The sequence below is a fragment of the Halichoerus grypus genome, chromosome 4 (assembly GCF_964656455.1).
Source record: "Halichoerus grypus chromosome 4, mHalGry1.hap1.1, whole genome shotgun sequence".
NCBI classification, from domain to species: Eukaryota; Metazoa; Chordata; class Mammalia; order Carnivora; family Phocidae; genus Halichoerus; species Halichoerus grypus.
In genome coordinates, this window is record NC_135715.1 from 94946199 (window position 1) to 95090377 (window position 144179).

The 144179-nt window shown below is 42.4% G+C and overlaps 1 long non-coding RNA gene and 1 other non-coding gene across 2 annotated transcripts; both read right to left on the reverse strand.

Annotated features, from left to right (window-relative positions):
• Positions 1 to 19260: 19260 nt before the first annotated feature.
• LOC118543884 (uncharacterized) lies at positions 19261 to 106742 on the reverse strand. The gene is made up of 3 exons (XR_004921307.2): positions 106643 to 106742; positions 100219 to 100331; positions 19261 to 21870 (listed from the first exon to the last, which is right to left on the reverse strand). It is a non-coding gene; the product is annotated as an uncharacterized LOC118543884 (long non-coding RNA).
• Positions 106743 to 142276: 35534 nt separating this feature from the next.
• LOC118543892 (U6 spliceosomal RNA) lies at positions 142277 to 142383 on the reverse strand. The gene has a single exon (XR_004921313.1). It is a non-coding gene; the product is annotated as a U6 spliceosomal RNA (small nuclear RNA).
• Between the last annotated feature and the right edge of the window lie 1796 nt (positions 142384 to 144179).

Genomic DNA, 144179 nt, shown 5'->3' on the forward strand with positions numbered 1-144179 from the left:
ACAGGTTCTGTATGTCTCATAGTTGCTCATCCACTGTCTTTCCTTTTGGTGGGGAGGTGGAGTTAAGAGGTTGGGGGCGGGGAGCTTTGGTTTTCTAAAGAAGATCTAAACTTAAAGAAGCTTCCAAACCCTGCTTGCCAACATGATGTAGATTCCTCTCACATTCCCACATCCTTCTCATAATGTGAAAGGCTCTTCTTCTTCATCTTTCTTTAGGGAAAACATGTAAGAAGCAATATGTTCTGGATGGGAATTCAGCCCCTTCTCACTCCTGGGTACATTCTCCTCCTCCTGAGGGGAACATTCTGGGCACTTTCTACACTTCTGGATGTTTCCTTGTGTGCTTGTCTGTCTTCTCCAATCAACGGTGAGCCCTTTGAGAACAAGGACTGTGTCTTGTTCATCTGTATTTCCAGCACCTAGCATTTCCTTTTCCTAACACATAGGAAGCGCTCAAGAAATATTTGCTAACCAAATGAAAAAAATGAATAAATGAACCCATCAGTATAGAAATATTAAAACTTTTTAAGCTCTTTAAAATTCTCTTCCTGTGAGATCATTCCCATCTAAGAGCAGTTGAATTGTCCTCATTTCTGTTTGTTAAGACACTTTGGAAGATACCTGCTTTTACATGCATGGGATCCCATGTTCTTGGATTTTTTTTTCTCCTGTCTGTCATCATTGAATGGTGTCCTCCCACCATCTCCTGGTAACTAGGGCATTCCCATGGACCTTATAAATACACTGCTCTGGACAGCTCTCTCTTGCACTTGCTTGTATCCCGTCCAAATCAAGGTTAAACTCATCTCTTCTAATATATGATGGCAATTGGGCTTTTCAAAAAGAAAATCCAGTAAGATATTTGACTATAACAAATTTCCTTTTTTTCCCTCAAAAGAGAGTGATGATGGGCATTTCATACTAGTCAAGAATGTTGGGGAGATATTTTTAGGAAAGCAACATAAGAGGTTCCTGAATGGATTTGCCCAGGATCTGTCTGCCTATGTACTAAGGACAACACTACGCTCAATAAATTCTTGTCCAGTGAAAGATGAGTAATCCAAGGAAAAATGAAAAAATTTAGCAATTGACCAAGGATAAAAAGAAAACTAAACTTGCTTGAAGACTCTGGCCTTTTATTATCAATGACAATGGTGAGAGATGTGGTCCAATTCTTGGTATGCAATGTGTGTTAGATATATATTACTACGGTTGAGGGCACATAGGAGCTTTATTTAAATCTCATTTCCTTTGGGAAATCTGTGGAGAGTCTCATTCATGACCGATTTTTTGTGGAATTCAAAACTACATTCTGTAAAGGTGACTGATCCAAGCCTACTTGTATAACACTGAGAGTACACAAAGGTGACAGTGGGAGGTGCTGTCCTACTGTATCCAAAGGAAGATTCTATGCACTAGCTATTTAAAGCCAAAATACAATGGCTAAAAAAATCTAGAGTTCAACTCTTGGAGGAAATTGCATTGCAATGTTATGCTTTGATCATGGTCACCTCCTCTCAACTCAAACACATAGCTAAGATGGATAAAAAATAAAAACTAGAATTAAAAAAGATAGTCATGGTCAAAAGCATGATGGGCACCTCTGCAGAAAGATGAAAGAACAGAAATACCAATAAGCAAGGGTACAGCAGGACACCTGCTGGAACCCAGGTCTAGAAGAAGATAAGGGTGGAAGGAATTCATATCCTGTAGCTCACAGGCTGAAAACACCACCCCTCTCCCATACACACACATAAGCATGAGCAGGATAACAGAGCTAAACTCGCTGGTTGGAAACAGAAACTGAGGCAGCTCATCCTTGCCCATTACAGAAAGCTGAAGAAGTTGTTCTCACATTGTCCTAGGTATGAGGAGGAAGTTTGCAATCAAGACTTAAGAGAAGCATCCTGCTGGCTCCATATTCCCATGGGAATAAGAGCCAGGAACCACCGGTACAAAGCACAGCATTGGTCTGGGAGCTCCCAGAAGGAGAAAAGGAGGTAACTACAAAACCACTAAACATTAAGTGATAAGTACAAAGAGAAAGGAAGCAAAAAAGAAAAAAAAATCAAATTCAAGATGAACCCGCAAATCAAAATCCCAAAGACATGAAAGAAGATGATTAAATGGCAGTTAAAAAAAATCAAATTAGATTTTTTTTTTACCCTAAATAAAATGAAAATAAGAGAAATCTTAAAATGACTTTAAAATATGATCACGGTTTTGGGGAAAATGTAGTAGGTGGTGGCAGACCACTGATTTCACTGCAACAACTTAAAAATCCAGATACATTGCAAAAAATCACGTCTTTAAAGATCAAGAGTTGTAGAAACAAAGAAGTAAATGAACTACATTTTCAGAGTAGAGAGAGTTCTTCCAATGTGAGTAGTCAATTAATAGTTGTCCTTTTCCTCCAGGCACTATCTGCTAATTTTGGTTTTGGTTGAGGATGAGACCTACCAAACACAAGGGATTTGTTAGGAGGAAGAGAAATGGACAAAACTTTTGGAGGTGGTATAGGGCTGGCTTAACAATTTGGAAACCTCAGGATCCAGTAATGCACAACTGGCTTCCTGTATGGTTTCTTTTAAAAATTTAGGGCTGCATGAAAGACTATGGAACTTTGACAAGATGGGAAATGTCCACTGGTCTCACAATATTTAGAAGAAACTCTTCTGTTTGAACAGTGTCCCACCTCAAACATGCATGCCTGTTCTCCTCCACAAGACATTTACCAAGTTTGGAAGGGACAAAACTGCACACTTCTGAAGGACGAGCCTGAATTTTCTCTGGTATTTTAAGATCAGGGAGATAGGAACCTAGAAGCCTGTCAAGCAAAAGCTCAGGAGAGACATGTCCAAGAAATGGAGAGGAAACAGAGGTGAATGAAATGAATCTCACTAAAACTGCAACCCAGTCCCAACCTAAGTTGAGTAGATTGATGTGGTCAGCTCCATACTGATCTGCCCAATGTCTCAGACAGAGAATCTCTTCTGGTGGAACATATTATCCAGAGCCTCTACAATTCCTTTTACTAAAATGTCTAGTATATAATAAAAAATTACTAGAGATACAAATTATAAAAGACAATTATATGAGCATTGTAGAACTACAAAATACAATATCAAAAATTAAGAATTACAGATAGGAACTTAAAGATAAGGGAATAGCAGATATACAAACTGAAGTTTAAAGAGAAAAATGTATGAAAAATCATAGCAAAGCATAGGAGACATGTAAGAAGTAATGTAGAGAATTAAGTACATGTAACTGGAGTCCCAAAAGAACAAGTGGGAGAATAAGGATAGGTAGGTAGGCATTCTTCTAGAGAAAAGTTTTGCAAAGCTGACGACAGAACCAACACACCGATTCAGAAACCCTAAGCAATGTAAACCCAAAGAAAACCCACACTTAGACTCAGCATAGTCCAGTGGCTAAAAATCAAAGATAGAGAAAAAAAAATTAAGGCATGCAGAAGCCGCAGAGAAAAACATGTTACTTTCAAAAAGGCAGCAAGAAGACTGAAGGCAAACAATAAAATAACAATAAAATAACATCTTAAAATACTGGAAGAAAGAAAATGTTTCAATCTAGAATCCCCCCCCAACCAAAAATATTTTTTCACAAATTTAGGTTAAAACAAAAAAAGCTAATTAGAAATCTTAGAGATGACAAGTGTAGTTGTTCAAATAAAATACTTTAAAAAAACAGACACCTGAGCTATTTCTTATATTCCACATATGAGTGAAAACATACGATAATTGTTTTTCTCTGACTGACTTATTTTGCTTAGCATAATACCCTCCAGTTCCATCCACGCCGATGTAAATGGTAGGTATTCATCCTTTCTGATGGCTGTGTAATATTCCATTGTATATATAACCACACCTTCTTTATCCACTCTTCTTTTGAAGACCATCTCGGCTCCTTCCACAGTTTGGCCGTTGTGGACATTGCCGCTGTGAACATTGGGGTGCGAGCGCCCCTTCGTTTCACTACATCTGTATCTTTGGGGTAAATACCCAGTAGTGCAATTGCTAAGTCTTAGGGTAGCCCTATTTTTAACTATAGTGCAGAGGATCTGCACAATGGGGGAAGGGAGGGAAAACTGAATGAGAAGAAATCAGAGAGGGAGACAAACCATGAAAGACTCTTAACTCTGGGAAACAAACTGAGGGTTGCAGAAGGGGTGGGTGGGTGGGGGGATGGGGTAACTGGGTGAAGGGCATTAAGGAGGGCACATGATGTGATGAGAACTGGGTGTTATATGCAACTGATGAATCACTGAACACTACATCGGAAACTAATAAGGTACTATATGTTGGCTAATTGAATTTTAAAAAAGACATCAAGAATAAAGTCTAGATCAGACACAGAGAACAAACTGTGAAATGCAAAATAGTTCTGAGGACTTAGCCCAGACTTAGTACAGAAAGATAAATATATTTAAAATTGTAAAATGAAGCTAAAGCTGTGCTTCGAAGGAAATTTATAGCTTTAAATGTATTTAAATGTATTTATTGAAAAATTATGTGTTTAGTTCAAGAAATTAGAAAAGCAATAAGAACAAAAAGGAGAATAAAGGAATAAATAGTGATATAAGAAGAAACTAATGGACCGGAGAATACACTAATAAATCAGACAAATCAACAAAACCAGAATCTGTTGTGGTTTTTTTTTTTTAAGATTTATTTATTTATTTATTTGAGAGAAAGAAAGAGAGCCCATGTGAGTGCAGGGGGAGGGGGAGGGGCAGAGGGAGAGAATCTCAGGCAGACTCCCCGCTGAGCATGGAGCCAAATGCAGGGCTTGATTTCACAACCCTGAGATCATGAACTGAGCCAAAACCAAGAGTCAGACACTTAACCAACTGAGCCATCTAAGTACCCCAAAATCTGGTTCTTTTAAATGAGAAAACTTAAGCAAGCCTAGCCAAGCAAATAGTAGAAAACACAAGAAAATGGTATTAGCGATTACAAGTAAGGCAAAACCACAGATACAATAGAGATTTTCTTTCTCTGTATACATATATAATGCATAGACATAGAAAAATATACACTATGAATATCTTTTAAAAAATAAATTTAAAAAGTTTAGAACGGTGAAGTTTCTGGAATACAAACTACAAAAATTGACTAAGAGGGATAAATACTGTGGTACATCCAATCAACGGAATATTATTCAACACTGAAAAGAAATGAGCTATCAAGCCATAAAAAGACATGGAGGAAACTTAAATGCATATAACCAACTGAAAGAAGCCAGCCTGAGGAGGCTACGTACTCTATGATTCAACTGTATGACATTCTGGAAAAGGCAGAACTATGGAGACAGTAAAAAGTTTGGTGGTTGCCAGGGGTTAAGACAGAGGGGGATGAATAGGCAGAGCACAGCGGAATTTTAGAAAGTGAAAATACTCTATATGCTACCCCAGTGATGGCTACGTGGCATTATACATCTGTCCAAACCCACAGAATGCACACCACCAAGAGTGACCCTGTAACACCAGCTATGGTGTTCAGCTGACTGTGATGTGACAATGCGGGTCTCTCAATTGTAACAAATACACCACTCCGTGGCAGATGTTGATAATGGGGGAAGTTATGCATGTGTGGCGGCCAGACACATATCAGAAATCTCTGGACTTTCCACTAAATTTTGCTGTGAACCTAAAATGGCTCTAAAAATTAAAATCTTTTAAACAATTAACAAAGGAAGAAATAGAACACTTAGAAGGTTCATAATTATTAAAGTCATTGAATCTGTAAATATACATATATATACCTTACCCCTAAAACAACAATAGATGATTTTTTAAACGATTTATTTATTTTAGAGAGAGAGAGTGTGCACGAGCCAGGGGCAAGAGCAGGGAGAGGGACAAGCAGATACCTTACAGAGCACAGAGCCCAACGCGGGGCTTAATCTCACAACCCTGAGATCAGGACCTGAGCCAAAAAAAAAGAGTTGGATGCTTAAATGACTGCACCACCCAAAAGTCCCATCAATAGATGATTTTTAGATGAGGTTTCGTGAACCTTCAGAGAAAAGATAAGATCTATATTATATAAGTTGCTTCAAAAAATATAAAAAGTAAGGAAGTGTCTGAACACATTTTATGAGTCCAAACTTGACATCAAAACTAGAAAAACAAAGGCAAGGAAATATTATTGGTCAATCTCACTTGGGAATATTCATGTAAAAAAGAAACAAAACAACAGAAAACACCCTAAATGAACTGTAGTGTAACAAATCTATCATTTCAAGAATAAAAATGTCTCAAGCCTAAATAAGATTTATCCAAAAAAATGCAAGCAATTTGGACATTTATATATATGTGTGTGTGTGTGTATATATATATATATTCATATATATGCATATAATCTTTTACATTAACAAAGTAAGAATAATAATGTATGTTAATTCTTTAAATGTAAAAAAAAACAGTTGGAAACTTCAACTTTCACATGTGATTAGGAAAAAAAAATTAGAGATTCAGGAAACTCTTTAATTTGATAGACTTTGTCACAAACCTATGGGGGAAAAGAGAAGAAGGAAGGAAGGAGGGAAGGAAAAGAAGGAGGGAGGGAGGGAAGGAAAGAAGAAAAGAAGGGAGGAAGAAAGGAGGGAAAAGAAAGGACAGGACAAAGAGACAGGGGAGGAGAGGAGAAGGGCGATCCCTATGAACCAACAGAGCAGCAATCCATTATATGTCAGGAGCAACACCAAGATGCCCACCATCATCCATAGATTACACAGTGTTGTTGATAGGGAAAAGGATTTTTTTTTAATTAATTGTTATAAGATATTTTTTACAGATTTATTAAAGTATAAGTGACCTATAATAAACTGCACAGTAAGTATACAATTTGCTAACTTTTGACATATATAGGCATTCATGAAGCCCTCATTACAATAAAAATAATGAACATATCCAGAACACCTCCAAATGTCCCCATATCCCTTTGTAATCCCTTCTTTTTCCCCTCCCAGCCCCAGTCCCCAGCACCATGGAACCACTGGTGGGCTTTCTACTACTCACTACAGATTAGGTTGCAGTTTCTAGAATTTTATATAAATGGAAGTATACCCCATACATTTTTTTTTTTTTTGGTCTTTCATTCAGTATAACGGTTTTGAGATTCATCCATGTGTTTGCATGTATCAAAAGTTCATTTCTTTTTATTGTTGAGTAGTGTTCCATCATATGGATTTGCTTATTTGTTTACCTTTTGAAAGACATTTGGGTTGTTTCCAGTTTGGGGCTATTACAGCAAAGGCTGCTATGATCTAGATATTAATTATAATCCCAATCAAAATCCCAGCAAGCTTATTCTTTACAGAAATAGGCAAGCTGATTCTAAAATTTATATGGAAATGCAAATGACCGGGGCGCCTGGGTGGCTCAGTCTGTTAAGCGTCTCACTCTTGATTTTGGCTCAGGTCGTGATCTCAGGGTCTTGAGATCGAGCCCTGTGTTGGGCTCCACGCTGGGCCTGGAGTCTGCTTAAGATTCTCTCTCTCCATTTCCCTCTTCCCCTCCCCCATGCTTGCATGCACTTTCTCTCTCTCTCTCTCTCTTAAAAAAATGCAAATGACCTAAAATAGCCAAAACAACATTTAAAAAGAAAAAAGTCAGGGGATTGAACTAATGGTTTCAGGATTTAAAACTGCAGTAATCAAGATAGTGTGGTTTTGACAAAAAGATAGGCATGTAGATCGATGGAACAGACTTGAGAGTTCAGAAGTAGATCTCACATTTATGGAACTGATTTTCAACAAAAGGGCCAAGGAAATCTAATGGGGAAGAGGAAAATCTTTTCAGCAAATGGTGCTGGAGCAATTGGATAAACACATTCAAACAAAACAAAATAAAACAAAACTTCAACTCTTACCAGATGCCAAAATTAACCCCAAATGGATAAACCTCAATGTAAAAGCTCAAATTATAAAAATAAAACAGAAAACAGGAGAAAATCCTAATAACCTTGGCTTTGAGAAAAACTTCTTAACACAACACTAAAAATATGAACTATAAAAGAATGAAATCAACCCATAGGATTTCATCAAATTAGAAATTTCTTCTCTCCAAAAGACACTGTTAAAGAAATTAAAGACAAGCCACCGTCTGTGATAAAATAGTTGCTAAACATCTACCTAACAAAGGACTTTAATCTTGAACATATAAGAAACTTTTACAAGTTAATTATAAGACAGACAACCCAATTTTAAAAACTGGGCAAAAGATGGGAACAGACCCTGTACCAAATAAAATGTTCAGATGACAAATAAGTACATGGAAATGTACACAACCTCATAAGACATTGGGGAAGTGCAAATTAAAACAACAATAAGTATTTCTACACATTGATCAGAATGTCTAAAATTAAAAAGGCTGACCATAGCAAGTGTACAAGGGTTTTGAGCAAATGGAACATTCCTACATTGCTAGTGGGAATGGATGGAAAATCATACAGCCCTTTGAAAAGTTTCTTAAAAAGTTTAACATACCATATGACCCGGTCATTCCACTCTTTACTTAGGAAAAATAAAAGCTCTGTCCAGATAAATATTTATATGGGAATAATCATAACAGCTTTATTTGTAATAATCAAACACTATAAAAATTTGAAAACAATAAAGCCATCCTTATATTTATAATGCAGGTGTCTAGTTAGAAAACCCAAAGTTCTGAAGCAGAAAGAGGGCTCATAAAGATTTCTAGACTGACTAAATCAATAGTATTCTTATACATCAAAAATAATCAATTAGAAAATATTATGGGAAAAGATTATGTTAGCAAAACTTTAAGTTATTTAGGACTAAATCTAACAAGATATTTTTAATAAGTTTAATGGAGAAAAATGACAAAATATTAAGAAAATAAAAGATCATCTGAATAGAGATGTAAACCTTGTTAAACAGTTTGAGAAGTTTCGACAGATGGCAGACCTACCCAGATTAGTCAATAAACACGACATAATTCCATTCAAATACCAACAAGAATTTTTACGGAGTTTAAATAAATATGCTAAAACCCAGATAGAGAAATTAAGAGCCACAAGTTGCCAAGTAAACCTGAAGGACGACAGAACATTTGCCCTTCCATATTTGTTTGAAGATTTTATTTTTTTATTTGAGAGAGAGAGAGAGAGAGAGAGAGAGCGAGCACAAGAGGGGCAGAGGGACCCTGGGATCATGACCTGAGCTGAAAGCAGACGCTTAACCGACTAAGCCACCCATGCGCCCCTACCCTTCCAGATTTTTAACCTATTATGAAAGTATAGCAATTAAAACAGTATAATATTTGTTCAAAGATGAAGAAATAGGACAACAGAAGAGAGTACAAATCTTAGAGACCCGTGCATATATAAAAACTTTGTAAAGTGATAGAAATGCCCTAGCAAATCAGAGAGACATGGAGGGACTTTTTAATGTATGGTTGGGACAACTGGGAAAAAATTAATTGCAATTCCTATACCTTCAGCTACAGGGAAAAATATTTGCTATTCATTTAACTAGCAAATGTTTAGTATAGAGATGCTTGGTGCATCGAATATACAAAAATGCTACAAAATAATAATAAAACACTACCTAATAGAAAAAATAGACCAGAAGTATGAATAGTCATTTCACATACAAGAAAATCTGATTGATCTACATTTGCCAGATAAGTGTTCGATTTCACTAATAATTATGGAAATGATCTTCTGAACAACTTCACATCAGATTAGTAAAAATGTTTAAAGTTTCACAATACCTGTGTTACCAAGCATGTGGAGACTTGGGAAGCCACATAGGCTGCTGCTGGGGAGGTAAATTGGTGTAACCTTTCTGGGGCATAATTTGGCAACAACCAGTAACACTGAGGATACTTAACAGCCTATGACCCAGGATATGAGTCATAGGCTGGGAAATGGAATGAATTTCAGATCTTCCAGTGACGATCAGATTGGCATGTTGCTAACTTTGTACTATGATGTCTTCGCGAAAGCATTTCTCAAAAAGGAAACAGAGCTAGGAAGAAAGAAGGGGAGGGAGGGAGGAAGGGAGGAAACGAAATTTTAAAAGGAAAAGAATGAAGAGAAAGTCTGGGTCCTTCACATAAAAGTTCTACTAACCTATTGTGTTTCAATCTGCTAGCCTCAGCTCAGTAGTTTGTGTCAGAGATCAATTTAGTAGTAAACACCCAGCATCTTTTAAAAATATTGTTTGTTTGGGAATGGTTTTCTACTATATTTTATTTTTAAATTTATTTTTAAATTTAATTGTTAAATCACTTAATAAGAGCATTATTTTGTGAAATTTTAGTTTCAGATGTGTGTGTGTGTGTGTGTGTGTATGGGTGTGCTCGTGTGCATAAACTGATTTGCAATGTAAAATATATTCATCTCTGGGCATTGCAGACAAAAAAGCCTGGAATACACTGTTGCAAGACACCCTGTGGGTCATGCTTGTAGAAAGGATGGTGCCTGCCAGCAAGCCTGTCTTTCACCCCAGCCGGTGGGGTGCCCTCCACACCAAGCTCTCATGCACTGAACTAAATCAGTAGTGCCGAGCAAGTGGACTGATCAGACAAGGTTGTGTGGTCACCAGAGCATGGCCCCACAGTGCCGGGAAACTGAGCAGGCAGCTGTCCAGCCGACATCAGTGTGGAAGGGATACTGTTTGGAAGGTGATGTACTCTGAACCCATCTGCATTTAGGGAATAATCCGTGTAGATAAAATGAACCCCTTGATATCATCAAGCTACTACACCCTTATAGCAAAGAGAGGCGACGTATCCTATCAACAATAACCACATTTTCCAAATGTGCAGCATTTCTATGAAGGTCAAAATAGACCAAAGGGAAGACTTTCCCCTTTTCTTAAGCCTAGCCCGTGGTATATCTAGACTGAGAATATTGCATATGGTTCTGTCCTTGGCATCCAAAGAAGGTGGGGTCCAAGTGGGAGGCAAATATGATAAGCAATGGGATTGAGAAACTATCATATGAAGTCTGATCAAAGAACACAGACCTTTTAACTCTGAGAATAAAGGCTGAGGAGAGATTAAATGGGCCTTTAGAATATCTAGGAGGTCTTTGCTACTCACCCCCTGAGTTCTGCACCCGCATCACAGGGAAAAGAAAGACCTACTTTATCAACATGAGCTAAACAAATGGGATCTTACCTCAAAGATGATACAGAAATGTACTATTTCAAAATGGTCTAGATGGATTCGTGAGTAATAAATCTATCCCCGGTTAATAAGGGAAACCAGGGCTATTTGAGACATATCCCTAAAGATACGATACACTCCTTCTCCTTGGTGACCCTCCTTGAGAAAAAAAATCCTGGCTCAGTGAACCATGAAACCGACCTTATGAGATGCTTCTAAGGCCCTTAATATCTGACAAGAGAACCATTCAGACCAAGGACATCAAGCCACTGCTTCTCTTGAGGTGGGAGAGTGGCGATCTCATTTTTATTCAGCCCTGGCCCCCGAGGTATGGAGAGCCCTCCTCACTGTTCTCCTTCCCCTTCCCCAGCAAATTCCCAAAGGCCCACCAAGACCAGATGTGAAAAGAGGTGAGACACAGATGCAAACATAAATTCTTCCCTTTGTGACAGTGATTGCTCGGCCATGCGTGCCCCCACCCATGTCCAATGCACGGTTCACTCGGAAAAATCAGGGACACATGGTGCTGACATTGCTCAGGTTCCAGAAACGGAGCTGGGCTAGCAGGTCGTGTGTGTGTGTGTGTGTGTGTGTGTGTGTGATTGTCATGATGCCCATTCAGGTGGTGTGGCTCAAAGAATGGAGTTGATTTGCTTGCAAGACTTCATGGGAATGAATTTTAACTTTTACAGTCTGAATAGAGGGCAACAAGAGGAGGTAAGAGCTGAATTGAAAGGAAAGTCATGGAAGGCAATAACGTGGAGTCAGGGAGACTCGAGATCACACACCGATTTTGTCATAGCTGCATGGCTTGAGGTCAGTCACTTGACCTCTTTAGACCTCACTTTCTCCCACTTTTAAAGGACAGAGTGGAAAGGTTCTGACTAGCGCAAGACTCCTGTGGCTAGCATCAGAAAGAAATCCTTAAAAGGCTGCATGCAAAAGTCAGTGTTGTATGCCCAATCTCATTAAATTGTTCCCACACAGGAGACGCTCCATCCAGAAGAACTTATCGGATGGGTCTCACAGGTGCCGGCAGAGCTCCCGTCTGGTGGTATCCCTCCTCCTGCCTTGCATGCTTCTCCTGGTCCTTCATCCGTGCCCACACTCAGTGGGTTTAGTAGCTCCTCAGGTGTCTCCTGCATCTCCCCGTGACCTCCCAGTGACCTCCCAGGAAGCAATTCTGACCGCCCCAAGACCATGCCCCTGGGAACTCAGAGCGATCCTGATGCCACTTACTATCCTCTCTCCGCCTTTGTCCCTAATTTGTTTGGTGTTGAGTCAGGAGCAAAGTCTTGGGAAAGAACCCACAAAGCAAGGACTTGCAATGCAACACAAGCCTTCCCGTACCATCTGAATAGCAAAAAGATGAATATTTGCTTTTTACAGGGTAAATTTGATTTGCTGTCAAATAACTCTTCCCCAGATGCTAACTATATGACAAATGAAAAACAAAAAGGTTTTTAGGATCCGGTTTCAAGAGAACTGGGTTCTTAGTTCCAAAAATGATATGGTAAGAGTCAGTACCACTTCAGGGTAACATACGCTTTTCTCCCACTCTGACTAGTGCAAATATCACCGCCAAACAGCCAGTCAACAATAGAATTGCACAATGAAGTTTTGATGATGATGATGATGATGATATCATTTATTGAGCAATTCTCATGAGCACTTCACATGTACTAACTTATTTGTTCTCTCCCCGGCCCTATGAAATAGCTACTATTATTATCCTCATTTCATAGATGAGCAAAGTTTGGGAGAAAGAGAGGTGAAGCAACTTGCTTACGATCACCCAACTAATGAGTGGTTAAAGCTATGTTCTGACACAGACAGTGGCTTCAGGAAGCTTCTGTGCCTTCGGTGTACTTATTTCCTGCTGGCCCATATCTATTCATCAAATATTGACTGAGCTCTCACTATGTGCTAAGTTCTCACCTCATGAAACATTTTGTCTGGTGGGAGAGACAGAAGTTAAGCAAATGATTACACAAATAAGCATTTAAATTACAATTATAATTAGTGCTATAAAGAAGAAGCCCTGAGTGCTTCTTGGAGAAATTATAATGGGGAAAATGGATTTCTGCCAGGGGGTCAAGGAGGGCTCCCTGAGAAAGTTGCATTGAGCTGGGAGTGGAAGGATGAGAAGGAGGGAAGAAAACATGTACCATATCAAAGGGACAGCATGTTCAAGGGCACAGGCCCTGAGTCAGTAGCTAGCTCAATATTTGGGAAACTGGTAGCGTCAAGTGAAAGGGGTATGAGGGGAGAGCAGGGTGGGAGACCAGATGCCCAGACCCTCATGAGCCAAAATAAGTCTTTGGCTCTTTGTTCTTTTTTTTTTTTAATTTTTTTATTGTTATGTTAATCCCCGTACATTACATCATTAGTTTTAGATATAGTGTTCCATGATTCATTGTTTGTGCATAACACCCAGTGCTCCATGCAGAACGTGCCCTCCTCAATACCCATCACCAGGCTAACCCATCCTCCCACCCCCTCCCCTCTAGAACCCTCAGTTTGTTTTTCAGAGTCCATCGTCTCTCATGGTTCTTCTCCCCCTCCGATTTCCCCCCCTTCATTCTTCCCCTCCTGCTATCTTCTTCTTCTTTTTTTCTTTCTTAACATATATTGCATTATTTGTTTCAGAGGTACAGATCTGAGATTCAACAGTCTTGCACAATTCACAGCGCTTACCAGAACACATACCCTCCCCAGTGTCCATCACCCAGTCACCCCATCCCTCCCACCCCACCCCCCACTCCAGCAACCCTCAGTTTGTTTCCTGAGATTAAGAATTCCTCATATCAGTGAGGTCATATGATACATGTCTTTCTCTGTTTGACTTATTTCGCTCAGCATAATACCCTCCAGTTCCATCCACGTCGTTGCAAATGGCAAGATCTCATTCCTTTTGATGGCTGCATAATATTCCATTGTATATATATACCACTTCTTCTTTATCCATTCATCTGTTGATGGACATCTTGGCTCTTTCCACAGTTTGGCTATTGTGGACATTGCTGCTATAAACATCGGGGTGCACGTACCCTTTCGGGTCCCTACTTTTGTATCTTTGGGGTAAATACCCAGGAGTGCAATTGCTGGATCATATGGTAGCTCTATTTTCAACTTTTTGAGGAACCTCCATACTGTTTTCCAGAGTGGCTGCACCAGCTTGCATTCCCACCAACAGTGTAGGAGGGTTCCCCTTTCTCCACATCCCCGCCAACATTTGTCGTTTCCTGACTTGTTAATTTTAGCCATTCTGACTGGTGTGAGGTGGTATCTCATTGAGGTTTTGATTTGGATTTCCCTGATGCCGAGCGATATTGAACACTTTTTCATGTGTCTGTTGGCCGTTTGGATGTCTTCTTTGGAAAAATGTCTGTTCATGTCTTCTGCCCATTTCTTGATTGGATTCTTTGTTCTTTTGGTGTTGAGTTTGATGAGTTCTTTATAGATTTTGGATACTAGCCCTTTATCTGATATGTCATTTGCAAATATCTTCTCCCATTCTGTCAGTTGTCTTTTGGTTTTGTTGACTGTTTCCTTTGCTGTGCAAAAGCTTTTTATCTTGATGAAGTCCCAATAGTTCATTTTTGCCCTTGCTTCCCTTGTTTGGCTCTTTGTTCTAATAGCTCTTGATGGTGCCGTTGGCTCTTCTCCATCTGCCCCTCCAAACGCCCCCTCTCCCTTCCTCACCCCGCTCTGGGCACCAGGAGGCAGACCTGCTGGTCTACATCAACAAGTCCCTTGGGCTCTGGCTTCTAGCTGGGTTCTGCCCACAGACAGCGTGTGCAGATTATCGGAGGACAGACGAGGAGTGAGGTCATAGATTTTGTTAGATGGCACAATCCTGCGGCTTCAGCAGCGTTTCTCAATCTTCTTTCCGTTATCACCTCCCTACAGAACTTTTTAAGTCATTTTGTTTTCCTGATCACCCCCCAGTGAGATGTGTTTATGTATTGTATGTGTGTGTTTGTGCGCTCTACACATACATGTGCTCTGTACATACAAAGAGAACTTTTTTTTCCACGACCCCCCAACCAATTTTTCCCCCTTGGGAGTGATATCACCCTACTGAGAATGTCTGAGTTACAGGCACTCCCTCATGTGTACCCTTCAAACTCCAGGTAGTGACGGCTCCCACTGTTGCTAGCCCATTCCTTGTTGGTTTCCCTTACTCCCGCCCACACTTTTGTATAATCCCGGTATTGAACTCCCCTGCTTACCATTTGAGTGAGCTCACCATTTCCTACCAGAACGCTGACTGGTAAAGCAGCCTTTGAAAATCACTAAGGAGGAGAATGGCACTTGTCAGATTTGCATTTTAAAACACACTGGAACTGTGTGAAGAATGCACTGTTGTGTGGTAGGAATAGGTGACCAATCCCAAGGCCATTAACATGGTGACAGTGACAGGCAATAGCAGTATCATTACTGGAGTAAGTTTTTCAACTTTATCCAAATGATTGGTGTCACTACCTTAAATTCAAATCTCTGTGCCAATCCCAACAGTCATGCCCTCTTGAAGGAAAACCATTGTGAGAGAATCTGCCAGTTTGTATTATCACAGAGGTATTTGTAAAACTTACAAGGAGGTTGAGGAAGGAAGCAGATGAAGTTTCTCACCATCTGAGAGACCCCAAAAGGGAAAGGTTTAAACAGGATTCAGTCTAGGGACGTCTGGGTGGCTCAGTCGGTTGAGCGTCTGCCTTCGGCTCAGGTCATGATCCCAGGGTCCTGGGATCGACCCCTGTGTCAGGCTCCCTACTCAGCTGGGAACCTGCTTCTCCCTCTCCCTCTGCCCCTGCTTGTGTTCCTGATCTCACTCTCTCTCTCTCTCTTTGTGTCAAATAAATAAATAAAATCTTAAAAAAATATACCAGGATTCAGTCTAGATGCAGTTTCACAGACCAAGTGGAATCTCAAGCTCTTCAAGGCTCAAAGCCAGTCATAAGAGGAGCCATAATTAACTAAATGGCCCAGTACTCTGCTAGGCACTTTAAGTGTATAACTTTATAAATCACTCCAATAGCCCTGCAGGATTTACCATTATTTCTCCACTTCAGAGCTGAGTAAACCAAGGCTCAAAAAAATTTAAGTAACATTCTTAAAGTCAAATATATAGTACATAGATGATACTTTCCACCATTAAGAGTCAAACTCACTTTAGCTACCAAACAATACTAAATTCAACATGAGCCTGCCTATAGAAAGAACATAGTTGGCAAATAAGTTTCCTTCCTCATTCCAACACCATCTGATTGGGAATGACTGCCTAGAACACTTTATTGAAAATTCTGAAACTGAACTGGGCAAAGTGGGAAAATCTGCTATAATTGATTAGTGATGACTGTCGCAGATAAGAGAGTGGGAAATGGGACCACATAGGCTCCTTATCTTTCATCCCTCACAGACTTCTGCTACCCAAGACGATATAAAAGCCAGTGCTCATCCCTGTCCAGGCTGCAGGTTGCACTGACTGTTCTCGAGGTGCTAAGTCTACCTGGAAGCACAATGTTATGTTTTCAAACAGGATTTATTTCTATTATTCCACAACTGGAGCCAATGAGCCCATAAAAACAATGTGTGGGAACAATCCTCTTTCATTACCTGTCATGCACTCAGCATGCTGACATCTCCAAAACTCAAGGAGCTATTTACACATCATATCACTGGGCCAAGGAGCTATGAACTGAATTCTCTGACATCTTCCCTGCCATTCTCCCTTGCGTACGTTCTAAGGTCTCCCATGAAATAACGATTAGAAAGACAAATACTCAAATGCACTGTTACCCAGGCAAGCACCATAGGATTATGGAGGGTGGTAGTGTTTTTTCTGGCAGAGGGACATGAAACCACCAATAAAACAGAACAGAACCACCGATTCCCCTCATAGTTGATTGAGAATGGAAATCACATTTACTTTTAGCTAAACATGAACAGATGTAAGTAAGTCATGGAATATTCTCTGGTATACCATTTGTTCACTTATTCATTGAGGGTGTAAGGGAGACAAAGTAACGTGAGACAGAGCGTCCACCCCAGGTCATCCACAAATAGAAGAGAAGGAGGTCCAAGAGCAATGACAAGACCGCACCTCCGTCCCGGCCAGTTGAGGTACGGCTATCCCAGGAAGGTGGACTGATCGCTCACAGTTGGAAGGGACCACAGCAGACCGTGTTGGTCACAGGGGACCCCACGGAGGGAACGAGGGCTGCTCTGAGTCCTGAGGGTGGGCAGACACTGAATTTGTTCTGCTAAGACAACTTCACTATAAAATGCCTCCTAAATCTCAAAATGTGATCAGTGGTGAAACAAACCCACAGTGGTCAACCAGTGCCTACAACATCAGCACTCAGACTAATTTAACAATAAAATGAGGATAGCACAGTATTTACCTCTGAGACAGTGGTAAAGGATGAAAGGAGGGAATACAGTGCCTAGAGCATGGTAAGCACTCTATAAACATTAGCTATTATTACTGCTATTATTTCTGGTATAATAATTGTGGCAGATGATATTCAGTGATGATTATCCAACCCCTAATGACATTAACACATACCGGAGCAGCTCAGGTTACTAAAGATCTTCTGTCTTCACCTGTGTTTTCTTGTTTCTTCCTCACAACTGCTCTGTGTGGGTAGGATTACTACCCCATTCTACAGATGAGGAAAGTGAGTTTAAGGGGACTCCAGTCTGGGTCTCCCTGCTGCCAGAGTCTATCTATTAATCATCACTCTATGGGAAATCAGGGCAGGGTTAATGGATGCATCCCCAGCCCTGACCCCTGGGGGATTTTTCCACAGGGGGTAAGATTTCACCCAGGACAGTTCCAGGGGAGGGATTGAGAGTTTTAAACTCCCTTTCTTGGTCTTCCACATTGCTCTGACCTCTCTTAGTCCCACGAGGGGGTCCAGACCAGTGGAGCCACCTGCCGGAGTTCACAATCCACCTTTACCTCATGGGAAATGTGAGTTGGGCAAGTGATTGAATGGTCATTGCCTCAGTTTCCCCATCTCTGAAGAGAAGTACAGTAGTTACCACTGTGGTGGAGAGGAATGAGTTGTTTGGTTATAAACACTCCCCAGGAGTCCTTCTCTGAAGTGAGGGGGGTGAAATTGGCTCCTCTCCCTGCTGACAACTCACAGTTCCCCTATATTCCCTTCCAGACCTCACTGCCCATTTCCTCAACCTCTCCCAGCCTCGCCCCCCCCCCCCAAAAGCCTACAGCCCTCCCACCCCGCCGGCATGCTCACATGCAGGGACTTTGTGGAGCCCTGCCCTGACCCCACTATGCTGTCTGCCCCGCTCAGCGAGGTGGGAAGTCTGGAACAATCAGGGGTACAAACCCCAACAGTTCCTCCAGCCCCTGGGTGCACTCCCTACCCAATTTCGCTTCTTTCCACAACCCTGGGCAGTTCTGGTTTCAAGTTCTTTTCTTGGTCCCTCCCACTTCATTACTTTGCTATCGCCTGGGTTCAATGGTTTTCCTCCCCTCAGCGACAGGTTGTGTTTGCTTCACCCCTAGTCCGCTTAACCCTCTCTCGCTTCTGACTTCATCGCTCCGAGGCCCTGGGCACCAGGGATGGGGGCGTTGGTGGGTGGTGGAGACACTTGTTGGGAGCAGGGTGGGGTCCCGATTTCTTACATCCATGGAGCTGTGAGCACCAGGGCCCAGACTGGGGTGAAGGGGGAGGTGGGGATGGTGTAAGTGCAAGGTCACAGTCTTTCTTCTTTAAAATTGTGATAACATGCTCAATGCAAATTATTTTGCTTGAATTTCAATTTTTAAAAAATCTTACTTTTAAATATCATTTATCTGGTATACCTGGAACGAATATAACTAATGTAACACAGTGTGTCAACTCTACTTCAATAAAAAAATTTTTTTAACTAAACTGAGAAAAAGAACAAAAAATAAATAACATTTATCTGGATTCCTTAGTTTGGGGGCCCTCTCTTAAATGTTGCAACTGAGGAACCTCACCCTAGTCCTCCTGTGTGCTATGAGCTTTGTACACATAAATAAGTGATTGACATCTCTGTGCTTCAGTTTTCCCATCTGTAAAATGGGTATCCTACACACTTGCTCCCAGAGTTACTCTCAGAGGACACACTGAAATCTTAGCATCATGCCCAGAGCATTTTCAGCAGCCCAGAAATGTTATGACGATTATTCCATGCCGGTGTGGAACCGCATAGCTATGTTCAGCCTCGGATTCAGATTACCTGCGGAATCCTCCGTCTCTCACTCCTCCAACCTTCCCTCTAGGGCACCTCATCCCAAGAATCACTTTAGCATCCCAGTAACACCTCACAGAACTACAAACTCTCCAAATGAAATTTCCAATTTTTTTTTAAACATTAACCAAAATTGTCATGCATAGGATGCATGTGGCAGAGAAATGATGCTGCAACTTTAAACAACACTCATTTTTATTCCATTATCTTTGGGGGGGAAATTACCAGTAAAATCACTGTGCTGAAAAGGAACCTAAAAAGGTAAGAGGAGTGGCAGCCAAGGGGGGTCCTAAGAGGACAGTGGAAAGACCCTACAGTTTGGAGGTGGCCTTGGATGTGGAGGGTGCAGGAGGGGACAGGCCGTGAATGCGAGAACATCTATCATCTCAGGAATAATAGACGCAGTTTCGACTATCAGCTTTCAGTGTAACTGTCCTCCAAAATTGGAGAGAGGCCATCACGGGGAGACCTTTCATCTGTCAGTCAGCTGGGATATTTTTCAAGTGAGTTCACATTAGAATCATCCACGCCCCCAGTTTGACAATCATTGTTTCCCACTCTTTCCCCCATTTGGAGGGAAGTTTAATCCATATGTTTCTGATTCGTTTACACCCAACTCCTCACAATGTTATACTGAGAGAGCATTTGGAGAGGCAGGAACATTCCAGTGCTGCTTACATTTTCTTGGGCTGCCTTCTCAATTCCCAACTCCCTCACTGTGTGGACCTGGACTCTTCCTTTTGCCGGCCATAAATCACCTCCACTCCAAAGGCTGCAGCTGAATTCCCCGCTCCCGGCCCAGGAAGCTCTATGAGCTTGCAATTTGGCAAACGCAGGGTCTTTCATTCCAATAAAACGGAAATCCAAACATGTCTTTTATAGAAACCCCCCTCCCCCACCTATGGGCCCCTATGCCCTGCTACAGCCATCAGACTGGATGGGAAATAAAACAGATGTGCTCAGAAAGGTGCCATGCTCCCTTGCCCTTCCCAGCCTACCACCCTCAGCACCCAGTGACTTCCACCATGCACGTCAGCGAACACTGGAGCTCAGGACTGGTTCTTGCCAGCAGTCCACTGGGCTGTACAATGCCTTGCTTGGGTTGCAATGGCAAATGATAGCTGCCAAAAATTTTTAATCAACCCCCAAGCTCTTAAAGTAGGTGGGATAGGGGTGTCAAGGGTAGAGACATAAGAACACATTAAAATGGACATTTTAAAGCCTGCAATCCATGGCAGTCAGAGCTCATCTACCCAGCAAATGTCTTATTTAAAACTAGTTGTGTGTGTGTGTTTTGATTGCATTTTAATCCTGTTCTCAAAGACCCATTAACATATCATACACATACCCTTCCATCAATACGTTATCAGTTTCATGGTTTGACCATTAAACTGAGAAAAACAAGTCATTTGTAAACCCAGTACAATTCATAAGTTCCCAGTTATAAAGTAATCCCTGATATGCACTCCAAAGCCCCAAGGACAGCTCAACACAACCAGTTTTTGGTGATCTGGTGATGAAAGATATATTATTGAAATCCAGGAAACCTTGGGAAAAAATGTATAGCAAAACTATCTAAATTGAAATGAAATGCAGATCGCTTGACTGCCAGCAAGTTTCCTCCTTCCTTCCTTTCTTCCTTCCTTTCCTTTTTTTCCCCCCCAAAACAATTCCACATAAATGTCTCAAGGCTTAGGACATGCAATTAAAAGATTTATACGTAGACCAGAAACAAAACGATTGCATGGGTTTCAGGGTCCGTGGCATTTTCGAGATGCATTGGAGAGGCTCGCGGAGGGCATGGGCTGACATATGACCCGTTCCCTCTGCCCCACCAGCCGGGCAGTTCCCTGGGTGCCACTCTCAGAACTCATTTTCCCAAGCTGCCTAAGCCTGGCCTGCTCTCCCATAGGACTAGAATTACTAGAATGTCCACCACGTATGGCCGTTGGTGAAAGCTACCTTGTCCTGAGTGGCATTTTTCATTAAGCAACACGATTTGTGGCATGTTTGGGGAAAGGAACCCTATGGGAAAGTCAGATAGCTTAAGGAGACAAAAGAGGCTCTGTCTGGCACAATGATACAGTTATTGTAGGATTTCACACTTTCCGCTCAACTCCCAAGTCCTTCTGCGAGCCAGACTTAGGATTGCAGTCTGACTGTCCCTCTCCCAACTCATGCAGGAAGCTCTTCAGATTTGGGAAGGATTTCACTTCCAATCACAGAACTTGGCCCATGAAAGGGACCCAGACTCAACCGTCTAATGGTTGCCTCGAGACCATATTTTTCGTTAGGATTACCATTCTCTCACAACTGATTTCCTTTTTCTCATCTTTCAGAATTAGAATTTCAAATACATTATCTCCTTCTCCCTGGCCATTCTTTTCTTCGACACCGGCTTCATTATTAACAGCTCCCCGGAATTTGGTAATGAAACCCCAGTGCAGAGTAGATTCCTTCTGGAAAAAAAAAAAAAAAAAGATGTTATTAACAGAGAAATGCACCCTGACTAGTTTGGTGTCTGCAGAAAGAAAAGTCGGATGTGATTCAGTGGCCATATTTTCAGAACGCTTTGTCAATGACAGTTGGAAACATATGTTTTTTATAAATTTCTCATTCCAAAACAAAGACTGACAGTAAAGCCCGGGGCTTTGATATTTATATAAATTGTTAAGTGGTTCGCTGGGGAAAGTACATTTCAATTAGCATTTCACTGCTTATCATATGGGCTTCAAGAAAGGCGTTCTGATTAAGCTCGCTGTTTAGCGATACATCAAAAGTTGGGGCTTACCTAAGAGCTGTTCTCCTCAAAGCAATGGTGTCACCAGATACTAGGCTGACTTTTCTGAATTTTTATGTAAAATCAAATTAGAGATTCAAAATCCGACTTTAAACTGCATCAGTTAAAAAAAAAAAATCACTCCCTGTTAGTTCAACACACATTAACCAAGCTACTGCTAGGAGGCAGACTGAGTGCTGTAACTGAGTGCTGAGTTGCTGAGTGCTGTAACTCACGGCTATGAGTAATAAGTAAGACCTCAATCAATCCTTGCTTCTCCGCGGCTATGGTCTGGGATGGTTCTTGGTGTAAGTGATATTGGTTACCAAATTTAAAACAAAAAGCTATTTCTGGTTATGAGTTCTTCTGGGGGAGAAGACACGAACTGAGGTCAAAACCAAATGAAAATAAACTTCGCCTTTGTGGCTTTCCAAAATGACAATTCCGCGTCTTCGAATAAGAGATTTCCTTTCTCAGAATCTGTTCTCATTCATCTTTTGAGGCTGAGATTAGGTTCATAAGCTATAGATAAACCAACAACTCATCACTCAAAAGTCATTCTGCAAGCTGTGTTCTTTTTCCCTCTCCTTTTATGTACTCTGCTGCCGCCCTTAGGACAACATTATAAGTTATGAGGTTTTCAGTTGGGCTCTTTTTCTGATGTGTCACTATTTGCATCTCATTAGCTCAGGCAGACATCCTTAAGACTGACAGTACAATTTTGTGCAATTCAATCCAGGGGAACATTCCAATCTCGCCCAGCCTGAAGAGTCCAGGAAAAACAAGGACACAAAATTTGTTCTCCTTATCTGCCCAATTTAGTAGCCACTTGTCACCGTCAATTAGTCAAGGGTGAAATGATTACCCATGGCTTGAGTTAGGGAACGAAGTCTGGTTGGCAAAGAAAAGAACAATCGGTTCATATGGGAAATGTGAGGTGAATAGGTGGTATGGTTACAGGACACAAGGCAAGTCTACACCCAAAACATCTCTGACTCATGTCTGAAATTCTGCCATTTGTGATTCATCCTTTTGTGTTAAACATCACTTTCTTCCTGGAGCTGTTTTAAAATATCCACAATCCAAGGAAGAGTACAAAACAAGTCCCTGATTTAACTGACATATATTTCTTGAGCCTCTTCTATAAATCCAGGATGACATGTCAAAAAGAAGGAAGTTATGGTCGTTGCCTTCAAAGCGTTCACCAACTAGCACTACGTAAGAGGTTTCATTCCTTAGAAGACACTCACTTCACGCTCCACCCCTTTAATTACTGTGCTCCTCACGCCTTCATTTCTTACTCAAGGTTACTGAAAGTAGAGTTTACTTTCCCTGACTCTCCCATGCCTTCCATTTATTTCCATCTTCGAGCCCCAGTCCCCGGTCAGTTGTGTGAAGAGGGTCCTGAAGCACCTCCTTAGCACCAAATTCAAAGATTTTTGTTCTCCGAAGAGGTGGACTTTCCAAACACTTCTTTCTTGGAGCTCTCCTCTTTCGATGATGGTTCACACTTTGATTCCTCTGTCTTCCTTTTAAATGTTGGTAGGGGCGCCTGGGTGGCTCAGTCATTAAGCGTCTGCCTTCGGCTGGGGTCGTGATCCCAGGGTCCTGGGATCGAGCCCCACATCGGGCTCCCTGCTCCGCGGGGGGTCTGCTTCTCCCTCTCCCACTCCCCCTGCTGTGTTCCCTCTCTCGCTGTGTCTCTGTCAAATAAATAAATAAAATCTTTAAAAAAAAATGTTGGTAGACTTCAGGGTTCAGTTCCTTGGACTCTTGCCTTTCTTCTAGCCAGTGGTTCCCAACTGGGGGAATTGTGCAACTTCTGGAGACATTTTTGGTTTCTGTACCTAGGGAGAGGGGATGCTCCTGGCATCCAGTGGGTGGAGGCCAGGTGCACTGTTAAACATCCTACAATGCACGGGACAGTTTCTCACCACCACAGCAAGAAACTCTCCCATCTGAAATGTCAATCGTGTCAAAACTGAGAAAGTCTGTTCCATATTATCCCTGGGTGATATTCACACAAACATGGTTTCCCTACTACTCCTATGCAGATATTATCCAAATGTTGTCTTTATTTTTGAAGGACACAGAGAAAGCAGAAACCCATAGCCACATGCCCCATGGACTATAGCCATCTCTACCTGTGGATCCCACAGCACCTGGAGGGGAACGGGGCCAGGACTGAGCTCATCATTTCCTCTCACAAAGCATCTTTTTGTTGATGACACCATTCAGGCTCCCAGACTTGAAACCTAGGAGTTATTCTCAATTCTTCCCTTCCCCACCGCCAAGTCCCTCTGATTCTACCTCCTAAAGAATTCTCAAATCCATCCTGTCCTCACCACCACTTGAACTGGGCACCAGCTTAGTTCAAGTTCAAGCCCTGTTCATCATCCCGGGCCCTTGAAATAGACTCAGAACCAACCGTCTATCTGCAGACTCCCACCCCTGCAGCTCGTCCTTGAAAGAGCTGCTGGAAAGTCTGTCTATCCTGACTTCTCTGAGTCTCCCACTTCATAACCACCCCCACATTATCTTCTCATCCAGTTAATTGGAATGATACCAATACCTAATATTTATTGAGCATTGTTCCAGGTGCTTTACATGAACTCTGAATTTATCTCACCTACAGGATGGGGCTGTTATCATACCCATTTTACAGATGGCAGAGTTGAAACTGATGAAAATTCGTTACCTTGATCACGGCCACATAGCTGTAAGTGTCAAAACAGATTTAAGCCTGAGAGTGTCAGGGTCCAAACCTGATACTCCTAGTGACCATATGCTACCATCTCCTTTGTCTTCACACTTACAAGAGGATGGATCCTCCTATAACAGAGGAGCAATTGAACATATAATGTATAATAGAGGACTAATTTAATATGGACTAATTTATTCTATTCTGAAGTATAAGTAGTCCTATCAAATGTCTGTTATAGCCCTTACACCATATTTTTTTAAATTTAATTCAATTCAAATCAATTCCACAAATATTGTATACAGGATAAATATGTACATATAAATATATGATATGGGGTGCCTGGGTGGCTCAGTCAGTTAAGCGTCTGCCTTCTGCCCAGGTCCTGATCTTGGGGTCCTGGACTCGAGGCCTGCATCTGGCTTCCTGCTCAGCGGGGAGTCTGCTTCTCCCTCTGCCCCTCCCCTCCCCTGCTCATGCTCTCTCTCTCTCTCTCTCTCACAAATAAATAAAAAAATCTTTAAAAAATATATATGATAGAAACACTCATATTACACATTAAATATATTATCTGTGCTTGACACCAAGGGCATGTAGTCAAGGAAATACTAAGAGAGTAATGGCTCTTGTTACCTTATCAGCATCAGAACTGACAGATTAGGACAAGTAACCTCCCCCCACCCCATATCAACATAACCCACCCAGGAGATTGTCTCCATAGCCCCTCTCCCTCAGCACATATCAATAGCAATGATACCTTGACAACCAAATATCAATAAAAGGGAGTAAAGAGTAAATATAGACTAGAAAAATGTGAATTTTGACTTGGGATTACTAGAGAGACATGTAAGATTGCACATAATAGCGGCACCTGGGTGGCTCAGGCGGTTAAGCGTCTGCCTTCCAGCACAGGTCATGATCTCAGGGTCCTGGGATCGAGTCCTGAGTTGGGCTCCCTGCTCAGCGGGGAGTCTGCTTCTCCCTCTGCGTCTCCCCCTGCTCGTACTCTCTCCCCCTCTCTCTCAAATAACTAAATACAATCTTTAAAAAAAAATAAAAAGATTGCACATATAAAACCTTATTTCTCTGGACTGTTGGGGGAAAAAATGTTCAGCTCCACTAGAAAGAAGTCCTGGACTGCCTCAGGGACTGGTGATAGCAGAGGCCAAGTACAGCCACTCTGACCACCCACCCCGCCCCACACCTCTTGTCTCACCAGTGGGCAGACCTGTGGAGGTGGGTGGCAGCTCACGGGGATCAAACAACCTCTTCCACCAAAGCCTGGTCCTTACTTGAATGGCAAGAAAGACCCAGCCCCAAGAAAGGGCTACTGGTCCTAACTTCAGACACCACCTCCGCACGGTGGTGTGCTTCTGAGGAGAATGCTCTGGGCCCAAGGCAGGGCACCTGGCTTCTACTCCTGGCTCTGCCACTAAACTCTAGGTACCTTAGCTTTGACAGTTCTTTTGAAATCTTAATTTCTCCATCTGTGAAATGGAGATAATTAGTCTCTTCCCTACCAGCTGTACTAATTACTGTAAAGATCCAATAAGAAAATCCACTCGTGCCGCTCCATAGTTGAAAAGAAGATAAGAAGAATACTGAAGTCAGGGTTATTAGGAGGAGAGTTCCAGGAGCATTGGGGAAAATAAGAGCAAGGGCAGCATTGTGCTGTGACCATTTTTGTAGTACAAGTCCAGGACCTGCGGTGGATCTAATGTTCCCCAAAGTCTTCCCTTCCCTGTTGCCTGACATGGGAGCCAGAAATACCTTTCTCACAATGATAGATGAGGCTTCAAAAATTAAGCCACCCCGGGGGGGGGAGCACAGTGATTCATTCCTAGTGACACACCAATGGCAAACAAAGGCTGATTTCCTAAAGTCAACTCTGGATAGAGCAGAAGTAGCTCAGCAAGTCTAGGAGTAAGTTTACCACCCAGAAGAGGATGAGGAGGTGGGCTTCAAAGACAAACACTGACTTCGCTGTGAGAGCCAGTCCTGGGAGAGTATCCAAGGTGAGATCAACCAGACTATGACAACCACCCCACCTGATGGGGCCAACTGAGTAGATGGACCTTTCCTCCACCATCCCACCACCTGTGACCCTCTTCCAGCTGGGCCCTTAAGGAATATAATCAGCAGCCATCTTTGGTCTGGGCTACTCAAGTATCCTTGGTCCTCTATAAAAATTTCCAAACCAGCTCTTAAACTTTGATGTTATCCCTAATGGGACCAAAAGTTATCCTCAAAAGGTAGCACTTGGGATTCTTCTTTGAATTCATTAACAGTAACTGTCCCTTAGAAACATCAGCTGTTCAAAGGGCGCCTGGGTGGCTCAGTCAGTTAAGCATCTGACTCTTCTTGGTTTTGGTTCAGGTCGTGATCTCAGGGTCATGTGAGATTGAGCCCAGTGTTGGGCTCAGCATGGAGCTTAGACTCTCTCCCTCTGTCCCTTCCCCCCTGAAAGTAAATAAATAAATCTTAAAAAAAAAAAAAAAAAGGAAAGAAACATCAGCCGTTCCAGCAAACAAGGTTAGTGGTCCTTCCCTATCTAGAGTTTTCAATATTACTACTGTAACAATAATAAATAACCCCATGGTTTCGCAATCCTGTTCTATAACTATTTATTGAGAATTTATCATATGCCTAGACCTGTGTTTATAAAAATGAGAGATCTATTGTTGGTAAAAATGCCCCCTGGGGCTCTTGCCCTCTGGCTGAGGAAGCAGGAGTGCTCCACGGAATGACCACAGAGACCACTCTGGACAGTGCATCAAGCAAGATGACATAGGGCCGCCCAGTACATTTATGTTTACAAGGCATCTCCTTGATTAGGATTAATAGCAAATTTACAACTATGTGTGCGATTTTTTGATCTATGTCATAAAAAGACCAGAAGGAAACATACTAAATTTAACTAAGGTTTTCTTTTGAGGAACGGCAGCAAGAATGTTTTTTTCCTCTTCTCTATTTTATTGTATTTATTTATAATAAATTTATTTAATTTATTTATACATAAATTTTATTTTTAAAAGGACAGATAAAAGGCAGTTTCCCACATGGATGTTGAGAAACTCTTAAGTTTTTAATGCTACCAGCCAATATGTACTCGTCAGCAATGTGTTCCTTTACATACAATAATTGTATGAAGCCAAGTTCTGTTATGATCCCCATTTTATCATGTATGAAGATTTTTTTGAGACATAGACAACCCAAGTCCACACAACTGGATATTAATGGCAATGAGAAGTAAAGCCAGGCAGGCTAGCCCTAGGACTTGTCACCTTGGACATTCTGTTCTACTGTCTAATGTTTCAATAAATAAGTGATCACACTGTTTTCCCCCCAAAAGCCTATGATTCCTAAAAAAATCTACCAAATCTCTCCTGAAATCTTTCCAAAGGAAAAACAAAAGGAAGCCACAGAACATATCGCCTGGTCATTTTCACCATGGGTTGTACCAAGGACTATGGGAGTATGTACTGAATGACACATTCTCTCACAATGTGACATTGTGACACCAGAGAGCTGTGAACTCTGAAAGCTGGCAGAGGCTGCTGAAGCAGACAGAGGATCCCCAGGAATCCAGGCACTAACATCAAGGTTTATAGTAAGTGATGAATGCCAACCAGTGTTCTGACCTAAGCGTGGGTTTTTGTGAAATTCATACTCCAGTGTCTTTTTTTTTTTTTAAAGATTTTATTTATTTATTTGACAGAGAGAGAGACAGAGAGAGAGGGAACACAAGCAGGGGGAGTGGGAGAGGGAGAAGCAGGCTCCCTGCAGAGCAGGGAGCCCGATGCGGGGCTCGATTCCAGGACCCTGGGATCACGACCTGAGCCGAAGGTAGACACTTAACGACTGAGCCACCCAGGCGCCCCATACTCCAGTGTCTTAAAATGCTTCATGCATGAAATGCATATTTCTCTTATTTTATAATTATTTTTTAAAACATATGGACCCAGGGCTTAAACACTTCCTCCATTTTCCATAACAGCTATAAAAAAGGGGATTGAGACAGTTTGATGTGGTGAAATTTCTCACCATACTTTCTATCCCCATGCCTTCCCAGACACAACAGGGCATTATGGAGAGGTGAGAGAGAAAAATAAGGCTCTTTCTCTTCCCATGGCTACCTTGTCTTGACATGGACCTGTCCAGCATGGCAGAGACAGATGAGATTTTGAGGGTATAGATATTAACCCTTGTCCACCAGTTATTTCCATTAAGAGAGCCTGGCTAACTCTCTGAGGCAGCTAGCTGTGGTGATTTGGAGCTTAAGGTTAAACTAAATTTGTTTTCCTAGTTGGAAGAGTCTTGTTTCCCATCTCTGGAAGTCTCTCTCTGTTCCTGTTGAAATACTGCCAGGATCTGTGATGTCTGGGCCTCTTGGTGCTGGGATACCTGCCCCAGCTCTTCTCTCTCCCACCTGATTGTTGGCAGTGCATTTCAGCCACCAGATGCAAATGCATTTCCCACCAGAGAACTTCAAGTTGTGACAGAAGCCTGAGGGGAGAGAGAAAGAGAGAGAGAGAGAGAGAGAGAAAATTGGCCTGTGAAAAGTTGGATTGCCTATTTGTGAACAAATCTCCCATGGATTAAGGAGACCAATTTTCTGATAAGAGAAAGGTATGACCAGACATGGGAAGAAGTAAGGTCAGATTTCCCAGCACAATGGTTCACATGCCAGAGGAAGCAGAAGGCTTCCAGAGGAAGCAGAAGATACAAGTAACTTCCTTCATAAGATAAATCTTAATTCATGTAGTAGAGAAAAGTGAGCAATAGAAAGAGATTTCTGGCTCAGATGGGTCCGCAGGCCATTAAGGTGGCTCCTTTTGTTCCCCAAGATTCTCCTTTCCCTTAGAGTGCTCTCGGATTACTCCTGTCCCCCAGCACTGACCTCTGAGGAGAGGTAGGACCACAGTCTGTTAACACCGTCCTTAGGTCTGGATTATGGCCCTTCCAATGACACCTTATGAAGAGCTGAAATGAACTTTCATACACGATAGGATTTCAAAGGGGAAATCAATTCAGAACTCAGATTGTGGCCCGCAAGGTGGAACTTCTTCACCTTCTTTCAGCTCACAGTCAACTGCTGGCGTCTCCTTCTTCTCCTGTCTTCTGTAGCAGGTGCTGCCTTATCATTCCTCATCTGCCCACCCCAACAGCAGGACCAGGAGCACCTGTCAAGATGTCTTCTCTGCTCAAGGTTTAGTGTAAAGAGAGCAGGGAGGGCTCAGAGATGCTGGAGTTGCCGTTCCTGTCTCCCCTTCCATCCCACTCCTTCCCCGGAGGATTGACTCTATAAATGAAAATCCATTCTGATGAGACTTGCCAGATCTTAATAGAAAACAGATCGCAATATTTTAAGAAATAGACAAAGAGCAAAGGCTATTTTTTAATACAGGGTTAGAGTATATTCTTTGTATTTTTCATAGGGAGCCAGAGATATTAGAATTTCCTGACCGTCAGCTTAGAATTTCTCTTACCCAGACTCCAGGTTTGGTTCCTCCATTACCTACATATGCTACTCTGGCAGGTCTCTCTACCTCTCAGAACTGAAGTTTGCTCTTTAGTAAGACTGTAAGTTGGATTGGATCATCTAGAAGGTTCTCTGCAGGGTCTCCTTTCTGTGAGTGAAATTACAGAGGGGGCTAGCATTTATTATATATAAAAGGGTAGTAGATTTGTTACTCTCCCTCCAGAAGATTATAGCAGTAGAGGGTTAAGATCAATGTACAGACAATTCTCTCATTAAAAAAAAAATGTGCACTAGGTAAGCCAGGAAGGATGAGGAGAGAGTGGGAGTCTGGAAGGAGAAAATACTTAAGGAAAGAGTAATGTTAGTGCTGCTCTCTTTCTGGACTTTCTTTCCCCTGAGTATGCCAGTATATCTTAATTACTCATACCATTATTTTAATTACTTCAGTTTTATATTAAATCTTGATGTCTGGTAGTCTAAGAACTACATTGCTGTTGCTCTTTTTCAAGCTTATCTCGATTATTATTGGCCCCTTGTGTTCCCACATACATTCAAGTATCAGCTTGTCAACTTCCATTTTAAAAAGCAACGAAGAATTTTATTTGGATTGCCTTGAATCCATTGATCAACTTAGGGAGAACTGACATCTTTACAATATTGAATATTTCAAACTGTGAAACATGATCTACCCCTCTAGTTATTTAGGCCTTCTCCGATGTCCCTCAGTTATGGTCGTATTTTATTGTAGAGGTGTTGTGCATCACTTGTTTGACTTAGTTCTAGATACTCAGTGGGTTTTTATGCTAATGCTTATGATATCTTCTTAAAAGTTTATTTTCTAGTTGTTTGTTGATTGTATGTCAAATGCAATTAATTTTAAAATAGTGCTTTGTATCTAGCAACCTCAGCAAATTCACTTACCTAACAGTTTATCTATAGATTTTTCTAGTTAATGATTTATAAAATCATGTTGGCCGTAAAGGATGATAATTTTATTTACTCATTTTCCATTAGGGTAGATTGATGGCTACCCAAAGATGTCAAATCTTAATCTTTGAAATTTGTAAACATTCCTTTTTTTGTAAAAAGGCCCTTTGCAGATATAATTAAATTAAAGATCTTGAGGTAAGGGGATTGTCCTGGATTAACTGGATGGACCCTAAATGCCATCATGTTGTGTCCTTATAAGAGAGAAGAAAAGGAGGATACACACACAGGGGGAGTTTCTATGGACATGGGGGAAGAGATTAACATGACACAGTCTCAAGCCTGGAATTACCAGAAGCTGAAAGAGACAAGGAGTGGATTCTCCCCTAGAGTCCCCCAAGAGTACAATCGTTCAATTTTGGATTTTTAGTCTCCAGACCTGTATAAGAGAATAAATTTCTGTTTAAGCCACTGAATTTGTGGTGACTTGTTACAACAGTCACAGGAACCTAATACACCATCATAATGGCTTTTATTTCCTTTTCTTGCTTTCTGCTCTGCCTAGAACTTCCAGGACAATGTTAACAGAAGTGTGGTAGCAGGTATTTTTGTCTTGTTTCTTAGTGGTAAAAGTTTAAATAGTTTAGCATTAATTATGATGTGAGTTAAAAGGTTTTTTATAAGAAATCCATTAATTTAAGTAATTTTTGTCAATTCCTAATTTGCTAAGAATTTTTTTGTGAATTATTGTTAAATTTGATCGAATGATTCTTCTGCAATTGTTGAAATGATAGCACAGTTTTTATTCCACTTATATGACAAATACACTGATTAACTCTTTAATGTTAAATAAGCATTGCATTCCTCAGATAAACCCAATTTGCTCATGTTTTATTATCCTTCTATATTTCTTAGGATTTGATTTGTTAATATTTTATGGAGAATTTTTGTGTCTAAATTCATGAAAGAGATTGGACTATAATTTTCCTTTCTTCTAATGTCATTGAAAAGATTCTGAAATCAAGGTTATGCTGGCCTCATAATACTGGTTGAGAAGAGTGTCCTCTCTATTTTCTGGAACAGTTTCTGTGGGATTGGTTTTATTTCTTTCTTCAATGTTTTTAAAATGTTACAAGTGAACTTATGTGGGCATGGAGTTTTGTTACAGTAGATTTTTAATAAAGAATTAACTTTAGTTCACAAAATTGGAATTTTTAATTTTTTTCTTCCTGTCCATTTTTGTAAGCTGTATTTTTTAAAGGAATGTGTGCATTTTCTTTGCTGTTGAGTTTATTGGCGTAAAGTTGTTGATAATATTTTCTTTCAGTTATCTGTAGGGTCTTTCGTGATGTCCTCTTTTGCATTACTGATATTGATTTGTGGCTTCTTTCATTTTATCTCATTTAGTATTATTAAGAATTTTCAATTTTATTAATCGTTCCAAAGAATTTTTATGTACTGATTTTTCTCTACTATATATTTGTTTTCTAATTTATTAATATCTGTTTTTTATTATTTTTTCCTTCCATTTTCTTTGGGTTTAATTTTTTTCTAATTTCTTGAGATGGATATTTCAATCACTTATTTTTTTATCTTCTAATAGATGTATTTATGATTAAAAATTTCCTTCTAGGCATGGCTTTAGCTGCATCCCAAAGCTTATATATATTATATTTTTGTTACCATCTAGTTCAAAATATTCTCCACTGCTCATTACAAGTAACCCTTTGACCCATACATCATTCAGAAGATTATCACTAATGTTAAGACATCTGATTATTTCCCAGGTTTTATTTATTTATTTATTTATTTATTTATTTATTTATTTATTTATTTTGGAGGTGGATTTCTAGCTTAAATCTATGCAGTCAGAGAAGACACTACTATTTCAATCATTGGAAATGTGTTGAGAACAGCCTTATTTTTATAATGTGGCCAATTTGATAAATGCTTGTTTTGCACTCAGAAAGAATTTGTGTTCTGTAGATTAGGTGTGTAATGTCACCTATTCAAAAAAGTCAACCATGTTAAAGGTATTATACAAAGTAAAATATTTATCTCCATTTACTTCTCTTTCACTTTGTGCTATTGTATTTATGTACTTAAATTCTACATATGTTTTAGCCACATAAGACCTTCCCATTATTGCTTTACTCTTCCTACAGTTTCTTATTTCAGTCTGAGAGATGGTCTTCAACTTAATTTTAGTGCAGAACTATTAGGACCAAGTTATCTTTATGTATGACAAAACCACTTTAGTTTCACTTGCAAATTGCATATGTTCACTGGGTCCTGAATTCCAAGTTGGCTGATAATGTCGGTCCACACTTTGAAAGTGCCACGCCAATGTCTCCTTACTTCCACAAATTCTCTTTAGAAGTTAACTGTAAGCCATTTTGTTGCAACTTTGTAGGTAATGAGTCCTTTTTCTCTGGTCTTTAAAAATGTTTTTCTTTACTCTCAGTTTTCAGGAGTTTATTATGATGTGCTGAAGTATGACTTACTTTGTATTTACTTTGCTTGGACATCAGAGACATTCTTTTAAAAAAAATTATTTATTTGAGAAGGAGAATGCACAAGCAGGGGTAGGGGCAGAGGGAGAATCTCAAGCAGACTCCCTGATGAGTGGGAAGCCTGACACCAGGTTCCATCTCACAACCCCGAGATCATGACCTGAGCCAAAATCAAGTCAGACACGTAACTGACTGAGTCTCCCACGTGCCCTGGACTTCAGAGACATTCCTGAATGTTTTCAAATTTTTTAGCCTTTATCTCTTCAAATATTATTTGTGCCCTTTTTTTCTTTCTTCTCTTTTTGTAATTCCAATTAAACATACATGTTCTTTCTCACATTTTTCACTCCTTTTTCTCTCCATGCCTTTATCTGAATATTTTCTACCAACATATCCTTGGTGTGCTATGAATTCTTTTTCTGTCCCTAATTTATTGTTATTGAGTTGATCATTCCAGTTATTGTATTTTCAGCTGTAGTATTCTCATTTGATTGCAAAAGTAAACCCCCATTGGCTCCCTTCAAACCTGTGTACTATTGTCATCGTACACTTCTCCATATGTTATAAAGTTCACAATACGTTATTACTCTTTTTTTGCCCTAGAGTAAGTTTCTTTTTCTTTTAAGTTTAAGAAGTTTATTTAAATATAATTCATATACCACACAACCCATTTACAGCATAAAAATCAATGGTTTTTAGTATACTTACAGATATATACCATCATCACCACAATAAATTTTAGAACATTTTGATCACCTCGAAAAGAACCTCTGTGCCCTTTGGCTATCATCCCCTAGGCTCCAGTCACTCAGCCCTTAGGAACTACTAATCTTCCTTTGCCTCTATAGATTTGCTTATTTTTAAAAAATGAATATACAAGGAATTGTATAATATGTGATCCTTTGTGACTGGCTTCTTTCACCTAGCATGTTCTCAAAGTTCATTCATATTTTAGTATGTGTTGGTATTTTATTGTTTTTTATGCTGAATAACATTCCATCATATGAATATACCACATGTCTATCCACTTGTCAGTTGATGGACATTTGAGCAGGTTCCAACTTCTGGCTATTGATGAATAATTCTGCTATGAACATTCCTGCACAAGTTTTTGTGAGGACACATTTTTATGTCTCTTGGGTGGATACCTATGAGTGGAATTGTGAAGTCATGTGGTGAGTGTGTTTTTAACTGTGGGACCACTAGACTGTGTTTCAGGGCACCTGCCTTATTGTGCACTCCCACTAGCAGTGTAGAAAGTCTCTGGTGTCTTCTCTATGTCCTCCTCAACATATGTTATTGTCTAGCTTTTCTATGCTAGTCATTCTAGTGGCCCTGGAATAGCACTTTATTGTGGTTTTGATTAACATTTCCCTGATGACTAAGGGTGTCAAGCATCTTTTCATGTGCTTTCAATCATCATCCTTTAGAGCAATTAAAAATAACAGAAAATATATTCTGTGTCTTCCTTCTTGTGTATCATTTCAAGTGTATTTCTTTTCTTTGTGTTGAAACAAATGTCCGACTAGTAGCTGATTTCTTCTGCTTGAAGCATTTCATTTAACATTACTCAATGCTTAGTGCAGGTCAGTTAACAATAAATTCTTTTAGCTTTTGTTTGGAAAAGCTGTATTCTTTGCTGCCCTGTTTGTTATGTTTCCTGTATCCCTGTTTACCTTCAAAATTTTCTCTTTGACTTTGATTTTCAGCAATTTTATTATGATCTGTCTCAGTGTATCGGCCCTCTCTCCATCTCACACTATCTATGTTTAGGTATGTGGATTTATTCATTCTGCTTGGGATTCTCTGTGCTGCTTGGATCTATCATTTGTTGTCTTTGATCCTCAACATTATCATTTGAAGTTTATATTTTTGGGTCTGTTTTCTCTGTCTTTTCCTTCTGGGTCTTCAGTAACTCATGTGTTTGACCACTTGATATTGTTGTTTCGTAGTTCTTGGATGCTCTGTTTGCTTTTAGTCATTGATTTTTCCCTACATATTTCAGTTTGAATAATTTCTATATTGACCTGTCTTCAAGATCACTGATTCTTTCTTCATGTGTGGTCTGTCTTATTTTAAGCCCATCATGGTATCTATTCATTTCGGATATCCTGAGGGTTTTGGTAATATTTCTACTTGACTCCTTTTTACAATTTTCCACTTCTATGCTGAAATTCCCCATTTGTTTATGCATGCTGTTTGTGTTTTTCTTTTTTCTTTTTTTATTTTAAAAGATTTTATTTATTTATTTGAGAGAGAAAGAATGAGACAGAGAGCGCATGAGAGGGAGGAGGGTCAGAGGGAGAAGCAGACTTCCCACCGAGGGGGGAGCCCGATGCGGGACTCGATCCTAGGACTCCAGGATCATGATCTGAGCTGAAGGCAGTCGCTTAACCAACTGAGCCACCCAGGTGCCCCTGTTTGTGTTTTTCACTAGATTTTTTAATATAAATTATCACAGTTATTTTAAAGACTCTGCCTGATAGTTCCAACATATGTGTTATCTCTGAGTTTCTGAGCACAGCTCTGTCAATGCCTTATCTCTTGACTATGCGGTTGTTTTTGTTTTTGTCAGACCCAGTTTGTGGGTCTTGTCTCCACGTGAAGAGGTTTATCACTTTTTGGAATTTAGTTCCTTGGTTGTCTTGTGACCTCAGTCTGTGATGGGCTCCGAGAAAGTTTGATTTTGTAGATTATTCAGTTTTTCTTGTGCCAGGGTGAGAGCTATGTTTTTCTGTGGTTTTCTACTCTATGAACTTATATTCTAGTGGAAGAGAGAGACAGTAAGCACATAGATAGGTAAATAAGCAAATAGGAGGTATACGATAATACATAGATAAACTCCAATCTGTGAAAAGAGCTATAAGAAAAAATAAAGTGGAGCGCGATGACTGGGAGAGACTTTGGCACACTACTTTCAGTAATTATTGAGAAAAGGCTTGAGAATTAACCAGCTATGCAAAGGTGTGGGAGGACATTCCTGGCACAGTACACCAGCAAGTGAAAAATACATGAGTAGAGTGAGGTATGGAGTTGATATTTTCAAAGAATCAAGAGACAACTTATCTGGATGGGACATCGAGAGTGATGGGATGAGTGGCAAGAGATGGGATGGGAAAAACTGGTGGAAACTTGATGTAGGACTTCCCAATCCCTCGGAAGGAGTATGGATTTTATGCTAAGTATGCTGGGATTCACTGGAGTGGTTTCAGCCAATTACACCATGATGTTCAGATATTTGATTATGTATGGTAATCCTAATCACTAGGGATCATGTGAAGTTGGCATCTTTCTATGATGAGTGTGCCTAGTCATCTTGAGCATTAACTCATACTCTACTCAGAATTTTTGAGGTGGAAAGGATGGTCTCACTTCATTAGGAGAGTTTCTTACCCTGGCTTTTTATTCTACATATGCAATTTTATGCATTATTTTTGAAAAGGAAAAAAAATATCAAAATCCACTCGGTGACCTTGAATGCAGAATTCTTAGAACTCTAGATAACTTTCATATCCCAAGCAGAGATGTCTTTAGGGGAACTGCAACTCTTTACGGATTAACTTCACAGTGTGGTTCCCACAAGGTTAGTGCTCAAAGTTCAATGATATGTATCAAATTTTCAGGTGGTAATGCATTCATTCTTACCCAACCCCAACCTAGAGACTTTCCTGGAATGTGCCTTTTCCAGGACGTTGTCTCACTTTTTCTGTCCTTTGAGTGAGGAAAATAGGCATCAGTATTTATAGATTTGATTTTCGAAAACTCTGAGACTCAAATGCCAACCATCTCACTTTTTAAATGTAACTAACAGCATCAGAAGCGACTTACCAGCTGTACACTGAGCACTTAGAAAGAATGAGAGAAGGCATGCTGTTGGAATGCCACAAGACCCAGTATTGTCATCAAAGGCCAGAGAACTCAAAGCTGAGGTTCCCATAAGAGAAGGTCTTACCTGCTCATTTGTCCTTTTTTTCCTTTCTTTTTTTAAAAAAGATTTTATTTATTTATTTGGCAGAGAGAGACAGAGCACAAGCAGAGGAAGCTGCAGGCAGAGGGAGAAGCAGGCTCCCCGATGAGCAGGGAGCTCAATGCAGAACTCTATCCCAGGACCCTGGGATAATGACCTGAGCGGAAGGCAGACAGCTCAACAGACTGAGCCACCCAGGCATCCCTCATTTGTCCTTTTCTTATTTATTCTTTCAGCAAGTGTTTACTGAGCACATACCATTTGATGTTCTGTGGGGTGCATAAAAAAAAAAAATAGCAACACGGTTTCTGCCCTGAAGGATTTCACACAGTCTAAAACAGGAAATAAAACAGGCCAAAATGGTTATACCTATAACATAGGAGACACTCGGTGCTGCAAAAAGCTACAGCGAATGAGAGGAACTTGGTTTTTGGCCCCTCACTTAAGTCAGAGGACTCAATTCTTTTGCAGCGAACAGCATTGGAATATCTGGGGCTACTCCCTACGCATGAGTCTTCTTATTGGGACAGTAGTCTCCTTTTTTAAAGTCACCGTTTATAAAGATCAGAAAGTTGAGAGGGAAATGTCGTTTTCGGTGATGGTGGGAGTGTGTGCTTGGGTGGTTGAGACAGAGAAAATATGGTAGGCACCTGACCTGGGCCTCAGAACTGGTGCTCCAAAGATAGCAAAAGACGGAAAAAGGAAGTTCTGGAAGTCTGTTCACATTGGGGGAGTAATTAAAGTCATGAGGCCAGATGCGCCCTCAGATGGAGAAGGTCTAACATGAGGGCACTGAGGGCTGATCCTGGAGCTTTAGGGAATACTGATTCTTGCAGAAAGTCTGTGGCCATGGCAAAGCCAGGCCTGTGTGGAAATCACAACCAGAGCCCCAAAGTCATTAACATGAGTCTAACTAACTGTGCCTTTGCCCAGTACAGACAAACGCCACACAACACAATGATGCACTTCTGGCAACAGGCTGGATGTTTATGTGAAGGCTGGACATGAATTCCAAGTTATTTAACTTGACCTTTGTGAATAAAAGCACCTGTGTCAGAGGTTGACTGTTCATTTTTATTTAGTGTAAAGCACAACCCCCATTGTAAGGACCTCTCTTTCTTGTTTTTCACTCCCAGGTAACTTTATCCTCCTGGTCTTCTGGGGAATAACCCAGGTAAATTGACAAAGCACATAAACCTAAACTGCCTGAGTCAAGTTTTGGTATCTGTTCTTTCTTCAATTATAAGTAGCCATCTCAGGGGGGCCTGGGGCTCAGAAGACAGATAGAATTTATCAACTGCTGCCAGAATGTAATTTAAAATGAGTCCAAGAGGTAAAGAGCCTTCCCAAATATTCCCACAGTGGGACAAAGAGTGGGAGGGTGCTTGCTGGAGGCAGGTGTGGGCGGGGAGGCGCTTGCAAGGATGTTCCTGCTGACAGCCTTTCGGGGACTTCGTAAAAGTCACTAACATGACTGGCTATCTCTTCTGCCCTTCTTCATTGAAGAGTGGGTTCTTTCTCCAAAAGTGACTCTATCTGATGTGTATGTAGCCCAAAGTACACAGGAGAGTGCAATTGACAATCAAATCCAGCAGTAAGGCATGGATGTAATGCAATTCTTTGCAAAACAGGGTTAGTAAACAACATCTATAAAGACTTGCCAGCCACTCTGACACCAATCCAAGGCTTAAGTCTTTGCACCTTTTCCAACACCCTGCAACCCGACTCTGAGCAATTTGAAGCATTTGACACAGCGCACGCAAATCACTGGAAGGAGAGTGGCTAAAAAGGCATTTGTTATTTGTCTAAGCCATTGATGAGCCAGAAAGAGGAGACAGAAATGAGCCAGCCAGGAAGGAGGTCCAGCAGCTGAGGAGAGAACAGAAGGAGAGAGCAAGATGGGAGGGGCAATGCCCAAGTGGGTGGACAGTCATGGGGAAAGGACCTCGGTGGGCATTAAACCCCGAACATTTGTGCTCTCCACGGTAGTGGTGATCTGTGTAATCCTTAGTGTGCGGCCCAGGGATGCCATGGACCAGGCAAGAGACCCCACCCCTTAGTTCACTGAGGAATTTGTTAAGCTAGAGCCGCTCAGAAGGGAGGAGTCGACAACTAGATTTGCCCACCTCATCCTGTCTCACACTGGAGGCAACCCAAATGGGGAGGAGGAAACAGGAAAGGACATCTTAATGGCTGGCTGGAAAAGAAGAGGAGGTCAGAATATTCACGAAACAAAATAAAACCTGCACTCCAGACTTCCCTTTGAGGCTGAGGATTGCCCACACCAGCCAGACTAGAGCTCAGAGAAGGGAAGTATTTTACAGGGGAAGGTCCCCTCACCCACACACTAAGTGTTCATAGTAAGAAACTAATCGATGATATCTGATAGAGACAGAATTAAAGGTATTATGTAAAGATATTAATTGAAAGGTGATGCGTAAGACCAAAAAAGATGTGAACCTTCTCAAATAGCAAGAGAAAGATCAGAAAGAGAGTGAGAAAACAAATAAATAGACCACATGGCATAAAACATGCACACACACACGGCAGGGGCCAAAAAGCATTTTTTGAAAGTGTATTTTATAATACTACAGGCTATAATTCACAATAAACACATAATAATATCTATGTATCCAATAAAACAGCAACTACTTGAGGGGAAACAAACTGCAGGTGGAGCAGGGAGACACAGACAGAAATACACAGGTAATAGACAATAGTGATACATTTCTCAGGGCCCAAGACAGACAGACAACTATCTGGTAAGGATGGAAGATCTGAATAACACAATAATGTATCCTATGGGTATATATCAAATTCTGAATTCCAATAAAGGAGAATTAACCTATTTAAATGCACATGAGGAATGCTTTAATTGTTTAAAGAACGGTTAAGGGTATCTGCTGACTCACACACTGGAGAAGTTTAGGGGTTAATCTCATTCAGGCACCCCTAAATCCAGGTGCCCAAACAATGTCTGGAATCTCTCTCTTTCTCACCTGGTCTGGCTTTGTTCTCTTTTGGTTTGATCCTCAGGCAGGTTTTTTCCAAGAGTTGGCAAAGGTGAGCACAAGAAGCTCTACTTGCATTGTGTGTGTCGTTAAAGATTGTGACCCTGTCCTCTAACCTCCACATCTGTCTCTAAGAAGCACTCTGATGGGCCATTTACTCATGTCCCCACCACCGCCCCAGTCACTGAGATGAGGTACTCCTGTTGTTCAACCTGGGTCATATGTCAATACCAAAACAAGGACACAAATCCACGCAACTAAAAACATCTCTAGCATCATATCAACTGGGAGAGGTGGCTCCTAAGAGAAAAACAGGGGCTTTTGTATTATAGGACAGAAAAATAGGGGCAAACATAAATAAGAGTGTTCTGCCTCACTAATAATACGATAGATGGATATTACAATAAGGAAGCAGGGAGCAGGGATAGAACTCATAAAGAAGCGATCAGTTCTATTTTGGAGAGATCTAAGAAAGACTTTAACCCAGAAGATAATGAGTGGGTTAGAACCGGTTCGAGGGGAGGATATTGGAAGTGGAAGGGATAACAAGGACCTGTTCACCTACTCTGAAAGAGAGTAATAGTGGTTCAGTACAGCGGGGTGGGGGCGGGGAGAGAGGAAGAAGTTGGGGACATGTTGAAACAGGAGGATGGAGACACAGCATAGGTTTAGACCACAAAGATCTCCCATGTGACTGAGCTAGCATTTCCACTCTTCCTCAGCTCTGCTGGGAACCAGAGTGGGATCCTTCATTGATTGGCTTTCTGGGAAGTTTAGACAATGGGAGGCATAGGTAGAAAACTGGGGAGGGGAGTGGGGCTGGAAGCAGGACAGAGGCCAGGCTATTTCTTTCTCGCTCTGTGCGGAGTGGCCTCTCCAGCGTCAGCTCTGTGGTCCCTGTGGCCGAAGCTCCCCCTCCACCCCCTCTCAGTGCCTCAGTTCCTCCTCCAGCTCCCACCGCCCCGGGGCTCACGTCGGCATCACCTTATCATCTTCTGTTTGGTTTCTTCGCTCTTCCACTAGCTGGGTAACTAATTCATTCTATAAGTTCCATCTATTTGAAAACCTAGGATAGTTTCTTTTTTCCGCAGTGGACTATAACTAATATAGTAGGACTGTAGAATTTGGACTTCTTCCTGTGTGCAGTGAGAAGGGTCTTATTCGGGAGAGGGATATGTCGGATTTGTGCTTTAGAAAAACCCCTCAGGCTACAGTTGGGGAGAAATTGGAAGAAGGATGATGAATCAGAAGGCAAATGTTATATAAGAGATGATGAGTATCTGAGCTAAAGCAGTGATTGAGAGGATTTACTGGCTTAATAATATATTTAGGAGGTGGCATTGTCAGGTTCTAATGACTAATTGGATGAGAGTGCACATAAGCATCAGCCATTTTAGTATGAACCTGTGAGGGCTATAAGGAGATGGCACATTTTCCCTTCTGTTCCCCGTCTTTTAACTCACGTCAAAGTCTACTGTCAAATGATTTGTGTCTGGCTCACTGGTAGGGCAGCCTGGGAGTGCCATTATTAGGAAGGTCCCAGAGCTGGCCAAGGGAGGCGTTCTCCTGATGGACACATTCTTGGGGTAACGTGTACGGGGGAAAGAACCTATATGGAGAAACCAGTGGGTCTCTGGCCTTTCTAGCTTTGGAATGTCTCAGAGAAGACACCCAGATTTCTTTCCCACACCTAAAGAACTCAACCATCGCTGTCCCGATTATCTCTTGCTATTATGTAACAAGCTCATTCAAAACCTAGGGGTTTAAATTTCATGACTTTGTGCGCTAGGAATTCAAGCAGAGTTCAGCTGGGTGATCCTTCTTTTCTAAAAGGCATCAATTGGGGTCACTTGGTGGTATTCAGCTGATATAGAAGTTGGGTCTGGTGGATTCAAGATGGCTTCACTTTTGTGCTGGTACCTTACAGGGATGGCTGGCCAGCTGGGCTCAGCTGTTGATCAGTACACCTACACACTGCCTCAGCATCGCGGTAGTGTCAGGGTAGTTAGACATCTTACATGGTGGCTTAGGACTCCCAACTTGACATGATAGAAGCTACAGGGACATGTATGAATGAGTCACCGAGCACACTTCTGCATTAATCCATTGTTTAAACCTTTCACAGACCCACCCAGATTCAAGGGGAATGGACATAGACCCCCCAACTCCTGAAGGAAGGATTGTCAATGAACTCGAGGCCCTATTTTAAAATTACCACCCTCCCTTTAGACACAAACCCTCTATCTAAATTCAGTTCTAGAAATAGCTATTGAACATCTTGCCAAACCCACAATAAGGGGGCAATGTGAGTTTGGCAAAATGTAGTTATACAAAGTAAAACAGTTTTCTTAACTCCCCAGGATTCTCAGAGCCTTGAAAAGCCTAACATGCATGGGGAATCTCCAACAAAAGTAGGTTATGGTATGTGTCATTTCCCAAAGTATTTTGACATTGGAATGTCTTAGGACTAGTCTTCTGCATCAGACATCTTGAAAATGCTGATTTAGACAATGGTTGAAACAAAGAGAAAAGGAACAGACATCATCTCTTTTTTTCTAGAAGTTTGAGAGGGACAAGAAGCAGGAATAAAATTTTTAAGAATAAAGCAGACATGGTTTTCTAGGATGACTTAAGAAACTGGAAATCGCCTAACGCTGAGTGGGCAACAAGAGTACTATCATGGGTTAAAAAAGCAAGCTCATAGATGTCCCAGTTCATACAGAAGAAAAAATAAGTACCTGCTTCAAGAAATATTAGCCATAAACTACCCGGGATATTTTACAGGCTTTTTATTCTTTCTGAACATCTTAATTAAAATTTAAAATGACTAACAATGTTAGCTTCTTTGAGAACTAAAGGAGCATCCACAGAGGTCCATGGAATGTGGGATGTCCTGTGATCCTTTCTGAGGGCAAAGCAACACCATAAAACAGTAAGATATTAATTATTCATTATAAGGCTATGGAAGAAGCCAAATATAGAGCCTCTTTCGCTTTGGGGATTTGGGTTTGCAAGTTACAGAACAGAAGGGAAATAACTTTGAAATTACAGGAAATCAGAGACAGGAAATTTTAGTTTTGGTCAAAAGCCATAATGCCTTTTGGTGAGCTCCATCTGATGAGCCTCAACGATAACTGAAGGGGGTAGGGGACTCTATTAAGCTGTTTCAGGACTTGGATATATTCGTCTGGAAAGATACATGGCTTCACATTACTTTCAGCATATTAAGGTGCCATTCACAAACAAGATGATCTACGGTATTCATCATTCACAACTCACTTCCATACAGATTGGGAACAGTACCCCAAAAAGATCCCACCATCTAGCTGAAATGCAAAATACAAAGATCTGAGGAAGTCTGGTTTTGATTTAAGAACAGGACGAGGCTGCAGGAAGTTGGCCCCATACTGAGAGGACTTCTGGGCTTTTTCTGAGTCTTGAGAGCGTTGGACTTGGAGGAGGGTGAGGGAAGAGCCAGGACACATCGGGGGCAAACAAGGCAGGCAGGCAGCATGGTGAGGTGCTCAAGCCATCAGCCCCTTTCTCTTTTCATCCTCGCTACGTGGATAGTTTTGTGTTGCTGTTCCCATTCAAACAATGAATGAGAAGCGCAGGGACAAGGGACCCGTTGACACTTGCAAAGCAAAGTATCGGTCTCACATTTTTTCCCTTTGCTGAAGGGAGTCACTTCTATATACTCCCTTCTTCACCATCTCTCCAGTTCCCCGCTTCTTTTAGCCACGTCCTTAGGGATCCTTGGGCCAGCATTTCCCAAGGCGTGGGACAGTACCTCCCCCGAGGTTTGCAGAACGATTTTAGATGGTGGGCAGGCTAGGCGTGAACGCACTTTGGCTGGCCCGGTGAGAAAGCGAGTCCCTTTTGAACACTCCCTTACCCTTCTGATGACATCAAGGGGGTGTCCAACACTTGCTGATTTCCCTTTTGCCTTCCACACCCAATAGGAGCCAGCCAGCATTTAATAACATTATTTTGTTGACGTTGCACTCATTTTTAGTTACCTTCTTTAGTTGTAAGTGATTCTGGTTTTTCATTTAGAGTAATGATATGACGCTTCCTTATGAAAGGAATTTAAGTTTAAAAAAAGGGATTCAATTCAAACACAAAATACTTCGAGCAGTTCGGGTGCCAAGAAAATAGGACAAAAATCAAGAAGGTGGGAAGCACATAAGTGAAACGTAGGAAGTATGAAACTGGCGGGACACAGAAAGTTAACATTTAGAGGAACTGAAGTCCTGAGGTTTCCAACTGCCCACAGTCACCTAAATCAATTTCTATCTCTTCATTCACCAATTTACTTACTTGGTTTTGTTTTTTGTTTTTGGGGGGGTTTTTTTTGGTTTTTTGTTTTTTTGCTTGTTTGTTTGTTTCCATGCTGAAAGGTCTAACACTATGCTTCACAGGGGTTGGATCTCAGCCTGCTCCCTCCCAGGCCAGACTGCTCCCCATGCTCAGAAGACTATACTACCCTTGGTGTCAGGAGGGAGAGGACCTCACGGGAAGTGGCGGCAGTTTGTACGCAGATGCCACAAGCATGTTAGGACACGTGCAGTGGCAGGTGACAGAGCAGCCAACGAAAAGTAGCTTGAACAATATCGAACCATTATTTTGTCACCTAACAAGAAGTCCTAAGCAAGGCTTTGGATGCAGACGGAGGTCAAGATTCACCCACATCAGATAATAAGCTTTATTTTTTTGTTTAGGATTTTATTTATTTGACAGAGAGAGACACAGCGAGAGAGGGAACACAAGCAGGGGGAGTGGGAGACGGAGAAGCAGGCTTCCCACTAAGCAGGGAGCACAATGTGGGGCTCGATCCCAGGACCCTGGGATCATGACCTGAGCTGAAGGCAGGTGCTTAATGACTGAGCCACCCAGGTGCCCAGATAATAAGCTTTAAAAACATTCCAAGTGAGACCATAAACGGGAGGTCTTCTGTGGTGTTTTAGGGGTGGCGCCCAATGACTCAAGTAGAAGCAAATATTTATTTCCCCTTCATGTCCCAGTGATGCTGCCCATCTAGCCTCAGGGGAGGGGCGTGACACCTGCTATCCACAGGGAATGGGTGAGACAAGATGGAGGGAGGGGACCAGCGGCGGTGGGGGGGGAGGGGATGCGCGTCAGCTGGGCAGCAGGCGGCTGGTGGGAGGCGATGCAGAACCCAGTAGAGGGGATGGGATCGGATTGCAGGGTGGAACTTGAGACACATACTCAGGCTGTCGAAGGTAGAAACGTGGACAGAATAGCCAGCTCCAGGTGCTGGGTCAGGAGCATAAGCAGGGTGGTGCTCCACACCTAGACCAGACCTACAATGTCTCTGCCTATCTGTCTAGCCTCACATTTTGCAAATTTTTATTAAAGTATAACATACACAAATTAAAGGGCGCAAATCTTAAGTGTGTGCTTAATGAATTTTCCCAAACTGAACACACCCATGTAACCAGCACCCTGATCATGAAACAGATTGTGATCAGCATCGCAGAAGCCCCTCATTACAGCCTTCCAGCCACACAGCTCAGCTTTGGCCCCTTCGATCTGCACAATCGCACACGTGTACCTGCCCATGTCTGATTTCACTCATCCACCCTTATGTTTGCAAGACTCTACCATACTGCTGTGCATAGTTGTGGTTCATTCTTTCTCATTGCTGAATCGTTTTCCAATGTGAATGTGCCACAATTCATTTATCCATCTTTGTGTTGACGTGCATTTGGGTAGTTTCCAGTTTGGGGATATTACCAACACTGCTGTTATGAACATTCGAGTATAGATTTTTGGTGTGCAAGTGTACGTCTCCCCGTGAGGTATTTACCCAAGAGGAGAACGGTTAGGTCATAGGGTCCAGCCAGTTTTACGCTATTCTCTCCCTTGCCCACTTTTTCCCTCCTCAGGGTCTTCCCACACCCACCATTTACTCTTCTTTGTACACCCTCCCCCCCCTTCACCAGGCTAGTCTCCAGTTGTCACTGAGATTTGGCATAAAATGACACTTCTTTGGGAACCCTCCCCCCAACCTCCTATTCCTTACACTCCATACTTCACTGGGTTTCCTCTTTGCGGCATTGAGCACAACCACCATGTAACCCCTCCCCCGCCCCACTTCACGCTGCCTCCCTGTGTAGACCATAAGCTCTATGGAGAGGGTGTGTGAATGTTCTACTGGGTCCCTAGAACCTAGAGTAGCGGTGGCATAATAGCGAGTACTAACTAATTATTTACTAGATGATGAATGGCCAGCTCTCCTCTAAACAACCAACACTTCGACTGATGGAGTACATGGAATTGTTCGGAGGAACCTTCCAGTGCCCTTGCTGACAAGGAGTCCCATGTTGATTAGCTCCTTCCTCAAATCCCCCAATGATGAACAGGTTTGTTTCCCGGGCCCAGGCCACAGCTAGGTCTAGAGATGGAAGTCAAGTCACCCTTGTGTGAGGACCATGGGGAGGAACCATCTGGGCCTGGGATGCAGGTTTCTCAAGCAGCCTTCAAAGCAGGGTCTGCTTCCAAGTGAAGTGAGCAGGATTTGCTCTGGAGGAGGCGGTCTCCAACCTCTTCCTCCAGCTTCTCCCTTTTCTCTGAGGACACTTTCTTCTTTTCACCCCTTCTCTGGACTGTAACACCTGGTAACCCACCAAGCCTGAAAGCATCGGCAGACCCTTCGCTCCCACATCATGGCCAGCCTCCATTCTTTGTTGGTATTAAGACTCAAATACACACAAAGACGCTAACATTTAAGAGCTCTTTCATGAGTACGGGTATCAAAACGCAATTTCAGAAATGCCTTTTCAGATTTATAACCCCAAATTCATTTTTAAGAGAAGTCAGCAATTGATAGAAGTAGCAACAACAATACAAAACACACTGCATAAATGTTAAATAAAGATGGGTATTATTAGCATGCTCTATGTGCCTAGATAATCACAGCAACCCCTCTTGTATCACAAGACTTTCTGCGGGTGCTTGGGACCAGACAGCACCACGAAGCACCCGAAAAGGAAGAAGGGGAAGATAGTGATTAGTAGTTGGAGACACTGTTCTTGGCTAACAGACCCCTCCCCAAAGGCTGAAAGTGGGGCAGAGACAGATTCTGGGGGTCAACAAGTCTCACGAATGGGAATGTCTTGGGTTGCCTCTTCATCATTGTGTCCACCAGTGGTCTCCATACCCAATGAAGGGGCCATTCTGCTACTGCCATTAAATGTAAAGAAAGAATCAGCCTCATGGAGGGTGATGAGACCATAGTCAAAATAAGCTTGTGCTTATTTAATGCTTTTCTATTTTATGAGAAAATACAGATATTAGGGTAAGAAATTAAATAATGCATGTATTTAGAATCCATTATATATGTATAATATTATTTATTAAAGGGCTAAAAATTTATCATTTTTTAAAAAAAATGGAACATTAAGTCATCAAAGGTAATGAAGAGAATAAAGAAGGATTTTAACTTTAAGGAATGAAGAAGGATTCAGGACATACTGCCAAAGATGTATCTCTGTATTTCTAGCTCGGGAAATCTGTGTTGATTGATTTGTTGGTTCTTTCAAAAAAGTGGAAAAAAGGAGACAAACTTTCCTTTCCTCCCACTTTGAAGGGGGTATATTCGCCTCCCAATTGGCATGAACCTGCTAACCCATAATTTGTCAACTCCATTCTAGTATTCCACTAAAACAAAATAAGTAAAAAGTTAATTTATAAGCCATTTCTGTGAAGTTTTCTGAGTTGTGTGCATAGTTTTTAAGTCACAGAGAAGGTTCTCTTGTTTCCATGTGTTCCCCATAGACCCCAGCGCAGAAAAAGACTTCCTCATCTTAAATTTAAGGAATTTGATAAATGTCTGACACAAGAAAAAATTAAGTTATCAATGAAGAGGGAAATATTGGCTCACCAAAATGAGAATTTTTTTTTTTAATGAACAGATTTCAGCCAGCATCGAATTTGACATACGGTGGGCACTCAGTGACAGTTTCCTTCTCCTTTCCTCTTATTAATTAATGCATTCACTCACTCATTCATTCATTTTTTTCTTTATTTATCTTTCCACTCAACATCCACTGTGTATTTACTATACATCTGTTGGTCCTGAAGTCAGGTACTTGAGTTAAAGAGATGAGTTTAAGTTTTTAATCCCCAGATTGCCCATAATTCCTTCCTTCTGGTAATTATTTTTGCTTTACATAATTTCTCTCCTTGGAGCAGTCAGTGAGGTTGAACTTTTCAAATAGATAACCTGGGTGCATCCAGCTCTTGGGCTGAGCCTGATCAGTACATGTCTCATGAATCTTTTCCTATAACACCTGTCTGTCTAGGGGTGTGGTGCCAATCTCATACCTCCAAATCAAAAGAACACACATGAAATTGAACACAAGAAAGGAAGTGTACGTGGCTAGAAAAAGAAAACAAAACAAAAAGGACAGGCTACATTAGCCATTGAAAGGTAAGAAGAGTCATTCGTTCACTCTACAAACATCTGTTGATCTCTTACTATGTGCCAGTTAAAGGCCTTGGGGAAATAGCAATCAGCAAACAGATAAAAAAAAAAAACCCTTAACCTCACTGGCTTTATAGCTCGTGTTCCCTGAGTACATCCTATTTGCTTGGAGCTTTCCATATAACTTTGCCTGTCCCCGTCAACAACCTATCTGAAGCTCAGATAGGTTAACCAGTGTGTCAGAGACCTCATAGCTGAAAGGTAGCAGAGCTAGAATCGCAATCCAAACAATGCTCTTTTTGCTTCACCTGAATGCCTCCCAGATCATGGGGTTGATTGACAGCTGGTCTGGGGAGTTAACAAGGTCAAAGTGTCCTCCTTCTGCCACTTCCTACCTTAGTGACCTTTGTTAGCAAGTACTTGTTTGAAACCAGGTCAGAAGAAATAACTACTTGAGGTATCTTTCTGCACCAAGAAATGGTGTTTGGGAATAAAAGTTAAAGGCATCCCCTAAAGGCCTTCCCTAGAGGGTGTTATGGGGATGCCTGCCCCAGGAGCCTAATGGTTGGACGAATGTCTTTCTCAAGGACATAGTAGGAGCTCTAACAGCTACTGAACTTACCCACCCCCATTCTGTAGCACTCTCCACTGTTCCACAGAGGTGTCTGACTTGAAACCCTCCATATCTGTGCACAGCCCCCAGTCTGGAACATCCACCTGCCCCATCCACGGTCCTACTTTCTATGCCCCTTTAAATCCAATTGTTCTTCAGGGCCAGTCAAGGAGCCTCCTCCAGAAAGCCTTCCAAAACCACCTTCTTATTCTGTCCCACCTCGATCCTTTATTTGGACCCCTTCCCCTAAATTTCATTCTGTTTTGAAATGCATCAGGGCTGGTTTCCTGTTTGTCTACCCTACATGATTGAGAGCCTCAGAGGGCAAGAACGAACGTGTCTCATTTGCCTTGTCCCAGGATCTGGCCTTGGGTCTGACACGAATTCGTTGTTGACCTAATTTTTTATTGGATGAAGGGACAAATTAATCAACAAAGGAAGGCGTGAGAGAATAAAAGAGTAATTAGATAAGTAAATAGGTGACTGAAGGAGTGAATGAAGAGGGGCAAATAGGATTGTTCCATAAGAGGCACCATTATGATGGTGATCTAAGTCAACCCCTAGTTACATGGGAAAGAGGATGATTTTGTTGTAAGTGGCCCTTTCCAAACTCCTTTCTGATTTTTTGTTTGTTTGTTTGTTTGTTTGTTTTGGGTAGAATCAAGTGGTGGGCTCTATTTGGCTGGAAATGTAGCATTGGAGAAGGTACACAGGTCAAGAAGGGATACCCAGGATTTCCAAAAACAGGGTCCAGAATACCTTATATCTTCCATGGCTCCAGGCTAGGGATGCATTAATTTAAATTATTAAAATATAAAAATAATGAAAGCATCCAGACCTGAGAGGCACTAGCTAGCTCAAGGGCTAAGCGTATAGATCCACAGTCCCTTACTCATAATTCGTCAACTCAAAAAACTCTGAAAAGCATAAGTTTTATCATAAATCATTTGGCCACATGAGGTTATCTATAGTCTTTACTGACCCCACGTAGTGGAAAACAGTTACATGTTCCTGCTGCAGGAATCCTTCCACGTTTGGTTGGGGGGATGCTTCCCAGATCCTGCTCTGGCTATTAATATGTTCAGTATTATGTTTCTAAAACCCAAGCCAATTTCTCTCTTTTTTTAAAATTTATTTATTTGACAGAGAGAGCACTAGAGACCACAAGCAGGGGGAGTGGCAGAGGGAGAGGGAGAAGCAGACTCCCCACTGAGCAGGGAGCCTGATGCGGAGCTCGATCTTAGGACCCTGGGATCATGACCTGAGCCGAAGGCAGACACCTAACTGACTGAGCCACCCAGGTGCCCCAATCCAAGCTGATTTCTGAAACACATTAGGCCCGGAGGACTTCAGATAAGGCACTGTGTGTGAGTCTGCCCTAGATCTAGGAGCCAAGGAATCAAAGCCCAGTGGATGTCCAAAGTGAAAAGGTTCTAAGCAGAATGGATGGAAAATCTAGGACTTTCTCAAGAGGAAGATGCCGGGAGAGACAGCAGGACATAGAAGGCTCAAACTAGAATATTTCCACCCCACAGTCCAGATTCCATCCAAAGGGACACAGATACATGGAGAGATTTTCCCAGGCCAGTAACAAAATTTGGCTCTCCACACCCCAGCTTCCTGGTAACCACTGCAGCCAGGATCCTCGGCCCCACACCCTTATCACCATTGCTGGGCTTGCTCACCTTCAAATGTTTGCTTATTATTAATCATAATGATGAAAGCTACACCTTGAGATGCTTTCAGTCTGTGCTGTGTCTTAAATGTCCATGTCCACACTGCCCAGCTTGGGGCCTAGCATGGAATAAACACTTAATAAATGGGCTCAGTAAATATTTAATGGATGTGTACAATATGTTACTCTTCATAATGGGGTTTTATATGCATTATCTGATTTAATCCTCAAAATGACCCTGTGAGTCAGGCAAGTGAAATGAATCCTGGGGAGGTTAAGGTACTTGCCCAAGATCATAGCAATCAAACAGTTCTGCTGGGACTTGCACCAAAGTTGTCTGGTTAAAAATCCTATTCTCCTTCTTTGGCATCATGTGCTTTCTTCCTGTGTAGACCAAACCCTCAGAATGGAAGGTGGTCTGGTAAAATGTGTGGTCACGGGAAAGGCCTGGCAAGGAGAGCAGCAACTGAGGAGCTGTTAGCAGGTGTCTCATGGACTTCATTTAAGTAGGGCCATGGGGAAAGGGTATGATGATGCCTTTACCTTGTCTATCTTCTGGAGAGATTAATGTGGCAAGAAGTCCAGGCCTGCCAGCAGGAGGAAGGGGACATGAATTCACCCCGGACCAAAGCCTGTTCCGGGGGCATCCTGGATCCCAGCACCACTGCATACCTCCTCTGCCTGTCTGGAGCTGATCTGGGGACCAAAGAAGGGATGGAGCCTTTCAAAGTTTAATGGAGAAAGCAAGGACTACCTGACGGGAAGACAGGGGAGACAGTGGGGCCAGCACCCATCTCAGGTGATGAGAAGCTGAGCTTGCTGCCAGAACCCCGTAAACACCTTCCGTGGACAAACCTGCCCAAGGTGAGGACGCCACCTCCTACTGTGAGAACAAGTCTGTGAGGGAGGTACTGGCCCCGCGTGAAGTCATCCCAACACTCCTCCAGGGGAAGCATGATTCAGCCTGGGTCCCCGTTGCGCTCTGCCTGACCTCCAGAGAAGGGTGCTGGGTCTGAAGGCGGGGAGGAGCCCATGTCCTGGGATCCTTCACATTCTTCAGCGATGAGCAGGGTCCTAGGAGCCGCCCCAGCCCTGCGACTGTTGACGCCAGGGAAGGGAGCAGGTCTTTCACACTCAGGATGTCTCTGTGTTCCAGAAACATCACATGGACCCCTCCTCTCCTGCAAGCAGCTCAAAAGCTGGTCAAGAGTGTGCTGTGTGAATTCTAGGCCAGGTCTCTAGTTCCCGGGGAGCAGTGCCTGAGACACCAGGGTAGGCCTTGACCTTGATCTCCTCTTCTATTCCTGGCCTGACCCAGGCTGTCCGTGAAGAAAAGCTTCAGGGGATCTTCTTGTTTCTTCCCTACTGATGGATTCTTGCTCTGCCTCTGCATCCTGGGGCTCCAGACTGTGTTTGCCTCTTGGTGTCATGCTCGCCACAGGCCTGTGTGCTTTACAGACGTGGTTCGTCCCATTAAGTGAATGTTGGGATCACCTGCACGCACTTCCAGGAGTTTGTTCAATGCAAAGTCCTTCAGTCTATTCCAGACTTACTAAACCCAGATGTTTGGACGGAAGATAAAGTCCTAGAATCTGCATTTGAACAAGCCCACCTAGTAGATTCTTACGCAGATGCACAGAACATTCTTAGAGAAATCCTTTGTAGGCTTGGTATATTTGTATCATTCCCTCCCCTTGTCTGTGGTGCCTAAGGCTGGACTCTGCTTCCAGGCTTTACCTAGCAGAGCTTGGATATTTGTGGTAGGCAGCATAAGGTCCCCTCCCCAAAAATGTCCATGTCCTAATCCACAGAATTGAGGGCATCAAGGGTGCAGATGGATATAAAGTGGCTGATCTGTTGACCTTCAGAGAGTGCAATATCCTGGATTATCTGGATGGGCCCAATGTGATTACGAGGTTTCTTGAAAATGGAAGAAAGAGACAAAAGAGGTCAGAGTGGTGTGATGTGAGAATTCAACATGCTGTTGCTGATTTTGATGATGGGGGAATGTGGCCAGGAGCCCGGGAATGCAGGAGCCTCTACAAGCTGGAAAAGGCAAGGAAACCAATTCTCCTTGGAGCCTCCAGGGAAGAAGAACACAGCCCTGCCAACACCCGGATATTAGCTCAATGAGAGCCCATTAGATTTCTGACCTATAGAACAGTAAGGTAATAAATCTGTGTTGTTTTAAGCCACTAAGTTTGTGGTTAATCTGTTACATTAGCCATAGGAAACTGATATAATACCAAAGACTGGACTGCCAAGTTCTAGAAACCTCGTTTGGTTCCATGAGTAGGGGGCCTTATGACTGTGGTGCAATCAGCATTTCTGCCATCTTTGGGGCCCAAATGACAGAGACCTAAGACAGGAAGGAGGTCTCTGATGAATTCCCATCCACCTCGTGATGATAATTCTAATAATCATAATGGCTAAGAGGTATTGAGTTCTTGCTAAGTGCTGAGGTTCTGCATCTCATTTAATTATCAAAACCATTTCTGCAGTGCATTTCATTTCCAAGCAAATGTTACTTATTTATTTTAAAGATTTATTTATTTGAGAGGAAGAGGTGGGGGGGTGGACAGGAGCAGAGGGAGAGGGAGAGAATCTCAAGCAGACTCCCCACTGAGCACAGAGCCTGACATGGGGCTTGATCTCACGACCCTGAGATCATGACCTGAGCTGAAATCAAGAGCCAGATGTGTAACTGATTGGGCCACCCAGGCACCCTTCAAGCAAATTTTACATGAGGAAACAGTCTGGGAGAGGTACTTTGCTCAAAGTCACACACTGGTAAGAATCAGAGCCTGGATTTAAAGCCAAGTTTTTTTGTCCCCAGGGCTGAAGCCCCTAACTGCATCATTAAACAGCCTCATTCTGACCTATGGCCAATGGAGAAGGTAGTGTGATCTCACTAAATCTCAGGCTGAGCCTTCTATTAAACTTAGGCATGCATAAAAACATAGCTACCACTGGCCTGGCTGCCCATGACCTCCAACTTCAGACACTTAGACGTTAGAATCCCATAGCCAGCCACAGGGACAGTCAAGTGATATAATCCCAAGTGTTCTGGAAAAGATGTAGGGTTATTAAGGCTGGGGCCTGGACTCTTCCTCTCCATCAGCCACTGATACACCGTGTGACCTTGAGCAAGACTCTTGATCTCTTTCCATCTCACCTGAAAATGGGAACAATGGCTCCAACATGTCCCCGTCTTACCTGGATGCTATGAAAACCCAATGAGGTCATGTTTGTGAGCATGCTCTGGGAATTACAAAAGCAGCACACCCTTATGGAGTCTTGGGATGGCTATTATTTAATTTTTATAACTCGAGGTGAATGTGGTTCATTATTGCTGTAATTAGTAATAATTACTCTACTAAACCACACCAGAGAAGAGAATGTTCTCTTACTGGCTTCTTCAGCAGGATCTGTTGTATAAGCATTAATTAAAAAAAAAGAAAGAAGGAAAGAAAGAAGAAAACCACTCAACAAAGCTGTAATGTTCTGGCATATCATCGTGCAGCATGTTCTATTTTTTTTTTCCATTTTTAGAAAAAGAAAATTTGAAAGAATAACATCTTGAACGTTAGGGTAAGATCTGCTTCTGCATAAAAAAGGATTCTCTCTCTCTTTTTAAAAAAAGATTTATTTTTTTATTTGAGAGAGAGAGAGAGCATGCACATGCCAGTGAGCAGGGGAGGGGCAGAGGCAGAGGGAGAGAAAGAATCTTAAGCAGGCTCCACACCCAGCGTAGAGCCTGGCGTGGGGCTCTATCTCATGACCCTGAGATCATGACCTGAGCCAAAATCAAGAGTCAGATGCTTAATCCACTGAACCACCCAGGTGCCCCAAGGATTCTCTTAAGTGAAAATATACTTTCCTAAATGGCTTTATATCAGGGACCTGGAAGCAAGCTCAGTGTGAACACCATGTTTACACCAGTGGGACGTGAAGGGCAGGTATACCCTAGAGATCAAGCTGGGAGGGGCCCAGGGAGCACCCCACAGGGAGGAGGGCTTACCACCATCCACAGGGTGCAAGGCCATTGCCAACTGCCCCAGAGTCACTGGGATCCCTGGGATCCACGACAAAGCTCCAGAATCCCCAGGGCAAATGACTGAACCAGAGTCAAGTCCATCGTTTCTTCCTTCATTCTTCCCCTCCCTCTCTCCTTCCCTGTCTCCTTCCTTACCTTCCTTTTGGTAGCCAGCAGCGTGAGACTGATTGTAACAGCAGATACTGCACACAGACAGGTCAAGTACCATTCTCACTCTCAAAGGGTACATAGACTAGTGTGGAGACTTGACATTCAGACACACAATATCATTTAGTGGCTTTGTTGTCCCAGAGCTAGGTGCCCAGTGCAGTGCCAACAGAAAGGAAGAAGGCACTGTGCCAGCCAGGTTGGGGGGGGGGGGTTCTTCAGCAACGCTGTGGAATAATGTGTGAAACCAGGGCCAGGCAAAACACAAGCACTAGGTCAGGCTCACGGGGTTCAAGTCTCAGGTCTGCCCACTCGCTCACTTGCTATGTGCCCTGCACCTCAAGAGGGACTTGAGGGTTATGCCCATGTCACAATGCTGTTGCAAAGGGCCAAACGCTTGCCTCCCATAGCAAAGCCACACCAGATAGCACCTGGATTGACTCCCACAGCCACACAAGGTTGCCCACCCCGGCCATTTCACGGACCTTGTGGTCACGCCGCCCATACTGGGTTGGACTGGATATTTAGGACCTCACCTCGGGCACCATCCCCATGAGGAATGGTGGTAGTTCAGAACAGAACAGTAGTGCTACTACTCTTGAGCCCCGTCTCCCTTGATTGTTATAACCTAATATTTGGAGGCAACTCTCTCCTATTTCTCTGTACTTCACTGATGCGGTGCCTGGACAAATGTTGACATTGCGTCTGAGTCCTTGGGTATTCTAGAATCTGGCGAACGTTTTTAATGAGCATGTGCATATTTTCCACGAAGCTCTCCTTGGGCAGTTTTTAGTGACTTGTCAACAGATCCCACATTTAATTGAAAATAAAAGAACACACAGAGGTTTTTAAAACCCTAATACTAATTCTAAAGCCGATGAATGTTGCTGGTGGGGTAGGTTCGGTACAACCTCTCTGGAGAGCAACGTGTGTCAAAAGCCTTACTGATGTTTTTGCCCTAAATTTAACAAATTAAATTTTAATTATAATTTTACAAGTGATTCCGCCTGTAAAAATGTATCCTCATAATTATGGATGTGCACAAAGATTTGTCTTCAAGGGTGTTTACTGCATGATTATAATAGAGAAAATTTGGAAACAACATAAATGTACAATAATAAAGCCTCATTAAATATATTACGATACAATCAAAAAATGGAATGCCCTTGCAACCATTAAAACTTAGTTGTAGAGGAGAACGAACAACAATAAAAAGTGCTTATGATACATGAGAGGATAAAAAACAGTTTAAAAAAGTCTGTGTAGTCTAATCTAATTTTGTAAATTGAAAAAAAAAATGCTGAAAAGGAAATTCCCACAAGGAGCTCAGTAAATAAATGAATGAAGCATGACATCACCTGACACATCACCTGACACATCACCTGACACATCCAGTACTTTGGCTGAAGCACTGTTCATATCATCCATGAACAAACCGGTAATTCTTTCCTTGGGTGCCACCACCCTGGCTTATAAATCCTTCTAACATTTGTGGATCTGGCTTTCTGAATGCCATCCCCTTGCCTGACATCCTTCCCAACCCAGCCTCATGAGTCCTTCCTTCCTGCTCCTCCTAGTCCTTTGCCTTCTCCCTCTTCTCCCGACTCCCCTCTTCCCTGGCCACCTCAGTGCCCTTCTCCAACACCCACACTGTTGAGACTTCCTTATTCTGGACCTTGCCTCCTAAAGGCTTACAGAAAAGGATGACACCTAAGAACCATATGCTCCCACCTGTCCTCTCATACCCACGGCAAGTATCACTACGTGATCAGGCCATCTCTGGCTATATCTGGGCTAATGAACTAATACCTTTTTGCTAGGGAGAGGATTGGTCTCTGTTGTTTAACACACTGTCAGTTCTGGTAATAGGCACTGTGGCAAGCAAATAATGAAGGTATTTGGATATGGAAGGGACAAACGAAACCACAGAAGTAATATATACTAAACACCACATGCCATGCATTGGTCTTAAGCAACTAATATGGATTATTTCTACCATTTATTCTTCATAACCATCTACAAGGAAGTTACTATTACTACACCCATTTTATAGATGAGGTAAGTACTTACATAGGATCACTTAGCTAAGAATTGGTACTGGTCCAAATTTAGGCAGTTGGGTCCGGAGTCTTCTCTTTAACCATTATGATATTACCTTAAGATCTTCAATAACCAACTGACCTCATGGGGTCTTGGGAATAAAATGTCTAGTTGGAGGCCTAGGTGAGAGTTCCCAGGATATTCCCTTTGTCTGAAATTGCCCCAGAAGAACACTCACTCAACCCTTAGAAATCTCATTCAGTTCTTACCATCTGTCTGAAGTTTTCTCTGATATATTTATGCCAGCACTTCTGTACCTCATCCTATTACTTCAGTCACCAGCCTGGAGTGCAAGTCTGTGTTTTCTTATAGGTCTTCTTTGCTGCATCATGACTTCCTTAGGAATAAAGTTCCGTAACTTTCTCACTTCTTAATCCTCACAGTTTAGCAAAGTATAAGCCCATGAAAAGCTAAGTAGTTAAATTAATATGGTCTATACTTTCATGATACGCTTTCCCAGACTAATTTTCAAAACTTTGCACTTGTCAAAGATAGGCTAAGTTGTAGTTTGTTTATTGACTGGATACTTATGGTCTTCAGTAGGGACTGTTAGCACATCAAAATGAAGAAGTTGAGCAAATGATGGCTCCCCAGGAAACAGCACTGCGGTCTTCTCTGGAAACATACTTCATGAAGAGTCCTAGCCCAGAGAACAAGTGTGAGCATTCTAGTTCTCTCTTAGTAAGGTAACAAGATGCTGTAGTTAAATACCATTCACCATCGCGTCCCTGACCAGAGTTTCTCCACTACTGAGCTTGTGAACCATCTGCCTCCAGCCCTGCTAGTTGCTTTGATCAAAGGACGTTTGGAAGGTCACAAAACTGACTCTGCAACAGGAAATCAACCGTAACTCCCACCAGCTCTTTCTAACCATGGGGCTCTGTGGGGCTTAGAGGTGCTCCCAAGCTTTGCCAGAAGACTTGGACAGACTCAATCATGCAATGAGAAAGCTGTGAAGGGTGAAAGCTACATTCTTCGAAAAAGTGGGGAAAGCTTCGGACTTACTAAAAGAAAATAGACTTAAAGGATACATGAATATGGAATTTGTGCCAACCTGCCCAGGAGGGGCCATTAGGAGGCATGATGTGGCGTCCTTTGAGTTGACACCTATGTGACATAAAACATGCTGTGGCCTGGGGGACAAGAGATATGACCTTCCATGAAGCCCTCCTCATCTTAGGACCTGGGTTTCTTCACTGTAAAATGAAGCAAGGTGTAGGATCCCCTTGCCCCCTTCCTTCTCAAATGTTCTCATGGATTTGGCTACCGTCTGAGTGATGATATCTAAATGTATATGATAATATCTAAATCTAATATCGAAAAATATCTAAATATCCGAATCTCAGATTTTACCTGTTAGTTTTGGGGATAAAAGATAAAAATTTCAACTCTTAACAAGGTTTTAAAAGACTTATATAATATGTTTTGCTTGTTTACTTTAATGACAGAAATGAGAGGAAACATCCCAATCTTAGTGAGGGTGCACAGAATGTGGTCAGTCATTTATGATGATAGAGTTATAATTCCAACTGTAGCCCTTACCCCAGCTTGGCTGTGGGCTGCATCTCTCTGCTCCAGGATGTGTGTTTGACTCACCTCTGAAAGTAGCCCTCACTGTATCATGGGGAGTGCTTGACCTAACATAGGTGCTTAGCAGATAAACAGTGAATTGCATTGAATTGAATCGAAATCTACTTTGAAACACTTCTCCTTATAAGACACTCGCCTGCATTTCAGACTGGCTGAAAATAGCTTTATAACACAAGCTGGCTCTCAATCATGAGGTGTGTTTGATGGCACAAGATGAAGAGGGCTCTGCTTTCCCAGAAATACAGGGGGAAATGGAGCATTAGGAATGTCTAGCTTACCTAATGTATCTTTCCAATAAATGGTAGAACAAAATCAAAAACAGTTTCTGTCAGACTCTGAAATCTGTGGTTTTCTACTATACAAAGGGGGATTTTTTTTTCCATAGTCACAGAAAGTCCAATGTTCTAGGTGTAAATAAAGTCAACAGAAGCAATCTGAAGATGCCCAACACTTGTGACCTTACAGATGAGTTCTCCATTAAAATGTAGAAGGACATTTGGCGATCCCAAAAGATCATAGGAATCATTGGAATCCCAAAGAACTTTCCTGGCTACTCCTGATTTGAGTAAAATTGGCCATCCATATCCTCTACACACATTCTACTCTCCTGGAGGAGGAGATCAGATGGATGGCCTCCCTGGTAGCTATTTATCAGTAATGATGTCAGCATAATAAACTGTGGACTCTCTGTCACTATTTTTGTAAGGGGTAAAGCTCTTTGGGTGTAATGAGGAGGCTATTGGTGGAATGCAGGTGAAAGTTCTGTGTTACAGGCCACGACGAACAATCCTGGCTGTGATAAGCAAGTATGTGGTGGTGAGGGATAAGGACCCTAAAATGACATGATCTGAACATCCCTGTTAGCACTGAAATTTGAGCTAGAACAATGGTTTCCAGCATTTTTAAAAGCCTCCGTGCTCTTTTTCAAATAAAATGTTCATGAAACACCAGCATATCAAACAGATGCAAGCAGACCTGATGAAACTCAGATGGGGGACACCTGTGACTCCACCTGCCTCAAGGCGTTTCCTTGGAAGCCCTAGGACTTCCCAGAACACAGGATGAAGATCCCCCGCCCCAAAGACACAGCTCTAAAGTGACTATTCTCCATATCAAGACCCAATTTCCTCCTGTCATTATAAAATTAGAGATGCCCTCTTTAGTAAACAAACTGATATCTATATGGGAAAATATCATACTTAAGAATGGATGAAGCCTTTTCCACTTATTGAAAGAAGACAATGTGAAATGCTGCTCAAAACTTTTTTTTTTTTTAATCATTGCCAAGTACCTGGGGATATTTTATGGTGGCCAACAGTCTAAAGGTCTAAGGGAGACACAACAATGTCAGCTTGGTTGAAGAATACACACAGGACAAGAGTCCCTTGGCATCCAGCCATCTCTCTGCCCAACATTCAACAGGAGGGCAGCATAGAAAGCAATCTAGTAGAGTGTTGACAGAATTAATCAGGCTCCATTTTCCAGCTTCCTTTTGCTCCCTGGGCTAAGAAATTAGAAGGCTCTGGCTGAATCGGATACACTTTGAGATTTCCCCAGAAACACAGTTTTCCTGGGGAAATAAAGCTAATGAAAGTAGAGGTTAACTATATTTGATGTCCTCAAAGCCCACTGCCTGATTTTATGTGACCTGTCTGATTTCTTTTAGACCTTGAGTTCATGGCTCAGTGACTCTGCATTGCTCGGAGAAGACATAGGAAAAACATTTGTGAATAAATTGAAAAGTCATAGTACGGATGCCTTGCAGGTAGATGGCACTTATCGAATGTCAAAGCCCTGTCACAAGGATTTCAATAAATAGTAATAAATATCCAACATTCATTAAATTTTATCTCTAATCCTTATCATGATAAACCAGTTAGAGATTATCCCTCAATTTTACAAAATTAGAAACTGAGCCAGAACAAAACAGATGCCCATAAATGGCAGACTTCCATTTCGTATTCAGGGCTCTTCAACAGCTAAACCTTGAGTCTCACTGCCTCTTAGCCTGCTTTTCAAATCTCAGTCCTTCCCCGGCACGGTGCAACATTAGACATTCACCTTGAGATTTGTGGATCTGGACCCAGCCAAGGCAAAGTCTCTTCAAATAAGAGAATGAAGAAGCGTTTTGATCTTCAGAACTCAGAGTTGGCAGCAGTATGATCCATTCTCAGGGATGGGGAAACTGGCCCTTTTAAGCTTTCAAGGTGCTGGGAGCAGGGGATGGTGTTCGACATAAGCAAAGTTCACTTTAGGTCATAGTTCTGCTGGCAGTGTTAAGGATGGATGAGAGAGGAGGGATCCTGGAATCGGAGAAACCAGTGAGGAGAAAGTGGCTATAATAGTCCAGAAACTATGAGTGCTTGTGATTAAAGAAGAAGAAGTGGCGTTCGGGAAAAGAAAGCAAATTCTGGAGATGGGGGCGGGGTGGAGCAGCAGGCTAAAGATATAATTTCCCTCTGTGAGCTCCCAACTTAGTGATAGAGGTGAATGAGGAAGTGGTTCATGATACCATAGCGTAACGTGAGCTTCTAGGAGGTCAATGAAAGCACAAAGGAGGGCCCGCTAAGATGGTCTGGGGCTTAGGGGAGGAAAGTCAAGGAAGGCACTCTGTCAGAGGCAATGCCTGAAGAGAGTCTTGAAGAGAAATGGGGGGAACTGGCCAAGCAAGACGGTGGGAGAGCATGGCTCAGGCAGCATATGCTCACAGGGAGCTCCAAGAGGCTGCAAGAAGGAGACTGAGGCAAGGCAAGGTGGAGAAGCTGGGCAGAGCCTAGATCACAGGGTGCACACAACGGAGCCTGTCTGTTATTCTAAAGGCAATCGGGAGGAACTGAGTCTTCCGTAATATTTTAGAGAGGTGGGGATCTAAGTTTCAGAGCAGCATGGCAGCTTGTCCAAGACTGCTGGTCTCCACTCTGGCCTTAGTATATGGTCCACACTCCTGCAGCGTGAGCATCAGCTCATCAGAAATGCAGCATCTCAGGCCCAGACCCACTGATTCGGAAGCTGGCTTGAACAAGATCCTCAGGTGACCTGGTGGCATCAAAGCTTGAGAAGCTCTGCCCTGGAGTACCGCGGGCTGTCCAGAATGCCATCAAATATCTCTACACTGGGGCGTCCTCCAAGTCAAAGAGGCAAATGGATGGCGGGAAGGGACACGTGGTCTCTTTTAGGGGTGGCTGTGCCCATCCCTCCTCTACAGGCTCCCCCCTGCACCAATCAAACAATTATCAGCTAGCCGGCAGGTGGATCCCGAGCCCCCGCCCCCCGCCCCGACTGGCCCACTCGTGGTACAATACACATTTGATTAATCACTGTTTCCAGAGGCGCCTCATCAATCATCACCTCAGGAGAAAGGGGTCCTAGTAGACGAGCACTGGGCGCAGAGAAGGACCCAGGCTCCGGGTCTCCGATAACGCGGGCGCGTGCAGTTGGGATGAAGAAGGTCGGGGACTAAGGAGCATTAGGCATTCACCCTGGCTGCTCTGATTGGTAATTAAGTGACTCGTCTACTGGCGGACAGTCCTGCATGTTCCCCCAGGCATCTGTTAGTTCTTCGAAAACCGCTACTGACAAAATGAGGTTTGCCCTTGGTACACAGATAATGAGACTGAGCTTGACAGGTGTGGCGCGATTAGAAAATTTCTACATGAAGCTCATTCTGCTAGCCACTCCACAGTAAACAGACTCATTAGAACTTGCAGGTCCCTGGAGGCAAAGCATGTTTGACATTATTAATTGGCTTTTCTGTATAAGGAGTCAAATAGATGAAAAGGTTTATCAAGCTGAAATAATTAATTTTGCCTGAATTCGCTGACAGTTCATTTCTCCTGTAAAAGACCATTTTAAGGTCCTTTTTTTTTTTCAAATTTCAAAGTTCAAAAGACATAATAGTGGCAAAAGTGAAGCTTTTTAGTAAATTATAATTAAAGGGAATTTAATTAACTTAGACCTGGGGAAGGGGAAAAAAGGGAGCTGCTATCTGTGTCTATACAGAGGTCTAGATGGTTGAACATATCATGACTTAATAATGCATTAATTTTAATCTAATCAAAGTATAATAAAAGAGGTAATTATATGTTTAAAAATTACCAGGCTCCAATAGTGGGATTTTTAAACACTTAATACTTACCCAGCTTCTCGTTAGCAAAGTTATAATTGTTGTTCTCAGATTCTGCTTATTTAAAGATGGGGGGTTACAGGCAAGAGGTTAATTGAATAAATCATTGTAAGAACCCGTGTTGAAACTATGATGAACTACAAAGTTTGCATTCCGGGGCTGCAAAAGATTTTTCTTCCCTTTTTTCTCTGTCTTTCTGTGTCTCTAAAAATAGCAAATTATTTCCAGCATTCCGTTATGTGTACTCCTGAATGCTCCCACGCCCACTCTTTGCCCCATAAAGCCAAATTCCAGTTCACATGAGATTCTGCAAAGTTTTCCCTCGTCTTTCGGAATCTCCCATTTTCATCTGCAATGAGGCATGGTGTACCTCCATGAGACGGTCCATCCTAAAACAATGGATGATAAGGTGAACAGTATTTCCCTCTTTGGTGAGATAGAGTGCTTGGTAAAAAGAACCACGATCTCTCCAAGCAGTCATAAAACAATAGGATTTTGCTTTCTGTAAAGGCCAATGTTTCTGGACATTTTATTGATTAAAGACTGAGTTCTTAGAAATGTCTTTAAGGATATAGCTGTTTTGCAGCAAGAAACATCTTACCATAAAAGCCAATATACCCATACTAATTTTGTCATTCAAAGATGATCCAGTGTTTCCCAAATCTCTCTGCCCCAGATAAAATAAAATCTGGTGGGGGAGGAGGAGGACTGGGTGGAGGAGTAATGGAGAATGGTTCTTCCATAGCCGGTGCCATGTCTTGAAGTGTTTCCAGAAGGTCTTCACTTCCATCACAGGCTCGGCTCAGGCGGCCTGAACAACCTCACCCAAGCTCTCCCATCCCCCACCCCACCCCATGATTGGCCTCCTGAAACCCTAATGACAATGATGATTCTTTTCAGTTTTTCACTGATGTTTTTCTAACCTAGAAACACCTGTTGGCTACATCCTTAGAGGAGCTGGGACATTTATGGAGTCTCCCTGTTTATTCCCCACCCTCAACTGGAGGCAAGACCTTGGTTACTGGAGACTCATTTTTCTCATTCTTTCAAGGAGAGTCTTGAAAAAAAATGACCTCATTCAGGTGAAAATCTGTGCAGAAAAATTCACACCCTCTTTCATTCTTTTGAAAAACACAAGGGCACTTCTGCCCTTTGCCCAAACACCGTTGGGTGTGCCTTTCAGAGTGAGGAAGGAGAAAGGGCTTTCTCTGGAGTCTTCGGAAGACGTGGTACTAGATGGTGGCCACTTGACACGTACCATCTCGATTCTCAGAACAACTGAGTGGGATTGTCCCCATATTAAAGATGAGAAAATGGAGGTTTAGAGAAAGGAAGTTACCTCAGGTCATGCATTTCAGAAGCAGAGCTGGTCTGCTGGACCTCCAAGCCCATGTCATTTCAATTAGATAAGAGGAACCCACAAGGTAACAGACACCAAATCCCCAAACTGTAAACACTTGTAACATTTACCAGAGAGTTAACATTTGGGGTAAGAAATGTCATAACCCCAAAAGCAAATATCTACTTTCTTGCGTGGTGGAATACTCAAAAAGATGTATTAAAGCGAGACCAAAAAAAAAAAAAAAATCCTAAGAAAGTTGAGATTTTTCCAACACTCACAAACTTACTGTTCATCCTGTTTTCCACTCCTGCTTCCTTATATTAGTTCTTTAATTAACCATATATTAATGTCCAGGGGCCATTATGATTAAATAAAGGGTAAGACACGACCGGGGCGGGAAGGGGGAGGAGGTTCTATGTGCCAAGATTCAGGGCTTGTGCTATCATCACTCACCAGCATGTTTTCTCCTGAAGTCAATACGTTGTTCCATTTCAAACATGCTTAAAGAAAACACGAATTGATTTATTTACAATTCTGAACTACTTATCAAGCGGTAATGATCACTGGCTGGTAAAACAACAAGCTGAAAATATGCCATGCAATGCTTAGTCATTCTGTTGATGGAACTCATAATTCTCCCTTATTCCTCTCATTCTGTTATTCTACACTGTGTGTGTGTGTGTGTGTGTGTGTGTGTGTGTGTGTGTGTCTTTATTTCTTTCTATAATTCTGCTTGATAAGACTTAGCAACCCAGAGAGGGTCTGTGTTAGTGTGGTCAGTTTCCGAAGACTCCAGAGAAAGCCCACGTCTACCCAGCACCTCCCTTTCATTCATTAACCCACCAGGGGCCAAGACTAATTAGATCAGTCTGCTCATTTTGAGCTGATAATTGATTTAAATAGGTTGCTCATTTAAAATAGAAGAAAAGCCTGCTAAACATTTGGTGCTTGGATTTTTTTTTCTTCTTTCCCTGCAACTTTCAATTGCTTGTGCAATGTAGCAGAAAATGTAGCGATCTCTCTTTTCTTTTCGCTCTCTTTTTTTAAAGGGGCCATAAAATTAATTACAATAAGTAGGCAATGGGCAGGGGCAGGGGGTTAACTGATGGCTCTAATGAGCAGCCGAGCTTTGGGAAACCTGGACCACTCATGCTGTTTGTTGGCTGCACGGGGGCCTGGCTTCCAAGAGGCACCCAGCCTAAACTGCTCCTACGTACTAATTCTGTCCTCATGGCAACCAAAGTCGCTTTGCTAAGCTTCCAACAAAAGGAGCCTTCCTTTCCGAAGGTGGGGACATTCTGGGATTGTTTCCTTACCATTAAGCAAGAAAAGATTTTCAAGAGGCCGGTCCGTGATACCCACCCCCCCCCTCCACCCTGCCCCTAGTTTTTACACAATTTGTGGGCAGAAAAGTTAAGGAGAAACTTGGCCCCGCTCCGTATTCTGAAGACCTTCCCTTCTCAAAGGGTCTTTCATGACCCGTCCCGCACCATCTTGATTTATTTCAAGTGCAGATCAAAAAAGTTTAGGCTTCTCTTTTGAAACTAAATCGTCCTGCTAGTTTATACTGTTCGCCTGACTGTATCCCTTTGACACAATGGAAAGAGCTTTTTTCCGCAGCCTAGAGGGCAAGAGGGGGGAAGCAACATTTGTAATTTGCTCTGTTAAAAAAGAAAAAAAAATTGCAGTGTTTCCTATCACTGGTAAAAGGCACCCGGGTAGAGGGCCTGCAAAGAGAGCTTAATCCTTAAAGGTAAATGAAATGATTGGAAATAGAAAAATTTTAAGGGTTGGAGATAATGTCAGAGAGCTAGCTCTGAGAAGCGTTCAAGAAATACTATTTATACGGTGAACTGGTTTCCTAATAACCGGGAAGGGTCACTGGTCCCTGTTTTACTGTCTGAGACTGGGCAGTTAGGGAGAGGGAATGAGTGGGCCACACACAGGGCCGGCTTCGAGGGTGTGCAACGTGTATGGTGGCACAGGGCCTCGCACTTGGAAAAGCCCCACTGTTGCTGTCTCAAAACTCTTAATTTTTTGAACACGGGGCCCTGCATTTTCATGTCACACCGGGTCCCGCCCATGAGGTGGCCCATCCTGATAGCACACTGTCCTCTGTGAATGCCATTGGGGCCATCCTTGGTATCTCGAAGGGTCTACTCCTAGGAGATTATGTCTGCGTTGGTGGCACCATGCTTTCACCCTTATAAATCGCATTCTTTCTGCCTCTTCCACAAATTAGAACCAGAGGTGTAGCCTCTCAGTTCCTGTGGGCCCAGGGCCTGACTGCCATGAAAAACTATTCAAGAGCACATGCTAGTGGCCGAAGGTCAGAACGGCACCTCGGCAGTCAGCACAGCCCACCGAGCTGCCTCAAGCAGATGATGGAGTCCTCAGGCCAGGGGACGACCACAAGCCTGGAGCAGCCCTTTGTGAATTCAGCATTCATGTGGCGGATCATTTTCACCATTAATGACATAGGAATTTAGTCCCAGGTAATTTTTTTCAAAGCAACCAGTTGTGAAATATATTGAGAAAACACTGCCAATTTCCAATCCTAATGACAGAGACACTGAGGTAAATAAGATGAATATTTATGGATACCTGATTGCCTAAATGAGTTCCCTAAGGTATGAATAATTGAATGGGCATATGCTAATTAATTGGGAAAAGCCAGTAGGTAACTCCTTTTTATTTACGTTAGCCGCACTTTAGTTCATTTCTTGGAACTATTACGGTTCCCAGTTATTTCCTATGCTTCAGTAAAGTTGAGCGTCATTGAGAGAATTTTTAATAGACATCATGGTTCTTATTTTCAATGAAGTATAAGCCTAGGTAGAATATGTAATGATGATTCTTCGAACACAGTTACTCAGTTTGCCCTACAAATACTATCATTCAAGGGCGCCTGGGTGGTGCAGTCATTTAAGCGGCCGACTCTTGGTTTCGGCTCAGGTCATGATCCCAGGGTTGTGAGATCGAGCCCCACGCAAGGCTTTGCACTCAGTGCAGAGTCTGCTTGAGACTCTCTCTCCCTCTCTCTCTGCCCCACCCCTCTGCGTGCTCTCTCTCTCTCAAATAAATAAATAAAATCTTAAAAAAAACTGTCATTATTGGTGCATACTGCTGACTAGTCTTTTATATATGTCTCCTCTATTTAATCCTTATACCAGCCTTATGGGGGCAGATATCACACTATTATCTCCATTTTACAGATGAGGAAACTAAGACAACAGTTAAGCAAGTTTCTCATGGTCACGTGCCTGTAAGTATTGCAACATAGATTCAAATTTGGTGTGCTGTCAAGTCACAAGTCTTTCCAGAAATGGAACCTGGAATAGAATGTTTAGAAAACATAATCCTTTCCTTATCATGTGGCAAGTATGTTACACGGTGTCTGCCAGCATTCTCAAATAGACACAGAAGTCAAATCCAGTCAAAGCAACTATTTTTTTTAAGAGTCTATGCTTTTCAAATAGGTTTGATTTTTTTTTAGAACAGTTTTAGGTTTACAAAAAAAATGCACAGAAAGCACAGGGTTCTCATATTCTCCCTCTTTTCCCCACCCAGTTTCTCCTGTTATTAACACATTGCCTTCCTGTGTTAAATTTGTTATCATGGTGAATCATTATTGATACATTGTTATTAAGTAAAGTCCATAGTTTCAGACGCCTGGGTGGCTCAGTCTTTAAGCGTTAGGCTCAGGTCATGATCCCAGGGTCCTGGGATTGAGTCCCACATTGGGCTCCCTGCTCAGCAGGAAGCCTGTTTCTCCCTCTCCCACTCCCCCTGCTTGTGCTCCTGGTCTCGCTATCTCTCTCTCTGTCAAATAAATAAAATCTTAAAAAAAAAAAAAGTAAAGTCCATAGTTTTGAATTCACTCTTTGCCTTGTACATTCTATGGGATTTGACAAACGTGCAAGCCTCTGCCTTGCTCTCTTGGATCCTTTGTTCTGAGAGAAGCCAGCCCCCATGTTGTTAGGAGACTCAAGAAACCTTGTAGGAAGGCCCATGTGCCACTGAGAAGGAACTGAGACTTCCTACAAATAACTGGGCCCAACTTGCAGCCATATGAGTGAGCCACCTTGAAAGTGGGGCTGTCAGCCCCAGTCAGAGCTTCAGCTGACGGCAGCCCCAGCTGATATCCAACAGTAACCTCATGAGAGATCCCAAATCAGAACAACCCAATCACACTGCCTTTGAACTTCTATCCCATGGAAACTGTGGGAAATACAAATGATTGTTGTTGTTTTAAGTTACTGAGTATTAGGGTGATTTGTTAAGCAGTGTTAGAGAACTAATCCTGTCAGCCCAGAAGTTTGGTCAGACATACAAAGGATCTGAACTTAAGGGATCCAGATCACTTAGCAGAAGGCTGTTTGGTGGCACACTTCAGACATGTGGAACTCTAACCCCGGAGCCAAATGGTGACATCAAGTGTGTCCTAAAGACTTTGGATGAAACCCTCCAGGTCAAAACTCACATCTCAGCACATTAACACTCAAAAAAATGCCTGAACAAAGGAATAACTGACTAAATTAATGTAAAGCAAACTGGAAAATACTCTGTTGTCCAAATACTCCTTGGAACATGGCAGGTTATCAAGTTAGTGAAAAGAGAAGAAGGGAAGGGAAGAACGATAAGAAATAGAACATTCCTTGGAGCATTTTAGTTTTAGCAATCAAGCATTTCTCCAAGTTTATGTTCTTTAGAAAATAGTAATAATAATGAAGCCACTCAATTATGCCAAAAAGCAAACATGTCTACAGTAGGGAGGAAGCATGGCTAATCGAGGATGTCAAAACGAAATAGATGCATCTGTTGAGCACGGGATCCAGATTGTAGTGTTATTACTTGCCCTTGTGGGGAAAAGATAAGTTCCAAAAAGGTTTTACCAGCATGAGGGGACCAGGACCAAACACAAGACTTGACATAAACACTTTCTCCTAGGTGTGATCAGAAGGATATTAGATGAAATCCCTCATCCATGTGCTAAAGGCAACAACAACAATATTAGTTAACATTTATTTAATGCTTACTTTGTAGACAAGCACTGTTAATCCCTTTACAAGTATAAACTCATATTATCAGTTTAATTAACTTAATAACCCAAACATCTGTCCATTTACTATGACAGATTCCTTTGTTTGAGGGCTGTTTCCATTTCAGTGTCTAAGAACACCCCTCTTATCACAGAAGAGGGCTCCTCTAATTACCACCGTCCACATGCCCACCGTGTGCCCAGAGCTGAGCTTCATGTCTTATACAATAACATCACTGTGTGCCATTGTGTAGGTTGTGCAGATATAAAGATGGACCCAACTCCACGTATCAGCACATCTCATCCTCCCAAAAACCCATGTCAGGGGTATTATCTTTAGTTTACAGAATAGTATACCTTGAGTCAGAAAGGTGAAATCGCTTAATATGGCCTCATAACAAAAATGGTAGAAGTAGAATTTAATACCCCAAATTTTGATTCCCTAAAATATATGTATGCCCTTGCCTCTCTAGCATGTAGATTTAACAAGAAAAAGACATGATATATAGGGGTCTCGTTTAAAACAGGGCCTAGTTTTTTTGAAGTTAGCCACATGGATGAAAATACTTTCATCTAAACTGTTCATGAAATAAGTTAGTTTTCTCAGATAAATAATGTAGCGAAGCTGCATAACTATCCTACTTCTCACCCCCCCAAAAATCTTAGTGCCCAAACAACAACCAGTTTTGTTTGCTTATGATTCTTCAGTTTGGTCAGGGCTCAGGGGAAGGCTAATATGTGATGCTAGCTGGGCTCAGCTGGGTGGCTCTTTGCACACACAGTGTAGACATATCATGCATTTAGCTGAGGCTCAGCTGGGGAGCCTTGTGCTACTGTATATAGCCTGTGTCTCCATGTGGTCTATCAAAATTCAGTGACTTAACCTAAGATCCTTTACATGACGGATAATTAGAGTTGAAAGTGGAAGATAGAAGATCTTCTAAAGCCTTGGCTTGGTAGTTCAAGAGCACCATTTCAACTGCATTCCATTATTTACAAGTTACAAGACCATCTCAGATCAAGGGAAGGGGAAATGCACTCCACCTCTAGATGGAAGGGTGAGTATGTATGTGCAAGAAAGAACATGTGTTTTTTTGGGAGGGGGGTGGTTGGCCATCTTTGAAAATGTTCTACCATAGTATATCCTCTGACAGTGACCTTTCATGTGTCTCCCACATGCAAAACACATGTACTCTTCTTTCAAGCATCTCATTTCATTATGGCAGCAGTTCCAAGTTTAAATCTAATCATTTGAATCAGGTCAGGATGTGTATGAGGTTCCTTGATACAGTACTCTTGATTTGGAGATTGGTAAACTAAAAAGGTGTTATTTGCTCTCAAATGCCCAGCATACAATGGTAAGACATGGATTGGATAACTGATACTCTCATTTAAAATGTAGAAAATGGATTGATGTCAGCAAAATGGTAAATTCGGAAGTTTCAAGCCCTTGTTTCCCCCAAAAGAAACATAAGACAACAGACAAACCAACAAACAAAAAATAGAAACTGGCTGACCTAACCTTATAGGAGTTCTGGAAAATAGTAAAAAGTCTACAGCAACCAAGCAAATGCTCAGTAAGGAACAAGCCACATTCAAAATGATAGGAAAATTTTGTGGTTCTTACTCAAACTTTCCCCATGGCTTTTCTGCATGGCATGGTCTTGGTCAGAAAGAGACGATAGCATAGTTCACAATGTCATCTCTTGACCTTGAAGGAGCAGAGTCTTCACTGGAGGGAGCAGAGTCTCACAATGTCTTAATCTGTCTGGGGGCTGCCTGAAGAACTGGTCTGTGTCTTGCCAGATCTGGTCTTACTCAGATCTTGGGTTAGAAAGATTGGTGACCACTGCTTGTGAAAGCTGCAGAGGGACTATAGACTCACATAAGCCTAGGAAAAGACTATGGGTGGAGGCATGCAGTAGACCATGTAAAGCCTCAAAGAGAATCTGGGTGAGACTTTTTGGGAAATTAAGACATTCAAAGGTGTTTACAATGGAAAATGAGAAAGCCAATTATAAGCCCAGGCAAGACACATGCTCAGAGAAGACATGAGAAGACCCCAAGACTTCACCTCAGATGATTTCTAGGCTCAGAGCATGCCCCGCTACTCAGTGAATGACTAACCAGGCACAAAACCAGTCTGTAAAAGCTGGGAGAAGTGGTTGCTTTTTTTTTTTATACAAATACCCAATTTTCAACAAAAAATCATAAGGCATACAACAAAATGGCAAATCATAGTTCATTCAAAAAATTAATTGGTAAAAATCATCCCCGATGAAGCACAGACAGCAAACTTTCTAAACAAATACAGTAAAACAGCTCTCTTATATATGGTTAAAGAGCTAAAGCAAATACCAACTAAATGAAATCAGTAACACAATATATGAACAAAATAAGAATATCAATGGAGAGATAGATTATTAAAAGAAATAAGATTCTGGAACTGAAAAAAAAGAGTAACTGAATTACGGTAATCTCTAGAGGGGCTCAACAGCATTGGAGCAGACAGTAGAAATTATAAGTGACCATAAGACAGGAAAATTGAAATAACTGAGTCTGAGGGACAGAAAGAAAAAAGAATGAAGAAAAGTGAACAGACCCAAAGAGATATGTGAGACACCATGAAGCAGCACAACACAGGCATTATGGGAGGTGCAGAAGAAGGGAGGGGCAGAGAGATTATTTGAAGAAATAATGGCCAAAAACTTTAAGTTTGATTAAATCTCCAAACCAAGCTCAAAAAACTCCAAGCAGGATAAATTTCAAAGAGATCCACAATGTGACACATTATAATCAAAGTGTCAAAAGAGAAAGAGAGGATCTTGAAAACAGCAAGAGAGAAGTAACTTGTTGGGTATGAGAGATCCTCAATAATATTAGTGGCTAACTTAAGAGAAGAAACCTTGCAGGCTAGAAAGCAGTAGGATGATCTAGTAAAAGTGTTGAGAGGAGGAAAAAAAAAAAAAGCTGTCATCCAAATATTCTATACTTAGCAAAACTATCCTTCAAAAATGAGGGAAAAAATCAAGACATTCCCAGAAAAACAAACAAAAATTGAGAGAGTTTATTGACTTTCAAACTGCACAACAAAAAATGTTAAAGAGAGTCCTCCAGGCTGAAATAAAAGGATCCTAGGCAGTATCCTGAAGTCATGAAGATATAAAAGTCTTTAGTCAAGGCAAATACATGGTCAAATGTAAAAGCTGGTTTTATTGTAATTTTGGTTTGTAACTGCACCTTTTATACTCTTCAGAATTTAAAAGACAAATGCAAAAAATTATAAATCTATGTTAGTGGATATACAATGTATTAAGTTGTAATTTGTGACATCAGTAGTTTAAGTGGAAAGGAAAGGAACTATATAGAGGCAGAGGTTTTGTATGCAATTGAAGTTAAGTTGGTACAATTCAAATTATATTGTTTTAACTTTAGAATGTTATATGTAATTTCCATGATAACCACCAAAAAAATTATAGAACTACACCAAGAGAATTGAGAAAAGAATCAAAATGTGATACTACAAACACACACACACACACACACACACACACACACACACACAAAAACCAACCAAACACAAAAGAAAGCAGTAGTTGAGGAAATGAGGGCAAAAAAGCTATATGACACATAGGAAACAAATAGCAAAATAGCAAAAGTAAGTCTTTCTTTATCAGTAATTACTTTAAAAATAAATGGATTAAATTCTCTAACTAAAAGGCATCAATTAGCAGCATGGATTTTTTTTTAATGATCCAAATATACACAGTCTATAAGAGACTCACTCCAGATCTAAAGACAAAAATAGGTTGAACATGAAATGATGGAAAAGGAGATTCTGAGCATATAGTACCCAAAAGAGAGCTGAGGTGACTATACTAACATTTGATGAAATAAGCTTTAAGTCAAAAACTGTTAAATGAACAAAGGAGAACATCATATATTGATAAAAGAGTCAATATGAGAACATTAAATTTTGATAAAAGAGTCAGTACAGCAAAAAAATATAATAATTATAAACATATATGTGCCAAGCTCTAAAATATATGAGGGAAAGACTGGGAAAAATACAGAGGTCTACAATAATAGTTGAAGACTTCAATACCCTACTTTCAGTTGAATAGAACAACCAGATAGAAGATCAGTTTTTTAAAAATTTGAGAACACTAGAAGTCAGTTGAACCCAATGTGTCCACCCAACAACAGCAGAATATACATTTTTCTCAAGTCTACATGGAACATTCTCCAGGATAGAGAGGCCACAAACAAGTCTTAATACATTTGATAAGGTTGTAATTATACAAACTATCTTTTCTGATCACAATGGAATGAAACTAGAAATCAGTAAGAGAAGGAAAACTGGAAACTTTACAAATACGTGGAAACTAAACAACACTCTACTAAATAACCAGTGGGTCAAATTAGGAAATACCTTGAGGCAGATGAAAACAAAAACAAAACACACCAAAACTTATCAGATGCAGCTAATGCAGTGCTGTGAGGGAAATTTATAGTTGTGAATGCTCACATTAAAAACAAAGATCTCAGATTAACTACTTAACTTTACACACTAAGATACTAGAAAAAGAAGTGCAGACTAAACCCAAACCTAGCAGAAGGAAAAAACAATAATAAAGATCAGAGTAGAGATACATAAAAAAGAGAATAGGAAAAAAAATAGAAGAAAATCAACAAAACCAACCATTCGTTCTTTGAAAGGTCACCAAATGATAAACCTTCAGCTATATCAAGGAAGAACATAAAAAGAGAGAAATTCAAATGAATAAAATCAGAAATGAAAGTGGGAACATTACTATCAATGTTGCAGACATAGAAAGGATTATAAAAGACATAGTCATAACAACTATGAACAATGGTTAGTAAACAAATTGGATAAGCAAGATGAAACAGACAACTTCCTAAAAATACACCACCTACCAATACTGATTCGTGAACAAATAGAAAATCTGATTGACCTCTAATTACTAAGGAGATTGAATCAGTAATCAAAACTCAATCAAAATCAACAAGTAATCAAACTTCACTGGTGAATCTACCAAACATTTAAAGAAGAAGTAACATCAATCCTTCTCAAACTCTTCCCCAAAACTGAGGAGGAAAGTGTTTTTCAAGCTCATTTTATGAGGCCAGCATTACCCTGGTACCAAAACCAGCCAAAAAAACTACAAGAAAGAAAACAGTACACTAATATCCCTTATGAATATTAATGGAAAAATCTTCAAAAAAATACTGGCAAACCAAATTTAGCAGCAAATTAAAAGGTTGATACACCAGGATCAAGGGTGATTTATTCCTAAATTGCAAGAATGGTTCAATCTACAAAAATCAACTGATGTAATACACCACATTAACAGAATAAAGGAAGGGGAGAACATAATTATCTCAATTAATGAAGAAAAAGTATTTAACAAAATTCAGCACCTTTTCATAATCAAAACACTCAACAAACTAAAAATAGAAGAAAACTATCTCAACATAGTAGAGTCTATATATGAAAAACCCACAGCAACCATTATACTCAATGGTGAAAAACTGAACTTTTTCCCTCTAATATCAGAAAAAGTACAGATATGCCCATATTCAACACATTTTTTAAAAAAGATTTATTTATTTTATTTTTAGAGAGAGAGAGTGAGAGAGCACATGAGTGAGGGGAGAGGCAGAGGGAGAGAATCTTTCAAAGAGACTCCCTGTTGAGCACAGAGCCCATTACAGGGCTTAATCCCACGGTGCATGATATCATGACCTGAGCCAAAACAAAGAGCTAGATGCTCAACTGACTGAGCCACCCAAGTGCCCCTCAACAATTTTATTAAACATAGTACTGGAAGGTATAGCCAGAGCAATTAGACCAAAAAAAGAAACAGAAGCTATCCAAATTGGAGAGAAAGAAGCAAAATTATCTCTTTTTTGCAGATGTCATGATGTATAGAAAACCCAAAAATTCCACCAAAAAAGTTAGAATTAGTAAACAAATTCATCAAAATTTCAGAATACAAAATTAATACACAAAATCGGTTATGTTTCTATACACTAATAATGAATAATTTGAGAAGAAAACTGAGAAACCAATTCCATTTACAATAGCATTAAAAATATAGTTATGGATGAACTTAACTAAGCCAAGAGAACTGTACACTGAAAACTATAAAACGTTTCTGGAAGAAATTAAAGAAGACAAATAAATGGGAAAACATCCCACATTCATGGATTAGAAGACTTAATAGTTTTAAGATGACAAACTACCAAAGCAATCTATAGATTTAATGGAGTCCTTGTTAAAGATTATGACAATGTGTGTGATACAATAAGAAAAAAACACATTCTAAAATCCATCTGGAACCCAAGGGGTGCTGACTACACAAAACAATCTTGAAAAAGAAGAACAGAGTTGGAGGATTCACACTTCCTGATTTCAAAACATAGTTCTAAGCTACAATAATTTAAAAAAAAAAATAGTGTAGTACTGGCATAAGGACAGACATATGGACCAATGGAACAGAATAGAGAGCCTAGGAATAAACCCTCACATAAATAGTCAAATAATTTTTTATTTTTTATTTATTTATCTTTATTTTTTCCAACTTTCTTGAGGTAAAATTGGCCAAAAACTTATATATATTTAAGAAGTCCAACGTGATGATATGATATAAATATACATTATAAAATGATTACTACAATCAAGCTAATTAGATCTCCTCTCTTAGCAAATTTCAAGTATACAATACCATATTATTAAACACAGTCACCGTGATGGATATTAGATCCCCAGAACGTATGCATATTGTAACTGACTGATTTTTTTTTTTTTTTTAAAGAGAGAGAACATGCTCCTGCAAGCTGGGGTTGGCGAGGGATGGGGGGAATGGAGAGGCAGAGGGAAAGGGAGAGAGGAAATCTTAAGCAGGCTCCTCACTCAGTGCAGAGCCAGACATGGGGCTCGATCTCACAACCCTGAGATCATGACCTGAGCTGAAATCAAGAGCCGACACTTAACCAGCTGAGCCACCCAGATGCCCCTGTAACTGAAATTTTTAATCCTTTGACTAACATCTCCCTATTTTCACTAATACAATCCTCTTAAAAATTCTGTGGGTTTTCTACTATTGGGTTGATTCTATGCCTCAAAGCCACATCTGTAATTCATTCCAAGACATATCACTTCTGAGAGACACTGTCTTAAGATTTTTAGAGGCTCTTTTGTTTAGCTGAAATGGTCTACAAGCACCACTTTAAATCTTTCGAAACAAAGAGTCTTTCAGCTACACTATTGATTTAATTTTGACCCAAAGCACACTTTTACTGGAAGTACTCTAGACTTGTTCTTTTCCATGAGGCCATTTCTTCCTTTGAAAATATTTCATCAGCTGGAGAAAATGTTCTAAGTCTTCTGTATTTCTTCTAAATTATGCTTGAAAACCAAACAGTTCATTTTTAACTCAATTTTCTCTTGCAACCTTTTATTATGTTTCTAAAAGAAGCTATTGGTATTTTCCACAGTCTGCCTGGAAATACTCTCAGCTACATCCGCAAGTTTACCTGATAATTCTTCTTTTTCCAAGTTACCCCATTGCCATTACATGATGTAGTTCCCTCTTCCCCAGCCTTTAATAGCAATGCCTACACTGAATGTTCACCATTTTCTAGCCTTCATGAAGAGCCTTTTTATTACTTTTCTGCCCTCTTCTTGCTGCCCTGACAGCCTCCTCTTGATATCTTGTCCCACATGTTGAGGTTTCTGTGATGGTAACAACCCCTTTCCGTTATCTATTGTTGCATAAGAAAGCACCTTCAAAACACTTAGTTTCTTAAAACAATGGTTTATTACTGCTTGTAATTCTGCAGGTTGTTCTGGGCTCAGCTGGGTGATTCTGCTCCATGTTGTTTTAGCTGAGATTACTTATGCGGCTACATTCAGCTTGGGCTGAAATGTCCAATAAGGCCTCTCTCATTTTTCTGACATTTGGTGCTGGCAATCACTGAGGTGCCTCGTTCTTCCCCCAGATGGACTTTCTCCTCTTGGAGTCTAGACTAGCTTCGTTATGGAATGGTGTCTGTGTTCCAACAGAGTAAAAGTCGAAGCTGCCAGATCTTTTTTTTTTTAACATTTTATTTATTTATTTGACAGAAAGAGAGAGAGACAGTGAGAGAAGGAAAACAAGCAGGGGGAGTGGGAGAGGGAGAAGCAGGCTTCCCGCTGAGCAGGGAGCCCGATGTGAGGCTCAATCCCAGGACCCTGGGATCATGACCTAAGCCAAAGGCAGACACTTAACCAACTGAGCCACCCAGGTGCCCGGAAGCTGCCAGATCTTTTAAAGGCTAGGCCTGGAATCAGCACTTTTGCTACATTCTCCCCATCAAAGCTATTCACAAGGCCATGCCAGTTTCAGTGAAAGGGTAGACCACAACCTAATGAAAACAATCACTTCTATTATCTTAACTATCGGATGCACCTTTGTTTATATACAACTATGACACAGTCTGATTTTTTTTTTTATCACTTAGTGGTATTTATTTTGTAAGCTTATTGAAAGAGATCTTTTAGACATATTTACCCAGATTTTTATCAACTATCACTATGGTGCATACAGAAAAAATAAAAGTGAAATCATTAAAATATTTCCAAATTTTCTTTATATTCAGAATCTGACTTGAGAGTCAACATTTGTGTTTATCCACATGATATCATCAAGTGCATCTGCTGAGGCAGCATGTCTTAAAGAGTGCTCCACTATTATGTCTAGAATGTTATTCCAAGCTGCTAACATGCATTCTTCCAGTTTTCTTGCTGAGTTTTTCTTGATTGAATAAGAGGCAGCTTGAATCATTTACATCAGCCCCTTCTTGCTTTGAATTTCCTTCTGAGACTTGGCAATTTCTCTTGCCTTGGGTTGCATTGCTTAGCCCTATGATAGACAATATTTTTGCACATATCTCCAGGGACAGCTTCAGCTACCTGTGGGTCCCTTCTTTTCTGAGACTCCATAAAGTACTTGGGTTTCATTTTGCAAGAAGATGTGGAATTGTGGCCATTTGTCAATGATGAGTATTTGCTTTTTGTCCCACTACTTTGTTTTTATGCCTTCTGTCTTCACTATAACCTTTCGTGTCCAATATCAAATGATAGTGTTATTTTAAAAAATATATTTAAATAATAATTAAACTCAATAAATGTAGTTCCAACAATGCACATAACTCAATTGAAGAGATGATAGTGATGAATAGTGATAACCAAGTTCACGCTTGTGCAGTTAAAAGCAACTATGGCTTGAAGGCTACCTGGCAGATGGTGTCAAACACCATAGATTGCAACGTGCATCTCAATTTTAGGGATGTCTAAATGTAGAAAAAAGTATATTTATGGTATTTTTGTGTGTTTCTCCTAGGTATTCAGTGATGTGCTAGGAGCTATCTAATAAATATATTTAAAAGTTTAAAACATAGTGCTTGTCTCAAGAGATTTAACATAAAGAATTGCCCATATGAAACAGAGAACCATGGCAAATAGCACAGAATAAATTTAAAAATAAATAGCAGAATAAGTAAGGGCTCTAGAAACAGCAGGGCATGTTAGAGCTTGAAGGGATATGAATAGTAGAGGCCCTTCATAGCACCTCTACCTTATATTACCTCTCCATATCTTTTCCCCATTTTCTATTTTTTATCTATTTCTTATCAGTGTAGAGAAATAAAATTTTAATATATTCAAAATATTAACACTTTGTGAGTTATGTGTTTTTGAAGTATCTTGTTTTAGTTTGTGTATGTTTTGTCAAGAAGTCTTTGATCATACAGAAGTTCACAACTATAGTATAGTAAAATATATCCATGTTTTCTTACCATGACATAAATTTTTGTCTTATTTTAGAAATACTTTGCTGCTGGATATTCTCCCATATCTTCTAAAAGTTTTTCATTTTGGCTTTTCATATTTAGGTTTTTAATATAACTGGAATTTGGTTTTTGTGTATGGTGTGAGGTAGGGATTTTTTTCCCATATCAATAGCCAATTATCCCAGGATAGTTTATGAAAAGTCCATCCTTCCTCACACCCTTGATTTGTAGGTGCACTCAATTTAGAGAGCACAGATGAGTGCATAAAAATATGACTTATTGAAAAATAGAATTCTCCCTTGAGAGCACAAAGTAATAATCAAATTATATTATGTGAGTACCGAAATAGGAGTGCAATGTACTCTAATCTGGTATTTCTTAGCTTTTTGATGCTAGAAATAGGTTCTGATTAAAGCTCTGGACCTCTCTAAAAGGAAAATAATACACAAACACATTAAAAAGGTTGCATGTCATTTCAAGAGTTCACAGACCACTTGAAACTTATCCATGGGCTCCATCCCCCTTAATTTAAAGTGGGGATACTGGGGGAATGATGGCATATTACCCCAAAAATCACAGATACCATATGTCAAATCCAGAAGGAGAATCTAGGTCTTCTATAGCTCTACTCTGTACCATTCCACATGTATACTTATAGTTGAGCCACTAAAGTAGAACAGAGAAACACCACAAATTTGTGGTCATGTGCTCAAAATAATCAAAGAACTGATGCCAAAAGATCCAAAACAGTAGTATGACTTTCTTGCCTGATTTAAATCTAACAGTTAATTGTAAATGACAGAAAGAACTGCATAAATGTAAAGAACAAATTGAACTTGAGAAAAGGAATTAACTTTAATTTATTAGGTTCTGTTCCCCATTTAGCCAGAAGGCCTCTAGAAGCAGGTTATTTCTAGATTGATTTATGGCTATGGCACCCTATAAATAAGCATTGGAAGACCTAATTTGTTTGTTATATGCAAATTACCTAGGTGAGCTTATTAAAGATAAGGTTGGACTGGAATCAAATGTAATTCAGGACAAGCCAAGAAGGATTAGGGTGCTTTGTGATTGATTGAGCCAGGAAGTTAAAAGTCAGCAACTAGATAGATTGATGTGTTCAGCAGGACTTTCGAATCAAGAGCCATCACACACAATATAGAAAGCTCAGTTAATAAATTAACCAAGAGAAGAATGATCTGACTTTGGAGGGATAAAATGATAGGAACTTCATCCAGAGTATTAGAGAAATTTGGGGTTAAAGGTATTTTCCCTCTGAAGATGGTAAAAAATTAAAAACTATGGAAATGAACCCAGTTGGTCAGTGATTAAGGATTGGTGGTTATGACAAGTCTATTGGTGGTTTTGGCAATATCGATCCAGGTTATTTCTCTAGCTTTATCACTCTGGGGAAAAAGAGTCAAAATACTCATCTCTTGGCTGAGTCCAAACTGTCACATTCACAATGCTCCAGTTCCCATCCAAGCTGGATTGATTTGAGGCTATACCCAGAGAAGGCTTTTGGCCTTCATGACTTCTGAGATAGTTGCTAATCACTCCACTAAATCTGGGTCACTGAAAGAATGAAGTTACATCTCCAGAGAAGACAACCCTGTTTCTCTGAGCCCTTCATTAGGCTTGCTCTTGGGCACAGAGCCTCTGTACCTTCTATAGGATGGGGTGGCTTCAATGTCTTCCCTCCTGTGGGAATAAATTCCGTCAGCCATTTTTGTGGTGCTCTGTCTCGCTTCTTTTCTTCTCAGCATCCCAGCCAATCAGAGAGTGACTGCCAGGTCTCCATTCTTTCCCTCTCCCAGCATTCTCCCCCCACCTTCCTCCCGCGTTTCCCCTACCTTTTCAGAACTCTTCCTTCTACCTGCTTCCACCACCCATCAGTCGTCCTCTCAGTCCACAGTTTCATGGCAGATTCCTCTCAAGCCTTTTGTGTTTCACTTGGATGCCTTCGCTAGACATCAGCAGGAAGAGCAGTACCAATAGTGGTCACAGTAGGAGTAGTTACGTGGTTGTACTGGAGGTATGTGTTGTTTGTGTGGAGAGCCAGCAGGGGTCAAATCACACTCTTACAAACGTCTTCAACCCCCTTTCTCACTGTTATCCCTTTCATCTCCCCAGAAGTTACTCTCACAAGTTTTAAGAGGGCTATCCCTCTATATTAAGGAACTACCACTTATTGAGAACAAATCAAGTCACAGGGGAGTCCAAGAAATAGGAACGGAGGCCCTCAACCTGAAAGAGCCTCCAAAGAGCTCATTAAAAAGCCAATGGGCCAAGAGCCAAAGAAGTGAACAAATTCCAGGGTTGTAAAATTTTAGAGAAAATAGAGACAATGTCCTGTGGTTGTCCGAGGAGGCTTCTGAAAGGTGGCAGAGCTCTGGCAGGCACCGGCGATGGGATTGGCCATTCCTGATAACAGAACACAGTAACAGAAGGCACAGAGATGCAGAGAGGGGCCGGATTCTCTAGATTCATAAGAGATAATAAACTAAGAAATAATAAAACATAATAAAAACAAAAATAATAATAAAGTAAATTGTTTTAAGGCACACCACTGTGGTGATTGAATATAGAAACCATGCAGAAATAGAATCAAGGTTGCAGCCCTGTGCAAGTAGGGCACACCGCTTCATTCTTTGAAGCGGTGTGACCAAGAACTGCGGGCATTAAGGGGACACAGAGTCCTGTAACATGATCAACAAGCCCAGCTCTATTCTCTGCTGATTGCCAACACTGACTTCCAGCCAAGTAAGTCAGCCTTCTAGGAGAAAAGACCAAAGATCCAGGCTTACCATGACTAGAAATTACAAAAGATATGATATGAAAATGAGTTCTTTTCTAATAAAGCCACAATTGCTTCCAAATTATATATATATACACATATATATATATTCATATATAGTATATATGGTATATATTATATATAGTGTATATATAGTGTGTGTATGTACACTTATGCATATCATAGTCATCAATTCAGTGTGTCGAATATGCTATTATTTGTGAGTCAGAATAATTTCCAACTCAAGTACTCAGTTATTTCTAGAAAAATTATCCAACCCATTACATTTACTTCATATTCTCTTCCTAGAATCCCCAGTAGACCTGCGGTGGAAGTTCCCAGCACAGCCCGTCTTTTCACTTCTTTCTACTTTGTATCTATTTAGCATTTTGTGCTATATTTTAACTAATTTTTCAGATCTGGCTGCAAATTACTGATTCTTTGTGTGTGTGTGTGAGATATATACAATTTACTGTTTAGCACGTCCATTGAGACTTCTTACATTTCAATTATTTTTAATTTTTCACTTCTAGAATACCAATTTAATTTTTTGTCCAACTATTCCTGCTCATTTTTCATAATAACCCATTATTGCCTTCCAGATTTAATCCTTTACTTTTGCCTATGTTAAACATTAATTTTAAAGTTCCTTTCTTCTTTCTTATTGCCTACCACTTGGGGCTGTGACCTTTTCTCCATCACTGCACATACTGCAAGTTATACATTGTATTTCCCTGTGTGCTTTGTAATTCTCACCCAAGGGTTCATCAATAGGAGACCTGAGAGATGGTTTCACTGCTAGTTAGCCCCAAGATCTAAAGATTAGGCCAGTTTCATGTTTATTTCTCAGTTCACGGGTTTTCAAAATATTCAGCTAGGCAGGGAATTAAGCCCTTACATTTCTAAATGATTAATGTATGCTTGAGACTTGAAGTTTTTCTGGTTTTTTGCTTCCCTACTTGCACAGGGCTGCAACCTTGATTCTATTTCTGCATGGTTTCTATATTCAGTCACCACAGTGGTGTGCCTTAAAACAATTTATTTTATTATTATTTTTGTTTTTATTATGTTTTATTATTTCTTAGTTTATTATCTCTTATGAATCTAGAGGTTGACTGGGCTTAGCCAAGTGGTTCTTTTGTTCCAGGTGGTGTCAGCTTATCTAAGTGGGCTGCAGTTATCTGGAGACTTGATGAGATGGTACATTGGAGACAGGACTCATGTATCTGATGCTTTTGTGTTATCATCTGGAAGACCGGGATCAGCTGTGTGTTTCTTGGGCTTGATGTGGTATTAGCAAGGGCTGCAGTTATCTGGAGGTGTGACTGGGTTGGCACATCCTAGAAGGCTGACTTACTTGGCTGGAAGTCAGTGTTGGCAATCAGCAGAGAATAGAGCTGGGCTGTTGATCATGTTACAGGACTCTGTGTCCCCTTAATGCCCACAGTTCTTGGTCACACTGCTTCAGAGAATGAAGAGGTAGACCAGACGAAGAGTGGTAGGCAGCAAAGCAACGTTTATTGAGCAAGAGCACAAAGCTCCCGGAGAGAGAGGGGGACCCGAGTGGGTTGTCCTCTGAGTTTCTAAGTGTAGGAGTTTTTATGAGGTCTTTTGGGGAACTTCCTTAAGCAATCAGGGTGTGCTGAGTCATGCCAGTCAGGGCTTTGGTCACGTATCTGTCTACCTATTAGGTTAATGTCCACATGCTGATGGTCCTTTTTTTGCTGACATCTGGGGGCTTAGGTCTTTACTGCCCTTTGCCCGTGATATTGACAAATGCTTTTATGGTTAATTGTCTTATTTTAGGATGTTTTGCAGAAGTCATTTCTTCAAAGGCTGCAAAGCAGAATGTCAGTGCACTCCTATCTGAGCTGCAAAACAGGATGTCAGTGCTGTTTTATTTTAGCTGTCCTGACTCCATATATTCTTGCTGGGGACCCTGGCCCTGACTACCTCACTGTCCAACTAACTCCTAACAAACAGAGTGTCTCAGTTTTTCTCCACATGGTCTCGTCATGTGGCTTGGATTTCTCAAGCAAGACCGCTGGGTTCCGACAGGGGATGTTCTAAGTGGCAGAGGCGGAAGTGGCAGATACCTTAAAGCCTAGACCCAGCAGATATCACAGGTGCCACATCCTATTGGTCAGAACAGGCCACAGGGCTAGCCCAGATTTAAAGATAAGGGAAACAGATTCTACTGCTCTATGGTAAGAGTGGAAAAGAATCTGTGGTCATCTTTAAGCTACTGCAGTTGTCATAGCAAAGTCTCCCCGGATATCTTCTTAAAGACGTTTGGTTTTCATTCTTATATGATAGGTCCAAGGATAGACCATCCAGGACTTGATGGCAGCTTTATGTCACCAGCAGCCCAGACTCCTGATTACAGGATGGTTGCAAAAACTCCAGCCATCACAACTAAGTTTCAGGCAGAAATGAAGGGGTAGAGCAGACAGGGAAAATGGATCTAACTGAGTTAACCCCTTTAAAGAGCTCTTCTTGAAGCCTCTCATGACTGCTGCTTACAACTCACTGGCTTCCTCATCTGCAAGGGAAGGTACAACAGTAATGTCAAAAAAGGTAGCATGCCCTCGTGTCAGAGATATTTAAAATGTAACAGGAGGTAGATATGAGCTAAATGAAGTAAGGCATGGATCCCAAACAAATCTACTTCAGACTCCTTAACTTTCCAGCTATGGACTTCTTGCTTGCACTGGGCAGGGACTCTAACTGTGGCACCTAGAGAGTGTGTTTGTGGCAGGATATTTGTGTCCTATTGAGATGGATGTGTACAGCAGCGTCTTCATAGCAGGGGACATGCTTTAACCTGCAGGCAGCTGACACAAGGGTGGTAGGGTACTATTTAGAGAAGGATTTCAGTACTCCTTATTAATAAAGTTCCATTTGTGAGCCTAATTACACCTTTGCCAAATAACAGAGTTGACTTTTGTGTCATTTCCTCTCAGTTGAAACTGGAGATGTTCTTTATTCAGAGATTTGAGAAGTCTGCCAAGTTTATGTTTAGGACCCCAGCTGCCCATTTGTACACACTTGCCCCTTCTTTCCAGGTCCATTCTTGTCCCTTACCCTCTTACAGGGTGCAGTGCTATGGAGGGTCAAGAAGCCCTCTGAATGGAGAAACTCAGACTCACATGTAGGTGGTACTCCCTGAACGCAGCTTTACCTTCTGGTTTTCTTGTGGGAAGGTTCTCTTACGAAGAGGGTACTGGTCAAAGCCATGCTTGACATTCCACAAGATGACGCTTTAGTGGGGAGTTTGCAGACACCATGCCTAGCCTATGAGACAAAGGGCTTTTTTATAGGGGTCCTTCTCACAGTCCACGTATAGACAAAATCCCCTCTGCCTACATATAGGGCCAGTCCCAGGCCATGGGGCTCAGTAAGAGTGTGGCCTATCCCACAAGGATGCTCCTCTTCCGCTCCTTCTATATTGGCTCTAGTAGGGCCAGCAAGCAACCACCTGTGGGCCAGCCTGACTTTGTGAAGTTTTACTGGAGTCCGGGAATGCTCATTTGTGTGCACACAATCTATAGTTGCTTTTGTACCATAACGGCAGGGCTGAGTAGAGACCGGCCGCCCACGAAGTCTACACTACTTATGTTAAATATCCAAACTGTTTATTATTTACACATTGTTCCTCTATGGTGTCCAAGGCAGAGTTGGGTCTCCCTAAGGCTGCAGTTCTCAGTTTTGTGCCCAAAGGGGTATGTGGCAAGGTCCAGAGATATTTTTGGTTATCACAACTGGGGAGGGCTGTGTTGCTGCTGGCCTCTAGTGGGTAGCAGTCAGGGATGCTGCCAGACACCCTATGATGCACGGGCCAGCCCCTGACAGCAAAGAATTACCCAGTCCCAAACGTCCAAATGTCCACGCGGAAGGTGAAACCCCCTCTAAGGAAATGGGTGTTCTAGAAGACTATTATTGTTCTTTCTCCATTTCTTCATTTACACAACAAATACTTATTGAATGTGTACTAGGCACCAGGCTTGTACTGAGTCATATATGTATATAATATATATATAATATATATAATATACATATTATATGTTTATATAACATAAGTATAATATTAATGTTTTTATATTCTATAAATGTAATACAGATCTATAGATTATACATTATGTATCATATATAATATATATTTATATATGTGCCATATGTAGTATGTAATTATATATATTTTTTATTTAACCCATACAACAGATCATAAAGTTGGTGTTATTATCCCCATTTTATAGATAAGAAACCTGAAGCCCAAAGAGGTTAATTTACCTAAAATCATCTAATTAGTAGAGGAAGGGGATTTTAATGCAGTGCTTGACAAGTACGCCATACTTTGATAAACGCGGGTTTTAATGGCGGAGAAAGCACTCTGAAGCCAGCCAGACCCGCCTTCAAATCTGGGTTCTTCTACTTACATGCAGGTTGCAAAAACGGAATAAAATAGCACTCTACTCTGTCGTAGCACTCTACGACAGAGCCTCTAATCGTGGGTGCAACAAAACTGCTAGTTTCAATTACTTTATTTCCAGTGTTTAATAGGATTGTCACGGACGTCTGCAGTGCTGAAATGGGAGGGGCCAAAGGTGTCACATTCTCCCCTGGAACGTGAACAGATTTTCTGGATTATCTCAGCCCCAGGGAGAAAGTGGCTCCTATCCCCCCCCCCACCCCCCACCCCATGGCAGGACCCCTTCTTTGCAACGGGCTGGGGAGTGAATGAGTGAGGCTAAGGCTTCTTTCTCGGAGCGCGCTTCGCGCGTCTGTCCGTCTGTCCGGGCCTCCCTGCAGAGCCGCTGGGCACGGATTAACCCCGGGAGTGACAGACTGTCAGCCAGCAAGGCGCGCGGCCTAATCGCAGCGCCCGAACAGCCTCGCTCCAAACACTCCCGCCGAGCGCTTGCAACTGTCAAGAAGGTTTTCTCCTGACGGAAGAACCCAATTTCACATTTTCAAAGTAAGGCATAAATGCACCAGGCAGCTGGAGATGCGGAGCCGGCTGCACTCGGAGCCCAGAGGAACTTCAGAGCGCGTCAGCAGACAGGGCTCTCTTCCCCGCCTTTAACCAGCGGGCTTTGTCTTTTTTATTTCTTTGTCTGTTTTATTTCTCTTTTTGCCCCAAGGCTTGACACTTTACAAAGTTAAGTCTGTAGCCTTGGCCATATTATTTCTAGAAAAACAGAGCAGCTTGGGCTCTGGGATCATTGGAGCATCACAACCAGGGTCTCAAACTTGGGAGGAAGAATTCAGGGGGCCTTTTGCCTCAGTTCGACTCCCCGCCGTCCTCTGTGAGTCTTCTCCTTCCTCTGATGGTCCCTTCTTTGCTCATCCACATCATAATTATCCAGTCTTCCTGCTCTCATCTTCTAGCTCACTGGCATCAGCATCCTTGGTGGACACAAATAACGATGGAAAGGATACAGTCCCTGCCCTGGAGAGACTCTGGTCTGAAGGAAGAGTCCAGACTGTGAATAGACCATACAGTACCCTTCTAGGTTCAAGCAGATGTTAAAAGAGGACTATTCTTCCTGTCTCAGTTGCTGCTGAAGCACTAAAGCTGGCAGCAAAGGTAAAGCCCCCCCACCCCCACATTCTAAACAGAGAAGCCAGACCACTTTTGAAGGACTTGCTAAAAGGTAAACCCCCACTCCCCCCCAACCCGCAAATGCCCATCAACTCCTCATTTATAATTGACCTTGAGAAGGAATAAGGGAAGGTTGCAGAATTGATGAAGGAAGGACAGAGGGGATTTCTTTGTGAAATCAGAATGATGCCAATAAATGATATATCCAACAATTGTGCCCCAAAGCATCTTCCTTATTCACCATGCCCAAGTGGACAGAGAGATTGGCAGATGCAGTGTATACCCCAGCATAAACCAGAGAGCCCTCTCTAACATGGAAAATGTACCAGGGCCAAGTCCAGACTTCAAGTGTGGATGGTGGCATCTCAGAGAAAGGCTGGCTTACTTTGGTATTTGAGAAGAGGCAAGATTGCCTACTTCACCTGGAAAACCCCGATGTGAAGCCTGGGATGGACCAACCACCCACAAACCAAAACTTCCAAGGAATGACCCCATTTGGTGGGGAATGAGGTATGTCAGGGAAACAGACAGCAGAGGAAACCCACACCAACCATGTGTAGTACACATCTCTATGCTTAATTCACTGTATGAAAAGATATCTAAGGATCAGCAAATGTTTGAGGAAACCAGCAGTAAAGAAGGGAAGGACCAAAGAATTTCTGACTTCAGAGGAAAGAGAGGTTTTAAGACTAATAATTAAAATATCTTCAAAGAAATTTACAAGACAAGAATAGGCTACTACTGAATAGGAGCAATAGGAAAATTTTTAAAACAAATATTGGAAATTAAAAATAAGACAATCTAAATAAAAACAAATCCAAAGTGTTAAAAGAACTTATTAGGGAAAGCTACTAAAAATTATAGCAAAAGGACAAAGAAATATAAATATGGGATATTAAAATAAAAGTAAGAAACATAGAAAAATAATCCAGGAGATCAACTCTACCTATAGGTCTTCCAGGTGGAAAAGAAAAGAAAACATGGAGGGGAGAAATAATCAGTGGAGAATTAGAAGAGAAATTTTTCAGAACTAGAGAAAGATACTCAAGATTGACCAGATACTGCAAGACAAAGGAGCAGTGTCCTCAATGTTCTAAAGAAAAATGATATTTTAGAACTTGAATTCTATACCCAGAAAAACTATCAATGAAGAGTAAAGTTAGATATTCTTATACATAAGGTTATAAAGTTTACCTACCAAACACTCTATAAAAAAATTACTTGAGGATGTTCTTAAGAAGGGAATCTAGGAAATAAGTCAAATAAGACGTTTTAGAAGTGTGGGTTCTCAAAAACACATAAACTACTACAAAGTTCAGTAAAAGAAATACTAGCTTGATGTAAATTAGAACCAGCAGATAAGAGGGCCTCAAGGAAAGTTTCTTCAAAGGAAATACATTTAATTCAAGAAATATTATGATTTTAGTGGGAGCTGAAAGACCCAAGTACCATGCTGACATGGGATAGCTTCTTTTCTCAAAAAGAAAAAAAAAAAAGACAATGATAAGCTCTAGTCAAAATTAAAAATAGCACAAGAAAGTCACGAAAAGTCAAAAGCAAAATGCACTAAATTATGTTATTAACTTGAGCAATTTATGGCATATTAAAAAGAGAGAGAGAGAGGATCTCATTGGTCTTGACACTTGAAACATTCTCTTACAAGCAGCACAAATTTGATGATGTAAAATTAATTTTCTCCACGGATCTAATCACACTATTTAGTTCTGCAGTAAATAATATTTACATATCATGATACTATAAATCTTATTCATTGATTTTAAACCTATGGACAAAGTACTTAACACATAATTATAATTATAGAACAGAATGGTAATGCCAAAATGTTGTTAATATACAAAAAAATAAAGCTGATGATGGATGGAAAGTGGAGCAGGGGAGAAAAAATGGAAAATAACATAGAGGTTGTTTATTTCTGAATAAGGATGAATCAAGAGATAGTGTCTAAAACAGATAGAACCAAAAATAGAGATTCCAGTATATTAATTAACACTTTAAAGATCATCAACAAAACCAAAAATAACAATTTAACCAACAAATTCAGAGGAGACCAAGGAAGGAAAGTGAAACTATTATGTGTAGATGAGTTAAATTCTTCATCTTCCAAATGAGAAAGTCCATAAATCAAAAACTCTCTGGACTAGTATTTAGAATAACGGTGGTAACCGATGTCAAAATCAAAAACCCCTAGGAAATGAGGGCGAGGGTAGAAGGACCATTATTTTCTCAATCATTAATAGTCTGTATTCTATCAATTATCCTTTTTCCTAGGTGTATCATTTCTATGATTTACAAAATAGACTGACGACAAAGCAAACACATTTCCTGAGATGTAGATTTGGGGACATTCTGGGTTAGTGCAGTGGTGTGCTGCCAGGCACACTTTTTACTCGCTTATTTAAAGTTCAATAGATATTTACAATTGTGACAATAACTTGATAGCAAGGTAAAACTATAATCCTGCTGAGTTAAGCGCAGGAGGTCCAGTGGCATAGCAAGACATATTACCCGGATTTGCAAAGTTATATAAAATGTTTTGTATCCATTCTAGAACTAGGTTATGGAACACTGGCAAACAAGAAATTATGAACCCTAATGTTAGATCCAGATGACATAACTGAAGTACGTAATGTGTATCAGGCTAAGCATTATTCTTTGTCACTGTCAACAGCAGGCACCTCAGTCCCCATAACCTTCAACTGTTCCCCTCCACTGATCAGCTAATGTCCAGAGTTGGGTAATAGGCATTTAATACCCTTTACCATCTGACAGCACTCACCCCCTCCAAACTCATCTCCTACTACTCCCATTGTGAGCTGGAGGTAAAACTAAACCAAAGCAGCTATATCCAGAAGCTTGGACAACAAAAGGACACAGTGAATAGTTTTTTTAGTATTCTCTAGTGCCCAGATTATGTTTTTTAAGTACCACTTTCTACTAAGAGAACCAGAGCTTCTTGGAGAAATGACTGATTCCAGGTTTAAGGCAGATATAGAAAAATATGAGCTAGGTGCATGTTCTCATACCACATTTCTTTTCTCTCACATGGAAAATCTTGCTCTGGCTAACACTGGCATAATTTATTTGCTTTCCCCTATACTATGCATTAGTTTTCAAAATTATAACACCGGCATTACTTCTAAGATGAAAATACTGAGCAGAGTCAATTCTATATATTCTTAAAATACAGATTCCCCACCCCCACCCCAGCTTTCTGAAAGTTGAGTGTTCCAATGAAACCTTTTGTAAGTCAGAATGTATCCCCTCACCCCTGCTCACTGAAAGCTCACATTATGCCACTTTGCTTTAATGAAAAACCCACATTAGTACCTGTTTTTGCTAACTGAAAGAAATCTGAAGAGAATTTTCATGTTTATGAAAAAAAAGGCATTGTTGTATTAATGTCCAATCTCCCATAAAAGTGTGGTGGTGTAATGATAACTTCCAAAAAGCGGGGATACCTACATACACCCTATGCAGGCTCAGTAATCTTTGGGATAATTCTTTTCTTTAATCTCATGTATAATTAGATTGATTTATTTCACTTCATTTTCAACTCTTATATTTGTTTATCCTTAATTTTCTTTTTTTTTTTTTAGATTTATTTATTTGACAGAGAGAGACAAAGTGAGGGAAGGAACACAAGCAGGGGGAGTGAGAGAGGGAGAAGCAGGCTTCCCGCCGAGCAGGAAGCCCGATGCGGAGCTCAATCCCAGGACCCTGGGATCATGACCCAAGCCGAAGGCAGACACTTAACAACTGAGCCACCCAGGCACCCCTGTTTTTCCTTAATTTTCTTAAGACGTTTATAAAATTCAAAAGTCAAACTATACAAAGACAAAGATACACTCAAAGTAGCCTCATTCCCACTCCTCCTCTACCCTCCACTTCTCCTTTTATTGTTTTATTTTGTTTTGTTTTGTTTTGGGGGGTTACTTTCTTTTTTTTTTTTTTAAAGATTTTATTTATTTATTTGAGAGAGAGAGAATGAGAGAGAGAGCACATGAGAGGGGGGAGAGTCAGAGGGAGGAGCAGACCCCCCGCAGAGCAGGGAGCCCGATGCGGGACTCGATCCCGGGACTCCAGGATCATGACCTGAGCCGAAGGCAGTCGCTTAACCAACTGAGCCACCCAGGCGCCCGGGGGGTTACTTTCTGGTTCATCCTTTCAGTGTTACTATCCCACACTTTGCTTTACTCACTCAATGACATATTGTGGAGATCAACTTTTATAATTCAAAGATATCTTGTGAGACTAGTTCTCAGAGTTTTTCTCTAGCAAAATTAATTTTATTTCTTAAAAATGCTACATATACAAAACTAAATAGGCCCTTTTTAGGTGTATCCTAAGGACACATACAATTTTTCATTGGAACTGCTTTTTCTTAAGCCACAGATGAGAACTGTCCAGCTTGTCTATTCATTAAGAGGCTAAGTTGATCCTAGCCTCTGTATTCATGCTCACACCACTCCCCATGCTTGGGGCAAGGTCTTCTTTATTCTTCATTTGCCCTATATGTGAAGCAAAGCCAAATTCAAATCCTAACTCCTTATGAAGCTTTACCTAGTCTTTCTTTCTCGAAGGGAATTGTGCCTTTGCATCCCCAGTGTCTAACATGATGGCCAGCACATAGAAAATGTTTAATAAATGTTAGGGATGACTTAAGGGTAACGTAGAAAGAATATAGGTTTGTGGGTCAGATAAGTTCTCTGTTCAAACTCTAGCTGAGCGACTTTATAGCAACATTGGTCATCTATTGCTGTGTAACAAATTACCCCACAACACAGGAGAATAAGACAACATACACTTATTATCCCATAGTTTTTTGGCACAGCTTAGCTGGATGCTTTGGCTCAGGGTCTCTCACAGGCTACAATCAAGGTGTTGGGTGGGGCTGTGGTCTCATCAGAAGGCTCAACTGGGGAATCCACTTCCAAGTTCACTCATAGGGTGTTGGATGGACTCAGTTCCTTGTGGACTGTAGGACTGAGGCCTCAGTTTCTCATGAGTTATTAGCTGGGGGCCTCCTTTCGTTCCTTCACATGGGGTTCTCCATAAAGCATCTTGCAATGTGACAGTTGGCTTCATTGGAGAAAGCAAACAAGAAAGCAAGAGAAAATACTAGAGAGAAAATGAAAATCACAGTCTTTTATAACCTAATGATGGAAGTGATATCCCATCACATTTGCCATGTTATGTTCCTTAGAAGAAACTCATTGGTCCAGCCTGCAAGTGGGGCAGATGGGATGACACAAGGGTCCGAACACCAGGAGGGGGGAATCTTTGGGAGGCCTGTCAGAAGCTGCCTAACACAGAAACTTTTAACCTTAGGCAAATTACTCCAGCTCTCTTTCCTTATATTTTATTAACAACCTGCCTTAAGTGTGCCAGTGTTAATATTTTATTAACAACCTGCCAGTGTGATAGGGTGATTTCTAAGATAAAATGTCTTTTTGCAGCTTGGATTCACCAGTTCAGTTTTATAAAATTAGTTGATTCTTCTTATGACTTCCTATTTGAGTCTAGTACCTTCAGAAGAACAAACCAAATTCACCAGCTAGGAAATACTGATTTATAAACTGGAATGCTTTTTGTTTTCCTTGTAAATCTAGGTGGGAAATTGATCCATGATAAGCCTGCTAAACAGTGCATGGTTTTGCAAGATATATTATTATATTTCACATTTATGAGATATTCTGAGATCTTTGATAGGTTTTTTTTTTCTTGTTTGTTTGGGTGGTTCTTTTTTTCTTGTTTTCATTATGGCAATAAATTTTCCTGCCAAGTATCAATAGTTTAGAGTCAGGAGAAGCCCTCAAGAAACACACATCTAAAGGAAGAAATCCTTCCAGCCAAAGTTAAAGAAACTACCACCACCTGTGTGAATCCATTTTAATGTTTTCTGAAATATTTTGGTTATGAAACATATAGGAAACTATCTCGATTCCAGTTATTTTTCCCAGTCTCCTATGAACCAAAGTATTGACTTGGGAGTTAGGATGATCCACGCACATGACCTTTCCAAGCCCTAGTTAGCCATCCATAAAGTGGGGCTCATGGTCCTATCCTCATGACCTGTCACTTTCTTGCAGAGCACGCAGGGCCTGGGAGGAGCCCCTGGAGATCCAGCAGTGGAAAGAGGGTGCTGAGTTTCTTTTAACTGTCATCAGAGAGACTGATTTTGAAAAAAAAAAAAATCAACTCAAGGGAGTAAGTACCAAATTAGGGACAAATAGACAGTCAGAATTGAATTCCTAATCCATGGGGGCATTGGGCAAAGAGGAAAAATCCAGATGTAAAACCCACATGAAAGACAAGGAACAAAAAGAGAAAAGAAAAGAAAAAAAAAAAAAGGGAAAGTTAAGTTAGTTCTAAGAAACTAGAATGGGCTGGAGCTGAAGCATTGAGCATTGGTTTTCTTGTTTCTTTAGCTCCATGGGGGCCTGCTGGAAACATTTAAAGGGAAATCCTTGGAACAGACACCTACCACCTGTGGTTATTGAAAAGATATATATTATTTAGATACCACTGGGTGAAAAAAAAAATGCCTTAGAAGGAAACATCTTGACTAACAGCAAGGTGCAAAATTACTTCATTTTGCTCTGCATTTTTGGAAACAATTGACTTCCAAGCTTCCATAACTTCATGCCTTAAAGTCTCCATCACAGCTGTTGGAGAAATTCTTCATGTTCTCTGCTATGATACTGGGATTTTTGCAGCCATGAATGGACACAAAAAGATGTCAATCATATCCAGTAATGAAAAGTTCATTTCTCACTCCCTATTGTGAAGGCAGTGCCTTTGTGATACCCATTGTGTGAGGCTGTGTTCAAGCTCATTTACCTTCACATACAGAATATCTATTTTATATTAAAAGTTTGGACTGTAGTCACCCCAGATCACACCTAATGCATTTGAATTATATTACCATTATCCTCTATTAAATCTATGATGATGCTACAATATCTATGTCAGAAATAATAAAGAGATTAATGTGGAGTAATAGATACTGGTGTCACCTCCCTCTACATTTCAACATCAAATATTTTCGGCACTGCAAACCAGTCTCTGTCAGCCAGTGAGAACGGGGATTTTGGCAATAGAGAATCCATCGAGAGAAGTGAGGGGAATTTTCCAAGTCATGTAGGCAGCTGCTGAAGTGATAATTGAATAAAAGTGAAAGTCCTTCCTTTTTCTTTCCTTCTAGAAAAATCTACATTTATTCCCCTAACTTCACAGAACATACCCTCCTCAGGGGGTGGTGATATATGCTGAGGAGAGCTTATTTGAAGTGGTTCTCTGACAGCTGGATTTATGAATGGATACAATAAAGACAACTGAGAAGAAGAAATGTCAGCACTGAACATGCTGGTCTCAGATTGTAAAGCAGTATCCCCTCAAATTTAAGGGGCTAGAAATTACCTCCCTACTGCTCTGCTTCCTCTACACATCCAGCCAGCCTGGATAGGGGAACAAAGTGACAGAAGCAATTCATTCACCCACTCAACAGCTATGCATTGAGCAGTGGATTATCATTCCTTACTTCCTAAAGCACTTATATATCTGAAGACACTTCATCCTTATTACAAAATAGGAAGGACAAGGATTATCATTCCCACTTTACAGATGAAGAAACTAAGTCTCAGAATGACTTATGTACTTTATGTCATTATTGAAGAATAGACTGGAGATACACACTCATGCTTCAGAGCTTCATTCCACGGTCAGTCAGAGCCAGGGATGGATTTACAGTGAGAGTACAGGAGTAGAATTTCATTTCCAAAGCTCACTCTGGCTAGAGGATGGAGAAGAGTCTTGGGGAAGAAAGACAGGCATGACAACTGGAGGCTGCTGTAGTAATCCAAACAATGACCATGGCCTAAACTAGCAAAAGATATTTAGGGGCTGCTTAGTGACTAGTTGGATGTTGGAAACTAGATTGAAAGGAAGCAGGAGCTATTGAGGATGTCTTGGGCCTGTCATTTGAACAACTGGATGCCATTTTCTAAGATGGGGAACATGGAAAAGCAGGTTAGAAAAGGAAAGGGAGAATTTTATGTTTCATTGTGTATAGTGTGAGAAAACAGGTGGGAATAGTTTATCAGAGGTGGGTACCTGGCTCTGGAACTCAGAGGAGGCATCTTGCTTAAGTTGAGATTTACGGGCACCAAATATTCTAGGAGCAGATATCGTAGGTGCTCATAGCAAGAGAATTTCCAGGGAGTGACAGAAGTGGAAGTCAGACTGCAGGAAGTGGGGAGTGAATGGATTGAAGATACAGTTTAGACAACATTCTGAGAAATTCCATATATTTATTCCCCCCCAAAAAATGACTGCCAAGACATAGAAAAAGATAGAGCCATGTGTAGTGAGAGCATGGGGTGCAGGGACAATTGCTTTATTGTTTTAAATGAAAAAGTCTGTTTAAATGTTGATAAGAAGGAAGAATTAGAGAGGGAGAGATTAAAGGCATGGGAAATTCATTCAATGAACAAAGAGAGAGTGACAAGAGTCCTCACCATGTGCTGGAGACCCAGCAAGTAAGCAAAGATTACAAATCCCCACTTCATAGAAATTGCATTCTGGCAAGGAGATAATACATAAATAAACAAACATGTCATAATAATGTCTACTAAGTATGAAATGCAACATAAAGCTGTAATACTTGAAACGCTATGGCATTGACCTAAGAATAGACAATGGATGCACAGTGACCAAGACTCTCCTATTAACCAAACTTTTAGCCAGGCTCCTTTGAGCCCTTTCTCAAGTAGGCCTCTGCAGTGGCCTATGACAACTTGAATAAAACACAATAGCGTTTCTAACAATTCATGGCCTCATCCTTAAGATGATCTTAGCCCTCCATAAAGTGCCCACCTGAGAAAACTCAAGGTTGCTGAAAGAATTTACTATTTGTTCTAGCCAATGCTTGTCTTCCAGCCTCAGTGGGAGGGTGGTAGCCTAACTTCTGTAAGTGCCAGTTAGCAAACCCAAACCAGTTGCACATAGATGAAGCTCTCTTCCTATTTTTTTGTATGTTTTCACTTCCCTGACTCTACCAAGTCCAGCTTATATCCCTCCATATTCCCTCATTCTCCCTTTAAAAAGCCCAGTCACCTCTGTACAAATCAAATTTGAGTTGAGTTCACACTAGACTCTTTTCCCCATTGTAATAGTACATGACTGATCAAAATATGTCTTCAACACTTTAGTGTCCAGCCTTGTTTAACTTTGACAATAAGAGTCTAAACTCTGAAAACATATGGAATTTAGTATATGATAAAGTTGACATTTAAGTCAGTAGGACACATTTAATAAGTGGTGTTGAGACAACTGCATAATTTGGGGAAATAAAATGAAAAATGGTCCTTTAGGAAGTAGGGGAAGGTAGGTTTAAACAGAAAAAGGGACACTTCTTGTATTTCCCTTGGAGAAGAGAAGGGGAGTATTTATGCAATAGTATTTATGCAAGATGGAGACATCCCACCCGTTGTCTTCTCTCGTTTCCTTCCAAGATAGGTGCAGTATCTTATGCCAAGAGTAAAGGGGCACTTGGAAAATTAGGAACCTGGGGAAGATTGGGGGCAAAAGTGAAAAGAGAATACAATTAAGTTCAAGGCCCAGCTTGAGACTGGTCATTTGTGGTAATTGAACTTAGAATATGGAAGTGGGACCTGGAAGTTTCCAGGGCAGATAGTGGGTAGGGTTCCATGAGGTGAAAATGACCTCACAGTTCTGCAGACCACAGAACAAACAGAGCTGTGTGCTGCCTGTTTAGGCACGAAGCAGGACATAATTCCCTAGAGCTCTGGGGAAGCAGTGGAGACCCACTCTGGCACCACCACATCGGTACAAAGTATTTGAGAACCAAGACAGTTTCCCTCAACAAACCAGATAAACCTCCAATAGATCTGATCCTCCATCAATATATCTTCCTCAATATGTATCAGGCTGATTCTATAATCAAGATTACTCCCTACTGAATATATTCTCTCCACCTCTGTCGTTTTCAATGGCAGGTCTCGCAGCCAAAAGAGAGGTGTTGATGGGTGTTAGGGGATCAAGGAAGAGAACCAGGGCCTGAACAAGGGGGAGGTGTGGAACTGGGTCAGAGCTGAGGTTGGACTTGGAAGCTGGTGGTCACTGCAATTCGAGAATTTGGGACCATAGGCCAATTTTCTCAAGGTAGACAAGAAATCTAAAAGGCAAAAAAGACTAGAATTCCAAGTTGCCTGGGAGTACGAATCAGAAAAATCAAGGAGGCTAAATTGTCTGAAATAAGACAAATGATCTGGAAAAGAGTCTAGAGAACCAGTAGAAGAATTAAGAGGGATGCTTGGCCATAGACCGTCAAAGCTAAGGGTTGTCTGCTTATTGTCCTCTCTGCCCAGAGCAGGAATGGTGAACACTGGCTGGAGTTCCTGGCGTTGACTCTACTAAAGAAGATATCCCTTTGCAGACACACCAACCAGGTGGTAAATTATGAGTCACGGGGAGAAGAAAGAGCTGCATCCTTTGCAAACGTGATAGGTTTGTTCCTGAGGCTGTTCAGGCTGCTTTAACAAAATACCATAGACTGGGTAGCTTATAAACAACAGAAATTTATTTCTCTCAGTTCTGAAGGCTGGGAAGTTCAAGATCAAGGTGATGGTAGATTTAGTATCTGGCGAAGACCTGATTCCTGTTTCACTGATGGCCCTCTTCTCTCTGCGTCCTCAAATGACAGAAAGAGATGAGGGAGCTCTGTGGAGTCTCTTCTTATAAGGGTACTAATCCCAATCATGAGGGTGGAGCCCTCATGACCAATTCACCTCCCAAGGGCCCCACCTCCAAATACCATAATATTACGGGTAGGGTTTCAACATCTAAATTGTGGGAGACATAAACATTTAGTTTATAGCAGTTTGCTAAGAGTCCTGCTAAAGAGAGAGGCAATTCATCTTTGTGATTCAGGATAAGAAAGATTTCTAGGAAACACTCATCTTTCAGTAATGTCCTGATAGCCACCCAGAAGCCTAACTGTTGCAATTTATTAATCTCAACAAATAAAGGCATGGAGTGGAGGACAGAGAGGCTACATTTAAGACTGGCAATAATCTGGTCACTCCCCACCTTTCAAACTTCCAGTCAAATGCTTCCCCCATGGTTTCCTGATATGCTGTGTTTATGTGAACTGGCCCAGCATCTTCAAGAGTTCCATCTCATGAGTAGGGGGGACCAAGACATCTAGTAAAATCTTTGCCTCTCCACTCTGTTGTTCTATAAGGTTTTTCCACGTTCCAATACCTGAGCCTCTAACTTTATCTCGCTGCTTCCCGAGCTTCTCTGGTTGTCTGTGTTTGTTTCCATGTTTGTGCTTGTGTTCTCCCTTAGCTTAGATCCACTGTGTGCACAGTGTTTGGCTTTGCCCCAGTCACCAGATGGCTCCATACTCTGCAGTCGCTGGGGATGTCTTCCTTCTCTGTGTGTCCAGCCCCAGATCCTGTGGTGCTTAATTCCCCCCCTTATCCAGGACAAGAATTCAAATAATATTCAATCCCCCACCCCCAATCAACACCTTTACTTCCTCCCCTTCCTCTGCCTGAACTACTCCATTGAGGGAGATACCCAATTATACAATAACCCCATTTTCTGACAGCATCAAATCTCATCTTTCTTAGATTCCCCCCCAAAAAAATCAACAAAGCCCAAATCCTATTATAGGTTCTTTCAAACACCCTCTTACTTGGACAGCCCATGGTCTCCCAGGTCTATGCTCTCCCTGGCTGCAAGGGGCCATAAACACAACTTTCACAACTGTAGGTTGTTCCTGGTGGCCTTTGTCTAAACCAACACTAACTACCATGAAATGGCCCCTCCTGTGTGCCAGGCCCTGTATTAGGGACAAACACAAGCTAACTTTTTAAAATCTTTAATAGCAACTCTGTGAGATAGGTTTTATCATCTTCACAATACAGAGGAGAAAATGGAGACCCTAGGTCATGTAACCGCGAAGTAGTAGGGTCAGGGTTAACTTACCAATCTGTGGGCCTCCAAAGCTGCCATGTTTCCCTTAATTTGGAGCAGAGTCCTTTCCGTGTTTTTCATCGCTTGGAAGAGGTGCCATCAGAGCAGCCGACCTCACCCACCACCTCCAGGATCAGCAAAAAGGCAAATCAAACAGGGTTGGCCAGCTCAACAAAAAAGACAAGAACAGACCCAGGTATATAGTATGATGGCAAAACTAGGTAAACTCGTTAGAGGCCAAGAGACACAGCTCCTGAGACAAATGGCCTGAAAGGCAATACAGATGGGAGAATGAAACAGAGCTCCACTATTTTCTGGCAATTTGCAATATCTCAGTTAATAAAAACAGAAAACAAAGGGAGTGAATGGATTGGTTCACGATGAGCTAATCCGAAGGAACAAAGATGCAACCGCTGTTGCAATGAACGGTCAGCAGAGCAGGGGAATCAATGCTTCTAGGGTAATGAGAGCAAATGAAAGGCTGAGAAACAGAGAAAATAAAAAGAGCAAAGAAAAAAGCCATCATTATCATTGGGTTATTAGGCCAGCGCTCCTTGGGGAAGGGAGAAGCCCGTCTCGGGCACAGTTGCGGCCTAATGGTATATTGGTGGGAGTCACCTTACCCTAGCAGGGGACTATCTGTGTGAACCTTGCTGGCGTTCCTGCCTCTGGGGTCGAGCATCCTGTGGTCTGAATTCGTTTTCTCTTGGCAAAATGGATCTGTCCGCTCCTCTGAGCAGAGACAGAGCAGGAGAAAAGGCCTAGAAAGCTTATTGCATGTCACGTCGCTCTTGAAAATCACATTTTTATGAGTGTAAATGAATCAGAAACATATGGATGAAATTTCCTGGCTTGATGTGAACAGCCTCATACCCCAAGCAGTGCCCTCGGAGAGGATGCTTGGAATGTCAGTATTTGTGCCAGAATCCCAAGTGGAAAGGTCAGGGGAGGCGCCCTCCCCCCCCCGCTTGTACCCCATCCCTTTAGCACGGCCCCCATGTGGACCTCCCCAGACCCAGAGAAACTTGCCTTTGCCAGACCACTTCCCACTCCCTAACATTCTCATTCTATGCCAATAATGAAGGTTGAGTATGTGCACGCACAAGTGCATACACGAGCACGTGTGCAAACACGTTTTTACTCCCCCAATAAATATCGTGAACGAAGAGGCCAGGGTGTGAAAAAAGCTGTAAAATGACAATGTCTATTTCTGTTTAAATGAAATCCTTCTACCAAAAAAAGTAACTTCTTGAACGTAATGATACTAGCACTAGATAGCTGGGCCATTGCAGGAAACTCCAGCCACAGGGCTATGGCATAAAATTCACGGGTATGAACAAAGAGAATTTACTGAACTACTGTATAAAGTAGAAGAGACACCGATGTCCCACATTTTTGAATCTGGCTTTGTGTTCAGCACCTACATTTTCAACCAGAGCAAGGAAACAGAACCAGGGCTGTATTTCATTCCTCACATATGGATTAAGAAGTCAGAAATCAAGATGACTGGGATGAAAATACACACAGATGCCTCTCTGTCAACACAGTGTCTGAAGAACTGTCTGGATGTAACATGGGTGAGTAAGCAAGCATGGGCTTTGATGTCAGCGGCATGAGGAGAGAGCCCTGGCCTTGCCATTTGTTAGCTGTTTGACATTGGGCAAGTCACTCAACCTCTCTGAGCGGTTTCCCTGCTATAGAGCATGCCCCAAAGATAAGAGTCCAGTAAGTGATGGCTATCATCAGAATGAAAAGCTTTGCATTTACATTTTCAAATTGGACCTCCAGACTCACAGAGATTTTGAGATGAATTACGGACGTGTTTCTTAGGCTTCCGTGTAGGCACAATCCGTCCCAGATGATAGCTCAATTTTTCATTCCCTGTGCCTGCGCCCACAGCCTTAACTTGGCCACCAGATTGGCCAGTTCAGAGTAGCGAGTAGAAGGCTCACTCTGGGTTCCCTGAGGGCATCTGCCCACAGGAGGGCAATGCCTCAGCCCTTTGCTTGTTATCTGCAGTTTGCTCTCACAGCCTCTGCTGCCTGTGACCGCACCACCCTCAGCATTCCCTCTCGGCTGGTCCGAGCCCCACATCTCTGCCATCGCTTCTCAAGAGGCAATGAAATCGGAAGACGCTCCCCTAGTGATGCGACACTCCCTGTGAGACCAGCAGACTAACAGCATGCTCCTGCGGACCCTGCCTCAGCTTCCCCGCCCCACCTTTGTCTGCTTACCAAATGAACTCCAAATGCTTTGTCCTGCCACAGTCTCCTCCCAGCCTCCCTCACCCGCCCCTCCTAAGAGCCTTTCAACTCCAGCCAGACAGGTTGGGTCATCTTTCTCCAACCGCACCCACCTCATACCTAGCCCTCTGCCTCTCCTTGCACTGCCTTCTCCAGCTCTAGCCTCTTTGGGATGTTTGACGAAACTCCAGCACTCCTTGAGGCCTTTACCCCCCTCCGCCCACCTCAGCCCTACTTCTTCCCCCGCTCCGACAGCCGCTCCCGCCCTCACGGTCATCCACTTTCAATGCCGGCGTGGGGGCCAGCGTGCTATGGCCGCGGACGTCTGTGCACGGTCTCTCTCCCCACTGAGTGCGAGCCCCATGAAAGCAGGACGACTTGGCCCTTGGAATCTTAGAATCCCCTGTCATGGAAGAAAAAACTGCAAGTCCCCCAGCTCCAACTGAGGCAGAAGCCATGATGGATGCACTGCGCCCACTGAGAGGCATCATCAAAAGTCTCCTCATGAATGTGCTTCTCTTCATCCACCCTCCCCTCCAGACCGTGGTTTCGGGTTATGCTGCAGAACTGCGGGGGCCGAGGAGGCCGCTGGAGGGCTCAAGGCCTAAGGGTGGGTCAGGGACACCTCCTGAATCCTCATAAAGAGCCTGGGGCGGGTGGGGGCGGGGGAGGCGCATCCTCCCCCTGTGTGCATCCTGTGTGGAACTCTCGCGTAACATGCCAGAAACTCTCCCGTAACATGAGGGAAACATCCTGCAACATCCTATAACCATGTTACATCGTGGTTGTAAATCTGCTCCATCATCTGCTTGGGATGGACAATGAACAATTTAAACTGAAAATGCAAAGGTGAAATTTTTGCATTTTGCAGACCGTTCCTAGAATAGGACCTACCTAATGCAAGTCATTTAATCTCTATGGCTCAGTTTACCTATGGAGATGATAATTACACTTACCCCATAGGGTAGTTGTGAAGGCTGTCTTTAAGAAATGTAATGCACCCACACAAGGAATATTACTCAGCCATAAAAAGGAAGTACTGAAACAGGCTACAAGGCGGATGAACTTGAAAACATTAGGCTGAGTGAAAGAAGCCAGAGGCCACATAGTGTGTGATTACTTTCATGTGAAAGGAATGTTCAAAATGAGCAACCCCATAAAGACAAAAAACAGATTAGCAGTTGTCAGAGGCTAGGGAGAGGAAGGGGTGGGGAATGCCTGCTCATGGGCACAGGGTTCCTTTTTGTGGTGATGAAATTGTGGAATTTGAGAGAGAGTGATGGTAACACAACCTTGTGAATATACTAAAACCACTGAATTATACACTTTTAAAGGTTGAATTTTGTGGTATGTGACTTATATCTCAGTGTTTTCAAAGTATAAAAAAATAATGTGCGCAATCAGTTGGAGACAGAGCCTGGCAGACACGAAGACCGTTGTGATTAGGGTGGGGATTATAGGAAAGAGTAAGATAACAGAAAAACAATTAGATGTGGGAGTAAACCCTGGTTCTTCCACTCACTAGCTGTGCTGAGTGACCTTGGGCAAGTTACTCTGTCTTAGATTCAGCTTTTGCAAAGGTTAGTTGGGAGTCCTAACACGGATCCTGTTGTATCAGGTAACATACATAAAGCTCTTCTGCACAGCGCTTGGCAGGATATAGATGCTCAATAAACCACAGACCTCTCTTTATTTTCTATTCAATCTCCTTCCTGAAATAATTCTCAGAACACACAGCTGCAGCTGGCCAAAAGCTGGGGTTCCATCCCCAGAACTAATGAGAACCCAGCAGTGACGCTGGGTGGGATCATGCAAAGTGCTTCTGCAGCGAGCCTTGAAACAGAATAAGCAGAAAGGCAAATGAGAACTGAATCAGGAATGGAAGGCTAAGGTCAGCGCTGGGGATGCAAGTCTAAGAACTGAGTCTAGTGGAGTCTGAGACTCTGGGTCTGGCTGCAGAGTAAGTCAAGGGGTCAGGGACCAAGCAAACAAGATCTGGGAGCCAAGACAAAGTGTTCAGGATAAAGGCCATGAAAAAGGCAATGGCATTAGGGCCCAAGGCCAGGCTAGGCCTGTTTATTTAAAAGACACTCAACTAGATTGGATGTAAGACCTGATATCTGTTATCCGCAACTAGTCAGTAAATCATTCTCCCTGTCATAGCAGTCTATGGAAAGGGGAAGAAATGGAAAGGAGAGGGGGAAGGGGAGAATGGGTTCTAGGGAACTGGACGTGATTAATCATCACCACTTCTCCCTGGACAATGCTGTTCAGTGTGTAGCAGTTGGGGGTGGGAAATCCTTTCTTGAAAATTCTTCATTTCCTTATCCCACAGTCCAACAACCCTGCCAAAATACCGCCACAGGATACATTTAAGGACAAAATGCTGTGATTTGTTAGATGCAAAATTTCTGAGATGGGAGGCTTTTTGCTCAAGAGTTGAAATTGTTGCATTGACAAACGTTGGTGTCTACTGCTGTTGGCTGGCTCGGGGGCTGGGGGGCGGGGGGAAGAGGGAGCATTTGATCCTATGAAGAAATTCCTCCCAGCTGTCTCTTAATCTATTCTGTGATCAATACTAACACTGTCATAATACTTAAACTCTGCTTCCTTTTTGTCACCCACCTATGTATGAATTCATTACAAAAGCCAGATGCGGGACAATAAAGGGTCTACGAGATAAAACAAGGGCAGATTATTTTATTATAATCCATATGAGAAGGTACCTGGTCAGCATAATAAATGACACCAGGCACCTTCACTGCAAACAGTGGGGCTGGACAGGTTTTCACGGCTCACTCTTACACGGAGATAGATCCCTTTCCTTAAAGGCCATTGGATTCCCAGGCAGAGGTGTGCACATATGTTTTTGCTTAGGCCTTGCATCTTTGGTGATGTCCAGGCTGCTTCTTGGGGACCCGGCCAATACAACTTAGGAGAGTTTGAGGTCACAACAGCAGACATTCTGTACTGCAAGAATTTCTCCTTTCAGGAGAGCATACCGTACCTTGAGGCAGATGCTGAGGTCTGGGGCCCACTGGGAATATGACTATAAGAGTCTTGAAAGCCTTTGGCAGCTATGATTCTTACTGGATGGGCTCCACATCCCGACTTGCACACTCACCCTCACACACATGCCCTGACACACATGCCCAATTATACACATTTAGGTGCACACACACGTGTCCATCCATGTGCCTACCCCATGTGCATATGCATCTCACACACTCACACATCCATACACAAGTATCGTTGTGCACACGTGGTCGAAAATATACCACATACACACACATACATTGCTCATATGTGTGAGCACACTCAAAAAACCCCACAGAGGTACATACGCACGTGTACACACACACACACACACACACACACACACCCTTCATGCACATGGACAAGTGCAGGTCCTCATAACCACAACAAGGATTCTGGGACAATCCTGTGGTGTCTTCCAGACAACCGCACCCACTATAGAAGTGACATTTTTTAGGAGACATAATGAAAACAATTACGGCATTTGCTGCACCCACAAGAAGTCTATAATTCACTGTGCTTGTTCCCCAGCAAAAGGAAGAAGCAAAGCATTGTTCAGACCATAACCAAAATGTGACCAGGTATTAACGCCGGAAGGACCTTCCAGCGGAAACATCAAGGCTCCGATATTAACACATGCCAGTAAATAAATAAGGGCTGATTTGGCCACCAGCAACTTCTGAAGTCTTTCTGATTTGACATGGATGGAGACCTGAGGCTGATGTTCCCATCTGTCAACCTACACCCATTTCTGTGGCTTTCAAATATAGACAGGCTTCCAAGGTTCCTTCCAGCTTGGAGATACTATTTTTGCTAATGGCATTTTTAAAGGTCCAGATAGGCCATTTACTTACACCAGAAACACAGTGGAAAGGAGCAACATCTTTTTTGTTGTCGTTTTCGAGTTTGGCAAAACCTCATCTTGGAAGTAGAAATTTTGGAGGCAGTTTGCCTCAGACCCAAAGCAGATCTACAGACAAGCAGATAAATTCTTTAATGGGGCTATATTTGTCCCTAAATAGTTGGCAGTGAAAATTAGGATTTTCATAAAGTCAGCCCTAGCAAACATCCACGCGCCCCTCCCTCACCGTCCAGCATGGCACCTCCCGCCTCCCTGACGCCCATCTCAAACCCTAGTAAACAAAACCCTCTCTTACATCATGCGCCTCAGAGAAACATGAAGCAAGCTGTTCTTGAGTTGGGTTCACAGACACTCTCCCAGGGCCACAGTGGTGTGCTGAAAGAAATGGAAATCTGGTGGCCCAAGAAACAGGAGTGGGAGGAGATTAGGGGTGGGTTGAAACGTGGGGGTGGGGAAAAGTTGGGTAAAAACTTTGAGTCTGAGAAGAGCGAGCCCAGGGTGCTGCCTGGAATTCCAAAATGAGGAAAGAGATCTCGGCTGCTTTCATATGGAAATTGGCCTGGAAGCAGACTTTGTCTCTGGGTGGAACTGAAGCCAAGACCAAGTTCAGTGAACCTAACACACCGTTCAATCAACCATTGAAACCCAGGAGAAGAGAAGGCAGGAAAGGGAGGGCAGAGGGTCAAAGAGGCTCGCCTTTCATTTGAGCTTGGTTATGGAGGTGGCAGTAAGGAGGAATTAAACACTGGAAAGAACTGGAAGGGAAAAATCCCATCTATTTGGAGAATGTGACCAGCCTGGCTTTAAGTGAAAGAAGAAGAGCGAAGGAAACAGAGGGAAGCAAGCAAGCAAGGCAAGAGAAGGAGGGAAGGAAGGAAGATAAACAATGATAATCACTCAAAGCAAATTCTGAAATTGCAAGTGCATCTGATGGGAGTAACAGAAAAAAGGAAGGAACTTGAACTTGTCTGTACTCTGCCAAGATTCCCTCCACCTTCCACCTTAGATAAAGGCTTTCAGAGATGTGAAGATTCTTAAAGCATATAGGAAGTGGACTTCTGAAGGTTGACTTTTGGACTTGTTTTTAGTTTGTTTTGTTTTTATTGCATCTTCAAAGGAAAGTTGAAGAAGCATCTACTCTTTGCAAAAATAAGCTAATATAGTTTCTTCCTAGATACTTTTTTGGGGACTAGTTTCCTGTCTTTTGTTCTTGATTTATTATTGCCTTTATTTGTTCTCCCCCATTTGGTTCATTTTATTCTTATTTTAAAAGAACAGCTCCAAAGACCCTTCTATTTTCATGGAAATTGCTCAGTAGTAACAATTTCAGATAGCTTCCAGAAGAATAATCATCATGCTGGCTGCTTCACCCAAGATGCTTTGCAGCATTTCACATAACAATTTACTAATTAATGACAAATTAAATGGAATTTGGTAAGAAGAATCAGAGGTTAGAGTACTGGTGTATATTGTGTATAAAAAGGTATGCAAATATCTTCAGCCCATTTGTGGTTCATCAGTGGGAAATAATAGCTATTCTACTTGAAAATTTCAAATGCAGGAGGGCTGCTGCATAGAAGCAGAATTTGGAAATTATTCATCGTTTTAATTTTTTAACAGTTTTTCAGATGAGAAACTGTTCCTTCATTTTAGAGGCACAATGAGCTTGGTCTTTTTGTTTTAATAACTTTAAAATCATACAAATTCGGCTCTACTTTGCAGTTATATTAATTACGTATTAGGAGGCAAGAGGCAATTTTTGGAAATCAGCAACTGAAGTTTTCATCTTTCAGAGCAGAATAAAAGGCACGGACTCCGTTCTTCTAAAGCAGGCATTGGCAGACAACAGCCTGCAGACCAAATCCACTTTGCCTGTTTTTGTAAATAAGATTCGTTTGGAAACAGCCACACTCCTTCACCCACGTACTGTCTATGCCTGCTTTCACACTCGCGTGGCAGAGTTGCAACGTGGGTCTGGTGACTTGCAAAGCTTAAAAGATTTATAGTTGCGGGGCACCTGGGTGGCTCAGTGGGTTAAGCATCTATCTGCCTTCAGCTCAGGTTGTGATCGGGGGTCTGGGATGGAGTCCCGCATAGGGCTTTCTGCTCAGCGGGGAACCTGCTTCTCCTTCTCCCTCTGCCTACCGCTCTGCCTATTTGTGCTCTCTCTCTCTGCGTCAAATAAATAAATAACATCTTAAAAAAAAATTTACAGTTGGGTCCTTTAAATTCGCTAGAACCCTGCCCTAGAGGGTAGATCTAGGGAGACAACACTCACCATAAAGAAGGAAGAAAGGTTTTAACTGAGAAAATAGTAGAATTATTTTAAAGTGTTGCACTACTAGTAAAAGCCCACAAATGGTCAATATCAATCAGCTGTCATAAAAATTTGCCAAAATGTTTTTTCTTATTCAATAGACATTTAGGGGAAGTGCTTCTTTAGCTAGTTTGTCTTTAGCCCAATGAGCAGGTGACTCACCTCAGGGGAACATTGGTTATTTCTAATAAGAAAAGGATTTGCAAAGAGTGAAATGGGTCTGCCCTCGGTGGAAGTTCTGGGTGAACACAGACGGCTTCCCACATCAAATAGGGTGATTGCTTTGGACACATGTCAATTGATTTATTTTTACTGCTTCTAATTTTGATAGTGAGACAATTTTGATAGTGAGTGCTCCTGATTTTATTTGTCATCTTCAATTTATATTATATTCAAACTATTAATGTCCAAAAGATATTTGGGGCCATGAAAATCTCTTAATCCTTTTAACATATTCCCTCTGACCTATAGGGTACTACAACCACATGGCAGTTCAACTCCTGAACATTCCATTTGTGTTGATGGGGGCAGAGACAAAGCCTGAGACAGAATACCCCTCACATGCCCACAACTTGGTATCACCTAAGGGCACCAAGGAGCATGGCCAAACCTCAGCTTAAAGCAACAACGTTTAAGTCAATTTGGATGATCGTTATTTTTTCCCCATCAGTAGATTATGTCGCTATTGGCTGCCTGCTCCAGCCCAGTCTCAGCCCCTTCCTGCCCAGAGCCTAAAATCTTTGAAATGCATCCATGTGGATTGCAGAGTTGATGTTTCAGAAGGGGCACTAAACTGGGAATTTGTGGTTTGATGGACTGTGGGAGCAAGTCATGTGACCTTACCACTTCATGTCAGAAAAGGAAATTGGATTAGTCCAGACTTGGTGTCTTGTATCAGCTCTCAATTGTCATTCCAACAAATAGTACTGACCACTTATTGCGCTGGGAAAAATAGACATAGCCCTGCCCTCAGGAAGCTTGCCGTTACATGAATGTATTGTGAGAAGGGGATGAAGAAGGATAATTAAAACAAATATACACACACACATACATATATGCAAGGACACACAAACATATATCAACAAATTATGACAAGTGCAACCAAGAGGCATTAATAGGGAGTTCTACTTTAGGCAGGGCAGGTCTCCCCAAGAAAGGGGCATTAAAGGCAAATCTTGAAGGATGAGCCAGCTAGAAAAATGGTGGTGGGGCAGGGGGAGCATTCCAAAGAGACCATGCAGCATGGGTAAAAGTGCTGAGACGGCCTGTGAAGAGTTTTGCACAGTAGAGTAACTGAAGTAAGACCCACACCCACAGCAGGCATTACTAATCAATCAAAGCCCTCTTTCCTGTTGAAAACAGACAAAACCTCAGAATTCCCAGCACAGCACTCCCAGCAGCCATTGCCAATCAGCTGGAGTTGGAGAACGATGAAAGCTATTTGCCATTCCTGGACCACGTGGTTCCAGAAGGTTCTCCCAGTCCTGGAATTTTCCAGTACAATGATTCTTATTGCATTCAATATTTGAATACCAACTCCTGCTCTGAACATCCTCCACGTGCCTATTTTCTTCCAACTTTATCGAATTCCTAGAGATAACAAGCCTTCTCTCCCACCCCATTCCATGTCACTCCTACAGGGAAAGCCCCTTTCCACACCTGTATTCTAAAGGCTCTTCAAATCCCTTTCCCCAGCGGGATCATGCCCATGCGGATCCACTATCCATCCCTGTGTAACCAACCACATTAAACCAAGTGACTTAATACAAGTGACCTTTCCCAAGGTTCTGTGGGTTGGCTGCTCAGTTCTCGCCTCCACAGCAACATTCCAAAGGGGGGCAGGGTTCAGCCTAGGGTCGTTGGGAGAGCAGAGATGGCGGGAGCCATTCCCTCTATGTGGCCCTTCACCCCAGCCTCTTCCTAGCAGGGCAGTCTTGGAGCAGAGTCATAAGAAGGGGCAGCAGAAGCTTAATTTCTTAAGGCCAGCTTCAGAAATCCCACTGTATCGAAAAATGAAGGGGGGGAAATCAGAGGGGGAGACGAACCATGAGAGACGATGGACTCTGAAAACAATCTGAGGGTTTTAGAGGGAGGGAGGTGGGAGCATGGGTTAGCCCGGTGATGGTTATTAAAGAGGGCATGTATTGCACGGAGCACTAGGTGTTATACGAAAACAATGAATCATGGAACACTACATCAAAAACTAATGATGTACTGTATGGTAACTAACATAACACAATAAAATAAAATTAAGTTTAAAAAAAGAAATCCCACTGTATCTCTGCTTCCCCATGCTGTTGGTCAAAGCAAGTTCACAAGGCCAGTCCAGATTCCAGCTCCCTCCTTGGTTATGGGACAGGCATCAAAGACACATTGTAAAGGGGCATGCATACAGGAAAGGGGAGAATTGAGGGCCATTAAATCCAGCCCAACAAAACTTTATTTCAAAATTTTTGAGGTAGAACAAAGAGCCAGGTAGCCTAACCCCTAGCCCACTATTCTCTCTATTCAATATTCCTGGGTCTTAAGGTATTACTTGCCAGTTAGTAATTGGGAGGCCTAAGGAAATCATGATAATAAATTCCTAAAAGCATGGCTGGCCCTGAGCCTGATACAGCTAAAGACAAACAAAAACCTTCAATTTGGAATTCATTGCTCTGTGACAGCATCTCATTGATAGGGAAGTTCCTGATAGCTTAGCTCCCAGAGAGTGAGAGAGACCACTCACCTCTGAAACACGAGGTACTTTTTCTTTATGACTTAGCTGCTTATCACTTTCTACCTTGTAACGATGGTATTGATTTTTGCAGATGTCCTAGTAGGAAAAGCTAAAACTCAGAGCACACAGCTAGACTTGGATCCCAAATGACCTCAGACTAGATGAGTAACCCTACAGTAAATCTCTAAGCCTCGGTTTCCTTGTCTGTTCAATGAGCGACTTGCAAGGTTGTTGTGAGAATTAATGGCAATGAATACAAAGTTCACAGTGAACTTGCTAACATACAGGAAGCACTCAATAAATGGTGGCTATCATTGTTATTATTATCAACCGGGTTTGGTCCGGGAAGATGTCCTACAAGAAGCAGGCTTGGGCTGAGATTTGAAAGATGAGTAGAATTTGGGTGTTGACAGTAGCGAAGAAGCGCACAGTGTGACTCATTTAGGTAAAAAAATACTTGGCCCAACCTAGCTGAGTGGTTTCACCCTCAAATTCAGCCTCTTTCTGTTGGTTTAGGAAATAAAATAAGGAAGAAGACTGAGCCAGATAAACAAGGATTTTGAAAGTCTGAACAAGGAGCCTGGGCTTTTTCTAAGAGACCATTGAGAGTCCTGGAGGGAGAGAGTGACAAAATGACAAACAAACAATCAGAGGAAAACCAGAAGTTCAGTCCAGAGGCCATGGTAGGGTGACTAGACAAGAGCAAGACCAGACGGGAGACAATTGCCTAGGGGAGGAGATGATGCATGGAGGTAAAGTACACTTGATAACATCTTCCAAATTAATGCTTCTCATCCCTTTGAGGAGATGGTTTAGAAGTACATCCACAAATTCTTTGACACTCTTCCTCTGGAAGGACAGGGTCTATTTCTACTTCCTTGAATATGGGTCAACCTCAGTGACTCACCTCTAGTTAACAGCATGCAGCAAAAGTGACAGAGCAGGACTTCAAAGCCAGTTCACAAAAAGCCATACAAGGTTCCACATGATTCTCTTTCTCTCAGGACGCTGGCCCTGGGAACCCAGCCCCCAGGCCATGAGGAAGCCAAGTAGCCTGTTGGGGAGGCAATGCGTTCCAGCCACAGCCCTGGCTGAGGTCCCAGCTGAGAGCTAGCGTTACCCTCCCGATGTGCAGATAAGAGTGCCTCCAGATGACCCCAGCCCCAGCCTTTGATATCCCCCACCTGATGGCAAGCAGAACAGAGATGAGCTGTCCTCTCTGAGCCCAGCCCAAATTCTGACTCATGAGCAAAATAAATGTTGTTGATATTTTAAGCTGCTAAGTTTTGGGGTGTTTTGTTATGCAGCAAGAGATACCTGGAGCCAGCTGTTGTACATGCTGGCTGGGTGTCACACACACACTCATCCTCTCATCTGTTCAGGTCAATTACCCAGAAACGAGAGTATTTTTTTCTAGAACATTCCCTATCACAATACCCTCTCCATTTCCTTCATGGCATTTATCACAATTTGCCATTATAGTCTTTATTTACTCATTTGCTTGTTTTCTTTACCTCTCCCCATAGAATTGAAGCCCCCTGGGCACCCCGATCTCATCTTTCTTGCTGCTGCGGTATCGCATCACCTAGCTCAGTGCCTGGAAATGTGGCGAGCGTGTTATAAATATCTGTGGGATAATGAACGAGCAACACCATGAAACTTGGATATATTCAATTTCATTACACAGGAACCACTTACAGGAAGACATGTGCCAAAGTTTTAAGAAAAGAGAAAATACACGATTTGACATTTAAAGTTGAAGAAATGGTTTGCATTCATTTGTTTTCTGTTATGAATTGGTAACAGGCAGCTTGGGACCCCCAGTCACTCCACACCTCACCCAGCTCACAGAAGAAGGGTCTCACCTTAGATGCTTCCTCTGAGCATCTCATCAGAACCTCGACACTTCAATATGGCCGATTCTCCAGGCATGAAGAAACTGAGGCTTAGAACCACTCAGGAACTCTCTCAAGATACACAGCAATGCAGTGAAGAAGCCAGGATACAACCTCAGCTGCAACTCTATACTTGCACCATGCAGGGCTGGCCAAGTTCGAGTACACCTAAAAGGCCTGAGGGAATCTTTCTCTCCGTGTGAGGATAATCCATTTGTATCTGTTCATAGGCGATTCTTGAGCCTATGCAGAGATAGAGGGTAAGAGTATAATACTGTCTCTTCCTCCACTCTTTTAGTCATTCAACAAACCCTCATGGAGTACATACTGGGACCTACACCGCAGAGACCAGGGCCTAGGAAAGCGAACGGACGCAGCTCGTGCCCTCAGGGAGGGCCTTGTCCAGCGAGGGAGGCCAGCCCTGAGAGGACTGAAGCTCGCACAGAAGATGGTCTGGCCCTGTCTGAGGGCTTCATGATAAATCTCAGCCCCTCCCCATTTGAGCCCACTTTCCCTGGAGATTACCTCCCGGCCAGTCCTCCCCGGGGCACCCTGTATCAATCACAGGCTGCATCACCCGGGTCTTCAGGCCCCAGGCCTCCTGGCAGGACCCGCCGGCCCTGTGAGCCCACTCATCCCTCGATGTGGCAAACCCAGAGCTCAGGGGGACCCCACCAATGAGATGGCCAAAATCAATTTTAATTGGGTCCCATGACAGGAGAAAATGTTTTTGTTGTAATATCGTCTCGATAAAAGGTATTGTAATATTTAAAATGTAGTATTGATCCCTCTGCAAGGACCATAAATCCTTGCAGATTTGAGAGCCTGACCGCAGAGGATGGGCTGGCTGCCTGTGGGATTGTGAGAAATGCATTGCCCTTGGACTCGGGCATCACCAGCAAGAGAGGAGGAGGCCAAGCTGGGCTGGCCCTTGTGTTCCTCCCACATCAAAGCCGAGATGCTGCGATCCCCCGAGCTGACACAGGAGAACTTGAGAGAAACTGTTTAAACAGAGGAGTCAAAATATGAAACTAAATCACCTGCTCGTGTTTTATTAGGCCTTCTTCTGAATCAATACAAGACCCAGAGCCCATGATTCCTCGTGCTGAAAGGGAATACTTTTTCATCCTAAAACGGAATCAGGCTGCTTAAGTAAAACAGATGTTACCGTTGAGCGCCCGGTCCTCGCAGCCCTCCCGGCTCTTTTCAATCTCCCCCCAACCCCAACAGGGGCGGAGGAGGCAACCCTCACATGGTCCCTGAAACCCAAGTCCCCGGGGCTGGAAAATCCGAAGCCTTGACATTTCTCAATCCTGAGCCCAGAAAAGTTTTCTTTTCTGTTTACCGCGGAAGGGAGGCAGAGGGTGGGGGTGGGGTGGGGATTTGGGGAGGGGGGAGGAGAAGGCAATCTGTTCGCAGAGAATGTGAAGATACAGTGGCGGAGGTAAAAGGCAGCGAAGATTTTTCATTTCCTGTGTTATGGGGTGCAAATAATATCAGTATGAAAAACCTGGCAGGGAGATGGGAGATAGGAGTTTTTACATTGATAAGTATTTGTTCATTTCCTGACAACAAAAAAATATAAATCTCTTCAGAAATTAAATGCCCCGGCTTGTTGGAGCACTTTTGTGGCGCGCCGAGCAAGGCTGGCTCCCTTTCTCCGGGCCGCTGCGGGCCGGATAATCACCACATCAGTCATTACCCCCGCATCACGCGGGCGGCGGCAGCCGGGGCCGCGCGGGGCCGATTCGCCCACTTTTGTGTCACTGATTTTCTCCGAGGGCCCGATTTGCATTTTAATGGAAGTAGTTTATAGACTTCTCCGCTGCCTTCAGAGCGCCACAAGTGGCATCATTAAGTGAGCTAAGCCGGATTAATGCTGATAGTAAAGTCAGATAATACAATAACAGAGGCCTCCAGTCCATTTGCATTAGGTGAGGAGCTCGGGGTTGCCTGGTGCCTGGTGATAATTTGTAAGCGCGATATGTTGTACTTGAGAGGATAAGATTAAATTTAGTGGGTTTAACTGTCATCCCAGTAAGTCAATTACTTCATCTTTTCAGCCTTTGAATTTCTTTTATAAATAAAATAAATGGAATATTGAGCTGCTCCGCAGCCATTTCGAGCTCCCATGAAGAAGAATTACACAGGCTGGACCAAAATAAATAAATAAATAAATAAATAAAAGGCTTCGGATTCAGCTCCATAAACAAAATATAAACTCCATTCAGGTGCCAGCATGGCAACAGCCCCGAAATATTGTCCATCTCTCATATCACAAGCATGACAGATTCCATTGTGACTTTAGTTTCTCCATAATAGGAAATATTTATGTTGTGCCTGGGCCTTTTCTGTTCCTCTCCCTCCCATTGTGGGCGGCAACACTCCAACACAGAGCCCAGCGCATCTCCACCCACCTCCCCCCACTCCTCCACTCCTCCCCCCACTCCTCCACTCCTTCCCCCACTCCTCCACTCCTCCTCCCACCCCTCCATTTGCCTGCCCAGCGCTAAATATTTCGTGTTGGGGGCGGATATTAAGCAAGCCTCCTGACCCAGCCGACAGAAAGGGGAGGCAGCGGCCTTCCAGCAGGTCCCAGATAAACAGAAAAGGGCAAATTCTCTCACGCCCTCTTCCTCTCCCCAGCCCTGGGTGGTTTGCCCCAGTAGATGACATCTCTGGGTGGACAGTTGAGATAGCTAGCATCAGCGAGTGCAATCTGGATGGAAGAACGGCGACATCTTTATTCATTCAAAGCGAGGGGGGCGGGAATCAAGGAAAGGGAAGAAAATCAAGCAGTTAAACCCTCACCGGTGACACCCACCAATGCAAGTCATGTGTTGGAAGACCCCAATGCTGCTATCTTCCCCACTGACTGATGAGCATACGTTTTTGAAAAATAGGTCATCTGTGTGACTGCTATTCTTAATCGTGGATGGATGGATGATGAGCGAGAGACAGACAGAGACAAAGGGTATAATCTTTGTCAAAACCCTATAAAACCGGTGGCCAAATAGTAGTACAAGAGCAAGGTATAGATGACCCTCCTCTCTTGAGAATCAGGAGTCTGGCCAAAGGGCCTGACTGTGCGTGCCTCATGCCCTGACCCCTACTGGGTGCTACAGAGCCAAGGAAAGGCATGAAAGACTGTCCTCGAGAGGATTTGTCACATACACTTCAGAGAGAGAAGGGAAATGTTCAAGCAATCAGCCTTTAATACAGGAATCCACGGTGGCCCATTGGTAAGAACGAGGGGGTAACTGACTCCCAGGTTCCTGCCCATCCTCCCACCCCTGCTCCAGCTCCTCTTCCCGGGAGACACTCTCCTCCGATCATACCTTGACATGCCCTGCAAAGGCACAGGCTTCTTGTCCTTGCTGGAATGCCTTCCTCTTCATTCTCAACCTGGCTAAATCCTAGCCTGCTTCAAGACCCCAGCCATGCATTTTTTCCTCTGTGAGCCTTACCCAGCCCACACAAACAGATGAAGACCCTGTCTCTGAGCCATTCCTGGTAACAGCACCTTGCGTACTATTCTGCAAACAGTTACTGACATGCCGCCTCCCTGATCAAGCAATGAGTTCCTTGAGAAAATGGCTCTGTGGCATCCTCATCCCTTCACTTCTTCATTCTCTCATTCGTCAAGGACTGAGTGCTAGGGACACAAAGATGAACAAGACACAAGCTTGCCCTTATATATTCAAAGAGAGAAGAAGGGGGGAAAAAAAACAAGGAAAGGAAAGAAAATCAAGCAGTTAAGCACTTACAGGAGGCACATGCCAATGCAAATCAGAGTTGAGTGCAGGAGGTGAAAAAGGCCTATAAGCAATTATGATACAATGCGTGGATATCTATTTCCCTGGTGTTTAGCGACAATACTTGATCCGCAGGAGATGCTAAGCAAATGTTGGTTAAGTGAATAAAGTTGTGAATAAGATGTGGGGATTTTCCCCTGGGGGGGGGGGTTCTGAAAATTCTTGCAGGTTACAGTGGTGAGGCTGCTAGTACATCTTTTCTCTGTACCATTCTCAGTCTCCAACCCTCTCCTTTACACTATCACTGTCAAGTATTTCAGCAAAAGAGCCAGGGTAAGCCCTCCAGAAGGGGCCACGAGCTTCAAGAATGTAAAGCTGAAAACCATCTCAGGTGAAATGGAGCTGTTCACGCACTGCCTGAGAATTCTCAGACATGGTGGAGGACTCTGTCTCAGGTCTAAATTCAACACTCGCCCAAACAGCTATCTCCCAGAAAGATATCAGTTTGCACTTTGAATGTTTTCTGACCTCTTACTCTGTGGCAAGCACAATGTTGGTTAAGTATGTTAAAGGAATATAAAAGTGAATCATATTCTGTAATCAGCTCAAAATTCTATTTCATTTGGGTAGGATGGAGCGGCAGACAACTACATGGTTTGTCCCAGGGAGTTGGAATAGAAACAGCTTGCCTCCTGCATTCTGATTCATGCTTTTAGTCAACTGTCAAAAATCTGCAAGTAAACTATTATTAACGGTAATGATAACTATATTTGTGTATATTCTGTATTTTTAAAATTTAAAACATGCCTTATATATCCTTTATATCCTTTATTAAAGGCCAAGTGTACCTTGCCCCACTCCCTGCCCCTAGAAAGCTTCCTGTGGCTGATGGGGTTTCTGATTGGGAAGCCTTTGCCAGGACAAAAAAGTGTGTGTGTGTGTGTGTGTGCGCGTGCATGCACGCACGTGCACACATGTGCATGTGTCTTTCTCTGATTTTGTTCCAAAGCCAAAGATATAAATGACTTTTAGACTGCCCCTTGTTTTTTATTATATCTACACCTCTGCCCTTCACTAGTGCAGATAATCAAGAGTTCGCTGTACTGTGATTAATTACATATCCAAGGCTGAGAGCCAAAAGTCACCACAGGGCTGCACAGACTCTGCGTATCCTTTACACTTTAAGAAGGATGAGGATTTTGTTTACCTTTTATCTGGTGTTGATGCAGTGCCCGATCTGTGCCAGGCACTCCACTAAGCACCTTTATACACATCATCTCCCTCAGTCCCCACAGCAACGCTGTGTGGTGGGTACTATTATTATCCCCATTTTAGAGCTGGGAAAATGGAGAGTAAGAGGAGTTTAGTGACCTTGCCAAGGCCACACAGCCAGTAAGGGTTAGAGCCAGGCTGTCTGCACATATTTTATAAAATATGTTTAATGACTTAGTAATTTTATTGTCTAAGAATCACAGATATTTAGCACATACTTCTATTTTCGTTTAATCGTTCTAATAGTTTCCCTTTAATATCTTCAGTATGAAATCCAGAACACTTTGGTATTGGATTTCCAGGTAAAGCTTTCCCAAGCTCAGGGACAGTCCAATAGGCCAAGCTCTGATTTTCCAGAGTCTTGCTCAAGATATAAACCTTGGAGGGGTGCCTGGGTGGCTCAGTCATTAAGTGTCTGCCTTCGGCTAGGGTCATGATCCCAGGGTCCTGGGATCGAGCCCCGCATCGGGCTCCCTGCTCCGCGGGAAGCCTGCTTCTCCCTCTCCCACTCCCTCTGCTTGTGTTCCCTCTCTCACTGTGTCTTTCTCTGTCAAAATAAATAAATAAAATCTTTAAAAAAAAAAAAAGACATAAACCTTGGAGATCAGACCCGAGGCTTGGGGCCCAGGCAGCTTAGGTGATGGCAACATATCACATTTTAAGTTCCCTTTCACAAGTGGTTTTCCCTTCAAGTACAGGGAAAGAAGACATACCAGCAGGTGTGTAATATGTGCCAAGAGGCTGTAGACACATGGCCTCATCAATCTCGGCAAGCCCGAAGTGTTAACACTATAATTCTCCTTACACAGAGGTACCAGGGGACGCTGCAAAATAAAGTGGGCACAAACTCACGCGATTCCAACCCATCGCTGTTGGCTGCGAAGTTCCTAGTCTTCCCAGCCCTCTTGAAAGTTAAACTTAACAAACTCTAAGACTATACTCTGACCACTGCCATGTCAGAGAACGTGATAAGGTTTTAGCCTGCATCTATGTGCTATAACACACAGTTCTGGTCAAATTTGTTTCAGGCTATTATCCCTGACAATAATGATTAATTTCACTCTTTGCGTGTGAATTATTCTAGTAGTCAAAACAAACAAATAAGACCGTGCATTATTTATGCCCTGCCTAAACACTGTTCCCTTCTTATCTCCCACCTCCATTATTTCATTTTTTGGGTCTGAAAACCCTCTTCTTGTTTACAGTATTTCTAGTTGTGGTCATAAGACTATCCCACTGTTATTGTTTTCAAGCCGGCATCTCCAGTTTCTCTGTAGAAATTATTTCTTAAATGATCTTTGATAACCCATTTCTGGGTCTCACTTTCTGCCCACAAGTTTGCCCTTATACCTACCCTACACTCTTCCTCTCACAGCTTTCTTTCTTTTGAACATTTTTTTTTTTTCCTACAGCGAATGGGAAATACTTGGTCAGCATATCGCAAATCACACAGTCCTTCATGGTTTCGAGAAGCTCACTCACTGATGTTTTACTAATTTATTTTTACATTTGAGCCAAAAAAGAATGTGCCAAAGGAAAAAAGACTTCAAATAGAATTCATCAGTTCGAAGCACAGTTCCATAACCAATTTGACTTCCAGTTGTTTTATTATTCCAATTAATCTCTTTAAACCTCTCTAAAGAGTTGGCATTTACATTTTTCATTTCCGTCGTTACGAATATTCTTCTAATAATAGTATTTCCTAATGCCTACACTATTTCTGGGTTTGATTCTGCGATACGTGGAAGCACTAATCAGCCACCTGAGCCTGAGTGTTCTTACAGATATCAGTGTCCTATTTTCTCTAAAATTAGCAATGTCACGCAAGCTTTCAGACGCTGTAATTACAACCGCAACAGAGCAGAAAAGCTCCCAACAGCCACCCAGGCTCCAACAGCTCCAGGATCAGCCCACCCCATCTGGAAATTCAAGTGTTCCTTCCTCTTTTTCACCTCTGGCTTTTGGAATGTCTCCCTTCTGCTTGAGCCCCTGCTTTAATCCCCTGAGACTGTCCAAGTTTTGTTTTCAAACTTGTAATAAGCTTCTCCCCGAATGCCGGCACGTGTTAGCATCTGGACTGACCCTGGGTCTCTTTCTGAGACCCGAGGTCACAGGATGCTCAGTCCTTGAATGCATTGGCTGGAAAAAGTCCAGACCAAGTCCCATGGGAGGCAGAAGGGAGAGATGTCTGCACAGATGATGTGAGGAAGACCAAAACCATTCTTGTCCTGTCGATCCTTCCCAGGACACACATATGGCTGACTCCTTGGGTTGAAGATAGTGGAGTCCAGGCCTTTGTCCTTCTGCTTCCCAAAGCCTTGACCCAGTAGGCACTCTGACATATGCATGGCTTCCTCTCTGCCTGAAGACTCTCCTATCCCTTCCTTCTCTCCTTGGCAGTGAGTAGTGCTGGGCAGCCAAGAAGAAACCCTCTCCCTCTTTGCCCTCAGTCCCTGCCCTTATTACCCTCCTTTTGACGAAGGCAGTATAGGGTAGCTTATCAGCTCTATGACCTTGGGCACATATCTCGACTTCCCTCTAAGTCCCCTCCCACCTCCCCCACCCCAAAATTGGAAACGGCATGAGAACATAGGTGAGGTCAGACGCTGAGTGTTGTTCAGCACTCTACCCCACCGGGCACCCAGCACAGAGCCTGAAATATTGCACGCGCTCGAGAAATATTAGTTAAATGAATGCATGAACTTTGTAAATGAGGCCAGTACGTACCTCAGAAAGTTCTGAAGGGATAGCTGTAATGATTAAATAAGATAATCTGCTTTATGTAGGTTTGTTCCCACCTCCCAAAATTAGTGGGGACTTCTAAGCAGAAAATACTCATCCCAAAGATAAGGTGAGTAAAAAGAGAAGAGATTAAAAAAGGACAGAAGGAAAAGGTATCCAAAGAGGCCCATGTGGTGGTTTTAAAATGTCCACAAATTCCTTCATGTTCTTACTTCAGAGCGAGCCTAAGTCCCTTCCCATAAGTAATCTGAACTTAGTGACTCATTTCCAACAAATACAGTGGAGGTGCTGATGTTCAGCTTGGGAGACCAGGTCATAAAAGGCACTACAGCCTCCTTCCTGTTCTCTTGGATCATTCACTCAGAGAAACCAGCCATCCCATTATGGACACAAGACTTATGAATGAACTGAGGCCTCAGCCACCGGCCAGGGAGGAAGTGACACCTCATGCTAACAGCCACATGAATGAGCTTGGAAGCAGGTCTTCCAGGCCCGGGAAAGCCTTTCCATTGATGACAGCCCTGGCCAGCATCTGGTCTGCAACTCATGAGAAACCATGGGCCAAACTGCTTCTGAAATCCTGACCCACAGACTGTGAGATAATAAGTGTTCGTTGTTTTGAACCACTAAATCTGGGATCATTTGTAATAAAGAAATCGATAATGAACACAGCCCCATAAAATCTCTTGCCAAGAGGCCTGTCCAGCACTCCTGGGCTCACGACTCCCTCACTTTGTCTGGCAGGTTCAGTCTAGGCCTGCTGATATTGGGTCCCAGGCAGGGAAGCACTGCTGCCCCTCTTTTTCCTGCAGAGTGGCCCATTTACCCTCTCCTTCTGGTACCTTCTTGATACTAGCAGCCCCGTTGCCACTGCCATGGTGGCTTTATACCCCATCTTTGTTTTTTTCTCCACAGTGAGCCCTTGGCAGAGATCAAAACACCCACAGGCCAAATAGGACCCTGACTGTTCTTTGTTGGACTTGCTTTCTGTTTTAAGATGTGAGCTATCGTTTGAAAATTGGAAGAATACTTTTGATTTAAGAGGATGGACTGACCATCTGTACTTAGTTTCTCTCCCAACCAGGAAAAACAACAGGGAAAGAAAAATTTAAAAGATTTCAAGCCACAAAGACCGAAAGATCTGGACAGGAGACAATAGCAAATGAGAACTTCCAACAGACTTCGGGGCAGATGGAAGAGGGATGACTGATTTAGAATGGAGGAGGCTCAATCTGGAGACCCACAGAGGATGATACTTATTAAAAGTGGATCCAATTTGGGGCGCCTGGGTGGCTCAGTCGTTGAGTGTCTGCCTTCGGCTCAGGTCATGATCCCAGGGTCCTGGGATCGAGCCCCGCATCGGGCTCCCTGCTCCGTGGGAAGCCTGCTTCTCCCTCTCCCTCTCCCCCTGCTTGTGTTCCCTCTCTCACTGTCTCTCTCTCTGTCAAATAAATAAAATAAAATCTTTAAAAAAAAAAAAAAAGTGGATCCAATTTGCCGTGAACACCCTTGGAAAGGCTCAAGGCTTCCAAATGTAAAATCTCATAAAGAAGACATGGGATGTAAGACCGATGCCAGGGTAACTAGTTCGGTAGTTGTACGTGGAATAGTTGGAGCTCCTGCCTTCCAAATACCCTGAGCAGCCAGGCAACCAGTCATCCCTCCCTGCCAAGCCCCTTGTCTAGAGACTGTGGCCTCCTCTTAGGGGAAATCAAATCTGAGAATCTCCAGACTTGGGGACACAAGCACAGTTTGGTGTGGGAGTTGCTGGGACATAGGGCTGAAAATAAGGGAACTGAGTGAAAATCTGTCCATGACGGTATTCCCAATAGTTTATTCTTCCTTATTTTAAAAATTCCAGTTGCTTGGCTTATGGTTACAAGGTAGGATGTTTGAGGACAATTCTTGAGATAAACCTAAGGGTCTCATAGAAAAGCCAGGTTAATAGGTTGACATCAGATGTTCTCTCAGTGAAAATAGTAGCTCACTGCTTAAATGCTCTGCAGAGAAGCCCACCAGGCTAATACACAGAGCTTCCAACTAACTTCAGGTGCCTCACTCCTAAACATGGACAGCCAGACAAGGGTCACCAGTAATTTGAAGAAACCACCAACAGAAAAGTCAGAGACCACAAAACAAACAAACAAACAAACAAATAAATAAATAAACAAGTGAAGAAAAGAACCTGGAGGAAATAAAATGCAGGAATCAGAAGTAAACTTTAAAAATATAATCAATAATCTGAAACATGAAAAGATATTAGATTAGTTTCCTAGGGCTGCCATTAAAAATTTTTCACAAATTGGGTGGCTTAAAACACAAAAATGTATTATCTCACAGTTCAGGAGTCAGATGTCTGAAACAAAGGTGCCAGCACTTTGTGGGGAAGAACGTGTTCCATGCCTGTCCCCTAGCTTCTGGTGGTTGCTGACAACCCTTGGTACCTCTTGGCTTGTGGCTGCAACACTCCAATCTCTGCCTCTGTTGTAACATGGCCTTCTTCCCTGTGTCTCTCTCTCTCTGTGTCTTCACATGGCCTTCTTATAATGACACCAGTCATTAGATTCAGGGCCCACTCTAATCCAGTGACCTCATCTTAACTTAGCTAATTATATCTGTAAATACACTATTTACAAATAAGCTCACATTCTGAGGTTCCAGGTAGACCTGAATTTGGGGAGCACATTGTTCAACCCAGTACACATACTGTTGACAGAAATAGCAAAAACAGCAAAAGAACAATCACAGAACAAAAAAGTACACCTGGAAATTGAAACTAAACTAGCCAAAGTAAAAAATTCAATTAGATATTCTATTAGTTATGGTGCACACAGGGAAGCAGAACTACTATGAGTGTTATGAAGTGAGGGATTTTTTCTTATAGGAATTTAGACTTTACCCAATTGTGGGAGGAGCTGGGGAAGTCTCAAAAAGGGAGTTAAAGGATCCAGGAAGAATCCCTAATTGGGCCTCCTGAAGCATGAGTACAGGTGGACGAGGTGGAGATTTCAGGCATGGCCAGCTTCTGGAGGGGGGCCATGAAGGGTTACTAGGGTAGAAGTTCATGGAGAGCTGCTGCCTCTTCCCTGCTCCTGCAGCCAAGCATCTGCAGGTGGGCCCAGGGTCACTGTGGGGCAGTGGAGACAAAAATAGGGAAAAGGAGCTGGACACTGAGAGGGTAAGACTCTGTGGAGTGGGGAAGAGAGCACACTGAACCTGATGGCACCTCTGTCTGCTCCTCACCACTCACAATCTCTAATCATGAGCTCCCGCATGTGATGGCCGCTGCTTCATGTCCACCTTCCAAATTTCCACGTTCACACCAACTTCTCATTGGGCTGGCTAGAATGCTAAACCATAGAGAAGGTGATCTGGGGAGAGGGAATTCCAGTGCGGCCAAGTTGACACAGTTGAAAATCAACACTGTGGAACCACCCATGGAAGGTTTCCAGAAAACACAGTCCAGATGAACCAAGCTGATACACTGCAAAACCACAACCAAAATGAAGGAATTGTGTAGAAAGTAAGACAAAAGAGAACGAGAAAACAGGGAAAAATTTAAAAGTTGAAGACTTCAGTCCAAGAGGTTCATTATTCATAGAGAGTCTTGAAAAAGAGAACAAATAAACTAGAAGAAAGAAAATCATCAAAGAAATTAAGAAAATGGGGGTGCCTGGGTGGCTCTGTCGGTTAAGCATCTGCCTTTGGCTCAGGTCATGATCCCAGGGTCCTGGGATCTAGCCCCACATCAGGCTCCCTCCTCAGTGAGGAGCCTGCTTCTCCCTCTACAGCTCCTCCTGCTTGTGCTCTCTCTCTCTCTCTCTTTGACAAATGAATAAATAAAATCTTTAAAAATAAATAAATAAATAAATAAAACCTTAAAAAAAAAAAAGAAATTAAGAAAATGCCCCAGAAGGTGAAGAGATCTAGTTTCCAAATTGGAAGGGCTCATCAGATATAAAATGCAATGAATGCAAGAGAACCAAGGCTCATAACTGAAATGTAAAATACCATGGGCAAATATAAAATACCAAAAGTCAAGAGGAAGACAAAATACCAGATCACCTAATAGAAACTTGGAATCAGAAATGACAACATAAGAAATTCAAAGACAATGGAACAATGCTTTCAATATTCTGAGGAAAATTATTTCAAATTTTCAAACCAGAATTCTATACCTAGTTAAGATAATCAAATGTGTAGATAGAATAAAGGCATTTTTAGACAAGTAAGGATTAAAAAATTACTGCTCATGAACCCTTTCTAGGGAAGGGCCTGGAGTCTGTGCTCCGGAAAAACAAAATAAAGAATAAATCAAGAAAGAATATAGGGGTCCAACACTTCCAAGTCACAAAGGGAAATCTCAGGATATCATTTATGTGGCAGGCCTAAAGAGTGATTCATTCAGACAGGGAACAGGAGAATGGGTAAGTCTTTAAGAAAAAGTAGAATCAACACATTTCACAATATAGAAAATAATATTGGTGGGTGTTTGCGAGAGCTGTTGAAATCTTTGGGAGGAAAATGACCCAAAAAACTCTGCTACATTCAAAAAGTATATAGAAAACCAAGGAAATTAAATCACAAGGCAACAGCTAAATCCAGGAAAGATAAAAAATAAAAGATGTTTGAAAAAGGAAATGTAATCATAGTGAACTCCTTGGCCTACTAGTTTTTATACAGTGATAATAATATTAAAGTTGACAATTGACATAACCAACAATTATGACATAATCATATTGAGATGATAAGGAAGAGAAAGTGGGAGAAGGAGTTCATGTAACTACCATACTAGAAATTTAGAAGTTGGTAGATACTGTGAAAAATTGACAAATCAAGAAATAAATTAAATACCAGAACAGCTAAATGAGTTACAGGTGGTAGGGAAGAGTAGGGTAGGATATACTCTTTTTCTCCTAAACCTTTCATACTATGAGAGTTTTTTTTAACATGCATAAATAGTAACTTAAAAAGACATTTTCATGGAAAATTTGCAAAAAATTCAGATTTCTGACTTCTCTTTGAAAATCAGAACTGGCATCACAGGACCTTCGTTCCAGAAGGTGACAATACCTGGAGCCCTGAAGTTTGTCCCAGTCCTCACCACTCTCACATGTCTACTTATTTTCTGTCTGGGCTCTTTGAGGTCTGATTTGGCACCTGTTGAACCTAGAGTTTGAGGATATACCTAAAAAATTACTCAAAGAGGAGGACAGAAAAGATCTGCAAGAATAAGGCAGCCTCAACAAGCAAGTCCAGGCAGGACAGATTACAAGGATATCCTGGGGCACAAGGAAGGGAGAGTATCACTAGTGGAGGCTGGAAAGGAAGGGTGAAAAGGACTGGGGTGTGCAGGGCATCTGAGGAGGAAAGCAAACTCTGCACTAGAAGGGCAGGCTGAAGAGTAAAAGCAAAGACCGAGTGTGGGTCCTGGGACCCAAGACAACGAGCAGGAGGTCTGAATGAGAACTCAAGCTTGGCCAAACAAAGGGGTCCAGAATGCAGTCTATGGTCCAGAGGGGAGTGCTGAGCATTTGCCCTTATTGGCTGCTGCCTGGTGGCTCAAGTCAGGCTGACCATTTAATGGCCAGGCTAGACAATAACCAATAGTATTAAGACCCCGAAAGCTCTAATGACAAAGCAGCCCATGCAATGCTTGCTCAGATAAATGACCAGCTTTTATTTTTCTTTAATCTTCATTTATAGACCACAGTTCTCTTCACTAAGAGGTGGAGGGCAAGGATCTGAGTAACACCCCAGATGTCTGAAGCATGCAAGGCATTCCCCAGTCCTGAGGGTTGCCTGGAAGGGGCGGCACTGGATGGGCCTCGGGGACCAGATGTCCCAGGAGGCCCCATCCAAAGCTCTCAGGGAGCCGGGGTCTGCTTTAAAACATCCTCTCCTCCATAAATGATGCCGAGCCATCACTTTCTGGCCTGGCAGCAGCACAAACCTTTTGCTTAGACCTGATGTACTGTGTGAAAACAAGAGTCTGCAGGCCATTCATTCCCAGCCCTGTCAGGCGGGAGAGCGGAGTTTCCCTCAGGAAACATCAAGAGGGAAGTCATATGTTCTGTTCACCACATGGTACCCAGTTCCCAGCCCTGACCCCTTCTGACTGAGGTTGGCTCTTCCCTCTTCAAGACCAGCTGGTGTAGTCTTCTCTGTCCCTTGATATAACGAGATTCACATAGATGGATACCACCGCATGACACGTGGAGAGACTGGACCTCGTGATCCACACGATTGCCTGCCTTGTTGTTACAGTAGGAGAGGGACTAACCAAGCTGCAAGAAAGACTGGCCTCAACAGGCCTAAGGGCAACACAGGGACACCATCATGCCCTGTGTACCCGGCATGCCGAGTACTTTTACAGAGCTCTGGAGGAAGACATTGCTCAGAAAATGTTGCAATCCATATTTTTTCCAGATGTGAGGGTGATCTGGCTCCAACATCTGCCACCCAATACATATTTGCAATGCTTTATGGCACTTTTTGTTTACAAGTCAAATATTCCCCATTGGATGGCTCGCCCCTCCTGGGCCAAGATCATGTCTTACACTGAGCATATGGTAAATAAGTAAAAGTTTGTAGAATAAATGGGCCATGCTTACTAATTGATTTATTAAGTGTAGCAAGGGTCAAGGTTTCCAGGAAAAAAAAAAAAAAAAAATTCATTGTGCATTCCCACCTAGAGAATGCTGGGATATTGGGGTAGGACTCTGGGGTCATCTTCCTCTATCCTTCCCTTGGCTTTCTGAAAGAGGAAGGATTTGGAGATACACAATTTGGCATCCAAGACTTTGAGATTTGGGGAAAACGTGAAAATGAAATGGAAGGAAGGAAAATGATTGAGCACCTACTGAATACCAGTCACTACAGTGGGGCACTACTGTCCCTATTAAATCTGTATTATTATTTCTATTTACAGATGAGGATAGTGAGGCAGAGAGAATAATTTTCTGCTTAGTGAAGTGGGTGGGAGGGGTGTTCTCACTGGCCTCTTCTCTCCAGTGGCAAGCTCCTCCTTAGTCTCTTTTTGCCAGTGGTGCTGACCATTAAATCACAAGTTGGGGCCACCATGATAAGGAGCATAGACCAGGAATATTGCTGCTAACTGGAGGGACGATCTGTGTACTGGTGTGTCACGTACTTGGAGAACTCGGTGGAGGAAGTGAAGGAAAGCTTGGATACCACGTGAAGACATTGGTTGGGGCACCTCAAGTCAGAAACAGTTGGGTTTATTACCCACACCCTTAATTGTGTCCCAAGACTGCTGTGACCCAGAGGAGCAAAGATTTACACACAGGTGAATATCCATATACCTCGTTACCAAATACAAGTCTCCCCTTTCTGAGAAGGTCCTTCTTTTCACCTGAGCCCTTAATTTATAGGAGGTCTGAGCTGCCATTAAGGGACTTGGTTCCTTAACTTGTTCAGGTGCTCAACTAGACTGCACATTGTCTCTCTTTTATATTCAGAAATCTTCCAAAGCATCCTCTAGAGACCTTCACAAACCTCCACATCTGTGGCTGTGGAAATTTTATCAAGACTGGTAGCTTTTTCCTGAATCACATTTCCAACTAGTTTCCTACTATACATAGCCCCCTGCCAAATTTTCACCGCTTTACAACTTAAACTAAAACTGAATGCGACCATTCCTCACGAAAACAGTGTGTTGGCCTTTTCTGCTGCATGAGGATTACACATCACCATGAGTCGAGAACTGCAAATTCTGGTGGCGATGTGGGTGCTCAGTGCTTAGCTGGAGTCACTAACTCTGTAAACCAGTGACCGTGACTCAAATTTGTACCTCAGGACAATTGGAAATCCCTCCATGTCATAAACCTTCCAGGCCACTGCCTTCCCTCCCCAATAGTAATTAAAACAGCTCATGTTAAATCTGATACCTTAAAGGGTCTATGCTGAAGCTTGCACACCAGGAGCTCATGGGTTAGGCCCATCCCACTGATGTATTTTATTTGGCCAGCATAGTATTTGAAAGCCTTGGGTTGGTTGCCAACACTTAAAGGGTTTCCCATAAACAATCTGCATTTCTGGCTTCTCTTGCAAACTTGGAGGATCTAGCCCTAATGCCTGGCACCAATCAGCTGGTGGAGTGGGATGGTAGCTACCATCTAGGTGAGTCATACACATCTGGGAGATCCACGGCCTTCACTATTCCCTATTGTCTTACAACCAGCCCTCTTCTCTCATTTATCTGTGTGCCTGGCATTGGTGAGCTTGGAAGGATTTGACCCCCGATCTTTGCTGTTTTTTATCTAGTTCTGGGGGTTATGATATACACACCTGCATTGCATTCTGCTCAATCCTGGGCCATTTTCTTTTCCCTGTCTACACTCTCTCCCTAGCTTGGCACATTTAGTCCCATGGTTTTCAATATTCTCTATGTGTTTCTAATTCACAAATTTCTACTCAAGCCTAGAGCTCTGCTCTGAATTCCAGATTCCTGTATGCAACTACCAACCTGGCATGTCTATTTGGCTGTCTCATAGGTGGCACATCCTTAACATGTCCAAAGCCGAACCCCTCACTCCCCTTCCACTCCCTCAAAAAACCTGCACCATCTCCAGCCTTTTACTCTTCAGTAAATGACACTAACACCCATCCAGTTGTTCAAGCCAGAAATCTCAGCATCATCTTTGATTATTCTTTTTCCCTTAACCCTCACATATAATCCAACACCTCTCCTGTCACTTCTCCCTCCAAATTACATCTCACATCTGCCCACTTCTCTCCATGCCCACCAGCACCAAACCACCATCATCTCTCACCAGTTTTATTATAATAGTCTCCTATCACCTTGCTGCTCAAAGTATGGTCCACAACCAGACATATATGTGTCACTGGGAACTTGCTAGGAATTCAGAATCTTCACTCCATACATTTTGAAAAAGAATCTAAAATCTCACAAGACTGTTCAGGGAAGAAGCCCTGAACTCACAGTGCTCATTTCCACGCACCCCCCCCCAATACACACCCACCAATTCCTTTTCATCCAATAAAGTGATCCTTTAAAATGGAAGTTAAATTACTTCATTTCCATATTTTAAAAAATCTGTTTTTGACATTTTATAATGTTAAAATAATCTCCAGGTTTTTTGCTATGGCCAGTGAGATCCCAGATGGCACAGGTTCTGCTACGTCTCCAAGCTCATCCTATATGCTTACCTTCATATTCCAGTGCCATCACTCAAGTAGCTAATGGCCCCTCATATATAACATGTCCAAACCAGAATGTCCCACTTCCTCCCAAATGAGCTTTACTCCATCTCAGTAAATGGCACCGCCACTCATCCCATTGCTCATGCCAATATTTCCTCATATTCTATATCAAACCCAACAGCAAGTTCTGCTGGCTCCACCTTTGAAAGAGGTCATGACTCCAAGCATTTCTTCCCAACTCCTCTGCTTCCACCTTAGTGGAAGTCCCCATGACCTTTCACTGAGACTCTGCGATAAGCACCTAACGCATCCTGCTCTCACCTGTGCCTTTCTGCAGCCTCTTTCCCCACATAGCTCCTGGAGTTCCATTATTAGCTTGATCAAATCTCGCCCCTGCTGAAAACCCTCCCATGGCTCCCCGTCACAGCCAAACGAAAACAAAACCCCTGGCCTACAAACTGTTGGTGCTAAGATGGGGCCTCACCCTCCATCCTTGCTCTCACCTATACTGCCTTTTCTTCCCACACCGGGCTCTGGTCCCATGGCCTCCTCACAGCTCCTCACATATGACAAGTTCATTGCCAACAAGGTCTTCCCCTGTAGCTTTATATGGCTCACTACTGCTTTTAGATGTCTGCTTCGAGTCATCTCCCTTCCACTCTTTTAAAATAGGGCCACCCTCATCACTATCTCCTTACTCAGCTGTATTTGTGTTCAAAATACTTACTTGGCTTTTTTGTTCACTTGTTTGTTGTCTGTCTGACTCCATGGATGGATGCTGCCCGAGGGCAGCTACCACAACATTCACAGCACATAGATAGGGTTGCCAGATTTAGCGAATCAAAAGACAGAATGCTCAGTTAGATATGAATTTCATATAATCAGTGAATAACTTTTTAGCGTAAATATGTCCTATGCAATATGTTTTAGTTTTGGCCAACACAGTATTTTAAAACATTGGCTGGGTTGTCAATGATCCAGGGGCAATTTTAACTATGAGGATAAATTTAAAATATAACCATTAGACTTTAAAATTGTTCACTGTTTATCTGAAATTCAAATTTATTTTATCTGGCAATCCTAACATAGAATATTGTCTGGAACCTCACGTAACTTCAAAACATTTCTGTGAAATGCATGAATATGGAAATAAGTGAGTAATTAAAATCTCAAACTTTTAAAATGGTTGTGATGAGTGGCCAGGACATACCTTTTAAAATCTAAGAAAAAGGGGCACCTGGGTGGCTCAGTCGTTAAGCGTCTGCCTTCGGCTCAGGTCATGATCCCAGGGTCCTGGGATCGAGCCCCGCATCGGGCTCCCTGCTAGGTGGGAGGCCTGCTTCTCCCTCTCCCACTCCCTCTGCTTGTGTTCCCTCTCTAGCTGTCTCTCTCTGTCAAATAAATAAATAAAATCTTAAAAAAAAAAATCTAAGAAAAATGTCTTTGTAGAGATATGGGACAAAGACAATGCCCTAATTAGTGTCCAATATGGGGGATCATCTTTGGGAAATCCATTTCCTTTATACTTAAGCTTCTGCATTCACAGCAATGTTCTGGTTACATAAGGTCTGATACTCCGATTTGAGATGGCAAGCATTGTTGATATTTAAAAAGTAAGTTAAAAAAAAAAAACACAAGTAACACCGTGACTTTGGAAGAATGATAAAGCACTTTCACATTTATTTTATTATTTGAGCCTCTAACTGCTGTAAGAGCGTGCCAGAGCAGGGCTGGTTAACCTCCTTTTACATCTGGAGAAACTGAGATTTCAAGAGATGAAAAGATTTGTTAAGATTATAGTACTCAGAACTGATAAAGCAGTACTCTGAACCTAGATTTTCTAACTCCAAGGACAAAATGTTTTCCAGCATATCACATTCCCTCCATAAATAAGAACTGCTGCTACGTTCACCAAACAAGAGAGTCTTAGTCGAGCTATAGGGGAATCACATGCGTAAACAGAGGTATAGTCCACATGCTTGGAACTTACCCTTTCTCGCCGTGGACGTCAGCCAACCCATGGTCCTTGGCTATGAGAGCTCTGGGATAAAGATGGTCATCTCTTTAAATACTACGTGTTATTCATCTTTTCGATGTAACAGACAATCATTTTAATGTTCAATCAGCTTCAAATACATTTATTTCAAGCAGTTGGCTCTGCGATGGCCCAAGAAACTGAAGGCAGAGTCTAAATTTGGGCTTCAAAATCTGTTTCCAAGTATTAATTTTGAGTGGAAACAATTTTGGTTGAATTGGGGGATTATAAATATCCCCCAAGAGTATTTTGGCTCTTGGCCGCCTGTCTCTAAGTTTCTCTCTGGTTTCAACCTAGGGGGTTGTTAGATTAGAAGTAGACAGCTTTGGCATGTGGTTACTCCAAACGCCTGTAACCGTCTTTAAAACATGATCAGAAATGTTGATATTATAAATGGCCATTTTTCCAAAATAAGGTTTGCAAGAGTTGAAAGTCGAGTCGGATGCCAGATAGTCTTCGAAGGAGGATTTCCATTCAGCGAGATCTGGTTACCTATTTCATAACAAAGAATAAAGAAAAATCTTGGGGCTGCAATTCATACACTTTTGGATCTGAAACAATGGGCTCAGTGGGGACACTGGATTTATAACTCTTTGGAGACACTAACTTTACCCACCCGTGCAGGAGCCGTGGATAATTTTAGACAGACAGGCACTGAAAAAAATTCTTGAGATATTAAGGGGCACCAAAAGTCACTTACACTGGGGTGGTGTTTCATTTGGAATAAATAACATGGGAAAAGCTGTGCCTACAAAACCCTTTGGAAATATTATACCAAGAGGAGGATTATTTCAGGAAAAATCAAAGTATATTTTTAAGTCAGTTATGACCCTCTAAGTCAGGGGTTCAAACCCAAGCCCATCATCATAAAAATATTATCACTGAAAATCACAATTGTTGCACTTTCGTTTCAAGTACACTGTGCTTCGGGAACCGGTATGTGTACATAAACTCAAGAGTGTCTGTAAGGGAATGACCCCATTAATGTTGCGACTAGCCTGTAATTTCAGGCATATTGTGTCCGTGTGTTGTGTGTTGCAGGGTTTTACCCCTCAGGTTGCCAGAGCCTCACCACTGGATGAAGTGAGGGCTGCATGACCCGTAAGGAAAAGTCATTTCTGAAATCAGCCGCTCAGGATGGAGGGAGAGGGAAAGCTAGTTCCTCAGCTTTACGTCCTGGTAGCTGAGGCTAGAAGGGATGAGATTTTTAGAGAAAAAGCCAGAGTTGGTAGGGGCAGAGATTAAAACCCAGGAAGCTGAAGGCATCATGCAGTCCAAACAGGGAGGGTGAAATTGGATATAGGAAAGAGAGCCAAAGGATCAGAAATTGGCAGAAAGATCATGAAATTGAGTGTAAGTACAAGGGCAGAATCAGTATAAATTGTTGATTCTGCAGTGGCTCTCTGCGTGCAGAGCTGAAATGAAGTTCCTTATATCAGTTTCCCAGGGAAACAGACTCTGGGAAGGCAATTTGCATGCAGGACGCTTATGGGGGGAAATAAAGGAAGCAGTGTTGGGCAGAGGGAGAAGTTGGACTGAAATGTAGCCCAGCAGAGGTCTCAGCCATCCCAAAGGGGAGCCCTGGAGCTCTGGGCCACCCTTCAGAGCTGTCCTTGCTTGAGGCAAGGGGACCAGGCATTTATGATCCCCCCTCGCTGGCCAGTCACTGAACAGGGCTGCCCCCAGGAGGGGCTGTGACCTTGGACGCTGCCAATGCTCCTAGCAGCTGGGGAAATGAGTGCTTCCACCCTAAATGGGGATCTGGGTGGGCCACTGCAGCATCAGGGTTATGCTCTGCAACCAATTTGACTGAGCATTGGTGACATACATATTTGGATCATTAGTCTGGTTCAAGGGCACAGGGCAAGGTCGACAGCCTCAGCTAAAACGGGAAATTCCACCAAGAAACTGGTGGAAACTTTGGGGGCAAGCATAGTCCCTCATGCTATCTTTTGGGATCCCTAAACCATTTTTCTTCTAAAGAAACTGAGCTAAGTTGCCCCAAATAAGCATAATCAGGCTAAAACCAATTATGAATATTTTATTCCAATTAAAACTATTGACCATTGTCCAGAGTGGAAGAGAATAACTAACAAATAAGGAATCAAAATTTTCTTCTTACATCTTTATTTCAGATGGAAACTCTAGGAAGTTACCAGTTGGCAACAGACCCTTAAAGGACCTGTGTATCAAAATTCACACTTGTTTATGGAAATGCTAATTAGTTGCATATTCCCATGGTAACAGAGGCCTTTACTAGACAGATTGCTTTATTTAAAGAAAATATATATATTTTTAAGTTTGACAACAAAACTGTACTTCCTTTTAAGATTGCAGGCCCCGTTCCCCCACATTCATGACTGATCTTTCTCACTTTTTTACTTTTTTTTAAATCCAGCATTTGCTGCCTGCTACCATTCTATATTGTTTTGTTTTGTTTTTGAGATTTTATTTATTTATTTATTTATTTGTCAGAAAGAGAGAGAGCACAAGCAGAGGGAGAAGCAGGCTCCCTGCCGAGCAAGGAGACTGATGCAGGACTCAATCCCAGGACCCCGAGATCATGACCTGAGCCGAAGGCAGACACTTAACCAACTGAGCCACCCAGGCGTCCCTACCATACTTATTGTTTACTCATTTACTGTCTATTCTGTTCCTCTAAAATTGTAAGCTCCATGAAGGTAGAGATCTGTGTCTATCTGTTCACCGATATGTACCAAATACCAAGAACATTACTTGGACATACAGGTGGCACTCGGTTAATATTTACTGACTACAGAAATGAACTCTTTGCCATTGTTCATCCTGCTCAGGATGTCCTTGTTCTATCTTCCACCAGACACGTGTTTGCTCTCGACACAATTTCTTTGGACTGGGATTCCTAGACCCCTCTGACATGAAGGTGAGCTGGAGACAATGAAGGAAACATCTTTCAGAGCCAAAGAAACTGTGTGAGAGCAAACACATGTCTGTGCCCACAGCACATTCAGACAGACCGGCACGACTCTGATGAGCCTAGATCACCCTCAGAATCCTGTTCTCTCACTGCCATTGTCTTCCGACCCTTAGCTGTAAGTCCACCCTCCACCACACTGGGGTCTGAAAGGGAGGCATGGTCTCCTTCTGGGCCGGCAGGGAGATTGATGTTTTCCATATGTGCTGTCCCTCAGACTTCTTATTTCTACTGTTATGACTACATCTTTAATGTTCCCATTTTTAATGGGTCTAAGCTTCCAGATCTCCCTGCTCTAGCCTGGGAAATCTTACTGAGTGGAAAATGCTCCTTTGCCCCTGAGCAGGGGAGCAAAACTGGCCCAGATAGCCCCGGGACAATATGCATTCCTCCTTCATCAAATGTCTCCACTTGAGACAGTCCACACTTGAGGGAAAACAAGTCAACGGCTCTCCAAACCAACTGGTAAACCCATGAAAAGAGAATACCTATCAGCCACGACAAGCCATGTTCCAACTCTGCCTCTCCTGTACTGCAGGAACCATTGTTTATTAAACAATGAATGACACCCTTCCTTCCTTCCTCCCTTTCCTTCCTCATCCCCCTTCCTTCCTCACCCATATCTCCAAGAGAACTTGTACCCTTTTACAGTCGGAATAAATGCTATCTTGCTGAGGTGAAGGCTGATAGATTTGTCTGTTGTACCTCGTGTTCATATGTGTGTGTGAGCGCACAATCAGCTGTTTAGAAGTGAAAAAAAATGCTGCTTTTCATAGAGTTTTTGTCTTTTTTTGACTTGGCAGGTCAACCTAATCAGAAGGGGGGAGAGAACCCTGGCATTGTGGGGAAAATAATACCTCAGGTGTAACCTGCAGCAAAACTGGCTTAAAGGTGTTTAAAGGCAAGGGGAACAATTTCAGAACTTGCAAAACACTAGGGTTTACAATTTCACCACAAAAGATAAACATTTGTTTAAGTCAACCTGTATGCCTAGTGTGGAGGTATGCAATGTGGGAAATGTTGACAATGCAGACAAGGCCAAGAGGTGTGAAATTTAAGCACATTATCACTCACTGTCAGATGCTAATGACTCTCCTCAAGGTGGAAGAGATTAGTTTAAATGCAAAAATGATTATCCTTGGCAATGGAAGTGCAAGTGAGATCTTCGCCAATTTTTGGGGCTCTTGTTTTTCCTGACAATGCTACTCATTAGTTTTTGGCTCTGATGTACGTGTTAGAATGGAGATTCCCGTGCCCCTCTAGATGACTGCAGCTGAAGCCATATTCCCAACTAGAACATACATATTTCCCAATACCCATGAATACGTACAGCATGGGAAGGGATACGGTGTGTAAATTTCCTGACCTTATGGAAATGTACCAAGTTCAAACACCTACCAAGAGGTAGAATAGGAGTAAACTAATTTATGAAAGATTTCCCAGAAATCTCTCATATATAAAATAATGTCATATTTGACCAACTGAAGGAAGATCCAGATGGGGAGGGGGATGTTAACGCCATCGATTAAAGCCCGTTTTTTTTCTTAAAAAAAAAAAAAGAAGATAAAGAAGGTTAAACTAATTTACTCCTACTATTTATCATCTATGGAGTTGTTCCCATAATGAGTACAATAAAATTGAATGTACTGTCATCTTTATTGGGATGAAGGTTACATTCATAAGCTCTGCTTGTTTTAATAGGTTTATTGTACAGTTGTAGACATGTGCTATTGCACTGGGATGGATATGCTTTGAATATTTTTATAATTGTGGAGAGTATAAAAGTCATTTTCTGTTAGATTGCACAAATCCATTACATTAGGAGAAGGATACATTATTGTAACAGGATTAATGTGCAACACATAAACATAATCAGTAATATTCTGTTTGATAAATTATCTCATTTTAATCGGAATGTAAAGAGATTTCGGGATAGTTCCTCTTTTGATTTGCATAATTGTATTACAGACAGGCAAATTGCATTATATTCTTCATTAACAATAGATGGCTTGTATAACTATTGTATTTTTGAAGGCACTGCTCTTAGATTCATCCTGCAATTTGTCATTTTCTGACATTGCTGGGGAGCTTAGTTGGGAGAGAATAGAACCTAAAAAAGATTACTTGATTTTCGCTGAGTCCAGTAATATCTTGGCATCCGATTGCAGCGTGGTTATGCTATTGTTTGTTTTAACAAATTGCAACCCAGTGGCAAAGAACTTCTTTTAAAAATCTTCTAATTCGAGGACAATTCAGCCCTTATAGATTTTCACAGCAAAATGTCAGCCCTTCGAACAAACTCCACATATAAAAATGTGAATTAAAATTAAATTAGAACCATACGATTGATTTTATGTTTTTACTATGGCAAATGCTCTCCCCGACGGAACTTCCCTTTCCTCTCCCCAGCCCAGACAAAAGCTAACAAGTTGCCCGATGCTTTGAATATTCTTCAGGGACGCTCAGTGTTTACAGTCACTCAGCAGTGATTATCACAGCTCCTGTCCTAACGCTGAGCTAACGACAGCTGTCAGCAGCCCTTAAAAAGTCCAGTGCATCACCAGGCGGCATTTCACCGGGTCTGACATCCTTGGCTCCCAGGGCCTGAAAGAGATGCCCTTTCTATGATATTCTGGTAGGCCAGGCCCCCCTGGCGGCCCCCATCGCTGCGTTGGGAGGGAGTCCTGGTGCGGCAGACCCTCCGGGGGGTGGGGGGCACACTCTGGGCACCGTGTCCCCGCTGCAGCTCCACACCCAGCCCAGGCCTGCCCCTCAGCAGGAGCAGCACGCACGCACACATTGCATAAATGAATGAATAAATGGGTGAGTGAGGGAGACATGGATCCCATCAAAATTTTCCATGTTTCTGGATGAAAAAATTGAAAAAGAAAAGCTTTCACATTCAAAGCAAATTGTATTTCCTACCACTTTCTCCACCAAATTGAGAATATGACGCCCTATTACAATCCCTTAATAAGTCCCATTTGCTTTACATGTGCTAAGCACCTGAAAGTTTCCAAAGCACCTTGACCTTGATTTCATTTGAATCTCACAAAAGCCTTGACAGCAGGTAGAACCAAACAACCCTCATTTAAAAAACTAGGGTTGCCTGGGGAGAGGCAGGGTGCAGGGAGGGACTCTGGGGAGAGATTACAAAGATGCTTCCTTATTCTCCTCACCATCCCCCCACTTCCCCACTGGTGGCTGTGCTCTGCCCCCGGCCATCTCCGTCCCTTCCCCACTCCCCTCACCTCCTATGCTGCCTTAGACCCCTGCCTGATGACTTGTGTCTACCACTCTGGCTTTTGGGGTGGGGGCCCCCTTCCTTCTCCCCGCTCCCCTACATTCTGCACTTTTACAGGGGATCCCACACTTAGTTGTTTGTGTCCCTTAAAGCTGTATCTTTATTTACAGGTTTATTTTAATTTGTAAGCCTTTTGCTCCTCTGTAACAAACACCAAAGTGAACGGCTCAAGGGTGAGTTCAAAAGACAGGTACCCCACTCTTCCAGGAACCACTGCTCCCCTCCAGCCCTCAGATTGCGAGGCCCAGAACGTTCCTGAGTCAGACTCCTCCATCCACCATGGTGGGTTCTAACCCTGTGGTCTCCCCTGAAATCTAGCTTCTGGATGTATTCTCACCCCTCCTCTCTGACATGCATGGACTGTCCTCATTATTTCTAAGGAGCTTCTAGCCCCCATGCAATTAATTGAGCTGATAAAATACTGCTGGAGGGAGGAGAGGTGTTACTCCGCAAACCCAGTGTTGCATCTTGCTTCCACTCCAGCCCCAGCCTTCCTCAAGCTTCACTGTCAAATGTTCACAGTCTCTACAGAAATTTTACCTGTGAGCTTTTCAATGGAATCATTCCACATAACCCGTGGACCTGAGCTCCCACCTGCTGTGCAGGCTGAGTTGTCTGCAGGGAGTCAGGCATTAACAGGCTTGCCCCGGGGAGCCAGGAGGCGTGCTCGAGAGGAACCGATGCCAAGGGGGCTTAGTGCACAGGCACACCCGGGAAGGAGAGGAGAGACTGTGCCCATCTCCCAAGCAGCCCTATGGGAAAGAGCTGGAGTCAGAAAGTGAAAAGATGCTCTCATGAGCAGCAAGGCCACGGGAGTGCAGGATGGGGCCGAGGGTGGTCCAGAGCTGGGCACATGGGAACATCTCCCTTGGACGGTGGAAGCTACAGAATCACAGAAAATCAGATATGTGGATAAGCTCTCCCCGTTCTCTCACTCTAGAGGTTTCAAATGCACCTGTGCCGACACACCAGCCCCTGCTGTTTCCTTTGCTCTGACTCTTGTCTCCCCACACGCTGTCTACCTGGAAAATTCTTCATCCATTCAGAATAAACTCAGGGGATTCACTGCCCCGTGAGCCCTTCCCTCATCTGTCACCAGAAGCGACAGCCCCTCCCTGTTGCTTGCAAGCCTCTCTTGTGGCGTTTGTCGCACTGTGCTTGCACGGCCCTTGCTCTTCAGCTGGCCTCCCCTTCTAGACCAGTAGGTGAGATTGTGCTACCTCTTTACCACAGAGCCTGGTACAGAGTGGGGGCTGGCAAACACACACCAGCTGAAGGAGGGGAGCAATGAGTGGGCCCTGCATCTCACTCTTGGGTGGGGAGAACCATGGTAGCACACCGGGACACTCATCTGTGGTAGGCTGGGTATGGGTCCCCAAGGACATCCAGGCCCTCGTCCCTGGAGCCTGGAATGTCACCTGATGTGGTAAGAGACTCTGCAGATGGGATTACAGAAGGATCGGGAGAGGGGGCAACTAGTCTGGATTCTCCAGGTGGGCTCTGAATACAACTACCAGTGTCCTTATCAGAAGGAGGCAGAGGGACATTTGGAACAGAAGAGGAAGAAGGGGGATGTGATGATAGAAGCAGGGAGAGAAACGGTGATGTGACGCAGAGCCACAAGCCCAGGAATGAGAAGAGCCTCCGGAAGCTGGAAAAGTCAAGAAAATGTCATCCCCTAGAGTCTCCCGAGGGACCATGGCCTTGGTGATGCCTTGATTTGGAACCCTTGAGACTCATTTCAGACTTCTAACCTCTAGTATTATTGCAAGAGGACAAATCTGTGCTGTTTTAAGCTACCGGGTTTGAGGTAATTTGTTACAGCAGCAATGGGAAGCTAATACAATATGTTAAAATATTGACCCCACGCATTTCTTCCTGGGCTTCCCCCCACCTACATACTGCACTCACTCTTACAGCTCGCCTGAAAACCCCAGGAGCTGAGTTCTGTCCTTCCCCTTGTCCACACACACTTTGCAGCCAGCTCTGGGTCACCTCTGGTGCCTTTGCATACAACCATCTGCCCCTGCCAACGAGCAAGTTCAAAAAGGGCTGGTTTTCTGGAGCTGACGCAGGTGCTGATGTGTCTCCTCTGGCTGCCTGTGGACATCAAGTGCAAGGCGAGCTGATAAGAAGCAGCCCAGCCCCCTTCACCACCAGCAGGAATGCAAACCTCCAAGCATGTGGCTGTGGCTCTCTGGGTGATCTGGGAGTGTAGCCAGGGACCACAGGTGTTTATGCACAGAATGCGAGCCGGGGTCAATGGCCAGTATGAAAGGAAGAGCCTATTTTATTACAGGACTAGTCCTAGGCAGAACCCAGGTAGGCAAGGTTGTGTGAAGGCCTCCAGAAAGCCCCCAAACTCCCAGTTCTCTCACCTGTTCACCCCTCACTGTGCCGACAAGATCACCATTTGTTCATTCGTGCAATAAGTAGATGCCGAGCATCTCCTAGGTTTTAGGCATCATACTCGGAATTAAGGATCCATGAAAAAAGAAATTGAAGCCTGCTAGACGTCCACACTCTAGAAGGGGAGATATACCTACAAGCAAAACACAAAGATGCACATGCACACACAAGCACATAAACAGTGGGCTAAGTGTTTTAGGGGTGAACGTGTAAGTGACCATGGAGCACCACCCAGGTAAGGGGAGGCAGATTTCACCACAGAGCAGAGGACATTTAAGTCAGATCTTAAAGGGTGAACTGTGCTTTTGAGGTGGGGGTGGAGACGCCTGTTCATGAAGGGGATGAGCAAGAGCCAAGACTCAGGGATGAAAGGGCATGGTGTTTTAGGGAAGACCCTATAGTTCTATGTGGCTCAGGGGTGAGGAGGCCTGAAAGAAAGGATGGGGCCCAATGTGAAAAGTTCAAGTCCCAGCTTTGCTGCTTCCCAGTGGTATAATTTTGGGCAAGATACCTCATCTCTCTGTGCCTCAGTCCCCTCATCTATTAAAGAAACATAATGATATCATCTCCCTCACATGCTGTTGTGAGGCTGGTGTGAGTTCATACATGTAAAGGGCTCAGCACTGTGCCTGGTGAATAGAAAGTAGTCTCTCGTTACTTGGCTATTAGTCTCATGACCGGTCTTTTTTTTTTTTTTTTTTAAGATTTTATTCATTTATTTGAGAGAGAGAGACTGAGTGAGAGAGAGAGAGAGAGAGAGCGTGCACAGGAGAAGGGGAGAGGGAGAGAGAGAAGCAGACTTCCCACTGAGCAGGAAGCCCCTATCCCAGGACCCTGATATCATGACCTGAGCTGAAGGCAGACGCTTTTAACTGACAGAACCACCCAGGCACCCTCATGATAGGTCTTGTATGTTGTCATGACAGAAATGACAATGACTGATCTAGAGCTATATTTTATACTTTACAGAGTTCCTTACAAAGGACAGCTTATTTAATCTTCATGATGACTCTAGGAGGTTGGTATTGTTTTTCCTATTTTTGTGGGTGAGGGAATTAAAATAAAGATCAAGGGACTGGCCCAAGGTCACACAGATTTTGCATGGCAAACTGGAGCTGGAAAAGATGTCTCTGGTTCAAATGTATGTGCTCATACCCATCATGCTCCACAGAACTTTATCCTACGTGTAGGCACTCCGGGGTTCAGGGGCTTTCTAAGTAGGAAAGCAAAGTGTCAGAATTGTTTTTTTCAGAAAGAACACCCTAAAAATACAACCAGATAACAAACATAAAAATATTCAAATTCACTGATAACCAAAGAAACAAGATGCTATTAATTTTCTTTTAATATGAAATGCTTCACGAATTTGCATGTCATCCTTGCCCTGGGGCCATGCTAATCTTCTCTGTATCGTTCCAATTTTAGTATATGTGCAGCCGAAGTGAGCACAAGATTCTATTAATTTTTAAATAAAAATGCCCAGTGCTGGTAAAGGTATGATATAACAGGCAGCTTCGTAAATGGCTTGTACATACGTGAATCGGTATCACCCTTCTGCAAAACAATTTTGTGTTATTTTCTAAAAACATGTAAAAGACCCAGATGTTTGGAAAACAAATGAAAAAGCAAACAAACAAAAAACAGAAACAGACCCATAAATACAGAGAACAAACTGATGGTTCCCAGAGGGGAGGTGGTGGGGGATGGGCAAAATGGGTGCAGGGGAGTGGGAGGTACAGACTTCCAGTTACGGAATGAATAAGTCACAGCGATAAAAGGTACAGCATAGGGAATATGGTCAATAGTATTGTGATAGGGTTGTATGGGGACAGATGGCAGCTACACTGGTGGTGAGCACGCATAATACATAGACTTGTGGAATCACAAGTGCTTGTGTTGTACATCTGAAAGTAATGTGTGTCAACTATACTTCGATAAAATAAATACATAAACGAGTAAATAAATAAGTAAATAAATAACCTAGAGGCTTAAATTTAAAATGCTACTATTAAGACTTAATCCTTAGAAGAAATCCAAAATTTGAGAAAGCTTTATGTATGAAGTTGTTTATAATAACAGTAAGAGCCAAAACAATAGGTAAGTAAAAACATCCATATCACAGATGCTTCTGAAATCATCTCAAGTCGGGGCACCTGGGTGGCTCAGTCGGTTGAGCGTCTGCCTTCGGCTCAGGTCATGATCTCGGGGTCCTGGGATCGAGCCCCGCGTCGGGCTCTCTGCTCAGCCGGGAGCCTGCTTCTCCCTCTACCCCTGCTGGCCACTCCCCCTGCTTGTGCTCGCTCTCTCTCTCTCTGTCAAATAAATAAATAAAAATCTTAAAAAAAAAAAATCATCTTAAGTAAAAAAAAAAAATCATGAATGAAAACACTGGTTAATGTAGTACCATCTGAACCATACAAAAATATGAACAGGAAAAAAAGTTAGAACGAAATACACAAAAATATGAACCGTGGTAGTCTTTTTTGAGTAATTGGATTTTTTTCTTCTCTTATCATCAGTATTTTTCCAAGATTCCATGTCCTATGTAGATATTACTTTTATAATTAGGAAGAATAACTTTATTTCAAAACTGAGAAAAACTTCACCACAGATGTTTACTTCTTTCAGTGAAGAGAATGATTTCCAAAAATTTTTAACAAAATCTTAGGCAGACTCCCAGTATGTCAGACAGATAAAAGGATGCAGTTCTGGATCAAGTAGGCATGGGGGGGCAGGACCCCTGTCCCCCAGCCCAGCCAGAGGCATCCCAGGGCATAAAATAAAAAGCAGCAGTGAAGGCAGGTCCCTGGTTTTGTAGCCAGCTCATGCTGTCTATCCAGGCAGGCCCAGGGAGCTGTTCTTGTCTCTGAGTCTGGCTGAGTGCACCAGTGCCTTGGGCGTGAGGACAACACCCTGGGTGGAGAGAGAAGGATGTGATTCAGAAGCTCTGGAGCCCAGGACGAGCACGAGAACTGTATCGACTTCCCCAGCACGCAGCCACCTCATGAGATTCTGGGGAACCATCCTGCCAGCCCCACCCACGGCTTGACCCCTTGGAGTCAGATGCTGCATGTGGTCTCAGGCTCTTCAACTTACTGGCTGCAGCCTGCGGAGAACAGGCATCAAATAGCACAGTCCTGGACCCAACCCTGGACAGTGAGTGCTGACTGCTTCTGGCCACGCATCTGGCTTTCTGTAACATCCCAAGATTCGCATCATCGACAGGGCTTTGGAAAAACCTTACT